At 40.7% G+C, this 113,698-nt stretch overlaps 4 protein-coding genes across 4 annotated transcripts; all 4 read right to left on the bottom strand.

Moving 5' to 3' along the window:
* Window positions 1-7,948: 7,948 nt before the first annotated feature.
* LOC133456255 (E3 ubiquitin-protein ligase TRIM21-like) lies at window positions 7,949-11,649 on the bottom strand. The gene is made up of 2 exons (XM_061734709.1): window positions 11,344-11,649; window positions 7,949-11,046 (listed from the first exon to the last, which is right to left on the bottom strand). Exon 2 carries the CDS (start codon window positions 11,035-11,037, stop codon window positions 9,394-9,396), a length of 1,644 nt encoding a protein of 547 aa, XP_061590693.1. The 5' UTR covers window positions 11,038-11,046; window positions 11,344-11,649; the 3' UTR covers window positions 7,949-9,393.
* A 2,451-nt stretch (window positions 11,650-14,100) lies between these two features.
* Window positions 14,101-26,636, bottom strand: LOC133456706 (proteolipid protein 2-like). The gene is made up of 5 exons (XM_061735249.1): window positions 26,285-26,636; window positions 19,685-19,840; window positions 17,301-17,399; window positions 15,333-15,429; window positions 14,101-15,221 (listed from the first exon to the last, which is right to left on the bottom strand). The coding sequence occupies exons 1-5, from the start codon at window positions 26,378-26,380 to the stop codon at window positions 15,208-15,210; spliced, it is 462 nt and encodes a 153-aa protein (XP_061591233.1). The 5' UTR covers window positions 26,381-26,636; the 3' UTR covers window positions 14,101-15,207.
* Window positions 26,637-33,316: 6,680 nt separating this feature from the next.
* sypb (synaptophysin b) lies at window positions 33,317-54,295 on the bottom strand. The gene is made up of 7 exons (XM_061734708.1): window positions 54,183-54,295; window positions 52,835-52,900; window positions 46,644-46,768; window positions 43,960-44,158; window positions 43,067-43,258; window positions 42,659-42,974; window positions 33,317-33,474 (listed from the first exon to the last, which is right to left on the bottom strand). Exons 1-6 carry the CDS (start codon window positions 54,198-54,200, stop codon window positions 42,690-42,692), a joined length of 885 nt encoding a protein of 294 aa, XP_061590692.1. The 5' UTR covers window positions 54,201-54,295; the 3' UTR covers window positions 33,317-33,474; window positions 42,659-42,689.
* A 7,101-nt stretch (window positions 54,296-61,396) lies between these two features.
* On the bottom strand, window positions 61,397-112,828 carry cacna1fa (calcium channel, voltage-dependent, L type, alpha 1F subunit a). Its single transcript, XM_061735248.1, has 47 exons — window positions 112,430-112,828; window positions 110,997-111,184; window positions 110,037-110,144; window positions 107,461-107,600; window positions 106,497-106,642; window positions 105,012-105,164; window positions 104,704-104,900; window positions 103,626-103,729; window positions 103,382-103,524; window positions 103,221-103,286; window positions 102,026-102,089; window positions 101,884-101,910; window positions 98,981-99,141; window positions 97,471-97,696; window positions 97,174-97,381; window positions 94,874-94,994; window positions 94,708-94,780; window positions 94,437-94,500; window positions 94,299-94,356; window positions 93,469-93,565; window positions 93,239-93,368; window positions 93,099-93,158; window positions 92,027-92,133; window positions 91,783-91,870; window positions 86,567-86,674; window positions 86,341-86,393; window positions 86,102-86,248; window positions 85,784-85,985; window positions 84,661-84,819; window positions 84,463-84,573; window positions 84,291-84,374; window positions 82,091-82,114; window positions 81,859-81,987; window positions 81,691-81,756; window positions 81,488-81,579; window positions 78,100-78,259; window positions 74,318-74,445; window positions 73,510-73,606; window positions 73,316-73,418; window positions 73,102-73,203; window positions 72,778-72,902; window positions 70,762-71,105; window positions 70,437-70,676; window positions 69,538-69,899; window positions 63,973-64,085; window positions 63,554-63,886; window positions 61,397-62,170 (listed from the first exon to the last, which is right to left on the bottom strand). Exons 1-47 carry the CDS (start codon window positions 112,443-112,445, stop codon window positions 61,964-61,966), a joined length of 6,234 nt encoding a protein of 2,077 aa, XP_061591232.1. The 5' UTR covers window positions 112,446-112,828; the 3' UTR covers window positions 61,397-61,963.
* Window positions 112,829-113,698: the final 870 nt, after the last annotated feature.

Genomic DNA, 113,698 nt, shown 5'->3' with positions numbered 1-113,698 from the left:
AATGACATAAGGGATGGAAAGGGGGGATGGCAGTTTTACAGGGGGGATGATTTGGACCGTTTTTATTTCAGGGGGGATGCCACCCCCCCTCATCCCCCCTCAACTCCAGTACTGGATAAAACAACATGTCAATTAACTTGACAACCTTTATCAATAGTAACAACTGTACTGTAAGTATAGATACTGTAGTTTGGCTGTATGAGTCAAATAAAATAAAAAAATCAACCTGAAATAAATAATTGAATATTAAATAAAAAGCTTCAGCCTGAAATAAATAATTAAATATTAAATAAAAAGCTTCAACCTGAAACAAATAATTAAATATTAAATAAAAAACTTCAAATTGAAATAAACAAATCTGAGTCACAAATAGCCATCAATTACTCATCAAAATCTTCCCATTCTCTAATCTCATTATCTACGATACACTGCTACGAAACAATGGTGGAAGCTCCGGCCGGAGGAGTTAGTTGTGGCCGTGGTTTCACGCATCAGAGGCCAAACTATGTAAATCGCATTTTCGTTACGTAACGAAAGGGAGCAGAATCTTATTGGCTCGTAGATCCACATCACACTGGACGGCTCATCCGGGCGGCTGTACAGACACTGCAGAATTTGGTTGCTTTCCTCCTTCTCTGAGTTGGCAGGCTGAGGGGAGACCACTTTATATTCATCGATATCACGTGACGTCACACAGTACTCGCAGCGCCATTTTGAGGACCGACTTGCAACATGCCGTCTATCTGTTGTGCCGTGGGATGCGACAATAATAAGTCTAAAAAAATGGGATTGACCTTTTACCAGTGCTTTAAGTGGGCCGTGGGATATTGTGATATTTAAATGTTCTTCTATTTTCTTCCTGTCACTCGTGTTGAAAGCCGGTTGAAAGCGCTGTAGGAAACAGTCATGATGAGGAACGGCTGATCCAGTTAGTTGAAATGAGAAGTTATCTCTATGATTCCTCCTCATTTCACCACAAAAACCACAATAAAGTGGCAGAAATAAATAATATCCTATTATTACATAGGTCCCGGAACATCGGACGGGAGGGAGAGAAAAGGTCCTGTAAGTGGGGAAAAAAAACAACATTTAATAACTGCCTGTGGTGACGCAATCAAACAGCAAACAGCGTGAATGAGCGGCGTGTGGTGTTAAATGCAGCAAACATGTCAGCATGTCAGATCATTACTGAGATGTGGGGAAAAAGCAGAGGACACGAGAAATGATCCAGGCTGAGTTGGATTTGGGAAACGGCTTGGAGCTTTGCCGGTGTATGGAGAAGGATTGTGGACCAGGTAGATATGTATGTCCGCAAACGACAAATCTGGCAGGTTTTTGGCAGACTGGAGTGGAGTCAGTAATTGATTAGCTATTATATACGGATCGAAACCTAAAGTGTCAGTTTTCTGTAGATACCGTTGCTGTTCTTCGGGAGTTAAGTGAGTTATTAGGTGAGACGTCATATTGGCTGCGCGACGTGAAGGTCCTCGGTCGGTCCTCAAGATGGCGCTGACAACAAAAAATGTCACGTGACTGAAACCCATGAATATGTTAAAGCAAGAAAAAACCTGTTTTTCATAACAGGTCCCCTTTAAGCATGCGGGACGGTAGCAGGGCTGGGGATCAATTCAAATGTCAAGAATCGATTCGATTCTGATTCTTAAGATTCAGAATCGATTATCAAGATTTGATTCGATCCGATTCAATTCCGATATTGATTTGAGTTAGTGTTAATAAAACTGTTTTTTCAGCTGTTGCATGAATTACAGTATATGACTGTAGTTATGCAACATATTAATACTAGTATTATATTGAGATTCAACAGCAAGTATTGCAGCTAATGATGCTGTAAGGACCAATCAGCTCCCAGAATGCTGATAGAACTGCTTTCAGAAACATCATGTGGGTCAGAATTATCAAACAGATCCAGGGAGGAAACAGAGACGGATGAAATCGCTTTTAGTTTTTCCCACATTCCGTTTTTATTTTTTCCATTTTCGGTCTTTTTCGGTTTTTAATTTTTGAGAATTTGGTTTTTATCATTTTATGCAAATGTAACGCCAAGACAGTATATACTGTAAAGTAATGAAATATAGACAATTTATGCAATTATAACTGAAAACTTTAACGTTTTCATAGCTTTAAACATATTTAAAGGCAAAAACATGGCACCAGTTATTCACGTGTCCAACAAAAAAAATTCCAAAAGTTGTAATGTAATGATGAAAAAAAAAATCTTTAGACATACGAAGCGATTTAGAATTGGAAAATCGATTTTTTTCAACACAGGCCTAGACAGTAGCCCTGCAGGATTGGACTTGGAATCCCCTGGCTCATCCTGCAAAGGAGAAACCAAACACACCCCAGAAATCCACAGAAAATACATCCATCATTACACTTTGAATTATCATACTAAACTTGTGTTCAGAATTTTAAACTTTAATTTTTGTTCATTTAAAACTATTTCTCAACCCGTAAAAAGTTTGACACTATTATACAACTTTGCTTGTTTCTAAAAATAAACAGTCCTCTTAAGAATGTGTGAATTAGGACAGCAATAGTTTGATTAAAAATACAAAACCTTACCTCCAGAGTTTAAATAAACAACGTCCACATAAATGAACACAAGTGATCCTGTAGACAGACTGACCTGTAGACTCCACGTAATCTGCTTTATTCATTGTTCTATTGCTCTTTTTTTAAATTTAATCTTAATCTTTAATCTAAAAGATCTAAATCCATTTTATAAGTATTTCTCCACATTTCAGCACAATATGACATGTAAGGCAACAGTTTTTATTCAATCAATTCTTTGTTTTTAGAAAGTATAGCAGGACAGGCAGGAGAGATCATATTTCTCCAGTTTTAGCTTCTGATCATTTTTGGCCCTAAACATGAAAGGGAAAAGATCAGCGCTCACCTTGGCTCCATGTCATTGACAGCTACAAATCAAGCCAGAAATCTTCTGTAATTATTGACTTCAACAGCCATCTAAAGTTTATCACTAAATCTGCCTATTACCACCTAAAAAACATTGCTAGAATTAAGAGGTTTCTGTCTAAACAAGACATGGAAAAACGTATTCATGCATTCATTTTCAGTAGGTTGGATTATTGCAATGGCAACTTTACAGGCCTTAACAAGAAATCTATCAGGCAGCTGCAGCTGATCCAGAACGATCCGCCAGAGTCCTTACAAACACCAGGAAACTGGACCATATTACACCAGGAAACTGGACCATATTACACCAGGAAACTGGACCATATTACACCAGGAAACTGGACCATATTAAGCTACTTTCACATAGTGCGCGCAAGGCAGCTGCCGGCGGCTTTCCCATTCATTGTGTATGTGCTGCCTCCGCGCTAGGGCGCAGGGTCTGCCGCCGAGGTCGGCGGCGTGCGCCCTGTTGCGCGAGTTTGCACGGCGGCATAGGGCGCAAGTGGACGCACGCCGCCGGGTTGCCGCCAGGTTGCCGCCGGGTTGCCGCCGGGTTGCCGCACAAAGCGGCTTTCACCTAGAACGCGGTTTGCGCCGCGCATACCAACGGGTTGGGCGCAAACTCGGCGCAGAGACGGCGCAGAGCAGGGAGCAGAGCAGGGCGCGCCTGCGCGCATCTGTACATATTTGTTACAAGTTGCTTGGCGACCGTATGTCCAAATTCTGGGAGATTTCTCTCCACTTTTGTCCCTTTTTATTGATGTCCCGATAGGCCTGCAGTCTCATCCCACAGCTCCTCACACAGACTCACAGCCAAGATCATTCTTTCTTCCATCTTGATCGTCTCTGATCTACAAGCTGCAAGTTTTTTTTCTCCCTCCAAGGGTGGCCAACAATGGTCCTCGAGAGCCACACTCCTGCATGTTTTAGATGCTACCCTGCTTCAGCACACCATGATACAAGTACCTGTGTCATCAACAGAATTGTGCAGACCTTGATGACAAGCTAATTAGGACCATTAATTAGAATCAGGTGTGCTGAAGCAGGGTAACATCTAAAACATGCAGGAGTGTGGCTCTCGAGGACCAGGGTTGGCCACCCTGCTCCAGCACCTTCTCTCCTATTGGACACCGCCGAGATGCTGTCACAGGGCGCACGGTGAAATTAAAAAATGTTCAATTCGCAGCAGCAGCTTGGGCCGTCTTGCGCCGTCTTGCGCCGTCTTGCGCTCTTGCTGCTGCGGCAACCCGGCGGCAACCCGGCGGCGTGCGCCCTGTTGCGTGCCGCCGACCTCGGTGCAAAGCCCTGCGCCCTTGCGCAGCGGCAGCACATACACAATGAATGGGAAAACCGCGCCAGACCAGAAAAACCTTTTTTCGGTCGCCAAGCAACTTGCAACGAATATGCGCGCTGCTCTGCGCCGAGTTTGTGCCCACTCGCCGTCGACTCTGCGCCACCTGCGCCGACTATGCACCACCCCGGCGGTGTTGCTGCGTTCTATGTGAAAGTAGCTTTACACCGGTCATGAAATTATGGGGGTATTATTGTTCCAATATTATTTGTGTGTGCGTATCTCAATCTGTGTGTGCGTAAAAAGATTCGTGTGTCTGTATTCAGATTTGTGTGTGCGTAAAAAAGATTTGTGTGTCCGTATTCACATTTGTGTGTGTGTAAAAAGATTTGTGTGTCTGTATTCAGATTTGTGTGTGTGTAAAAAGATTTGTGTGTCTGTATTCAGATTAATGTGTGCGCAAAAATCAGCCGGGAGCTCTCGATTGGCTGTCTTTGTACACGTGGATTTTAACACACTTCTGCCGCGGCAAATCTGTAAAACGATCCGTGTGCAGGTGGATTTGGTTGTGTGTCTGGTGTGTGGGAGTGGGGGAGATGAAGACGATTTGTGCGTATCTTTTCCTTTGCCCTGAGCTCGGACTCAGAGGCTCACGCCAGGCTACAGTAGCAATACAGCCTTCACACCACTAGTCGGCGCGTATAAGACATCGTTTGGACTTTTAAACTGCATGCAAACACCTGAACCCCATCTACTTCTAACCTATGTCGGACATTTAGTAATCGGGTTGCATATGGAGTAAGATAACTTCCAAAAAGATGTGTCCATGTTATAACTATTCGTATTCGTAATGATAAACATTTGTATGTAAATAAAAAAAGGTGTACCCCAAATTCTGCTGTCACACACATGAGTCTGATAAATTATTAGGGTTAGGATTGTTTTTATGTGATTAAGAAATTAGGTAAGAAATGTACCTTTTACGTCTCATTTATTCATTCACACACGCACTAATATACTTGGGAAACAGTTAGGCACCAAATATAATATATTTAATTTTCTCAGATGGCAGAAATAAGAACTTTATTGATCCCCCATATTGGACCAAATTACCAGAAGTGTATAATCCAGGTGCCATAAAGTAAAAATCCTGTCCAGCAGTTGTTCCAACCGGTCACTAAACCAGCTCCCTCTGCAGGGAGATGGCAGCGTTTTTACTTTATGGATTATACACCACAGCTTGTGGCCCATCTTGTGAAAAGATTAAAACATATATTTATTTTCATGAAATTCTGTTGCCCCCAGTACTGATATTCATTTCCATTTTGTTGCAAACATGCATTTAGAGGTGAATAATCCAGGTGCCATAAAGTAAAAACGCTGCCATCTCCCTACAGAGGGAGCTGGTTTAGTGATTGGTTGGAACAACTGCTGGACAGGATTTTTACTTTATGACACCTGGATTATCCACCTCTGCAAAATCCATGCTGGATCTGTTAGTTCCTATGAAGCTCCCAGACCCCTGAGCTTCATCCGGCCCCTGGTTTGTTGTGGTTCCAGAACCAGAACCAAGCAAGGTGAGGCAGCGTTCAGTTATTCTGCTCCTCACCGGTGGAACAAACTTCCTGTAGACCTGAGGTCTGCTCCAACTGTCAACTCCTTCAAATCAGGATAAAAACATTACTGTTTACTGAAGCATACTCTTGAATTAAATACTTACCTGCTGTACTCTACTGCCCTTACTTTTTAACAACTTGTGCTTTTTATTATTTTACCTATTTTCCTATTTGACTGTGTTTCCATGCAGTCAATAACCCTTTTAAAACCTGAATATTGGCAATAACCCAAATTTGCACAGCCATGTAAACACCAATATTTACTTATTTACTTTGAATAACCCGAATTTGCTCATATTCCGGTTTTTAAAAACCCCAATATGAGCCCTGGGTTACTGCTTTTAAAACCTGAATATTCAGTCATGTAAACGCCAAACGGGATTTCCCCATCAAATGGAACAGGAATTTGTTTTCTGCACATGCTCTGTTCACAAGGAATCCTGGTGTTTTGAGTCCAGGAAGTTCTTATAAACACGGAGAAACACAAGACCAGGAGGAGACTAATCACTTCATAAATGTAATGAAGGATATGAACATTTCTGCATTTGTAGACGGTAGAAAGTACCGGGATAGAAAATTTACAAGAAGGTGAGAGAAAAGTTGTGCGAAGCAGCATTTGTTTTGAATTTGGATACAGGAAGGAGAAGCGGAAATGACGCTAATTGCATCATGATGTTCTCCGTGCGTCGCTGGTTTGATCCAGATATCCTGAATGATTAATTACCATGTAAACGGAATATTCTGAATGTTTCAGTAACCGGAATATTAGCAATAACCCGAATTTTGACTGCATGTAAACGTGGTCGTTGTTTTTGTAAACCTGTGTTCCTTCTTCCCAGCAGCTGTTCCTGACCTGTGGTGGCTGCCGTCTCCTTTCTAATCCTCTCCACTCCCAGGGGGTTGAGGCCGACGGCTGTCCTCCCCGAGTCTGCTCCTGTTCTGAGGGAGTTTCTCCTTCCCACGGTCGCCTGGTGCTTGCTCAGGACGGGGGACTGTACCCAGGAAAGGTTTCTATGTAATCTGTTGCTTTCCTTAGCACAACAATAATTATTGCTTTTTTTTATTGGCTTTGTATTAACTGGTCTAATTTCGAATGAGTTGATTTATATTGTTAAATTGACATTTGTCATGTTTTGGTGTTATATAAATAAAGCTGAGTTGAACTGTGAATTACTGTGATTTTTATCGGTGGAAGGTGCAATATACCGGTACCTCCAACTCCGAGAACTAATCTACTCACACAGTTATCTATCGTTCAGTAATGTCCTGGAACTCTTTACCTCCTCACATATCTCGCTCACAAAACAAATTAACTTTAAAAAAAACGACTTAAGGCTCAGCTAATGCTGCAGACCATATGACTGGGAATTTATTAATGATATTGAAATTAGTAGAATTATTATAATGATAGCAGTGACTGAAAATGGTATTATTAGTGCTATTATAGTGTATTAGTATAATTGTGGTGTTAATTATTATATTATATTATGCATATATAACTGTATGTGTGTGTACATGTATATGTATTATTGTGTAAGTGTAGTTAAGTGTAGTTATGCTAGGAATGTATGACTGTATGTATTTATATCTTACACGTTATCATTTATGTAAGATTTTATGTACTTTATGAACCACAGGAAGATTAGTGGTCGCCAAGGCAGCAGCTAATGGGGATCCATCCAATAAACAATATAAATCAACTTTACTGCATCGGTGTTGAAAACTGCAGTTTTCCTGATTTTAAAGCAGCAGCATGAGGAGAGGCAGGGGGTGAAGAGCACCACCGCCGTGTTATTGAATGAGTTCCTGTTGTTATCTGTGTCAGTGTGCCAGTGTGCAAGAATAGCACCTAGAGACAACTTGTGTTGTAATAGACGCTATATAAATAAAATTGAATTGAAATGATCAATTGAATGAATGAAAATAAATGTGTCTGTGAAAAACTATCGCCACCTCTGTGTAAATGTGTTAACCACCTGGGTGAGTATCTGGTCTGAGCTCAGTGCATTAAGTTAAGAAGAATAAAGATGTGACAGATGGTCCATGTTCTGTAGATTTAATACATCATTTGCATCCAAACGGATCAAAACATACATCAGGAGTCTCGATGCAGAAGTGATGGAGTTTCGGGATGCAAAGTACTTTGAACACCACAACAAAGATGAAACTAAACACCAAATCTTCTCATAACAGGTCACTGCAGCTCGGTGTGACAGCAGAGCAGAAAAGTCTCCGAGTACAAATACGAGTGCAGCAGCTGTACCAGGTTAAAACTAGTAAAATGAGTAAATAAAAGTTAACATTTCAACATGCAGAATGTCAATGTCAACAATCAGACAAAAAATCGCATTTATCAAATTTTGATTAAACAAGGTAATAGGGAACTTGAACATTTGTTTCCATCAATCAGAGTGAATCTTTAATCATTTCACATGAACATTTAAGGGGTAAATCCACAAAGAACAGATTGTGCCCGCAAATAGCGCTGTGAATTGCGCCGCATTTGCGCCCGCAATTTGCCCCGCCTTAAGGTCCTATTCACAAAAGATTTTGCTCTAATGATATACCGGCGCAAACACGCCCATAAAGTTTTGGAGCTGAGTGCAATTTGCACTTGTCTGAGTAAGTGAGACGAGCTGTTTCCAGTGTTCTCCATATTTCAGCACACAGATTGGTCCATAATGAAAACTGCAGAAATAAAAAATAAAGCGAGTGAAAATAAAACGCCGTGAGGTGCAAGGGCGCAATTTCCACTGGGAACAGGGGGGGACATGCCCCCCCCCCCACTTTTCAAACTCTTGCGCACCGTACAGTGCGCGTCGCCGCATCTTTCAGGCCCTTTTTGTGCGCAAGCAAGCTTTATAGATGAGGTCCCAGATCAGGATCTGACGGTAATTCATGTTCTGTGTTTTGCTACACACACCTACAGGTCAGCTGTTAAACACACACATTCTAGATTTATATGTTTATATGGTGGAATTGTTTGTAATAAAGCAGCCCCTTACTGTATGGATGAATCCTGAGCTCCATCCTGTTATTTTTATTTTTAAATCCGAGATAAGTCCACAACCCCACTTGATCTGATTGTCTACAGTCATGTTTGACTGTAGATTTCACCCTTAATATAATTCAGTATCACACAGGCTTGAATGATATTGAAGAGAGAGAGAGAAACAGAGACAGAGCAGGAGTGAGGAGTGAGTTTGCGCGCAGTTAATACACGCTTCGAAAAGATGGTATTTGCTCCACTATTTTTGCGTGTGGCAAATAGCGCTGGCCTTTGTGAATTAGACGGTTTTTGCAATGAGGCTTATTTGCATAGAAAGGGGGCAATTTTGTGCCAAATGTATGAATATTACCTAATTTACATGCATGCAAATGGCACAGGCGCACAATGACACTATTTGCTTGGCAGCGCAGTTTGTGGTGCAATTCGCCCTTTGCGGGTGCTTTGTGAATTAGACGCTCTCTTTTTGTGTCATTTGCACCGGTTTAGCGGCCGCAAAAGCCGCGCAATCCTTTTGTGGATTTGGCCCTTAGAGTTGATCAGACAGTTTGATTGACAGGACAGATGATCAGAGGAGCAGAGTTTTTACCTCCATCGTTGACACAAGGACAGAAGAACGGGTGGAGTTTCTCCCTGAAAGAGCAGCCAGTAAAGGAGTAGAGAAGTGCTGCAGCATCTACATCATGAAAGGAGACCAGACCCTCCTCATAATCCACAAACACCCCCAACTTCTCAGGAGGAGAACTGAGATGGAGACGGACTGGAGGACCTGCAAGAGCTTCGTACTCATTTACATTTCTCAGCCAAACAGTCCAGTAACCATTCTGAGGTCTCAGTGTGATTTTCCCCTTCCTGTTGATCGACTCTCTGGCCACTCCTACATCCCAGTCAGTCTTTCCTTTAACCTGAACCTCAAAGTAAAATCTGCCTGAAGAGAAACTCTGTTTTCCTAAGACATTTGAATACATAGAGAATCTCTCTGGATTATCTGGAAGATTCTTCTTCACATCACCATGATAGACTTGTTTTCCATCATCAGACATGATGAGCCAGGGATTTGCTGTAACAGGATCAAGAGTCACATCAGCTTCAAACTGCTGGATCCTCCTCAGCTCAGCTTCAAACAGCTTTTTCATCTTCTCTCTGAGGTTCTTCTCCAGCTGGTCCACAGCTCTCACCACAGTCCCCTCATATGGAGGTGGATGGACTCTGACCTCTGTCCAGTTCTTGGTGGGTGGAGCATCTTCCAGGGATGAGAATCTTTGGAGGAGGTGGAGGTGATCTTCAGAGCGTGAGAGCTGCTCCACCTCAGAGCTCCTCTTCTTCAGCTCACAGATTTCCTGTTCCAGATCTTTGATGAAGTCTTCAGCCTGTTTCTCTGCAGTTTTCTGTTTGTCTTCCATCTCCTTCATGAACTCCTTCAGACGTCTCTCAACAGACTCCTTCAGATCAGTGAAGACCTGAACACCTTCTGCTTTCTCTCTGTCTGCAGCATCGTTACTGATCTTCAGAGACTCTTTGATCTCCTGAATCTTCAGTCGTCTCTTCTGGATCATCTGCTGAATCTCAGCCTCTGTCTTCTGCAGCTCTGCCTTCTTTCCTTCATATTCTTCTCTCAGAGGAACAAACTCATGAGTCTTGTGGTCTAAAACAGAGCAGAGCGTGCAGACACATGTCTGGTCGGTCTTACAGAACAGCTCCAGAGGTTTATCGTGCTTCGTACAAATCCTGTCCTCCAGGTTCTCCACAGGCTCCACTAGCTGATGTCTTTTCAGACCTAACATTGTGAGATGAGGCTCCAGGTGAGTCTCACAGTAGGAGGCCAGACACACCAAGCAGGACTTCAGGGCCTTCAGTCTGGTTCCAGTGCAGACGTCACAGGGAACTTCTCCTGGTTCTGCAGCTTGTTGCTCTGAGCTGCTGCTGCTGGATTTCTGTTGAGCTTCACGTCTGAACTCAGAAACCATCTCTCTGATGAAGGTGTTGACTTTCAGCTGAGGTCTGGTGTTGAACATCTCCTGACATAAGGGACACTTGTAGAGAACATTATCATCCCAGTGATGAGTGATGCAGGTTTTACAGAAGTTGTGTCCACATGGTGTGCTGACTGGATCAGTGAACACATCCAGACAGATGGAGCACAGGAACTGATCTGCAGATCTCAGGTTGCTGCCAGCAGACATGTTGGATCTCTGGAAACAAAAGTGAAAGTGTGAAACATCAAAGCTGCGATAATGAAATGAAAAAGAGAAAAACAACAAGAGAGAAGGAAACAGATGTAAAATAGAATGTCATGAATCTTCAGAGACAACACTTGCCTGACAGTAAAAGGAGGAACGTTTCATCAACACAAGTTTAGATTATTAATGTCACGACTTCAGAATAATAACTATAAAATAACTATTTCATGTGAATCATTTTCCTCTAAACGTTGAAGTTTTATTCGTCCCGCTGACAGAAACGCAGTAAATGTTTTCTTCTGTACTCACCGGTGTCTCCAGACTCTGCTGAGTTGTTGAGAACAAACTTTGAGTCTGAATTTACTCAGAAACCCAGAATCAGACAGGTTTAGTCTCTGCTGCAGCTCTTCTGTCGCTCTGACAAACCTTCTGATACCCCTTTTACACCAAGCTGGTTCCAGAGCTGGTGCTAGTGCTGGTGCTAGAGCCGGTTCGCGGTTGGTTCTAAGTAAGAACCGGTTGCTTTTACACAGAGCTGGTGCTGGCCAGAGAGCCACGTCATCACGTTACTTCAGACGTCTGTCTACGTCACCATTTCCGGGTACAAGTAGCGCCAAATTCAGTCACCACAACAAAGATGGAGGACTACGCTGTGCTGCAAGTGTTGCTGCTGGCTTCTCAAGCCTTTTTTGAACAGCAAAGGTTTTGTGATCCAGCAAGTTCAGCAACCACTCAACCACCTGACGTTGAAGTTGTCGTGTATTTCCAGTTCTGCTGCTGTTCCTGCAATTCTGATCTTTCCACCTGATTACTGTCACATGATTTTCATGATGCCTCTTTTACCTAATTTTATTTGTTGTTTCCATCTTCAACCACCTGAAAACTCTTTACTAACTCACATCAGTTCACTTGCCCCAGGTTAGGGTTAACCCTTAGAACTTGGCTGCCTTTTAGTGTTGCTTTTCTTTTTAATTCTTTTCATTGAATTTTCCTTGGATGCATTACAACAGTGGATGTCAGGGCACAGGAGATTCACTTCAACACTTAAAATGTAACTAAATAAAATAAATAAATTACACTTAATCTGTTGCTTTCCTTAGCACAACAATAATTATTGCTTTTTTTTATTGGCTTTGTATTAACTGGTCTCATTTCGAATGAGTTGATTTATATTGTTAAATTGACATTTGTCATGTTTTGGTGTTATATAAATAAAGCTGAGTTGAACTAAATATTGTGAATAACTGTGATTTTTATCGCTGGAAGTGTAATATACCTCCAACTCCGAGAACTAATCTACTCACACAGTTATTTATCGTTCAGTAATGTCCTGGAACTCTTTACCTCCTCACATATCTCGCTCACAAAACAAATTCACTTTTAAAAAAACGACTTAAGGCTCACCTAATGCTGCAGACCATGTGACTGGGAATTTATTATTGATATTGAAATTAGTAGAATTATTATAATGATAGCAGTGACTGAAAATTGTATTATTAGTGCTATTATAGTGTATTAGTATAATTATAGTGTTAATATATTATAGTATGCATATATAACTGTGTGTGTGTGTGTGTGTGTGTGTGTGTGTGTACATGTACATGTATTATTGTGTAAGTGTAGTTATGCTAGGAATGTATGACTGTATGTATTTATATCTTACACGTTATCATTTATGTAAGATTTTATGTACTTTATGAACCACAGGAAGATTAGTGGTCGCCAAGGCAGCAGCTAATGGGGATCCATCCAATAAACAATATAAATCAACTTTACTGCATCTGTGTTGAAAACTGCAGTTTTCCTGATTTTAAAAGCAGCAGCATGATGAGAGGCCGGGGGTGAAGAGCACTACCACCGTGTTATTGAATGAGTTCCTGTTGTTATCCGTGTCAGTGTGCCAGTGTGCAAGAATACACCCTTTGCACTTTTGTATTTCAGAAAATAAATTGCAGACCGTTTCCATCTAGTGGCAACAAGACAGAAGACAGATTGTGGTTTAAAGCCACTCCGGTCCTGGAGGGCTGCTGTCCTGCTTTAACCCGCCTGGCTCAAGTTAACGTTCATCACCAACACGTCCTCGAGGTCTGCACCACTCCGTCAACGACACAGACACTTGTATCCGGCTGTGATTAAACAGGAAAACATCAGACATGCAGGACAGTGGCTCATCCCTGCTGGGGACCAAATCAACACCCCGAGTTCAAACCCGTTTTGAATAGGGCTGGGGAAGGATTCAAATGTCAAGAATCGATTCGATTCCAATTCTTAAGATTCAGAATCGATTATCAAGATTCGATTTGATCCGATTCGATTCAGATATTGATTTATGTTAGTGTTATCAAAACTGTTTTTTGAGCTGTTGCATGAATTATATGACTGTAGTTATGCAACATATTACTACTAGTATTATATTGAGATTAAACAGCAAGTATTGGCAGCTAATGATGCTGTAAGGACCAATCAGCTCCCAGAATGCTGATAGAACTGCTTTTAGAAACATCATGTGGGTCAGAATTATCAAACAGATCCAGGGAAGAAACAGAGACGTATGAAATTGGTTTTATTTTTTCCCACATTCCGTTTTTATTTGTTCCATTTTCGGTCTATTTTGGTTTTTAATTTTTGAGAATTTGGTTTTTAGCATTTTTTGCAAATGTAACCCCAAGACAGTATATAAAGTAATGAAATATAGACAATTTATGCAATTATAACCTAACACTTTAATGTTTTCATACCTTTAAACATATTTAAAGGCAAAAACATGGCACCAGTTATTCTCGTCTCCAACAAAACATTCCTATTTTGGGGATAAACAAAAAAATAACCAAAAGTTGTAATATAATGATGAATACATAAATAAATAAAAGAAAATAAACCCCCCCCCCCCCCCAAAAAAAAAAAAATAAAATAAAATAAAATCGATCTTTAGACATATGAATCAATTTTTAGGAATTAATATGAGAATCGATTTAGAATTGGGAAATCGATTTTTTCAACACAGGCCTAGTTTTGAAACATCAGGATTATACAACATAAAAGACGACAAAGCAACAAATACAGATGTTATTTGTAGTAACAAATCGTTTTATTTCTCAAAGCAAGGCTGATTTGCAATTTGAAATGACAAGCTGGAGACATTTGTAAAGCACATTAGAAAAAAAACAAACACAAATGAAACATTTGACTGAAAATAACCTCCAGAGGAAGCACGTGTAGTACATATTTAGATGTTCAAAACAGTAATAAAATGTCACCTACTCTTCTCAATAAACATGTTTAATTATCTTCCTCTTTAAATAAAAATATACCTGGACCACACTACAGGTCGCATACAATGTCAACAGAAAAATATTCTGCACCTATAAAATGCGGCACACATGGAGGCAAAAAATACAAATATAACCTGAGCCAGAAATAAAAGGAGTAAGTAAAAGTGAAGGATGACCCTCATTAATTTAACATTGACACTGAAGTTAATGGCTGATTAAGCACCTTTCAGATCAACTATAACCTCTTATACAAATAAAGATGCTAAATTACTGATAAATAACAGCAGACCATTTCAAATGTTTAGGCTTCATCAAATGAGTAAGGAACAACCAGAAGATTTAAAATGGACTTGAAGGCACTGTTTCACACGTGAAATCTTAGAATTGAGTAATGAAATAAAAATGTTTAACCAGCTGAGAAAGCTTAATAAAAATATAGAAAAAAGAAACTCCATACAAGTATAATTATTATATTAAATAATGACAAAATGACCCACCAATGCGTCAGTTACTTCTGATGTCCAATTAACAGTTACTATTTATTACAGCAGTCTACTAACAGTAAACACATGTATTTAAAATGAAGGTCTTGATGGCATCAACCACATTCTCACATCGTCTGTTATTGACAGTTTTCCCTTTTTATTAGTGGTCTAGGCTGGTCTAAAAACTTGCAAGAGGAATACGGCGTGCAGCAGACATGCTGGCACACGTGTTGAGTACCAGTCACTTTGGTTACGTCATGAACAACCTGAAAATACTTAACTTATTTGTTCACGTGGTGTAATTACATTAAAGTGTGACCTGCTCGTTTTACAGTGATCATCCTCAGTGACTCGCTCTCCTTCTTTAGCTCTGCTGCTGCTGTTTCCAGCGGCGCGTGGGGGGGTGGGGGGGTTGCTCAGACTCGGTCATCTGTGAAACAAACAGCCACACACTAAAGGAACGATCCACATACAATAAAAGGCCGAAACGTGTCAAAGAGAGGATTTTCAGTCCATCAAGAAGAGTAGACGTGGGTCTCACCAGTAGAAGCTGCTGAGTGCTGCCTGGTGGATTTGATTTGTAGGTAGATGGTGTAGGTGTCGTAAGCAAAGAGGAAACCGGCGAGCAAACCAAACACCTGGGAAAAATATCACAGTAGAAACTTAAAAAACATTCACCGGTCCCATAAAACACCCAATAACTACATCAATGCAAAACAGACTTCATGAAAATCTGTGATAAATGCTTTCTTCCTAAACATTTTTGTTGTTACCAATTAAGTGCTATGGTGCAATGACTAAGAGCGGATCTGTTTCCGTTTTCTGGGTGCAGAAGTGACAAGGTTGGTTTCAAAAGTGTTTCAACAGACAGGCAACTCTACTACAACGCAACTAGACCATGGCAGCCACAGGAGAGGACGGGGGGCGGAGGGCAGCCTTTTTTTTATACTTTATTTTTCTATGTGCCACACCATAGTGACGTTAGTATAACAGTAACAAAAAAACAACTAAAATACATATAGACATAAGACAGACACCAACCTCAAAATTTACACGAAAATGAAAAAAATATTAAAAGGACATATCTAAAAACAAAAAGAGGCATAACATGCCTTTAAATACCTTCTAACCCCCTGTTACCTCCCTCCCCTATACAACCCTTAAACTTCACTATCGTTTATGTATTCACTAAAATTCATATTTTCACAAATCCTCATTTCCATTCTTATTTCATAAACACAATACAACTAGAGGGAGAGAGACGCACCATGAGAGCAAGTAAACAAGCAAAAACATGACAATACCTCCAAAGATAATAACTAACTGTTGACTCCTCCATATATCTATCCGTCAAATAATCCATTGACCACCTCAGAATTAAAGGAGCTTAAGGCTCCTTTTAAGAAATGAGACTCTCTAGCGCCACCCTTCACCACGACGGCTGTTGGGGGTACTGCAGCCAACAGTGAAGCCGGCACGGGAGAACGGGGAGATCGTGCATGCAGCGTCATGTGACATCACATCCACAGGACAGCGCGGGAAATTCGGGCCCAGAATTGCAGCAAATTTTGCAGCACACAGCCTGTTCAAGGCAACGGAGAGATACACTAGAGGGCTCATTGTTTTTGGTTTGGAACGCTTCATCTGACATTATTACTAGAAAACTTAACACGTATACAAATTTCTTTTCATAAATCCTGCCTCAATCCTGCCTCATGCTCCTTTAAGACTACTAAGCTTTTAGGTGCAGTTAGATCTCTTCATGTCTTATGCTATCTTAGCATTTCACCCCCATTTTTTATATAGCTCTCCCATTTAGCCCACAGAAAATTTCGAAATACAACAGATTTCTTTACAAATACGTTTTCAAAATAGGAAGGGACCAGAAGAAGTGAGGGCAGTCTTACCTGAGGTAAACAGACATTTCACTGACAGAAGAACTTCTGCAGTCTAGTGACTCAAGTGATTGAGCATATGTTGGGCCTTTTTTTATGCTTTTATTCAGGTTTACAAATACAGCAGTTGTCCTGTGAAGTCTGGATAATGTTCCACATTGGGTGACATGAGCAGACACACAAGAATAGGACGTGAGCTTTGAATTTCAGATGTTTTTTTCCAGCATTTGTTTGCTTTAACAGGCAGTGGCTGATGCAGTGTTATCTTTTTTTTTATACACTTTTAAACTATACTCCTGAAAATTCTAGCTCACTGTGCTGGAAGTCTTAGTTTATTTTTGCTTTGCCTTGTTTTTGTGAACATTTGAAAACTACAGCTCGTCTGGAGTCGGTTATTTAAAGGAAGTGCAAAAACAACCACCTGTCAATTTTGCACCCATCCCTGCTGCCAGGACTGATATACATGTCCCTCTTCAGATTGTACATGCACTGTGCTGCATCTCTCCCTGCTAGAGTAGTTCATTGTTGTCAAAATATGTACAACAAGACTTAAATGAGAAAGCACAGCTTAATAGAGTTGAGACATCAGGTTGAGTCATCGTGTGTTGACTAACCCCTCCTGCGATTCGAGCTCCGTCCCCATATCCTCCGATGACACACACAAGAGAAGTGATAATGTAAATGGCAGCACCAATGACAGCTCGGAGAAAATCCTGTGCAGAGAAAGGGGAAGCAGAAGATGAATTCTGCAACTGGACACATACATCCGGACACGTGTGTGTGTGTGTGTGTGTGTGTGTGTGTGTGTGTGTGTGTGTGTGTGTGTGTGTGTGTGTGTGTGTGTGTGTGTGTGTGTGTGTGACTACGTTTACATGCGGTCAATAACCCTTTTCTAACTGGAATATTAGCAGTAACCCGGTTGCGCACGGCCATGTAAACACTAATAACCCCTTTGAATAACCAGAATTTGCTCATATTCCGGTTTCTAAAAACCCGAATATGGGTATTCCAGGTTCTTCCGTGTCGGCCCCTGGTCTCGCGGGTGGCGGGGTTGCCTCCCCCCCTCCCCCACTATAGATATACTTCAGGTGGAGCTTTGTTTGGTTTATCACACACGCACACACAGGCACGCACGCACACACACACACACACACACACGCATGATCATATACATACACGCATACACACGCATAGACATACACACTGGCTTGTTCACCTGCATGCTTGCTCTGTAGTTTTTTGGGTTAGGTAGCGGTAGCGGTAGCTTAGCTCAGACTGCGATCAGATCTCAAGATTTGGGTCGATTGCTGTTCATGTTTTGGTTGGCTCCGTGCCGGTTTCGTGTTTTGTTTGTGGTTTTTTGTTGCAGATTTCCAGTGCTTGACGTGTGTCTCCGTGTGTTCCTGCTTCCTGGATTGGCAGTGGAGGTCGTTTTTTAAGGGGTTGCCTCAGAAAAAAATGAAGCTAACAGAGATGCTATAATGCTTTGGGGGAAACCCCAATTATGGCACAGAAAAAATATCGATATATATCGAGTATCGCCATTCAGCTAGAAAATATCGAGATATGACTTTTGGTCCATATCGCCCAGCCCTAAAAAGGAACAGGAATTTGTTGTTCTTTTCGCAAGGAATCTTGCTCTTTTGAGTCCAGGAAGTTCTTATAAACATGGCGGTACGAGTGGGCGTGGGTGAACTCCATCACTACGACCCGTTCCCACCAGTCCTGACTGCACCTTCATCCAGAGTGTCCGGGCTGCTCTGGTGGAAACAGGTAGCAGGATATGGAGGCACAGCTCCGGCTCTGTTTACCATTTCTTCACGTTCTCGCCTTCCATTAATGAAGAAGACGACGAGGAACAGTGTTAAGTCCTGGTGGGTCAGTACCAGCACCAAGGCGCAAAAGAAGGCGACTTCTACTGGTCTGTTCATTATCCACCGTGCAGCTGTTATTGTTGTTGTTTTGGATTTGGATACAGGAAGAAGAAGCAGAAATGATGGGAATTGCGTCATGACGTTCTCCATGCGTTGCTGGTTTGATCCAGATATCCCAAATGATTAATCACCATGTATACAGGGATAACCATGTTTGCTCACGCATGGAAACAGATTATTCCCAATGTTTCAGTAACCAGAATATTGACCTTAACCCCAATTTTGACTGCATGGAAACTAGGGATGTAACAATATATCGTGCCGTACCTTATTAAATTAAACCTTTTTGGGGTCATGAGTAGGATAAACACGGGGACAACTTGTGCTGAGTTCCAGTGTACTTTAATGTCCCTCAACAGTGTAGGATTTTAGAACATCAACACAGCACCTAGTGCCGTACTGTGGCATATCACTCCGCCCAATCTAAAACAGACTAATCACTACAGATAAACTGACTAGTGTCATTATAGTCCCTGATTTACATCAGAATATAAAGAATATATTTATAAAATAATCAACCCTGAATTACCAAAATAACCTTAACAAAAATAAACTCCTCTTACACTTATAAGGTGAGCATGAATCAATCTTTTTATGATGTAAAATTGTATGTATTTATTTACTTTTATTTATTTATTTAATTTTAGTTGTTAAATTTCTGGAAAAGAAAAAAGTCAGATCATACATGAGAGAAACTATTCAGTTTGTGGGTAAATATTTGTACTTGTATGAAACTGAAGATCATAATGTAAACCTGACATTTACTTTTAGTTCAGTTTGTGGAAAATGGTTGGCCTGGCTTTCTCTTTAAAACTTAAACAGTTATAAAACATTACAAACTGGAACAATAGGGCAAACGCACAGCATTGTTTTGTATTTTGTGTCTTTCAAATAAAAGACAATTTTTTTCCAGTCATATGTTCCTCATTCAAGGTTGTTAAAAAAATGCTGCTATAATATCGTATCGTTATTGTGACCTCAATATCGTGTATCGTATCGTGAGATTAGTGTATCGTTACACCCCTAACGTGAACGTAGTCTGTGTGTGCATGTGTGTAACTCACAGTCCAGAGCCAGTTGACCAGTTGGATCTGCTTGTCCAGCTCCATCATGAAGATTACAAAGATGACTATGGAAAAGATCATCTCGCAGATGGCAATGGCAGAGTAGCCTCCATACTGAGATGCAGCGTAGCAGATGAGGATGATGAAACTGATGATCTAAACAACGAGGAGAAAAATGTTACGTTTTCTGAAAATCTTCACCGTGCTGTTAACGGTTAACGGTTGTTGCCTCAATTCCTCCCCTGTAAAAATATAATTATTTAAATGGTATGCAGATCAGCGGCAGCTGGCCTACCACAGTACCAGAACAGCATCACATTTAGCAGAAGCAGACAATAATGTGTGTCCATTGAAGTGATGAAGCCGGCCAGACTGCAAATCATCCCAACAAAGCCCTCGTTGTTATGTTTACTCAGTCAACTGATGGCCACACAATCCAAGTTAACATTTTCCCAAAGTAAAGATGTGCTTTGCACAAAAATCCCCTGCAAGTGAGATGATTTACACGCACACTCAGTCAGTCTTTCACATGCTGCTTTCATTGACAGCAAGCACTGGTTCCATCATATGGAAGAGTTAGGGTTATATGGGTTATTGAGCATTCCTCTCATTCCAGTGAAATACTCCCAGTGTTGAGAAATCAGAAACATAGGCAGCCTACGTCTCAATGAGTCTTTTTTTTTATTAAATAACCACTGTTGTTGTTGTCAAACTGTGTGGGCTGGTGGTTTTACACGTGGGCAAACAGCATGACAACTGTGCGTGGGTAGAAACTTCAGATGGTTCCAAGTCCTAATAAAGTGGGGGTTTTTTGCATTGAAAGGAATTTGAGGTCCTAACTAAAGATAACCTTTTAATTTACACAGAAATTTCATATGATATTCTTAAACTATGCTGCATTCTACAGTTTGCTGTAACAACTGAAAACAACATACAACCCACACATAAAACAACATAGAGAGAAGCAATTCACTTTTATACCAAATGGTAAAACCACATTTAATAATTTCTCACAATTGAGAAGCTCTAACTGTTAAATGTGCCACATTGGGTTGAGATTTTATTAATAGCACATTTCATAATTGTCTTAGTTTTATAAAAAAATGTTGTCAAATCAAATCATTTTAAATACTAGAAAAAAAAATCTGATATATATATAAAATATTTATACTCGGGTATACATCACCTATTTATTTAACTGCTGGAGGAACAGTGAGTAGGATTAGAAATGAAATCTAAAAATATAATAATTTCCTTAGGTTTTATGGAACGAAATGCAGAGGTGGTAGTAACGAGTTACATTTACTCCGTTACATTTACCTGAGTAAGTTTTTGGAAATATTGTACTTTTAGGAGTAGTTTTGAATCTCTATACTTTTTACTTTTACTTGAGTAGATTTGTGAAGAAGAAACTGTTCCTCTTACTCCGCTACATTAGGCTACGTTGAGCTGTTACTTTTCTTTTATCCCTTTTATTCACGTACGCGTCAATCTCATGACATCACTGAGTGATTCTTTGGGAAAAATGTTTGTTTTTGCATGTTTTGTCACATTTACACAGACTCAAACACACACAGAGTTTCTATGAGTTCATGTTTGTTCTAGTTCTGCCTGGTTAAAAAAGAAAAGTACAAAGGCTGGAAATTTTGTGCTACTTGTGCTTAATTTATTTTTTATTCTGTTATTATTTTATTATTTATTTAAGTTCTTGAATTTACTTTAAGATTATTTTAATTTAAGCTATTTTTTATTTTTTATTAATTTTAATTAATTTTATTATTTTATTGATTTAATTTGCCTGAAGATGATCATTTTGTACTTTTGTCTGTTTGAATGGTTGTGTTAAAAAAATAAATCTGACGTTACTCAACAGTTACTCAGTACTTGAGTAGTTTTTTCACTTTTACTCAAGTAATTATTTGGATGAATACTTTTTAGTTCTACTTGAGTCATATTATTCTGAAGTAACAGTACTTTTACTTGAGTACAATTTTTGGCTACTCTACCCACCTCTGATGAAATGTTTTAATAAATACGACAGAGCTACAGTACAACAATTTAATGACGCCCATCGACCCCATCTCGCCTTCCCTCTCTTCTGCAGGGAGTGCAGCCTGGAAATCTAGATGTACCACAAGCACATTTAAATTTGTTTTGCAGGTACGTCTAGGTGCCGTCCGTTGGAGCTCCGTCAGAAGTCCTGGGGAGCCGTTCAAACCAGCCTGTCCCTGTAGGGAGTCTCTTGGTGGGCTTAACACTGTGATGACAGGGGGGTTACGTTGTAATCTGGATGTAAACACTGTAGCAGCTCAGGATTAACGGTTGCCTGAATCGGCTTTGGCACGGACAGTTAAAGACGTGGACCTTTTCTTTAGAAATTGAACAAAAGACAGCATTTAAATCATTCCTCTGAAAAGTAGATGCATTTGCCGTTTTGCTGACAGGCTGTGACAAAAATGTAATTTAGTCTTCTACACAACAAACTCCCGCTGACTCTTCCCTGGCTTTGCATACCGCTAACCGCAGGTTCAGCATGATGTGAAACTGGGTGGAACTGAACAGGAGGAGGCAGGAAAATACTGCGATGGTCTACTCTGATCTGGGTCTGCTACAGTCTCGTACAGACCTCTACGGTCCCCTACAGTCCCCTACACTCCCATACGGTCCCATACAGACCTCTACGGTCTCCTACTGTCCCATATAGTCCCCTACAGTCCTCTACAGTCCCATATAGGGTTGGGGCGGCAGTAGCTCAGGTGGTAGAGCGGGTCGTCCAATGATCGGAAGGTTGGCGTGTGTATTGGCGCGATATGGCAGCCATGCTTCCGTCAGTCTGCCCCAGGGCAGCTGTGGCAACAAAAACATAGCTACCACCACCAGTGAGGATGTGTATGAATGAATAATGGTCTCTGTAAAGCGGGTGCCTTGAAGGGCGCTATATAAAACCAAGCCATTAATATTATATATTATTTTTATTATTATTATTATTATACAGTCCTCTATAGTCCTCTACAGTGCCCTACAACGCCCTACAGACCTCTACGGTCTTCTACAGTCCTATATAAATGGCGTCCGTATTAATGGTGCCATTGGTGTAAACCGGAGTCAAGTTCTCTCGTCTGATTTATGTCTGACCTGGCAATAAAGCTTTTTCTGATTCTGATTCTGATATGGTCCCCTACAGTCCCCTACAGTCTCCTACAGTCTCCTACAGTCTCCTACAGTCTCCTACAGTCTCCTACAGTCTCCTACAGTCCCCTACAGTCTCCTACAGTCCCCTACAGTCCCCTACAGTCTCATACAGTCCCATACAGTCCCTACAGTCTCCTACAGTCTCCTACAGTCTCCTACAGTCTCCTACAGTCTCCTACAGTCCCCCACAGCCCCCTACAGTCCCCTATTCATCTGAACAACTCATGTGAATGACAGATGTAGCAAGCTCGTTGCCACTGGGGCCGACCGACAGGACAGAGGACACAGGGTTTAGTGCAGGAACTCTTTATTTCCCCAGACACACGTGCAGTCACCCTCAGCCGAGACCCCTGGCTGGTGTGCAGCCATTTCTTATGAAGGCAGGCAGGGTGGAGAGGTTGATTGGGCACACCTGTGCCCAATCAACTGAGTGGCTGCTCCTCCACCCTGCCACAACAGACTTTCAGTCCCCTACAGATCTCTATGGTCTTCTACGGTCCTTTACGGTCTCCTACAGTCCTCTATAGTCCTCTACAGCTCCTACAGTCTCCTACAGTCCCCTACGGACCTCTACGGTCCCAAACAGTCCCATACAGTCCCCTACTCATGTGAACAACTCACCTGAATGACAGACTTTCAAAATTTGGCGGCCTCAAAGAAAGTGGCAAAGCTTTATCTTAAATATTTTGAGGTAGTTGTGCTTCGCCCACACAAAAACATTTTTTCCAGTCCTGTCTCCTGAAGAGAAGAATACTTTCACTCACTCTGCATCCTCCATACAGCATTGACTAAGATAATAAGATAATAAGAGAAGTTTTCAGATTCACCGAAATCCATAACCTTCAATCATGACTTTTTAAATAGCCTTTATAATACAACTAACTGTTTACTGCAACAATATAATTTCCGTTGAGATTATTAATAAAGCATTATTGAATTACATTTCACCAGACTGAATTAAGAGCTTACTCGTGACATGTCAAATGACTTATTCTTGTGACAGTAAATAATCAATCTCTAATACGGACTTGTGCCTAAGCATCTTGTACATAGCAATGTTTTATTCTCAGACACAGACAACTCAGGAGACAGTGTCAGATCACAGCAGTCTACATGATACACACAAGGCTTGACGGATTTGACAGCAGCCCTGCATCTGTCACTACAGCCTCTCCTGCCCTCACATGCAACCCACGGCCCGCCAGCCAGCAGGTCAGAGGCATCAGTAGTTTGTGTGTTCTGGAGACTGGCACAGACTGCCTCTGTGGAGCAGTGAAGAGGCCTCGGCCAAGGTCCGGCACAAAAGAAGCTCTATTCAGAGCGGAGCCGGCTGCTCTGAGACCAGTGGCTTCTGAAGAGGCCGTCACACAGAGAAACACCCACTGCACAAGAGACCCTCACAACGCCACAAGCTCAGAGATGTTGACACCTTTATGTTTCAACACACAAAGTGATCCATTTGCGCGGCAGGGAGCTTCACAAGATCCCAGCCAGGATCTATTCACATCAGTGTAATGAGCCGCTGCTCTTTTTTAAATTGACTGGAGGGAAATTGTTGCTAACGGCCGACTAATTATAGTCAGCAGCAACATGAGAGCCAAGAGCTTGGCCGTGGTTCAGAGGCACACCAAATAGCAACGGTTGCTAGGGAAATCCATTACTTTTTTTTAGGCTTTTTTTTTCTCCACTCACTAACGTGAAAATCGTATGCGTTGAGTGACGAGGAAACTTATCATTAGGTAAAAAACAGCCCGGTGCATGACTCACCGCTCCAACTTATCTCTACTGGCTCAACCCCGTCACATGTCTGACAGGCACAACACGAGTGAGTAGTTGTACATCGTTCTGCAATTTTAGTATGCTACAAAAGATCATAGATGGCAGGAAGGAGCCAAAAGAGCTCAGCAGTTTGGGCTGCTGGGGTGAAATGCCCCATTTCTGCAAACTGCAAATCATGTCACTAAGCAGAAGCTACATTTGTTTTTTCTTTTTGTATCAAGTATAAGACGGAGGTATCTGGGAGTGGCAACCCAGGTATGTGTGTTAGGCGGATCATGCATACTCCGTTCCCAGGACTACACTTCTCAGCGGTCTGGAATCTCTATTTCCTTGGAAAAAAGGGGGGGGGGTGGCAACTTTACAGTGGGTGGATAACTGACCACTAGCATCTGAGAGCTGGCAGAGAAGGTGAAGGGTGTTTTCCCCACTTTAACAGACTGGGACATGAAACTAACAACATACTTTGACATGTATTGTTATGGATACATAAACGTGTGTGTATACGGGATGAAGGGATTTTAATAGTAGCAGTCAAAACTCACTTATGACACTTTAAAAGTGTTATTGGCCGAGGCCACGTTAATGTGGCATGTTCATAGATTTAATATGCTGTTAGATGGTTCACTTTATAACAAAACTGTATATTTTAAAACATAATGGTATGTTATGTTTACTGAACTATGAAAAGCCCCTGGAGTCATTCTCAACTACAGCAGGAAGTGGCACAGTCATGCAAAGTACGGAAAGACCTAAGTCAGCGTAATCTGCACACGAGTCCAATACCCAAGTAACTGTAGTGAGTTACAGAAAATGGACAACTTATGCAAAACCTGCAAAAAAGGGAGTCATGTGGAAAGAAAACACACTGCTGGGAAATTCAAACAAAAACATTCAAAGAAAATCTGGCGGTCAAGTCTATATCTAGTACAATCGCGTCCTGTCTTCCCAGACAGGAAGCGATTGTACTTTGTCCAGAGGACACTACTTATTAAGGCGTGCTGGTGTAACGTCTGAACTTCCACCTGCATGGGTGCACACCTTTATACCACCTGTAAATAACCTCCAGGCCATTTTTATTTTATTTTTTTTTACTTTAATGTGAGATATGCAAACACACGACATGCAGGGAAATCCCCTTTATGGGTCTTGATATAGAGAGGAATGTGATATTCATTGGATTATCTCTTCACCATATTTAGACAAGTGCGTCTCCGCACACACAGAGTGTGTCAAGTACAAATAAAGAAGCCTGACCAGAAACACCGGGCCCAGTTCACTCACTAGCATTTGTCGTGAACCATCAACTTTTGGCACTTTGGTGTCAAATGCGAAAACAGTGAAGCACAAGTGACAGGTGGGACCCCCTGACCCCTGACCCCTGGCCCCTGACCCTGGTCCCCAAACCTCACATATCTGTCATTCCGGGGCCAGAAAGTGAAAGTGAGCACATGTACACCAGAAATAAAAGTTACCTGTCCCGTGACTTGAAAATCCGTAGAAACATTAACTCACCTAAGAGTGAGTGAAATATTGCTGATCTGAGAGCGCAGGTCGCTCCACATGTGGGAGCTTTAACCTCCTAAGCTGCTTATTTTACAGCAGAGTTTAAAGTTGAGGGAGTAAACTTACTATTTCCGCTGAAAGGATCAGACCTTTCTGGGTCTTCGCGTAACTTTTGGTCTTCTCCAGGCAGCTGGCTGCAGGGTTGGACCCGGAGTCTGCCATGCTGATCTCGGGGAGGGAAACGAACTGCAGCTGGTTCTGGAGGGTTTTAGTCACACAGTCGACGGAGCGAGTTTCCGCAGAGAAACTGGAGCTGTGGAGCTTCCAAAGTCCAGCGGGTAGTGGAGAAGGAAAAGTCCTCTCGTGGTGATCGGCCGCTGCTGCTCAGGCTGCAGAAATGAATCAACTTCTCCGTAACATCTGGGGGGGGAATGGGCAGAGTTTCTGCGAGGACTGGTGAGGGCGGAGCCGCCGTCACCAGAGCACCGCCGCCCCGGGGCTGCTGGGGCGGAGCCGCCGGCAGCGGGCGGTGGCTTCACCCGGAGCAGCGCGGGGGCCGCTGGGGCGGAGTCGCCGTCGGCAGGCGGTGGCTTCACCCGGGGCACTACCATGGATATATTATATTAACACTACTGACTCACCGGGAAGTCCTGTATTAACCATCTGAAGTTGTTAACAGGGGCGCCTCCAAAACTGTTTCCTAGGGGGGGGCAGATGGGGCCACTTCAATTCTTGGGGTGGAACCAAAACTAAAAGGCATCATTACAGGATTTTATTATAGCCTACTGTTGTAGTATACAGGCTCAGAAATACTTTTTTTTGTAACTTTCTAACTTGTCTGCATATATATTAATGGTTAATACCATGTTGGTAAAAACCTAAGGCATATATATATATATATATATATATATATATATATATATATATATATATATATATATATATATATATATATATATATATATATATATATATATATATATATATATATATATATATATATTGGGATGAAACGCATAACTGACAATAGAATCTATGTGACCGGCAAGTGTTTTTTTGTGGGGTGGCCAACAAATTTGTATGGGGTGTCGTGGGCACCCCTGCCCCCCCTGCTGGCGCCACTGATTGTTAACCCCCGTTTCACTCCCATAGCAGACCTATAAGACATACGATAACTTAGAAACTTACAAGACAAATGTTTGTTTTGTTTGTTGTTTAGTTTTTTTCTTCTTCATAAACTCAGATGTGCGGCAACAACAGGCAAGAAGCCTATAGAGCCAGCTTTCTCTTCATTGTATGAAGCTCTTTTCATTCATTTATTAATTTTATTTATTTATGTATTTATTTTTGTGAATAAAGCAAGTGAGGGGATATGAAAGGGTGGGGGGGAGGAGCATCTGCTGCAACTCTATTAGACAAGAAAACACATAACGGGCACAAAAACATTGGAATCAGAAAAAGAGAGAAAAATACGTATAAAGATTAATAAAAAAGACGAATTTGACATTTTATTTTCAAAAGGGCTACTATATATGAGGAGAAAGTTGTGTTTGTTTTGTGTGTGTGCACCATGACTACAAAATGAGTCAGTCAGTGTGGGTTTTTTCAACTGCACTTCATACATGTACAAGCAAGCACCAGCAACACTTAGGAGGACATGAAAAAAGTTACAGTTCCTAACCTTTGTAACCTCTGCATTTTTGTAATGATACGCGTAGCCGGCAGCTTGTCCTAACCCAGTGCAGGCTAAACTCTGTGGTTAACTAAGATTTTTGCCACTGAAATGAGATTTAAAATCTGGGATATCATGCACAACTTCCAGAGTACTAGTATTTTTCAGTTTTTTGCAAACTTACAAACTTTACCAACCCCTGCTTCTGTGGTGCCTACTGAGGAGACTCTGTGCATAGATACTCGTACATCTGTGCAAAATAACCTTCTCCTTGTTGCAACCGTTAGTGACTGTGAGTTAATCAACGCCAGCAGGATGCAATATATTTGAGTATCTGAAGTGACTACCAGCTCAAAACCTTTGAGATAACACAATATTATCTTAAATCTTTGTTTAAATCAAACTGAAAAAAACATGAGGCCAGAAACTGCTGGATAGTAGACGGGGTTGAAATATTCAAAGATCATTAGAATAGATCATTAGAATATAATAGAATATAATAGAATATAATAGAATAGAATAGAATAGAATAGAATAGAATACTTTATTGTCAATGTACCTGGGTACAGTGAGATTGAAAACAGCATCACCTCTCTAGTGCATTGGAGTGTTGTGCTTGTTCCCTGGCAACGTCTCTGCTGACAACATCATGTGCAGCACGCTTTGGCAGGTACTGCAAATGAACTTTCCCAGTAGACAGCACAGATAGAAACTCAGCCAACGGTTCAACACCAGCAACACCTCTTCTGGTATGACTGAAGTCTTTTGTCCACATTTATCATCCAGCATTCACACAGAGAGATGATGGAGTTGAGAACACTTTCCTGCAGCTATGTCTCTAAAAATACTCCCACCGTGTCCTATCAGCATTTTAAAGGAGCATGAGGCAAGAATAAGAAATGAGACTCGTTATCGCCACGACGACCGTCGGGGTTCCTGCAGCCAACAGCGAAGCCAGCACGGGAGAACGCGCATGCAGTGTCATTTGACGTCACATCCGCAGGACAGCGCGGGAAATTCGGGCCCGGAATTGCAGCGCATTTTGCAGCACACAGCCTGTTCAAGGCAACGGAGAGATACACTAGAGCAGGGGTCGGCAACCCGCGGCTCCAGGGCCGCATGCGGCTCTTTAGCGCCGCCCTAGTGGCTCCTGGAGCAAAAATGTTTGACCTTTTCTCAACATTTCAACTTTTTTTTCAACATTTTGACTTTTTTTTCAACATTTTGACTTTTATTCTCAAGATTGTACTTCAACATTAATCTTGACATTTTGACTTTTTTCTCGACATTTCGACTTTTTTCTCGAAGTGCATAATGAAAAATAAAATCTCCCCCCAGTTCTAACTAATATAGAAACATGCAGCATGTGTTGTCTTCATTCTAAGGCTGATACAAGACCTTTCATTTTTTGCGGCTCCAGACATATTTTTTTTTTGTGTTTTTGGTCCAATATGGCTCTAAAACATTTTGGGTTGCCGACCCCTGCGCTAGAGGGCTCATTCTTTTTGGTTTGAAACGCTTCATCTGACATTATTACTAGAAAACTTAAAACGTATATGCATTTTTTTCATAAATCCTGCCTCATGCTCCTTTTAAGCTCATCCATCAAACTTCCTCGTGATCTCCTACTCCTCATGTTGATTGAGGGAAAACTATGGTCAAAACTCTTCCTTTTTCTGTCTTGGTTGTTTTGAATAGTTACTCTTGGACACTACTGTATAAATTATCTCGTATAACCCGCCCAGGACCCATTGCAATTGGCTTGGTACATTTCATACCAGTGGAAATAGCTATGGATGGGAGGGGGCACCTTACCGATTTCATGAGATTTTTGTGAAGAGCTGGCCAAACTACACTGATATGTCCTGCACAAGAAAATCTAAAGCTTCTTTTAGTATGTGGTCAGGTTAAAACCCAGTAGTACTGCATTCAGTTCTGTAATACAGTATTCACATGAGAAATGTTTGTTTTGTTTTGGTGAAGGATCACTATGTTTTAACCTTCAGTTTGCAGGGTCTTTGCATGCTTTAAAAAACTCTAAATTCTGTTCACATTTTTGAGCGTCTGTTGTCAGTTTTTTGTGTCCGGCGGTTTTCCCAGCTGCTGTGTCCACAGTGCATTTTTGCAATGACAAAGTTCTCTGATGATTCCAATCATGAATGGATCACATGCACAGACGATACAAATAATGAAGGAATTTTTTCGATTCAACAAAAAGAGGTATTGATGAAGAAAGCCGATGCCCTGCTCCAACACTATGCGTCCCTGTTCACATGAGACTGATATAAGATGAGCCACAATCGGGCCACATGTGGCATACCATCAAATATCAGAGCTGGCCCACACTCGGTTGACACAACACTTGCTACACTAACAGTCGTACAGTGGTGCCCGCCTGATGCTTGATGATCTGACCCAGGCCCGTCGGCCATGTGGGTTAGGGCAGTGGCGTCAATTCAGTGGAAGCTAAGGTATGGCAAGGTTACGAGTCACAGAACTTAACTAGAGTATCAATCAACACGTCCAGAAAATACTCATCACAAAATCTGCTATGGAGCTTATCTGTGTGGTCAAGAACATTGGAACTTTTTCAAATGCAGTCTCGCTCACTGCAAAAACTCTAAATCTTACCAGGAATATTTGTCTTATTTCTAGTTAAAATGTCTCATTTTTAGTCAAAAAATCTCATTACACTTAAAACAAGAGTCATTACCAGAAAAATAACTTGTTATTTGACCATTTCAACCTGTTTCAAGTAAATTTTCACTTGAAATAAGTAGAAAAATCTGCCAGTGGGACAAGATTTATCTTCTTATTACAAGCAAAAAAAACTTGTTCCACTGGCAGATTTTTCTACTTATTTTAAGTGAAAATCTACTTGAAACACGTGAAAATGGTTGTTTTTGAGTCTTGTCTTAAATGTAATGAGATTTAAAAAAAAAAATGAGACTAAAAATTAGACATTTTAACTAGAAATAAGACAAATATTCTTGTTAAGATTTTGAGTTTTTGCAGTGTATAATAACTAGTGAAATCGATCATGTTGTTCTTATTTGCATTTGTAGTTATTCTATAAATGTATTTAAAAAAACAAACATTTACATTTAACCCTTGAAGCAAAGGTGTGGCGGCTGCCGTACCTTGCCATACCCCTGGGTTAGGGTCATTATGCCCCAGTAAAACCACAGACTAGTAAAACCCACAATCTGTACTAGAAATCTTCTTCGGGAGTGTAAATCTGCAGCATGCTGTGTAAAACGAATAACTGCTGTAGAGATAAATATCGGCCAGCTACAGAAATACCTCCAAATGACTGGCACTTTACGAGTCCCGCTGAACGTGAAAATGTCAGCACATCTCACCGTGTACAAGGTGCTTTCATTTCCTGTTTTAATGAAACTGTCAGTGCCTTCTGTGCTGAAATAAACCAAATAAAACCAGATGAATAAATGGTGAACAACTCTTATGCAGAGAAAACACACATTTTAACCTTCAACAGAATAATTTTTAGTTTATTTCATTTTGTTTCACAAGGATTTCCATCTAATAGGAATACAGAAGAATTCTGGAGAGTCTTGGATACGTTTTTTTTCTTTTACTCAGACTTATCATTATCATAAATACTATTATGAATACATCATACACAATAAACACAACACTATCCAAAGGCTTAGAGAATATCACAAGACATCATTCACCACTAACAACAGAGTATATTTGATCTCAGCATATTTATAAGAGCTACAGTGAAAGAGAAAGAAAGATAGAGAGATGGCAGAGGTGAGGGAACGAGAGGAAGAGAGAAAACCAGTAGCTTCTACGATGCCTGAATCAAAGAAGCTTGCGTTTAAAAAAATATATGTAAAATGGAGAATGATGTATTTGTGAGTAACAACTCATTCTGATGAAAACCGTTGAGGCAAACTACCAATTGATACACGTCTCTTATCATTTGGCAAACATGCTCTTGAGCATCCAGAGGACTGGCAGCCGTACGGGTGTGTTTAAACCTGGGGAGAAGTAGCTGTTGCAGCACTTTCCTTCAGCTTGGAGTAGCACATCGCAGAGCTGCTGTTCAGTTTGTGCCCAACACAAACCAATCTGCCTGCTATGAAGTACACTTGCTGTATAGTCCAGCACGTCCCTGCATGTGAGCCTCAGCTGCTCACGTACGGTTATGAGTGTATAAGTAGTAGGATGCATGCAGGAAACTGGCTCGTCATCAGATCGAGGAGAGATAAATAAGGACTGAAGATGCAGGAGGATTATATACTGAGACATGTTCAAAAACTGCCTCTTTATAAAATGTTGCATGCCACTTATTCACCTCAACTTCATGTTAATGATGTTACATATGCCACTGATTACGTTGTGACTATTACACCAGTTAAAAAAAACAATATAACTCTGTTGTACAACTCTCTGGACCACATAAAAGGTGATCAAAAAACAGGATAAGGTTCTTTGACAAAAACGTTTGATGCCATTACACAAAACCAAATAAACCAACAAACCCAAATATACACCCACACACATAGAAACGGTTGCAAAAACTTTAGTTCACTGACTGAGTCACTATTTCCCGACTGCCAGCAATAAAGCAGTTTCTGAACTGCTTGCAAATATGAGATGCTACGATGCTTAATTATTTCCTTGTTGAGTTGAGATGCCAGGACTTCTGTGTTACACAGATGCACCTGCTCTTGAAAGGGATATTTGATGTAAAATATATTTATATATATATATATATATATAGAAACATAAAGATGAAACACGCTACTTACAACTCACTGTCACCACTACTATTACTATACAGTATATTACTCTGTCTGTACTCACTTTTTTACACAGATATATATCCTCTCTTTTTTCATTTGCATTTTCAGGAGCTTTCACCCTGATTATTAAATCTTGTCAGTAATGCTGATCAGATAAAAAAAAAGAAAGAAAAAGGAAATTTAACATAAAACAGGTTTAGATTCTGACATGAAAAAATGAAGACGAGATTTTAGTGTGAATTAAAGGAACCGAGGGGTAAATATTCAAGTGAGCTCCTAAACAGAACCAAAGTAAATGCAATTGAATAACTCTGTGCTCAACATTTGTTGTATAACAACTAATAATGAGTGCACAATTATTCAAGTGTACATATAATCATATATATATATTTATATATATATCAGCATGTTGATATTTACACAGCACAGACAAATACATTCTCCCGAGTTAAATATTACTACAATTTTTTTTTTCTCTGCCATCAATGCAAGTCTTTTCCATAACAAGATTTCTCTTAAATGTTCATCAACAAATGTTTTGGTATTTGTATTCAAGTTTTTCTTGTATTACCAAACAGAGAGTCCTCTCTTGTCTTCTACAGTTAAATACATCACGAGAATAAACATCATGTTACAGCAAAGACCCCCGGCCCGCCCCCCCCACGCCACCCCGCCCCCCCGCCCCCCCACCCCACCCCGACATCCTGCCGGCCCTGGCGGCCGTCCCTTCCCCAGCTGCACGAGCACATGCCCTCCACGCCTCCCCTCCCGCCGCCTGTCCACCAACAGATACACAAACAGACAAACAGAGGAGTGTGGAAATGGAGGTGGTGGTCAAGAGCCGCTCTTCAAAATCACCACGTCACCTGCAGGAAAAAAAGACAGAAGCAGAAGAAGGAAGGAACATGTTAATAAACACCTTCTTAATCAATCATCCCTATACACCTTGTACTGCTCCTTCATACCTCCATATATGAGCTACTGTGTGGAAGTGTGGGGGAACACATATAAAACAAAAACGGATACAATATTCAAACTTCAAAAAAGAGTAATAAGAATTTTTAGAACTGAGAACACTCAAATTTAAGGATCTGGTCGACTTCAAAACTTTACAAATCATGCACAAAGAGAATCCGCATCAGTTGCCACAAGACATTCAGAAGTTGTTTCAAATAAAAGAAAATAAACACAATCTCAGGGGAATATGTCATTTCAAAAAACAGCATGTACGAACAAACATCAAAACCCATTGTGTCTCAGTGATGGGAGTTAATCTGTGGAACAACTGCAAATATGAAATTAAATCATGCAAATCACCAAGTAAGTTTAAACAAATCGTTAAAATCAATACTCTTAATGGATACAAAACAGAAATGGACACATGAACTGACAGCCAAAAAGTGCCTTGCTCAGCTGAACCACCTTTTCCTTCTTTTTTATGCTTTTCTTTTGGAGTTCTGTTAAATGAAGAAATTGTAAAAGCAGAACGTTAGAAGGGATAGGACTAGAAACGTTTTTTGAAACTTCTTCCTACACCCTTTCAAACAGGAAATATTTATCTACATACAGATTTGTCTCTTTAATTTGCTTTGTTTTGCTTATGTTTTTTTTTGTTTTTTCAGTATATACATTTTATGTATTCTGATTATTTTTTTGTTTTTGTTTTAACCTGTTTGAATAAATGATAAAATGAAAATGAAATGAAATTATTGTTCACACCCTCTTTCGTGTAGTCATAGCCACTGTAATTAAAAAAGCAAAAACTAAGCTCCAACTGTTTAAACTATAAAACTATATACCAACGCTTACCTACTTGGGTACATTTTATCAGTATTATGCAGTTTTCTACATGTATAGAAGTTGATAAATGTTAAATAGTCACGAGGAAATAATAAACAGTGAACGTTCAAGTTCAGTTTAAAAAAGTTCCCACTCTTAAACCTGTGTTTCCCAGACCCGGTCCCAGTCCGGGTCCTGGAGACACCCTGCTTTCTCCAATCTGTCTGGATGGTGTGTGAATAAATGACAGATAAATAAAAGAAAAAAATGTATTTAAATGTCTTATAAAAGTGTTATTAAACTACCCTGGTGCTTTTATTTTCAGTGGTTCAAAACTTTAGGTTTGCTTCCTGCTAATGTGTTCATATTTGCACAAAAATAATAAAAAAAACCCACTGAAGTGTCACATATAATGACCTTTTACAGTCAGTACCACCACGACACCTCTGATACTTTGATTTGTTTGAATCTACCTCTTATTCTGAAGATGCTTCAGCATCATTTGATTTTTTTTCACTTCAGCTTGTCAGGGGTTTTCCTTGTAAGGCCTTTCGTGTTAGTGGGTAGTCACAGGAAGTCGTTCACTCATTCCTTCTCTACTGTGGAGTGAGACGTTTTGCTTCCTGGGTGGAGCAAACTATGCTGTTGGTTGTTTCCCTTCCTGGCTTCCTTTTGTAGACACTTTGTTGCCTGCTATGCTCTGTCTGTTACTGTTACTACTTACTTGTTCAGTTTCTCCCCAAATGACCCGGTCATTGTTTTTCTATTGATACTTCTACAACAACACATTTAGGATCTTTGTGAATTCATATCACTAACGCTATTGTGTAAAGTAATCAGTTTTTTGTGTGTTTTCTGAAGACCAAGCTGGGACACTGAGGTGTGGACTTTTACTCTAACAACCTGCTATGACATTTCTTTAATACAAATATAGAGTCATTGTTGCAGCCATCTGCTTTTCGGAGACATGCATGAAATAAAGAAAACATGTTCTTCTGATTCTGAAATCTCAGACGAGTGTCTTTATTCTTTATTTAAGTCTAATCAGGAATAGCTCAGCCATGGTTTCAGTTTTGCATATATTAAGAGCATGAATGGCTGCCAATAGAACCAGCTCACTGCTGCTTACTGATGAGGCTGACAGAAGTAACAAGGTGAATTCTGGGGTGTTAAGGGATACTCTCTCTGCTTATATTTACCCAAATACAATAAAACTGATAGGACAGCTCTTCATGGTGCAGATAGACGGTGACCCTAAACATACTGCAAATGTTAGTTGAGACTTTCTGAAGGCAAAGAAATGAAATTTTCTTAAATGCTCAAGTCAGATGCCGGATCTCAACCCGACAGAGCAGCTTTTCAGCTACTGAAGACGACATTGAAGGCTGAAAGGCCGACAAACAAGCAGAAGCTGAAGGTGGCTGCAGAGAAGGTCCAGCTAAGCATCTGCTTTACTTATTGTCTTTACCTGTCGAACCTCTTCAACAAATGTCACACGGTTTATCTTAATCAACTGAATTGGAAGGACCAAAAGAAATATTGTTGAATGCCATTAAAAGGAAAAGCTTAACTACACACTGAGCACAGAGAGAAGGTTAAAGGAAAAACTTCAGCGTGTTACTTTCGAAGGCCATTTATCTGTGTCCATGTATTTTGGTGTAATACACCCTTTTTTGGGGCTTCCAGCTGTGGAAATGTAAAGACTAGCACTCATGAGGCCAGGTGTGCTTATCAAGGAGGCATACTGTGTTCTGACCCGGGTGGAGGATCCAGCAGCAAATACCTGCACACCTGAGGCTGGAAGGATGATGTGATGGGTATAGATGCAAAGCTAATGTAACATAAGGATATTGTATTTGCTCCAGTAGGCCCTGTGACCCTGCAAAGGATAAAGCAGGTATAGAAAATGGATGGATGGATGGATGGATGGATGGATGGATGGATGGATGGATGGATGGATGGATGGATGGATGGATGGATGGATGGATGGATGGATGGATGGATGGATGGATGGATGGATGGATGGATGGATGGATGGATGGATGGATGGATATTGTAGGTTCAGAAACGGTTCATGCCTGGTGCATGTCGGCCACCACTGACCTGTCTTCAACTGTTTCGAAATAATAATATTTGTATCATCATGAATACATTGAGTAATTTTATATACCGTATTTTCTGGACTATAAACCGCTCTATTTTTAATAAAATAAAAAAAAAGATATACAAGCCGCAGATATTTCTGTTGTTAGATTAGATATTTACTACATGTACAGAAGGATTTTGAACTGTAAATGATGTACATGTTTGTACCTAAATAGATCCTTTCCTATCAGTGTCTTTTAACACGGCAGCAACTTTGCTGATTAAAACGGGACAGAACCAAGAGAAAATAACCAGTATTTATTTATCTATTTATCTGTTAGAAATCTGCTTCTACCTACTTCTATCTGCTAAAGAAGAAGTAGCGTATTCTTCTTTGCATTTATTTTGTCTTAGTTTTGATTCTAATTCCGGTTAGAGCGCCCCGAGCGGTGGAAGAAAAATCCACAGAATAGCTGCACCTTTGTATAAGCTGCATGGTTGAAAACCTATGTAAAAAGTAGCGGCTTATAGTCCAGAAAATACGGTATATTTATATACAGTTTTTTTATACTGTATATGATTGTGGCTGGAAGAGATCCACTTAGTCAGAGAGCTACTTGAATTTTCACCTCTATTTCAATACGATGCAGCCATGGCCTTTTCCTTTCACTTTTGTTACACAGTTACACACGGTTGCACGGATGAGCAGCTGCTGCTCTCATTATTTCTGACAAAGGAACCCATACTTGAAAACTACAGCTTGATTTTCAGAAAAAATACAAATTTGGCTTCGAAATGTTGTTCACTTTTCATTCATGTCAGCGGTCAGAGTTGGGCCATTTTTGAGTATTTAAAATACACATTCCAAGTACAAAATATATTTTGTCATTTCTATTTGTATTCCAGCAGGAAATGCATTGCATATTTGATCAAAAATGTTCTGTGCCTTTAATTTTGTAGTTTACAATGATTCAAATTCTTTCAGGAACACGTATGAGATGACATACCAGAGAAAAATGACAAATAGCGCTTCTAAACCATAGTTCAACACTTTCCCAGGCAAAATACATTTGTTCCAGCGCAGTTGAGTAACTTACAAAACCAGTTTTTCATCAACTCAGCATATGTTATGCTGAGTCAGCTTCGCTGTGTCAGTTCAGTTCTTGTGCTTTACAGAGGACCAGACCTCATTTCTAACTCTAACGCCAGCTGGGTGTGAAGATTTAGGCTGACAGTTGGTTTGATCAAGTGTAAATAGTATCAAGTGTAAAGAAGCGAGGTGTTTCCTTTCCACTGATGAGTGATAAGATGGTGTACTAATGTACTAATATACTAAACAGACAGATGAAATGTGCTCCCCTCCTGTAAGAAGGTGTAGGTTACCTTTAACAAAATGGCTTCTCAACCTACAACGGCCAGCTTTTGTTTGCATGCTTTCAAGCTCTTTGATTGAGTCGCTCCAGCTCTCTTAAAGACAAGTTTCCAGTTCGTTGCAGGGAGACACGCGGGACCAGTTTAGAACCACCCATCAGCACGCGGAGGGCATGGAAACGCAGCACAGAAAGACCGGGGTCGGGATTTATCTGAACAGCCAGGACAGTTTCTAGTGGTGAGGCAACGATGCGGACCACCGAGCCACCATGCCGCCCAGGTCCAGACCTTATCCACCTGATCAGCTGGGGATAGAAACTCTCCAGGAAAATCTTTTGAGCATTTTCAAAATACAGTATTTTAATTTGGTCAGTGAGTATGGAGTCCAGGTCTATTAAGGGCTGTCCGGTCTCTGTATGATCGGAGCAGGAGTTTGGTTCGCATTGCCAGCAGTAAGTCAGACTTGTCCCCGGTGCATGTTGGACTTCAGCAGTGCTAACCTTTGTCACTGTCTCTGTTCATAATTTTTATGGACAGGATTTCTAGGCGTAGCCAGGGGCCAGAGGGGATCCAGTTTGGGAACCACAGGGTTTCATCTCTGCTTTTTGCGGATGACGTTGTCCTGTTGGCTTCATCGGACCGGGACCTTCAGCATGTGCTGGGGCGGTTTGAGGCCGAGTGCGACGCGGCAGGGATGAGAATCAGCACCTCCAAGACCGAGGCCATGGTTCTCCGGGTGGGTGGAGAAGTCCTGCCTCAGGTGGAGGAGTTCAAGTATCTCAGGGTCTTGTTCACGAGTGAGGGAAAGATGGAGCGTGAGATTGACAGACGGATCGGTGCAGCGTCTGCAGTTATGCGGTCGATGTACCGGACCGTCGTGGTGAAGAAGGAGCTGAGTCAAAGGCGAAGATCTCGATTTACCGGTCAATCTCCCACCCTCACCTATGGTCATGAACTCTGGGTAGTGACTGAAAGGATAAGATCGCGGATACAAGCGGCCGAGATGAGTTTCCTCCTCACGGTGGCTGGACGCTCCCTTAGAGATAGGGTGAGGAGTTCGGTTACCCGGGAGGAGCTCGGAGTCGAGCCGCTGCTCCTTCACATTGAGAGGAGTCAGCTGAGGTGGCTTGGGCATCTGTACCGGATCCTCCTGGACGCCTCCCTAGGGAGGTGTTCCAGGCATGTCCCTCCTCCCTAGGGAGGTGTTCCAGGCATGTCCCTCCTCCCTAGGGAGGTGTTCCAGGCATGTCCCTCCTCCCTAGGGAGGTGTTCCAGGCATGTCCCTCCTCCCTAGGGAGGTGTTCCAGGCATGTCCCTCCTCCCTAGGGAGGTGTTCCAGGCATGTCCCTCCTCCCTACGGAGGTGTTCCAGGCATGTCCCTCCTCCCTACGGAGGTGTTCCAGGCATGTCCCTCTTCTCTAGGGAGGTGTTCCATGGATGGATGATGGATGGATGGATGGATGGATGGATGGATGGATGGATGGATGGATGGATGGATGATGGATGGATGGATGGATGGATGGATGGATGGATGGATGGATGGATGGATGGATGGATGGATGGATGGATGATGGATGGATGGATGGATGGATGGATGGATGATGGATGGATGGATGGATGGATGGATGATGGATGGAATTTGATACATGTAGAGATTGTTGTATTTTGTAATTGGTAGAAAGCTATTTTATGTTAATTGATTTTGAAATGTATAGTGTATTCACCCATCTCTGTCCACCCTGCTCAATGACACAGTGGACAGAGATAATTCAGTTGGAAGTGATACGGTACAACATCCAAGAAGAACACAATTAGCAATTATCACAATCAGCTAATAGTAGACACGGAAAATAAGAAAATGCTGTACTGGTCTTCTGTGGTTTTCCAGGCTTTTGTTCCTTCGTTCTCCATGGATGCACTAAACTTTTGATTTGGCAATACCTACGTTTTTTTGATGTCTCACTTATAAACTTGTATTATTTGTTTGTTTGTTTCAGCCGCTGGCCTCCTTCACTTTTTTTTTAAACCTCTTGAATTAATTTTTTATTAAAGCTTTAAGACTTATAGAATAGCACAAAAGAAGTAGTAGTAGTACATTTTACATGCAGCAAAATATAATACTGAGAAACACCTTCTGGACTTCCCAGTATCTGGCAAATACTCAAATTGTGTCTCTTGATTCCTCTTCAGTCACATTTGGATTTCCTCATTATTGCTTTTTGAGATAGAAGGAACAATCACAGCTGCTCTTTTTCATCTGTTTACAGTTTCGTTTATACAACGTCCTCAAAAAACAACATTATAATTTGAGTTGGTGAGAAATTATCTTTTTTTTTATCAGACTTGCAAATAGTAATCATCATATCACTTTTTAATTATTTATTTATAATTTTGCACTAGAAATGTCCAAAACATTAAAAAATATTTTAGGTCTTGAACGGTCTTTTTTGTTGTTGCTGAAACACAAAAACGAATTGAAAAAAATAAAAGAATCAGAGATTGGGAGGTTTTATATAATTTAAATTAAATTCAAAAAGCAAATAACAGGCATGGAAACATGCCAAGCCAGCATTTGTATGTGGCCTATTTGAGATATAAATAAGGCCCGTAGGGGATTTGTGTTGGCCCAATGCGAAAGGCCCAGAACGGTGAAGTGAGCTTACATGGGCCCGAAAAGTCTCAAGTGGTCCTAATATTGGACCTAAGTGTGTAATTCACATGGGTCCAATATTTAAGTCATTATGATTTAACCTCTTTATCTGCAACTAACTTTTGCAGCTGAATGAGGATAAAACAGAGATTATTTTAGTTGGTCTAGGTGCTCTGAGGCAACATATTCTCCCTTTGTTAACTCCTCTGTCAGTAAAACCTTGTGAGCTTGTCAAAAACTGGGTTGTTATGTTAGATGCTGATCTTAACTTCCAGAAACACATAGCTAATGTCTCCAGGACTGCCTTCTATCATCTCAAAAATATATCTAAAGTAAGATGCTTTCTGTCACAATCCGACTCTGAAAAGCTGCTTCATGCCTTTATCTCCAGTAGATTAGATTATTGCAATGCACTTTTTGCAGGACAGACAAAGCAAGTGTTACATAAACTCCAGCTTATTCAAAATGCTGCAGCCAGAATTCTAACAAAAACCAAGAGGTATGAACACATCACTTTCAAAGTACTTCTTATTGTTTTTAAATCTATGAATGGCTTAGCTCCCTCCTACATGGCTGACATGCTGACTGAATACATACCGGACAGATCCCTTAGATCATCAAGTAAGAGTTTTCTAATCATACCTAGAGTTTACACTAGATCTGCTCATGGTGCTTTCAGTCTCATCTACTCTCTCTGGAATTCCTCTCTGCAGGAATTAAGGTCTGCTCCAACAGCCCTCTTTCAAAAGCAGACTAAAAACTTACCTTTTTGCACAGGCGTTTGACTAAACTCTACATGATTGGCTGAGTGATAGCATTTTTGTTTTAATGGAATTATTGTTGTTTTTTATTTTTCTCTTGATATCACCTGCGTCCGAAATTGCATACTTCCACCCTAATGAGTATGCAAAATGACGAGTATGTGAGATTTTTTAGTGCGTCCGAAACATTAGTACGTACTCAATAGTATGTACTATCCATACTCATTCTGGAGACATTTATTAGTATGGATTGATGGACACTAGCTAAGCAGAAACAGAGACGTTCTATAAACCGAGACAGCTCACTAAGGTTCGAGTTCCTGTATCTGTGTCACGTGACTGCCACGCCCCTTTAGGAGACCGGAAGCAGGTCCTGAGTCTATTGAGTCCTATGGGAAAAATGAATGTGAGCACAGATTATTACCAATTCCTTCGCCCCATAGTAACCTAAGTAAATATGGGACCCATTTTTCAAAAGCCACAAACCTTCTGAACATTCTGACACCAAAATGGAAATTTTCAGACCGACAGATTAGGAGAAAATTAACTTTGTTTGAGACCTGTCTCTGTCTGAGCAACACACTCTCGCGAGATTTGGCTCTCATCGTTTTCCCATCGGATAAAAAGAAGTTTAAAACTAAAATAAAACTTGCTTCTTTGCTTAATAATACTGTTATTTTTATTATTTAAGTATTTTTGGAAGAAAGTTGTACTGTATCTAGTGTTGTATGTTCCAAAACGATGTGGGGAGAGGGGCGGCCACGCCCACTTAGGAGACCGGCAGTGTATACCATTCCAGTAACGGCAATGCGCTATCTTCTGTATAGAGGATCTTTGGCAGAAACTTCCCACAATGCAATGCAGCGGTGTTTGGTTGCTAAGTGATACGTATATGTCATAAGTATAATATTAAGTATAATAATATTATTATAAAATAAAATAATATTATAATATTCGTACATAATAATATTATATAATGTCATCTTGTTTGGGCCAGAATAAACGGGAAACCGCGGAGCGGTGCTGCTACTGCTGCTGTTACCATGGTAACAGCTGCTACTGCTGCTGTGACACGTCACTTCCTCCCAACGGCAGGAAGTGACGTGTGGCTCTGAGTAGTACGTCCAAATTAATGCATACTACTGATATTTACTCAAAAGTGTGCTGAATTTAAGTATAGTTTTTAGTATATACTGTTTAGTCTGGCATTTCGGACACACCGATCCTTTTATCTGTTTCTGTTATTGTAACCATGTAATTTTGTTTGTTTATGTATTTGAGCACATTGAGTCCATGCTCGTCGTGTGAAATGTGCTATATAAATACATTTGCCTTGCTTTGTTAAAAAAAGACATAAGAACAAAAGTGAGGTGTGTTTTTTTCCGTTTCTGTGTTTGGACTCACCATCCTGCGGCTGTGGTCTGGCTGGACAGGCTCACATCTGATTGGAGAAGGAGGTGGGCTGCTGCTGCTGCTCATAGCCTTGGTTGTAACCTCCGTCCTCGTAGCCCTGCTGGCCGTAGTCGGGCTGGTACCCGCCTTGGGATCCGGCGTAGGGGTCCGGCTGCTGTCCGTACTCCCCCTGGCCGAAGGATTCGGGAGCGGGCTGCTTCTCCTGCGATGGGACGTACGTTCCGGCGAATGCACCCATCCATCCGGTCTCTTTGAAGACGAACCACAGGTTTCCCAACCACAGGATCACGTTGATGAAGCCGAAAGCCTGTGCAACAGGAAGGAGATCAATGTTTGGGGTCAACGATGTACGTTTCATCTCGTGATATGGTTTAGCTCGCCGGAGCATTTGGGACCCACCACGGAGGTGTTGAGGCCGGACACCTTGGGATCATAGACCTCCCTGCAGGTATTTTCTCTCTCTTTGCAGGCTGGGATGGTTTCGAGGACCCTCTCGGGATCCGTGCCTGACTTCACATCAGACAGGCCTTTAGCCCAAGCACATGAAGACACCAGCCACATGAAGGCAAACACTGCCGTCACCACAAAGTCCTGGGGAGCAGAAACAGAGCAGATTCTGGCTTTTACTGCCTGTCGTTAATTGTCTAAGATGGAGCAAATATGGTAGGGCTGGGCGATATGGACCAAAAGTCATATCTCGATATTTTCTAGCTGAATGGCGATACTTGATATATATCGATATTTTTTCTGTGCCATAATTGGGGTTTCCCCCAAAGCATTATAGCATAGCATCTCTGTTAGCTTCATTTTTTCTGAGACAAACCCTTAAAAAAACAGTCAGTTTTAATACAAAGCCTCGTGCCAAATGTCACACAGGTTCCTTTATTAACAGAGGTCTGCACAATATCAAAATGTATAAAACAAATGAAATAAAAATAAACTGCCTGCATATATAGAATAAAAATGCTTCTTGAATAAAATAAAACAAATATCCCTTTCCTGCATAACAATTAAATTAAAATACACTGTGCAATTAATACAATGTAGACAGTAACAGGCAGACTTTTCCACTGAGGTTGACAGTTGTGCAAATAAAACATTTGTGCTCAAATAAAACATTCAAGTCAATTTGTCACAAAATAAGCTATATCAAAATCATAAAAAAAAAAAAAAAAAAAATGTCTTCGATATAAATGATATTGTCTCGTACCATATCGCGTTTGAAAATATATCGATATATATTAAAATCTCGATATATCACCCAGCCCTAAAATATGGACAGACAAACTCACAATCTGAGGTCCCTTGTTGTTTTCACGGTACTTCTCCAGGATAAAACAGTACACAGCGAGGGCTGCCATCGAGTAGAGGAAAGAAAAGACACCGATGGTGACGAAGAACTCGGCTGAGGAGGAGTAGTCCCCGATCAGGAAATAACGGTCCTGTTCTGCTCCAGCGCATTTGGGGGCATCGAAGTAAACCTGATGGAGCCTGAGGATGGAGCAACAGAGACACGTGAATACAGTACACACACGGAGGAGGGAAGTAGCTGGAAGCAATGATCACAAACTGTAGTTGTTAATGGGAAACACGACGCAATTAGGCCTGTGTTGAAAAAATGGATTTCCAAATTCTAAATCGATTCTCATATTAATTCTTAAAAATTGATTCATATGTCCAAAGATCGATTTTTTTTCTTTTTTTTTTCTTTTATTTATTTATGTATTTTTTTTTTTTCATTATTACATTACAACTTTTGGTTATTTTTTTGTTTATCCCCAAAAAAGGAATGTTTTGTTGGACACGAGAATAACTGCTGCCATGTTTTTGCCTTTAAATATGTTTAAAGGTATGAAAACATTAAAGTGTTAGGTTATAATTGCATACATTGTCTATATTTCATTACTTTATATACTGTCTCGGGGTTACATTTGCAAAAAATGCTAAAAACCAAATGCTCAAAAATTAAAAACCAAAATAGACCGAAAATGGAACAAATAAAAAACGCAATGTGGGAAAAAATAAAACAGATTTCATCCGTCTCTGTTTCCTCCCTGGATCTGTTTGATAATTCTGACCCACATGATGTTTCTGAAAGCAGTTCTATCAGCATTCTGGGAGCTGATTGGTCCTTACAGGATCATTAGCTGCAATACTTGCTGTTTAATCTCAATATAATACTAGTAGTAATATTTTGCATAACTACAGTCATATAATTCATGCAACAGCTCAAAAAACTGTTTTAATAACACTAACCCAAATCAATATCAGAACCGAATCGAATCGAATCGGATCAAATCTCTATAATCGATTCTGAATCTTAAGAATCGGAATCGGATCGATTCTTGACATTTGAATCGATCCCCAGCCCTAGCAGTAATGGCTGTCGTGAGTAAGCAGCTGACTGCGTGAGAGAGAGAGAAAGTATAATGGCATTTTATACTTTTTATAGCTTTTTTATACTATTACATTTTTATTGAGACCAGTTAAGTACTTTTACTCAAATACTGCACTTCAGTGGAAATCTGGGGCACTTTTCCAATGATAAAACTCTATCATTAACCTTTCAGCTCATTACATTTATCTGAAAGCTTTACAACTGTTTTACCTTTCAGATGAAGAGTGTAATATTAAAAATGCACAATAAACTCAACTGAACACTATTGTGTAATACAAGGATAGAGATTAAACTGTAGCGATCCATTCATATGTGCATTATATGTTAGAAATTATCTTGACGAACATTAAGGTAATTTATTTAACGTAAATATACTGTAATTTCTCTATTCTCCCTTTTAAAACCAGACATTTGCTCCTTCTTCTTTGAGTTATTTAGATCAATTTTACGTCTGTTTATCGGACAAAATAAACATAGTAATTGTGCCACTCTGAGATTTGACCCAGTATTTTAATATGCATATTTCTGCTCTACAAACATAAATGAAATGCTCTAGTTGCACTTTCATAATGTTACTTATATAATTTTGGACGTTTAATAGTAACAGAGTATGTTTTTATATTGTGGTTTTAGTAGCTTTACTCAAGTATATCCAGTACTGGAGTTGAGGGGGATGAGGGGGGATGGCATCCCCCCCCTGAAATAAAAACGGTCCAAATCATCCCTCCCTGTAAAACTGACATCCCTCCTTTCCATCCCTTATGTCATTTCATCAATGCATGTGGTTTTACTGCTATTTCAACATTTAGAGTCATCACCAGAAAAATAACACCAGAAAAATAACTTTTTTGACAATTTTTACCCGTTTCAAGTACATTTTCAGTTGAAATAAGTAGGAAAATCTTGTTCCACTGGCAGATTTTTCTACTTATTTCAAGTGAAAATCCACTCGAAACAGGTGAAAATTGTTGTTTTTTCCAGTGATGAGTCTTGTTTTAAGTGTAATGAGATTTTTTTTACTAAAATGAGACATTTTAACTAGAAATAAGACAAATATTCTTAAGATTTTGAGTTTTTGCAGTGATCCATTTTACTTATCCTGTGAAGGACAGAGTCATATTGATAAGTTCAGAAAAGTGTTTTTTATTGTTGTGTTTTGATGTATTTGATGTAAGCCCAGTGGATATTTAAAGCTTACAGAAGGCTGCATTTAATTGCTGCTATGTCATTCCTGCAGTATTTCTGCAGGTGTTTTGGTCACTGCTATTATTTGTAATATATTATATTATTTGTAATCAGCACAAATGATCTGTCCCCATATGATAAAATCCACCATCCCCCCTGATTTTTTTTTACAACTCAAGTACTGAGTATATCCATCTGACTATGACTTCAATAGTAAACCTAATATTTAGATCACTGGATAATGTAGACTAATCCAGTGGTTGTTAAATAACTGCATGAATCTCTGAATTAATACGTTTATAGACTGACTCCATGAGGTGGGGAAAAATGCATTTTATTGTCTTGTCCACGATGCTGATCACACAAGTAACATAATCCACACATAATACATACCTGAAAGGATATTCAAATTCTACTTCAATGTCTAGGTCACTTTCTGATCGCTCTTTACACTCCACGCTCATCTTGAACATGCCAGAGTAGCTGCCACATGTGGAGAAGGCAAAGATGGCAAAGATCTGGAGAAGAAACAAAAGGAGAATACTGAATCTCACACCTTACGCAACGTCAAACTGATATGTATGTGTCACACGTTCCTTTGTGGGGGGGCTGGAAGCAAAATATTACGCTGTGTTTTTTCCTGATGTGACGCTGTAAACAGAAACCTCAGGCAGGGTTGCGGGTTCACTATCTGCAGTCTGGAGCAGGCGGTTCATGAGCCACCAATCACAGTGAGCTGCTAATAAATTCACCGTGAGTGTGAATCAATGCAGCGCTATCAACAGGCTGCACACCAAGTGCTGCACCTGTTGCCATGGTTACCTGCGGGTCTAAGTTTTCTGCGGTTGCTTTTGTATTTTCCGGTGCAGCAGAGCTCGTGCATTCATTCATTCATTCATTCATAGGTTGCCTGCTGATTACTTCAGGGCCACACGGAGCAGCCAGGACCACAGCCCCGTAAACAACACACACACACACACACCCTTCCATGGAGACGGACTCACACTCTTCCTCACACTGCAGATTAGACGAGGCAGACTATTTTTACCACGCCCTCCCAAACGCTGCAGGCAAGATCCGATTGAATGGACAATCCAGCTATTAATCTGGCTGACGTGTCCTGCCATCTGTCACCCAATACCCACCTACAGGCTTCAGCAAAGAAAGGCACACGCATGCATACTGTCACACCTCCACATGTGATCACACACACACACACACACACACATGCAGACATGTGACACGTCACTTCCTCCTCAACTCAAGCCCTGTAGTACTGCAGGGATCAATGCACACTAAACTGTTTACGGTAATCTTTTAGCTAATGTGTGTAGTAGGCTTGTTTGTTGGATTTAAACTGATAGGTAGCTGAAAGTTGTCGCTCGACTCATCCCGCTGTGTTCTGGGAAGGTTTTACTTTCCCCTCAAGCTCTAACAACACCCCAGAAACACTCGTGCAAAAGGTTGATTAACAGGTTTTACTAATCACTGCAGATTACGGTGCGTGCCGTGTAGGCGGTAGTCAAATGTAAGACAACATAGTTATTATAAATGTCACATAAGGAGTTAAAAAAAAGTCAATAAAGTTTAATAAATTACAGTACAAAAATGCCACAACAGTCCCCGATTTAATCAATATCTCTGGCATGAGGAGCACTTTTAGAGTGACCACAATCCTTTGCAGAGAGCAACATGGTTTTCATGACTTCTGGAAACAAATGTGATCCACCTCCAGTGCAGCTCTCACCAGGAACGTTTTAGTGCTCCTTGTGGTCCGGTTTGATTATCGTATGATCCATCTGAGACCGTCTGGAGCAACACGCAATGTTCAGAGCCTCAAGTGTGTTCGCTTTTGCAGTTTTCAGGTTGTAAAGTGGGGCTATTATTTCGTGTGTACTTCAAGTGGCTGTCATTAATCAGATAGCTGATATCTGCAACATCCAATCAGGTGTCAATACAACACACTGCTCCTTGAAATGTCAATAATTATGTGAGTAGTTTACCAGATGGAAATGTCTTTCATTTATCGTCACCCGTGCCCAGTTTATAGACAATGAGCGGAAGATACACACCTTCTCTGCTGTTAAATCTAAACCAGGGGTCGGCAACCCGCAGCTCTAGAGCCGCATGCGGCTCTTTAGCGCCGCCCTAGTGGCTCCTGGAGCTTTTTCAAAAATGTCGGACCTTTTTTTTTCTTTTTTTCTTTTATTCTTTTTTTTTAATTCTTTTTTAAAAATGTTTTCCTTTTTTTCTCTTTTATTCTTCCTTTTTCCTTTCCTTTTTAATCTCAACATTTCGACTTTTTTCTCGAAATTTTGACTTTTTTCTCGACATTTCGACTTTTTTCTCAACATTTCGACTTTTTTCTCGAAATTTTTACTTTTTTCTCGACATTTCGACTTTTTTCTCAACATTTCGACTTTTTTCTCAAAATTTTAAATTTTTTCTCGACATTTCAACTTTTTTCTCGAAGTGCACAATGAAAAGAAAAATCTTCCCCCAGTTATAACTAATATAGAAACATGCAGCATGTGTTGCCTTCATTCTAAGGTTTATACAAGACTTTTCATTTTTTGCGGCTCCAGACATATTTGTTTTTTGTGTTTTTGGTCCAATATGGCTCTAAAACATTTTGGGTTGCCGACCCCTGGTCTAAACACTTCAACATTAACGGCTTCTGCAGAGACATTACGGCCTAAAACTCTGCAGGTTTATGTGTCCGCTGAACAGAAACATTTTATAACGCTGCAACATTATCTGTTTCTAAATCACATCAATTGTGACGGAAGGCATTATAATTCATCATTAGGGGCAAGTTAATCTCCCTCAAAACTCATGAGACATTCCCTTCAGGACCTTCAGACCAGCAGACCCTGCCGTCCCTGGAGTCGCATCTCAGGCTCGGTTTATAAATCAGGCCGACGTAAAACTATGTCTAAATAGGAGACACCACACCACAATTGAAATCTCTGCTTTTATGGTGATGGATGAGCAGAAGGAGGGGTGTTGGTAACGACTGAGGGAAGAAACGATGGCGCAGTGCTGGGTGCCACGGTAACGCTGCTGGCAGTGCCAGCGCCGTGGAAGGGATGGTTCCCTGGTATGCTGGATGCTTGTCAACTCTTCTGTGCTGAGAAGACTCGCAGTCTTTCACGCTCAGACACAAACGATCCAGCTACAGCTGCTGTTTTCACACCATCTAAATTCCTCTTTGTGTGTCTCTCAGTAAAAATGAATCCACACAAAGTTTCCATGAGGCTGTCCTGGGGAATTTTACAATATAGTGTAGTGCATTGGAAAGGAATCCCTTATGAATTTTAATTTATGTAAATGTACATCCCAAAATACAAAAATAATCAAACAAGCTTTGGCCCCGGAGTAATAACCACACAGAGCGTTTGAACAGCAGACCCAATAAGCTACGACTGAATCAACAGCCGTTATCACACGTTAGAGGCTGAATACGGCTGCTTCTTCGCATTCTCACAAATAGCCCTTTTATGATTGCTGAGAATGAGTCAGAGCAGAAATTTGAATGCAGATTAAATCCAACACAGCTGTGCCGTCGTGCAGCAGGAGCGGCAGGACCGTCTGCCTCCTCCACACGTATTAGGGAACTCGATGTATAACAGCGTCCATCAAAGCTAAGCCTTGTCAGCACTATTCCCTGGAGCCAGAGAGAGGGTGAGGTTAGTTTGGACGAGCCCACGTGAGTCACCCATACCATGCAACGTTTAGTTTGAATGTCACACTTGTGAGCCTAGATCAGGGGTCTGCAACCTTTATTATCAAAAGAGCCATTTTGCCCCCACTTCTACAAAAAATATTATCGGGAGCCCGGAAGAAATAACAGAGATTTAAAAAGTTTTCATCTTATTTTAGCTGTTAAAACCCCTACATATAACAGAAGTGCAGTGTGCATTTGTAGGTGTACTTTGAAACAAATTAAACTGTGAACTGTAGGCCTATTTCAGTCTATATTTGTGTAAAAGTAAAATAAAAACTACCCCAATTTAATATAAATAAAAAAAATGTGGCTGCAGCATAGCAGCTTTAAAAAGAAATATAGAAATTAAAAATAGTCCTTTTAAAATTAGATGGCATCGACTCAAATTCCAAGATAACTGCCCAACAAAATAAACCATCTATCTATCTATGACTAAAAATGACTTCAGAAATATCATTTATTTATGTTCAGGGTTTTTTTTCCAAAGGTTGCAGACCCCTGGCCTAGATGCTTCTCAGAAAGGTCTTGCATCCTCACCCCACTTCCTAGCTACTCAGTTCTCCAGTTCAGGTACACAACTATGAACAACACTGGCCATCTCCATATTTATGTTTCACAAAAGCATAGAAATGTTTCCACTTCAACTTTGTCATTGCTGCCCGTTTTCATGGATCCTACTCAAGAATCCCTCCCATCCCCCTACCCCCGTTCCCACCCAAACCCCCCCCCACCCCCCCCCAAAAAAAAAACCCAGAAATGCATGCCCATATTAATCCAGAGAGAGCAGCAGCTCCGGCAGCTCCTCCTCCAGCCGGACGCTGAGGCACGCACACTCTGACAGATGATTCATGTGCCCCAACCTCCTGAGCCAGGATGCTGATTGGTGGTTGGCTTGCAGTGACAAGGTGTTGGCACACTCACTCAGCCCCAGGGAAGGACTACAAAGTCATGCAGTGTACTCGTGGCTATAACTGTTCTCCGGCATATCTACAGAGCCTATTACAGTGCGGAACTCACTCTGGCACCGACGCTCTGGTTTGGGTTGCGGTCTCATACTAGGGAGCCAATGTGTAGCTAAGGATTATGGGATCCATCCGCAGGAGGGGCTTCCCCCGATTCATTCCATCTGTTCAAACCATCTCAAATAAATCTTTATAATAGGGTCATGTAAATATTTTTTGACCCAATACTGCTCAATATCATTCTGTTTTCAACAAAACGCTATCAAAATCCCAAGGTGACCTCGTAAGGAAGATTGTTTTAATCTAACAGATGCAGGAAATAGATTGAGTTGTCTTATGCGACACATGAAAACATAAAGAACAAGACAAAATAAGGACATAAGGTCCTCACTTACGCCCACCTCTCCCCTAGCTGTGGGCGAGAGAGAAAAAAACTGCCATAAATCAGCGCTACTGTCCACCCTGCAGCATCTTTTTTGTGAATATAACCCTGCAGACGGAAAACAAGTGTCAACTAAGTTACATAAATGATTTTGCCCATTACATTGTCAGTTTGACATGTTTAACCACGGATTAGACACCAATTATTGAAAAACAATGTGTACATGACATAAATGACAAAACATGAAGTCAACATTGATTTAGGTTTTTGTTGCTCGATTGATTTCTCATCAGAATGTTTCTCAGTAAAGAAAATAACGAGTTTTTGATGTGTCATTTAAGTGTTTAAATATATATATATATATATATATATATATATATATATATATATATATATATATATATATATATATATATATATATATATATATATATATATATATATATATATATATGTATGTATGTATGTATGTATATACAGGACTGTCTCAGAAAATTAGAATATTGTGATAAAGTCCTTTATTTTCTGTAATGCAAAAATGTCATACATTCTGGATTCATTACAAATCAAGTGAAATATTGCAAGCCTTTTATTATTTCAATACTGCTGATTATGGCTTATTGCTGATTACGGCTTATGGCTTACATCTTAAGAAAACTAAAATATCCTATCTCAAAAAATTAAAATATTCTGGAAATCTTAATCTTAAACTGTAAGCCATAATCAGCAATATTAAAATAATAAAAGGCTTGTAATATTTCAGTTGATTTGTAATGAATCCAGAATGTATGACATTTTTGTTTTTTAATTGCATTACAGAAAATAAAGAACTTTATCACAATATTCTAATTTTCTGAGACAGTCCTGTATGTATGTATGTATTCTCAATGGAAGTGAGTAAAAAAATAAATAAAAAAGCATTTTCATTGATATGTTAATAATTAGGCTAAATGCAATAATTCAACTAATCCCTTTATTAAATGCTTATTCTGTTGTTATTCTTTTGTCTTAATATTGTGGCTCCAGCATCCAGTAGAAAAAAGTCTGCAGATTAGAAAACGTGCAAACGTGCAGACGTTGTTTCATATGAGCAGGACTTAACAAGCTGTTGTTGTTACTACAAGAGTGACGTAACACACCCAAGTGTCTCCTGCTCAGTGCTCTCAGTAGTATCATCGTAACATCTGGAAAGGGGACTCCTCAGTCTCAGTCATCATCTCAACACACTTCCACAGACCACACAGGAGGAAGAGTTTGTATTTCAAAGCTATGAAAAATGTCTGACAGCACATTCTCGCGAGGGGAGGTTCAACCGTGAACTGGTTTTCTAACAGTGTACACTCAGTCAGATCTATTATTATCCACCATGCAGCTTTATGACCTCTATGCAACAAGGAGATCACAAATCTCTTTACAGTAAGGGCCAAACAAGCCCCAAGAAAGACTGTCCTCTCTCTGAGGATAGTCATGCATGCACTGCACAATGATACTGTGAGTTAAAAAAAACACTTACCCATTGTAGAGCTTTGATAAATCCCAACGGTTGTTTGATTATGGTGAACTGCCCTTGGGCCACCAGCTGTCAACACAACAAATCAGATATTAGATCTGGGTTTTTTTTTTCCACGTTTCTGCTTATTTTTTGCCGACACTGTTGTAAACTCAGCGTGCAGGCAGGATGCTGATTAACCACCAGCATCAGTCTCAGAGCAGAAGCCCCATCGGCCACTGCTGGCACCTGCAAGGGTTTGTTACAGAGCAGCAATCTGCCAGTGCACGAAGTGAGTGAGTCAAGTGCCTCAGCTCTTTTTCTGGGCTCATGAAAATACTGTATGAGTGGAGCAGAGCAATTTTGATATTGCCTTCAAAGGCTGTAGTGGAAGTGCGTGAGTGTGTGCGTGTGAGAAAGCTGCCAGCATTACAATTAGTCAAAGCTGATTAAGTGACTGTCTCCCTGCTCTATTGCTGCACACTCCACGGATGGCGGCCATTGGTTTTTGGATTTTTATTTTAATATATGAGAAGGGCCTGTAGGATGTTTAATAATAAAGGGGATGATGCACTGGTCAGCAGGTGAATGCGACACCGCAAATAAGGCGGCGCGTCCCTGCATGCATCAATAAATGGCCGCAAAGGACTGGTGCGCTTCTCGACGCGCGGCTGCGCGTCGAGAAGCGCACCAGTCCTTTGCGGCCCCAAATCATCTACGGTATATTAATCAGGGCATGCATGCCCTGGGTGAAATTCCTGACATCTTGGTACCAGCTCTTCTGCCCGGAAAGCCCTGGATGGCTTTTGTCACAAAGCGGCTGTGCAGCTTTTCCAGGGATGCGCGGCTCTAGGTTGCAGGAGAGCGTCCTCCTGTGTTGCGGGCCTATACTGCGGCTGTCCGGCCGCCACATCCCCCTTCTGTTATCTCAGTAAATTGAGTCGAGAAGCAATCTGCATCAATTAAAGCGAGGACTCTGGAGATAACGGGTCGCATCGTCTCCTTCCTGTGCTTAAATGTCATTGCTGCAGCAGTCTGTGGACATCCTACACACCGGAGCCTGCCAGTGGCCCGCTCCGTCCCACCGACCGCAGCATCATTACACAGGAAAAAATGTACAATTACATCGGAATTTGCCGCCCCATTACAAATATGTGTTTATTTTATCTCTGTAAATAAACCACTATTTCTTTTTTTTAAATAGCCTACTCGAGAGCGATGCAATTGAAATCCCGAGATTGAAGGATAACTGGCAGAATATGAAATTAGCATGACTAAACGCTGAAAAAATTCAAAACAAATCATGATAATTGAATCATCGGCTACGGAAATTGACAATTATGAATCAGATGATTTCTTCCTGCAGTCTTACCTGGTTTACAACATCCATCTTGGCCGCTTCCTCGCTGATAAGAGGATCAGAGGTGTGGAGGGAGGGAGGCGTCTGGGTGGGAACAGCCCGCGGGAGGGTGCCGCTCTGAGGGAACAGCCGGGCTGCGTCACGAGCGGGGCGAGGACGTACGTACGCGTGAAGCGTGCTGACGTCACAGCAGAGGCTCGAGTAGAAGGGAATCTAGCGGCCTGACCAATCAGAGCGCAGCTCTGCTGTGAGCGGAGAGACTGCCCCGGGTCCCGCGAGAGAGACCGGAGCGCATGGAAACTGTTCACGCCTCAGTGCCATACATCCATGCTCAGTGCACACAAGGAGAGGCGGGGAGGGAAACAGAAAGGTCGGCGAAGGCCGCACATCTGAACCACTGTGTGTATTTTAAACGCTGCTCGGTCACTTAACTTCAGCTGGACATTGTGACGGAAATATGACTTTCCTTCTCGTAAATCCTGCAGGCCAAATCTGCTCTTTGTGGAAAGTTCACAGAATGAGTGCAGAAAACACTTGTAAAAGTGATTCTGACTTTCCTTCATATATATATATATATATATATATATATATATATATATATATATATATATATATATATATATATATATATATATACATATATACAGGACTGTCTCAGAAAATTTGAATATTGTGATAAAGTGCTTTATTTTCTGTAATGCAAAAATGTCATCCATCCTGGATTCATTACAAATCAACTGTAATATTGCAAGCCTTTTATTATTTTATTATTGCTGATCATGGCTTACAGCTTAAGAAAATTCAAATATCCTATCTAAAAAAATTAGAATATTCTGGGAATTTTAATCTTAAACTGTAAACCATAATCAGCAATATTAAAATAATAAAAGGCTTGCAATATTTCAGTTGATTTGTAATGAATCCAGAATGTATGACATTTTTGTTTTTTTAATTGCATTACAGAAAATAAAGAACTTTATCACAATATTCTAATTTTCTGAGACAGTCCTGTATGTATGTATTCTCAATGGAAGTGAGTTAAAAAAAACACTTGCAGAAAACACTTGTAAAAGTGATTCTGACTTTCCTTCATATATATATATATATATATATATATATATATATATATATATATATATATATATATATATATATATATATATATATATATATATATATATATATATATATATTTCTGTCACAATGTCCAGCTGAAGTTAAGTGACTGAGCGGCGTTTAAAATACACAGTGGTATTTTAAACCACCATATATATATATATATATATATATATATATATATATATATATATATATATATATATATATATATATATATATAAAAAATAAAAATATATATATATATACACAGAGAGAGAGAGAGAGAGAGAGAGAGAGAGAGAGAGAGAGAGGGAGATGTGTATAAAGAGAGAGAGAGAGAGTAAATAGAATAAAATTAAATATTCTGTATTGCTATAATTCTCTGTGCCTGCTTTATTACCCAGAAAGTCTTGTGTACTGAATTAAATGTAGGCCTGCCACTTGCACAACAACCTTCTCGATATAAAACTTTTTTCTTCTGCATCTGAAAGCAAGCATCAACACCAAATAATAGCACTTTCCATCAATAAAAGCTCAAAAAAGAAATGTTCATCAATATAGAACATCAGACAAAATATACTTTCTTATATATTTCCTAACATCACTCAACCTGTACCAGACGGCTGGTAAATGTTTTTATTCTTTAAAAAAATATTTCATCAGGATATAAAATTTCCAGGATACATATTAGCAGAATGTTTTATTATCACTTTGTCTGGTCCGGTCTTCTCTCATCTCATAGTCTTCAAATCAAATCAAATCAAATTAAATCAAACTTTATTTGTATAGCGCTTTTCATGCTGAAAAATGCAACACAAAGGGCTTTACATAAAACAATACACAAACATAAAACGTATTAATATTAAGGTAAATGTACACAGAATGCAATCTTTTTTGAAAATGTATTTTCAAATAGAGAATTAAGTATAGTTTGAAAATTATTTTAGCAATCATTTTTTTACTTCCGTATAAAATGTAATGCTGTTTTCCCTTTACATTTTATTTTTCCCGCTGTTTTCTCTAATCCTTTTCGAAATTGGATTTCCTAAATCTATTACCTTTTTCCATTTAGCCTGCATTTTTCCCTTTTCTGTACAACTTTGGGCCTTGAGCAAAGCAAAGCAAGTAAAAACAATATAAATCAGGTCTTTGAATGCACAGTGCTCTATATGGTCAGATGATTTGTTTGGTTTAATCTGCTTTTCTTTACTCAAGACCCAGAGTAACTCATTTGCAATGCACTTTAGTAATACATACTTTAATTTCCCAATTAATAACTGATGATGAAAATGCCTTTTTACCATTTACATCACGCTCCTGGTCCTACATTTTACCTGCGCAAAGGGTTCCACAGGGTTTCAAAAAGTTCCTTATTCAGCGATGGCCTAACATTTTCTATACACAAATACTGACAAACTGAAGTGAGATGAAAATAATGTTAATAGCAAGTCTCAAATACATAAATGCATAGGTTATTTTGCAATGTTATACTTCTGTGTATACAGTATAAACAAAAATGAACCAATTGCATTTGACCCCAAACATAGCCTGCAAACCTATTGCTAGCATGGCAGCCTCCAGTTTGTGAGGAACTGTGGAGGCATTTTTAGGCAAAACTAGGAACATCCTGACTTGAAGTGTTGCCAAAAAAACTAGTCCATGCATTTCCTAAAGCTGAATTCCATGAAAAGTCTCCAGTTGGTCCACCATATAAAAGAAACACTTCTAATGGGAAATGACAGTGAGACCATATTTTATCTTTTTGTTAAAGTCCTTCTCTGTAATCCTTCCCTTAATGGCCAAACGCCATCATATAGTAACTCATTATCCCCATAAAGCATTTCCCTCTCAGCCACTTTTCAATTTAGTTTTATTCAATTCAGCTGTATTTATATAGTGCCAAATCACAGCAAATGTAATCTCAAGGCACTTCCCGAATACAGTTCAGCTCATTGCAAATTAGTTTAATTAGTACAAAGCCAATAAAATAACAATAATAACAGTTATTGCTGCACGATTGCGTAAAAGTCTTTCTTCGATACCATCCCCCATCCTGAGCAACCACCAGCAGACCTCTAGGCCTAGACTAGCCTATAGCAGCCTGACTAAGGGCTGTTTCACGGGACCTGAACCATCCCTATATACCGGTAAGCTTTTAGCAAAAAGGGAAATGTTAAACTTAATCTTAAAAAAATAATAATTAATTCTAGCACCAGCATGGCAGCACCTGTGTCCCACTGGACTCTGAGCAGTCTGACCAGCACTGATCCAGCTGGACCCTCCTGTGGGATTTACTGCTAGTGTTGTTCTCTCAGATGGATAAAAGCTTCAGCTAAATGACAGTATTATTATTATTATTAGGGCCCGAGCACTGACAAGGCCCTATTGTATCTGTAGGAATAGTTTTTTTGTTTTTGTTTTTATCCTCATTCTCGTTTTTCTTCCGATGAAATGAGGGCCTTTTGCCCCCCTAAACGTGCCCCAAAAGTCACCAAATTTTAAACGCAAGCCAGGCCTGACGAAAAATTGGATATTTAATGGTTTGCATTAATAGTCGTGGCCTAATGGCTCAACAGCGCCCCCTAGAAAACTTTGTGCCTCAAGCCCCACAATACGGTTTGATATACCTGCACGAAAATCGGTACAAACCTGTATCATGTCGCAACATAAAGAAAAGTCTCTTGGTGCCATGGCCGAAACCAAACAGGAAGTCGGCCATTTTGAATGAATCGTGTAATTTTGGCGCAATTTTTGCCATTTCTTCGGCCGTTTCTTCGCCCGAACCGTAACGTGCACCCAGGTGTGTTATACATCAAAATGTGCGACTAGAGATCCTGCGGCGATGGGCATTACTTTTCTCAGTCAAAAGCGTTGGAGACGGAAAAAAAAGCGCGCCCCCCCCCTTTCTAATTGGTCCATATTTGATAGTTCCTACTTTCTGACATAGCTTTTGAATGGTTTGATATAGAGAGTCGTGGGTGGTGTCATCGGACATGGTTTTGAGTACTTGACCTTCATTGGCATGAATTAGCCCCGCCCCTTCTTCTGATTGGTCGATATTTGATAGTCCCTATTCTCTGCCATAACTTTTGAACGGGTTGTGATAAAGACATGTGGGTGGTGTAATCGGACTTGGCAGTGGCGGCTTGTCAATAGGGGGCGCTAGGGCGCCGGCCCCATTAAAATTACAGGGAAAAAAATTAAAAATATATAGGCACAGTACACATAAATTACGTAATAAAAAGTAATAATCACATCTGTGCACTCTTTTCAAGCTTTTTTTTCAAGCCTTCCCATCCCATACTGGGTTTATTCAGAGTTGTTTTTTGGGCAGACTGAAATACATAGGTTTCAATGGCGAGGGGCGCCGGCCAAATGAGTGTGTATTGTCTGTATCTGTCACTCACTACAAACGGAGTCACAGCCATAGACATGTATCCTCCTCCTTCCATGGAGCTGCTGCGATACGTCAACGTCGCCGCCATATTGGATGTTCAAGACTGCGCTGTAAACTAATACAAGAAAATTGACTTATTTTCATAAAGCACCTTTCTACAAAGAAATTTACATTTTACGTCTCATTTATTCATTCACACACGCACTAATATACTTGGGAAACAGTTAGGCACCAAATATAATATATTTAATTTTCTCAGATGGCAAAAATAAGAACTTTATTGATCCCACATAGGAGTAATTCATGTTATATCAGCTATAGAGAACAAGGTAGTGCCGAAAAACAATATATATCCCCCCTCACAAAAATAAGAAAAATAGAGAAACATATTTTCTCATCAACAAAACAAATTTAAAATTTTCCAAATAACAAAGTAACTGAATTAGCCCCGTCCCTTCTTCTGATTGGTCAATATCTGATAGTCCCTATTTTCTGCAATAACCTTTGAATGGTTTGATATAGAGAGTAGTGGGTGGTTCATCCACTAAATGTCCAGGCCCAAAGAATCTTCATCAAGTCATACAAGCTTCCACTGCAGCCTGAACGTGCACAAGGGTGGAGGACCGTTCATCGCTGCTTGCAGCTTTAATTATAATTATTATTATCATCATCATCATCATCATCATCATCATCATCATCATCATCATCATCATCAGTAGTAGTAGTAGTAGTAGTAGTAGTAGTAGTAGCATTAGTATTTTTTTTTTAAGTATTTTTTGGGACAACCCAATAATAAAAAATTGCAGTAGTTCAATCTCAAAGTAGCAAAGTAATGGATCAGTTTTTCTGAATCTTTTGTCAATATCATTAGCGGCATTATGAAGGTGAGAAGTTTCTAGAAACCTGTTTAATATACAAATCGAAGGACAGATTTTGGTCAAAAACACCCACGTTCCTAACTGTAGTAGAGGCCAAGATAATACCATCTAGAGTAACTACATAGCTAGAAAATATGTCCCTAAAGCACTCAGGTCCAAAATGCCTTCAAATACCTCACATGTTTATATAGTTATTTCCTATTTTATTTCATCATGTAAATATTCCTGTAAAAATTAAAGTTTAGCTATATGATATTTAAATTTTATTTTTTATTCTTCTATTTTATTACTTGTATTTTGCACCGTGGGTCAGAGGGCTGTAATTCATTTGTGCTGTATGTCTATATACTGTAGCATATCTGACAATAAAGCTTGAAACATTGAAACATTTAAATAATATTACCCCATGGAAGGAAATAAAAGGTGAAAAGAATCGAACCCTGCGGAACTCCGTGGCTAAGTCTGGTACGTGAGGAAGACTCTTGATTGTACTGTGATTCTAAACCCACTTTTTACTGTAATTCTACACGCACTTTCTGTGTCTAATAAATAAACCCTGCTGGGTGCAGGCTGGTTGTAGTTCACAGCTAGTGTGCAAGAAATAAGTTAAGGCCCAATCTCAATACTCCCCCTACTTTTCTTCACTCGCCCTTCTTTTCTTCACTCGCCCTTCTTTTCTTCACTCGCCCTTCTTTTCTTCCCTACCCCCTAAAAAAGAAGGGGGAGATTTTAGGGCACTTGAAATCTAGGGCACTTGGCCCAGGTGCCTGTCCCATTTCTCCTACTCCCTCTCGTTTTCATCCCTACCCTGATCAGGAAGCTGAGAGCCAAAAGCTGTTTTAATTTCAGCTGTAGCGCTGTTAATATGCCACTTTATTAAGTTTTAATATTTTTTCAGGCGTAAAAGTAACCTTTAAGATCACCAACCGGGGCTCAGTTTAACCAAATAACGCCTGTTAAGAAATTTGACTCGACGTTTTCGGAGATGAGAAGAGCCGCCTGTCCCGGGGAGCAGCAGCAGCTCTAGGTTGTATTTCAGGTCTAAAATACAAGTTGATGGTTTGGATGGATGGATGGATGGATGGATGGATGTTAGCTCAGAGAGCTCGACTGGATGGAAACAGTCGAAGCACAGATCCAGTTCTACTTCTGAAACTGCTGAAATTGATATCACTTCATCACTTTCACCTGCGGTTTTTAAACATGCAAAGCGTAACAATACTGAGCTGCGCTCCTGTAATTTGGTTAAAGCTGACGCCTCTCATTGTTGTGCTATCAGCCTGTATGCTGCAGGGCCTCTCTGCTTCGTTTTCTCTGCCCATGCTCCAACATCACCGCATCAATGGAGTATATACACGTCTCTGATTCCCTGAGCCTTTCTTCACACTCTTGTTTTCATAGCTACACAGTCAGAGGGCTGATTACTGCTCTTACTTACCCAGTTTGACATTCTATTGTCTTAGATAATGTATAACTTTAAACGTACAACTTTTCACAATAAAAGCCACTTCCTAATATTTAAAGATTTTGCAGAAACGTTAGATTTCCATCTGCGTAACATCTTGGTATTGATAAATATAATCACAGCAAGACAGTGGAAGAGAACAACAGACATGTAAAGCCTCTTGTTTTACATGCTTCTTTTCTTTGAAGGGGGAAGTGAAACCCAGATGTTCCCCATCTGTCAGTCCAATAATTGCTGATTACATAACTGACTGATTATATTTCACTGTGGTTTTTAGCATCCGCTTTTTGAACCAAACACCTATGAGGTGGAGCCTTGTGAAAAAAACTGCACATAGCTCAAGATGAAAAAATTACATTTGAGAAAACAATGTTTTTTTTATTTGTGCACTTTGCAGCGATCCAACCAAACAGTCATAAAAATCAATAAACACATTTTTTACATTTGTTTTCTACAAGTTTACTTGTTGCATCTTAGAGGATATTCAATGAACTTAAATATTTCTCTAAAATAGTTCATGCTGTTGGAAACTTGCAGACAGGCTCTTAACATGTTTTTAAAGAGAATGCATTATTGATCTATGTTTAATAGCTCAACATGATCTTATTTCACTGTTTAATTGTTTCACCCTAAACGAAACCAAGCACACAGGAGTAGAAAGTGATGACATTCATGTACAGTACAAAATGAGTCAGTGACGAAAAAAGTGACATGTGGTGCCACAGTCCGATGTCGTATTCAGCAGAATTCTCTGTTGAACTCTCCAGAGAGTAGTATGTGCTCTTAAGATGAATGTGTGTGTGTCTTTTGGCATTCACAAACAAAAATGTATCATACCAAATACACTTTCCTCACATATGATACAAAATAAAATCGACACACACCACATATAAGATTTGATTCTCTTTGGCTCGTAAAATCCTTGATTCTCATCCTTGTTCGAGGTTCGTTGATCTCAGTAAGAAATCACACAGTTCATCTCGTCGGCCAGTTCATCCTCGAAGCGGGAGAGGGACTGGCTGGCTCCCCGGACTATCAGGTCAGCGGCGGCGTTCTCCATCTCATCCACGGTCATGTGGCAGGCTTCAGCGATCTCCCGCTTGGCAAAGTTCACAAACTTGGGGTCCCTGGCGAAGACACCGAGACCCTCGGAGATCAAGATCTGTCGAGAGATCAGGAAAAAAACAAAACAATCAAGGGTGTCGGACTGAATCCTGTTGTTTGCAGATGTGCAAAGACAGCAATACGAGTCTCTTTTCATTTCATCCAAGGCATTTCATTGGCTGAAGAAGTTAGTTTGTCAAACTGAAAATAGAATAACAACTTAATTCTGTGTTAACAATATGTGACAAAAGAATCTAAGGCGCAAAGAAAGTGGTACCATTTACTCTAAAGCAGTGATTCCCAACCTGTGGGCCGCGGCCCCCTGGTGGGCCGCGAAGGTATTGCAAGTGGGCCGCCATATCATTTCCAAAAAAGTATGATTTTTGGGGGGGGGGATATATTTATACAAAAATATACAGAATAATGTTTTAAATGTTAAAACTCAGTTATGTTTAAAATGATATTAAAAATGTTTAAATATTATTTTCATTATTTTGTTTTGTTTTCCTTCAAGAATTAGACATGTGACAAGCAAATGAGCGATAGGAACTTTTGTTGTTATCGGTCGGACCACTTTGCAGCGGGACTGCATTGCACTTGACTTATTTACGTTTAATGCTGATACCTGAAACTGGAGTATAAAGATGAATAGCTGGCTAGCAACAGGGAGAATTAAAAAGTTCGGAGATGGGCCGCGAACATTTTTGAGATATAAAAGTGGTCCCTGAGTTGGAAAAGGTTGGGAACCGCTGCTCTAAAGGACATTTCCCAAACTTCCAGGTTATAGAAGGTTGTCTTCAACCACAACTGAGGTTTTACAACTTTTCTTTAAAAGGGATACCAAGTCTTCATGGGTTAATGTCTGAGTAGTATTCACATTATATCATAGAAGGGCACCCCAGTGTATTAGCGGATCAGTTAATGAGGTGCCTGCAAGCACATTAAAACATTCACTCCTGGTTGTCACACCTCTTGTGCTCTTATTCCTCTTGAGAAGTTGACCCATGACCTTCATCACAAATCGGACAAGTTTTGGAGGATCTGGGAACCATTGCACTCCTTCTTACAGAAGCCTTAACTCAGCTTCTGTACTTGAAGGATGAGGATGCCTGTTCTTTCTTTCACTTATCCCATGTATGTGCTCTTCGTTTACCTGTCTCTTAATTTGACCTATTTTACTTATTAATTTTATGCATACGTACTGCGCAGCGCTTTCTGTCTGGGGTGGGGTTTTTTTTTTATTTTTTTATTTTTATGTTTTGTTGTGTGTCATTTTGTTCTGTTCTAATGTTTGTACACATAACATTGAAAAATCAATAAAAAGAGTATTTAAAAAAAAAAAAAAACATTCACTCCTGGGTGTCACACCGGCCGCTAAGAACAATCATACCCAGTCTGATTCAAATGTAAATGCCAGTAAACATAAAAACAAATGACTCACCGACTCGACCAGGCTGTCTGCGCTGCCTTTGTCTACGAAGCTTTTGTTGATGGAGCTGGGCATCCTGACGCTGGTGAAGGTCCTGGACTGGCCGGGGTACCAGCCGGGCCGCCGGCCCGCCGGGAGGCTGGCGGAGCCGTCGCTCCACAGCGGCTGGCTGGTGCCGGTCGCCTCGTCCACCAGGATCATGGGGGTGTAGACGAGCTTGCCCCTGCGCCCCGGGGGGGCAATTACTCCTGGGAGAGGAGTGGTGCCAGCTGCTGCCGTGTTCATCCAGGAGGCGGAAGACATGGAGGACACGCTGCTGGGCCTGGAGTCCAGGCTGTGCTGGATCTGAGCACACGGAGCAGAAGATGATGAGGAGGAGGAGTGGAGCGAGATGAGAGACGCTCCAGTTCTGGGTCCATGTGCAGTCTTACCTGCAGGCGGGATCTGGTCGGTGACGTGTTCCCTTCGTAGTTCCCAGGGATGGGCAGGTTGTCCACGCTGCTCTGCGGCCTCAGACACTGGAAGTTAAAGGTAGGCTTGCGACCTAGAACAGTCAGGGAAGCAGATGTTGCTGAACCGGGCTGGGTGCTTGACTAGAACCTTTTTTGGAAAGATTTAACATTAGCATGGCAAAGACACAGCCTGAGGGCTAAAATGAGTCCTGCGTCGTAAACAACCTCTCCACTGGGTGTGTTTATGTGGCCTGACTGGAGGTGTGATCAAGTGTGTAAACCTGACTCAGGGAGGGAAGTCCCTGCTGATTTCTGATGATATTCTGCTTCGTTGGTGCAAAATCAGCAGGAAAAAAACACCACAACCAACACTTGGTCTAGGTCAAGGTCGGCAACCCGCGGCTCCAGAGCCGCATGTGGCTCTTTAGCGCCGCCCTAGTGGCTCCTGGAGCTTTTTCAAAAATGTTTGACCTTTTTTTCCTTTTTTTCTTCTTTTTTCCTTTTTTCTTTTTTTTTTCTTTTTTTCTTCTTTTTTTTCTCTTTTTTCTCCTTTTTTTTCTTCTTCCTTTTTTCTTTCCTTTTTAATTTCGATTTTGACTTTTTTCTAAAAATTTTGACTTTTTTCTCAACATTTCGACTTTTTTCTCAACATTTCAACTTTTTTCACGAAATTTTGACTGTTTTCTCGATTTTTCTCAACATTTTGACTTTTTTCTCAACATTTCAAGTATCTCTCGAAGTGCATAATGAAAAAAACAATCTTCCCCCAGTTATAACTAATATAGCTACATGCAGCATGTGTTGCCTTCTTTCTAAGGCATTCTAAGACTTTTCATTTTTTGCGGCTCCAGACATATTAGTTTTTTGTGTTTTTGGTCCAATATGGCTCTTTCAACATTTTGGGTTGCCGACCCCTGGTCTAGGTTGTTTGTTTGGTTTTCCCTCCATTAGTATTCTAGTATTTAGCGTTTTGGTCAGTCCAATCTAAAGTATATTTGTAATCACTGAAACTATTATATTCACTATTTCACAACTGGCTCTATATGTTTTTAGAGGAGCAATCACTAATTACATGGTTTACCCTGCTGAGAGTGTAAATTATGAGGCACAAATATCTCAAACTTCTGTGTCAACGTTCCCCCACTGCACCTTACCCTGTAATCAATGTTTAATTAATGTTATGACACAAACACAGATCATTGGATCTCTTTTTTCACGGTTGTTTTAGAAATGAAATGTGAAACTTTAGTATTTGACCGTTAAATCGTCGGAAATCGGTGCGGCACAGCCACTGCCCATCCGCTTTCTATGTTCCTTTTGACCTTTTCAAAATCAAAAAATGACCAAAGGGTTGTTTCAACAATAAATTATTCAATGATTTGAAGACTGACTATTTAAGAAGGGGACAGAAGGTTGTGCTCCAACTACCGAGGGATCAGGCTTCTCTGCCTCCCTGGTGAGGTCTGTTCAGGGGTCCTGGAGAGGAGCAGTGTGGTGTTCGTCCTGGCTGTGGAACCAGGACCAGGTCTACACCCTTAGCAGGGTCCTGGAGGGGGCATCGGAGTTTGCAATTGAGGATGACCCTTAGGGACCCTTAAGCTTGAGTTATGGTTCTGCGTCAAAATGACGCCGTGTCTACGGCGTGTGGTTTGCGTCGACGCAGACCACACGCCATCACTGACGCCGTCACTGACGCCGTCACTGACGCCGTCACTGACGCCGTCACTGACGTCGTCACTGACGCCGTCACTGACGCCGTCACTGACGCCGTCACTGACGTCGTCACTGACGCCGTCACTGACGCCGTCACTGACGTCACCTCCCGAAAATTGTAACTACACGTCGAGGCGACGCAGACCAAACGCAGACGAGAGGGCTGTGATTGGTTCGCTTGGAAGCAACGCATTTCCGGTTTCCGGTTTGAAGCAGTCGTGAACTTTCAGCGCTCTTTTCTTCGTGTATGTGTGATTTTTTTTGTTTTGGTTTTTTGCACAATAAATAAATATCTCCGCTGTTTCTCATCATCAGTTGCTGCACCGGCAGGACTAAGAGCTCTCCTGACGGCTCTGGTTGAACAGCCCGACAAACCATCTCTGATCGCGCTGTTTATTCTTTACCAAGATCACAAGAAAATCAGAACAGTGATCTGCTCTCCATCCTGTTTATTTATCTTTTATCTCCTGTTGCTGTTTATTTATCTTTACTCCACCAACTCGAAATATTAATCACTTTTCTAAGCGAATGGCGCTAACGCAGTTCAAACAGCAGGTGTATCCGCCCCTTTAATCTGATTGGTTTAGAGTAAGTCGTGTTTTATCCACTGCTCTGCGTCCCCCCCGTGGGGTGCGCTCTTATGATTGGCTGGAACAAATGAAGACATCTGATTGGTTGCAGATCCTTCCGTGTTAAAAAAAACCTATTTGTGGATCTAGTCACGTCATAGGAGTCTCAAAAGTCATACGCAAATCCAGCGCAGCTCACAGACAAAAAAACGTTTGTAAATCAGGTTATATTTGTGTGTGCATCAAAAATACATTTGTATATCTTGTCCTACGCACGTGTGAATTGTTCTGTGCACGTGTGAAACGGTGTGTGTATTTGCAAATCGGTCTGTGCATTTGTAAAACTTGTCCTGTGCATTTGTGAATTATGAGACTGTTCTAGCTCCATAGGAAAAAGTAGGATAAACCATTCAGGAAAAGATCGCGAATTAGCGGTCACGGGGGGTACTGCACCGTGGAGAAATGGAGTGACAGAGAAGTCCGAAGGTTCTCGACGGCGTCACGGTGACAGCGTGTGCTCTGCGTTGATTTGACGCAGAAACATAATTCAGGCTTTAGACTCCTGTGGGGGTTTCTCCAGGAGTATTGTGGTGCTGGAATCCCTTGTATGGCTGTCCGGTCCCTCTACATCCGCTGTCAGAGCTTGGTCCACATTGTCAGCTGCAAGTTGGACTTGGGGATCCGATCCTGTCCCAAGTGGAGGAGTTCAAGTATCCTGGGGTCTTGTTCACGAGTGAGGGAAGAATGGAGCAGGTGGAGCTGCGTTGCCTCCTCAGTGATGCGGATTCTGCATCGGTCTTCTGGATGAAGAAGTCAGTCTAACTACCCCCTATAGTCACGAGCTGTGGGTAGTGACTGAAAGAATGAGATTGGGGATACAAGCGGCAGAAATGACCTCTGCAGGGTTTCCGGGCTCTCCCTTAGAGACGGGGCCAGAAGCTCGGTCATCCAAGAGGAGCTCGGAGTCGAGCTGCTGCTACTGCATCAAGAGGAGCCAGATGAGGGCGACGGGACGTTTGCTGCTTGGTGGGAATTGACCACAAATTTGTCTGTTTGGAGTCGCCATTGATGAACCAAAGACTTAAGGCAGATGGAAAATCACTGGAGTCTGCCTGTCCTAAATACAATTGCTGATTCTACAATCTGACCTTGACAGAGCGGCTTGGCAGGCCGCTCCAGTAACAACCTCCCTGGAGGAATGAATAACAACACGCTCTGCCCCCACTAGCCCTCCCCTTCCCAGGACATCTGTGGACCTGTTTCAGAACTGTACCGAGCCATCTGATAACATCAAGGACATTGGCTGAGGAGCAGCTCTGGGGCAAAGTTCACAGACTTACCGCTCACACACATACACTTGCTGATAGCCACACCTCCCTCATCTCAACACCTTCCCCGGCCCCCCTCTTATCAGCCCCCCTAACAGTCACCAGGTTGGAAGACCGTGGCCCTCACTTAAATGCACCGTGGCGGGACCCCCCCGCCCCCCAGTCACCCACCCCCCACACGCACATGCAAGTCTTCGTCAAGATGTTATGTTGCTTTTCTGTGCTGAGGTGTTTTTTGCACCTTGACACTGCGTATTTATACACAGTGTGAAGATGCCTTTTTTCCCTCCTCTATCCCAGTTTCACCCTCATTTGGAAAAATTGGCGCCTTATAACATCTATGTCGCCAACGGTGTTAACTGAACTGGGAGGATGGATGGATGGATGGATGGATGGATGGATGGATGGATGATGGATGGATGGATGGATGGATGGATAAATGGATGGGTGGATGGATGGATGGATGGATGGATGATGGATGGATGGATGGATAAATGGATGGGTGGATGGATGGATGATGGATGGATGGATGGATAAATGGATGGATGGATGGATAAATGGATGGATGGATGGATGGATGGGTGGATGGATGGATGAATGATGGATGGATGGATGGATGGATAAATGGATGGGTGGATGGATGGATGGATGGATGGATGATGGATGGATGGATGGATAAATGGATGGATGGATGGATGGGTGGATGGATGGATGATGGATGGATGGATGGATAAATGGATGGGTGGATGAATGATGGATGGATGGATGGATGGATAAATGGATGGGTGGATGGATGGATGGATGGATAAATGGATGGATGGATGGATGGGTGGATGGATGGATGATGGATGGATGCATGGATGGATGGATAAATGGATGGATGGATGGATGGATGGATAAATGGATGGGTGGATGGATGGATGGATGATGGATGGATGCATGGATGGATGGATAAATGGATGGATGGATGGATGGATGGATAAATGGATGGGTGGATGGATGGATGGATGATGGATGGATGCATGGATGGATGGATAAATGGATGGATGGATGGATGGATGGATAAATGGATGGATGGATGGATGGATGGGTGGATGGATGGATGATGGATGGATGGATGGATAAATGGATGGATGGATGATGGATGGATGCATGGATGGATGGATAAATGGATGGATGGATGGATGGGTGGGTAGATGGATGGATGGATGATGGATGATGGATGGATGGATGGATGGATGGGTGGATGGATGGATGGATGGATGGATGGGTGGATGGGTGGGTAGATGGATGGATGGATGGATGGATGGATGGATGATGGATGGATGGATGGATGGATGGATGGGTGGATGGGTGGGTAGATGGATGGATGGATGTATGGATGGATGGATGGATGATGGATGTATGGATGGATGGATGGATGGATGGATGGATGGGTGGATGGATGGATGGATGGGTGGATGGGTGGGTAGATGGATGGATGGATGGATGGATGGGTGGATGGATGGATGGATGATGGATGGATGGATGGATGGGTGGATGGGTGGGTAGATGGATGGATGGATGGATGGATGGGTGGGTAGATGGATGGATGGATGTATGGATGGATGGATTGATGGATGTATGGATGGATGGATGGATGGATGGATGGATGATGGATGGATGGATGGGTGGATGGGTGGGTAGATGGATGGATGGATGGATGGGTGGATGGATGATGGATGGATGGATGGATGGATGGATGGATGGATGGATGGATGGATGGATGGATGGGTGGATGGATGGATGGATGGATGGATGGATGGATGGATGGATGGGTGGATGGATGATGGATGGATGATGGATGTATGGATGATGGATGTATGGATGGATGGATGGATGGATGGATGGATAGATTCTGATTTGGTAAACTGTCTAACAGTCCAGCCTCTCACCTTTTGGTATGTTAGGAAGCAGCCGCCTCCTGACGAACTGGGAGCCTCCGTTCTCGGTTCCGTTGTAGCCGCTCAAGCTTCCGTTCCCGTTGCCACTCATGGTGCTGTCGTGGCCGTTGGTGATGCTGCCGTTCTCATGGTAGTCTGCGTATCCATTCCCATTATAACCATTGGCCGTGTAGGGGGTGGGACTCAGGGCAACACTCCCTCCGTTCATGTTGTTGTCGGCGTAACCGTTGCCAACGAAGCCGGGATCCGGCGTGTCGTAGCGCATCTCCCCCATGCTGCTGGTCAGATCCAGACTCTGGCCGTTGTAGACCGGCTCAGTTGGGACAGGAGTCGGAACATCTGGATAAATATACCTGCAAGATTGAAGAGGACAGAAAACTAATAGTGTTTCTTTCTGGTCTTACCGTTAATCTACAGTCCCATAGATTCAGCTCTTAATACACCTGTTTCTTAAAATGTTAAAGGGGACCTATTATGAAAAACACGTTTTTTCTTGCTTTAACATATATAAAGTGGTCGTGACGTCACGACAGGAGCGATGCGTGAAACCACGCCCACAACTAACTCCGCCGGCTGGAGCTTCCGCCATTTTTTCGTAGCGGTGTATCGTGTCATTCAGGCAGCCAATCAGCACAGAGCCTCATTATCATAGCCCCGCCCACTCAGAATCCTGCATAGATAATGAGGTTAGAGAATGGGAAGATAAAGACATTAAAGACTGAATTTTTCTAATTTATTTAGCAAAAACAATCAAAAGCTTGTTTTTAAGACATTCAAGGCCTTCAAATAGGTATTAGATGCAATAATAGGTCCCCTTTAAATTATTTGTTCAAATTCCAGATTTGAATTGAATTTGAAACTGAATTTCCCTTCTAAATGTTTCATCTTACCCATCTACTGATGCTACACTTGCAGCATCACCCTCGATGCTGTAAAAGTGCTCAGCTGCTCCATTAGCAGTTGGAACAGCTGCAACAGCTGGAACAGCTAATCCGTTAGCAGCTGGAACAGCTTCAACAGCTGGAACAGCTTCAACAGCTGGAACAACTTCAATAGCTGGAACAGCTGCAACTTCTCCCACTGATATCTCTGGTGGAGGAGGAAGAGGCGATTCACAGATGGAGTCCACCCTGTTGGCGAGAACAGAAGAGACCAGGAAAGTGAGGGAACTACTCATCAGGGCCTGTAAACTGACAGCAGCATATAATCCCGTACCTGTGGGGCAGGAGCTCCGACCTGGAGGGCTGGTCCGTGACGATGTCGGCCCCTGCCAGCTCTGACCCGGGTCTCTGGTGCTCCAGCAGGCCTTTCACCTGCTGGGTGATCACGTCCAAGTCCGTCCTGGGCTCCGGTTCGATAAACACGGCCGTCTGCTCCACCAGCATCTCTATAGGTGGCATCGGCGTGCTGGCAGGCGTGGGGTTCACCGACGTTCCAGGCTCACTGTCGAATATCTCATCAGCCGCCGCCTCTCCTTCTGCAAGCTCCTCCTCTTCCATGTCGCAGGACATGGCCAGACGCATCTCTGGAGCCAGATCCTGCAGCGTCCGCAGCCCCAGCTGAAAATACATACGTGAAAATGGGAAAAAAAATAACAGGCCGTTTCATGTGTGAGGCTTCGGTTGTTAAAGATATGTTTATAATCCACCCTAAAACTATTTCAAGAGGTTTCCATGCTGCGCTGTCCGTGGCTGTGGAGTACGACAGCATCATTAGGACACGGTCACCACCACAGAAAAGGAGCCCATTGTTTAATCTTTGCTCAGCTTTATTGTCTCACTATAATGAAAATACTTATTTTGCCGACGACTTTAACACTTACTTGTTACTTGAAAAAAGTCAAAATGTGGAGAAAAAAAGTCAAAATGTGGAGAAAAAAGTCGAAATGTGGAGAAAAAAGTCAAAATGTGGAGAAAAAAGTCGAAATGTGGAGAAAAAAGTCAAAATGTTGAGAAAAAAGTCAAAATGTGGAGAAAAAAAGTCAAATGTGGAGAAAAAAGTCAAAATGTGAAGAAAAAAGTCAAAATGTGGAGTGAAAAAGTCAAAACAGGCGCACAATACCATTGTGTCGCTGCCGGTGTATCCGAAGTCAAAAACAGTTTTCTAAGCTGACCTAATAAACTTGATTCTGATTCTGATTCTTACTTCTGTCACCTACACTCCTGTAAATACCAATATGCACAATGTAAAGCAGGGGGATCTCAAACCCTGTCACAATTAAATATTCATCCATATTTATTAATGAACAAATACGATTTTTCTGGAGTCATGTTGATGTGTTCTCAGCTCATGCATACAAACTTCCCGGCACACAGGCCCCCTGCCAAACAGCACAAATACCTCCTGGAGACTAATAAAGGACATTTTTATGAAGATGGCTTGCATTATTTTGACACACGTCCCATTTTAAGTGTCGCGCACTGACATGCAAATATTAAAATGATGCAAATATTTATTTGTCTTTTACCTTTCCATTAATAAAATGGTTGATCTTGTGTTTTCAGTGATAGATACTTAATCAGACACGGTTTTTGTTGACCCAAACCTCAATCTGTGTTCTTGTTCAAACTTCAAAGTTTAAACAAATCTTTAAAATCAATACTCTTAATGGATACAAATGGGAAATTGACACATGGACTGACAGCCAATGACCAAAGTGCCTTGCTCAGCTGAACTACTTTTTCTTTTCTTTCTCTTTTCTTTTGGAGTTCTGTGCAATGAAGAAATTGTAAAAGCAGAACAGTAGAAGGGGTAGGATTGGAAAAGTTTTTTGAAACTTCATCCTACACCCTTTCAAACAGGAAATATTTATCTACATATAGATTTGTCTCTTTAATTTGCTTTTTTTTGCTTATGTTATTTTTTGGTATATACATTTGATGTATTCTGATTATTTTTTGTTTTTGTTTTAACCTGTTTGAATAAATAAAAAAAAAAAAGATCTAAGTGAATGCATCTCTTAAAAAAGCAGCACCTTTGTGATGCAATCCTCCTCTCATTCTCCTTCTCATATAATGCTTTTGTTTTAAAGCAATGACTGATTGGAGGTTAGTTCGGGTATTTTCATAACTGAGAAAAACATTGTGATTCCTTGTCCACCTGAGAAGCTTTAGATTCTGTTAAAAGTCAGCTGCTTTGGACAACAAATACAGCTCAGCATGTCACATTCTGTCAATATGATCATACGGCTGGAGTAAGTAGCTTACCCTTTTTTTGAAATAAACATTTTACCTGCAGAGCAGCTGCCTTGTCCTTCCTCTTAGATTTCCTCTCCCTCTCTTTCCTCTTGCGGTACTTTTTGAAGTAGTCTTGAATCAGGAAACTGGCATAAACCTTTCCACAAGTCACCTCATCCCCTGAGGAGCAATAAAACAAGTTTGATGATTGACGAACAAACTATTTAGACGACTGCTGAATTCATTCCTATATTACACATGCTCCTTGAGATTTATGAATATTTTTATTCTTTATTTTAAGGCACATAAATGTAATCCATCACTTAGTATATTGAGTTTTTTTCCAGATGGTCAACAATCTTGCAATCTTGTGTTATACCTCTAGGGGGCGGAATGATTTCATCAATCAGTTTAGGCTTCGTGCGCTTCCAGAGCTTCTTTATTATCACCTTCAGCTCCTCGTTCTGCTGATCGATGGCACCTGAGCGGGCCATAAACAACAGTTCATCAGAGGAAAAACAGCACCCTACCATCACTTGTTAGGACAGTCCAGCTGTGTGAGCTTCTGTGTGTGGACGTGTGAAAGGTCTGACCTTCAGTCTTGATCTTGAGCGAGGTCCGGACCAGGGCGAACAGAGTGGCGCTGAAGGTGACCGTGCCGTCGGCGTGCAGGGGGACGTTCATAGCAACCAGCCTCTACATGAACGACAGGAGGGAGAGGATAGCAGACGGCTGCGTTCCTGCTGTGCTGCAGTAAAGCTGCAGCTCTAAAGCCGGGCTTACTTACTTTGCAAGCGACGCGATGAGGGCACAGTTTTCCAAAGCCCAGAGGAGGCTGTATCCTGCGCAACATGGTGACCACGTCGATGTGCTTTATGCGGCCACTGCGAGAGTCAGACAAACACATCACTGATGAAACAGACAAATGCATTCTGGGAAAGGTGAGGCAGCATGAGGCCAGGAAGCATCAGGATTAGGCCTGTGTTGAAAAGATCCATTTTCCAATTCTAAATCGATTCTCATATTAATTCCCAAAAATCAATTCATATGTCTAAAGATCGATTTTTTTTCATCATTACATTACAACTGTTTTGTTGGACACGACAATAACTGGTGCCATGTTTTTGCCTTTAAATATGTTTAAAGGTATGAAAACATTAAAGTTTTCAGTTATAATTGCATAAATTGTCTATATTTCTTTGCTTTATATACTGTCTTGGAGTAACATTTGCATAAAATGCTAAAAACCAAATTCTCATAAATGGGGAAAAATCTAACCGATTTCATAGTTCCTCTGTTTCCTCCCTGGATCTGTTTGATAATTCTGACCCACATGATGTTTCTAAAAGCAGTTCTATCAGCATTCTGGGAGCTGATTGGTCCTTACAGCATCATTAGCTGCAATACTTGCTGTTGAATCTCAATATAATACTAGTATTAATATGTTGCAGAACTACACCGTCATATAATTCATGCAAGAGCTCAAAAAATAACCCTAACCCAAATAGATCGGAATCAAATTGACATTTGAATGGATCCCCAGCCCTAATCAGGAAACAGTAGCAGGAAGAGAGGAATAGAAAACCAAGCCATACGTGGCCTCTGGATCGTAGTCGGACCAAACTCTCTTGAACTCATCCAGGTGGTGAGTACCGAGCACGGTCCAGTCCCTTGTGAGGTATTCAAAGTTGTCCATGATGACAGCGATGAACAAGTTGATAATCTGAAAGAGAAAACCAAAGAAATGTTGGGTCTAATGGTAATCAAGTTACTTTAAATACCTGCAAAATCATTCAAATGTGAATTTGTATCCAGAAATCATTTATTAAAAAAACCAACAAGACAAAACTGGATGCGTTAGGTGAGAATGGTCTACCAAACAGAATATTTATGAGTACATCAATGCCTCCGTATCCAGGAATAAAGAAAAGGCCCTGGAGATCACAGGCGTGTGGTTCTGAGACCAGAGACCACACACAGAGTTTACGCGTCTCTCCTACAGCAACTAAACAGCTCAGATTGAGAAAAAGGTTGAACCAATGACAAGATTAAAGACTCGCTTCAAATACACGAACAACATCAGATGGAAATGTACACAACTGTGTGTGTTTCATATGTAAATCATATGCTGCTACTTGAAGGTAGGGTACATATATTTCTTTGCTATACAGTAATGGTGACAATAATCTTCTCCAAGTAATCCTGTCAAATAGCTTATACAGTGATGTATTTCCAGAGGTGTCTTCAGTATTCACATTCATTACTCAGGTAGAAGTATAGATACTAGAGTTTAAAAATACTCCTGTAGAAGTTGAAGTATCAACTCAAGTTTTTTACTCAAGTAAAAGTATAAAAGTACTGGTTTCAAAACTACTTAAAGTAAAAAAGTTAAAGTAATGTAAGGGGGAAAAAGCCATTAAGGACAAAAGCCATTGAAAATGAATGCATCTTAGTATAATGCAGATATATTAAAGAACCATATATGTGTACTATTGAGCATTAACATGTGTTTCAGAGAGCAGGAGATATGATGACTAGTTGCCTATAAGTATTGTAATAGTGCAAAAAGTCAAACTTCAGAGGCATGTTATCATTTATCCTAACCTTTATTGGAATGTACATCCAAATTTGTAAAGTTGGTACTTTTATGTGTGTAATGTTTAACTGTGCAAAATAAATAAATCTAAATAAATCTAAATGTACATCCAAGTTTAGTTGCAGGAATCTGAGGGAACGGATGTAAGAACAAAACTGGACAAGAACATCTGAAACAACCACAACCAAATTCACTCTATCCGGATGGAGCAATTTAACTGGATAGTTTTTATTAAAGGCCCAAATGAAATAGAGTAACGAGGCTGTTTTTAAAATGTAAGGAGTAAAAAGTACAGATAATTGCGTGAAAATGTAAGGAGTAAAAGTAAAAAGTTGTCTGAAAAATAATTACTCCGGTGAAGTATAGATAACCAAAATTTCTACTTAAGTAAGGTAACAAAGTATTTGTACTTTGTTACTTGACACCTCTGTGTATTTCTCTTCAGTTCTTAAAATATCTCTGAGGTCATGAACTTTTGCCTAAAAAATCCCCCGAAAAACAAAAAAAACACTGCCTGGCCAAAACTATCACAGATATCACATATATTTACTTCCTGCACAGTACTGCAGAGATGATCGTGTTTCAGATCACTACAAGTTATTGAACCCAGAATGATGCGGTGATGGCTTGTCAAACACCTCAGAGACACATCCATGGTCGAGCATTAGAGTCCATCCGATAAAAAAAACAAAAAAAATAAGAATGCTGGAAAAACCAAACTTCACTAAAGATAATAAACACAATAAACACACAACTACGATATTACACAACGACGAGAACTGAAGGTGTCAGGACAAGACAGCTGTGTAACCTTAAAAAAAGCAATTATGGGTGAGAATAGTTGGAAAAACAAGGGCAAGGAGTTTTCTAAGGAGCATGAAGATTGGTCTCCGGGTCGATGAAAAAGGGTCATGATCTGAAGACAGACACCAATACTATCATATCATTATCCTTATTATTATTATTATTATTATTATCTCATTCTCCACCCTCTCCACCCAACTGAGAATCATGTTATTTTTCTTCTGTATGGAGGTTTTATGTTGATAGCCTGTCTCTGCCAGATTGTATAGAGTTCTTTGTAGTTTTTTCTTTCTTTTTTCCTTTTCTTATCTCTTAATATGTTTACTTAAAATGACAAAAAACTGGATGGCGGATAAGAATATTACTGCTTTTACTTTGTGATATGTACTGCCATAGCTAAATAAAGAATAAAAAAAAAAGAAAAAGGGTCATGATTTTTGCTGAGTCCATCTTTACCCTCTTCTCGACTGATGGGAGCATGAATATGAACAGTAAATGACATGATGCTCCCATCACACCTCGCGCCGATCACAGACGCTTCTGTGGGCAAATTTATGACCTGGTATCATTTCCTTTGGTTATGTCAAAAAGAAGATGAAAAAAAAAGATGATAGCTCAGATTGTGAAAGACTGTTGCATCATTTTCACTCTTGAACACCTCAGGGTGCAGACCTTAACCCAGGGATATTCAACTGGCGGCCCGCGGGCCACTCTGTTGGAGATGTTTTTTACTACTTCAGATTTTTTGCCAGTGTTGCACAGTGATAATGTTTGTCACATTATTTGTTATTAACCTCCGTTGTAACGAGGACTTGTTTACATCATTAGGCTTCTAGGATTGGCTTGAAATGTTTTTCATTTGAATCTCTAAATGAGGACTTTGCATTTCAGATGAACTTCTAATTCTCCTATAATTTCATGCGATTGTTTTGTTTTGCTGATATAATGCACAGATGTGTCATAAATAAAGGAGCTTATGGTTAATATTTTGGTTACTTATTTATAACATCAAACCGGCTAGTATGGACTGAAATGCTTGTGCTCAATGCTTAATATAATATTCAAATAAGGAAATCTTGGTGGAAAGTGGTGCTTTGTCATTATGGCGTGTTTTATTAAAAGTAGGTCAATATCAACTCCATTAAGTTTGCACCATGCAGGTTTTCAAAATAAACATGCATTTAAAATAATATTTCTTTATTTGAATATTATATTTAACATTCACAATGACTAAATTTGGATACAATTAATACATAATTATGTAAACAGACAGATATATTCTCCTGCTCATTCCTGAGCACAAATGTATTATATATACATAAATCTTCGTCTTTGAGTGCAAAATACATTTTGAAAACCCCCAAATTTTCAGTGCGGCCCTCTTCATACATTCTTTTTGCAGATGTGGCCCCCGGCCTAATCTAGTTGAAGACTCCTGCCTTAACCCCTTGAGAATGTGCGATTTAACGGAGAACATTTCCCACGCGACTGGTCCGATGCTCCTGATCAATACAAGATCTTGGCAAAAACAAACCAGTGCAGCTTTGGAAGGAAATAAATGTGTTGACACTGCAAAGGGCTGATCAGAATGACTTCGCACCTAAAACAACTAACAACACAGGTGCGTGAGATTTTTTTGCTGGCCATGCAGCAACTTTAAATCCTGTGATGTGGGTGTCCTGTATGGATTACTGAAATCCATGCAGGGAGCTCCCTCCATCCTCGCAGCCAGAAATTGGAGTAGGCAAGATAAACGTGTAATACTACAGGTTCACTGCCGTTGTAATCCTATCCTCTTTACTGTCATCAGGCTTTGATCATAGATGACCTGACAGTCTGTAAAAGACAAGTTTGAATTAATTATGCCTAAATTTGGACACTGTAATCTAAACAGGACCGGTGTTTGACCACAAACCATCCGGGAGTGAAGTGATTAAAAAGAACAAATCGGCCTTAATCCTAAGTGGCTTCGCTCACCAGGTAAGCACACAGCATGAAGAAGCTGATGAAGTAGATGTAGCCCAGGCCGCTGCCGCATGTGAACTCCTCTCCGGGCTCCACGTCGGACTCTGGATCGCAGCGTCTGCCGGGCAGCGCGGCCAGCATGATCTCCTGCCACTGCTCCCCGGTGGCACACCTGCACGAGACAGAGCGTCAGCTTCCTGCACTCAGCCGGGGACGGGAAGCTTTCTGAGCCGGATGTCATCTGACCTTCTAAACGGGAGCAACTGAACGTCGACTGTGGAATAATGAATTATAATACAGAAATGGTGGCTGTTACTAGCAAGTAGGGGTGTAACGATACACTAATCTGACGATACGGTACGATACACGATATTGAGGTCACGATAACGATACGATATTATAGCAGTATTTTTTTAACAACCTTGAATGAGGAACATAAGACTGGAAAAATATTGTCTTTTATTTGAAAGACACAAAATAAAAAACAATACTGTTCGTTTGCCCTATTGTTACAGTTTGTAATTCTTTATAACTGTTTAAGTTTTAAAGAGAAAGCCAGGCCAACCATTTTCCACAAACTGAACTAAAAGTAAATGTCAGGTTTGCATTATGCATCTTCAGTTTCATACAAGTACAAATATTTACCCACAAACTGAATAGTTTCTCTCATGTATGATTTGACTTTTTTCTTTTCCAGAAATGTAACAACTAAAATTAAATAAATAAATAAAAGTAAATAAATACATACAATTTTACATCATAAAAAAGATTGATTCATGCTCACCTTATAAGTGTAAGAGGAGATTTATTTTTGTTAAGAAGGTTATTTTGGTAATTCAGGGTTGATTATTTTATAAATATATTCTTTATATTCTGATGTAAATCAGGGACTATAATGACACTAGTCAGTTTATCTGTAGTGATTAGTCTGTTTTAGATTGGGTGGAGTGATACGCCACAGTACAGCACTAGGTGCTGTGTTGATGTTCTAAAATCCTACACTGTTGAGGGACATTAAAGTACACTGGAACTCAGCAGGACTTGTCCCCGTGTTTATCCTACTCACCACCCCAAAAAGGTTTAATTTAATAAGGTAAGGCTTAACTCTACACCAGCCTTACATAAGTAAAAGTTCAGAGCTCAAAACGGGACCGCAAAACGGTACTAGTTTCTTCTGAGCGGAGTCAGATTTCCCTCCGCGGGTCGAGGCGTGGTTGGATGCGCGTTACAAGTCAACACAATAGATTAATATTAATAACCCAATATCGCGATACACTTTGTCACCTCCACGACACGTATCGTGACGTTTTTGTATCGCGGAATTTCGTGGCACGATATATTGTTACACCCCTACTAGCAAGTAGGGCTGTCAGCAATTAATTATGAGTGGCAAAATGCGCAAGTATTTTAAAACCGGCCCATTGAGGGAGCCGTAGTTCACTTGGCAGTAACAGGTCACTTCCCTCCTGCTGCTGGTCAAACTAACAAAGCAGTGACAGACCTGGACGACTCAGGGGAGACTCAGCAAATCTTTGTTAGGACCTTTGAACGACAAGTTTATGTATAAAAAGAAAGAAGACGGGACTATCGACAAGAACACAGTGATTTGTACAATTTTCCTATCACCGGAGCTGCTCCAGCCTGAATTATCATTTAAACGCTAAACATGTCCGGAGAAGTTCCACTGTAAACGTTACAGCTTGAATCTCTGTATTGAGTCAGCTCTAGTTTTAATTTTGAATTGATAGCCCGCTTAAAGGAGCATGAGGCAGGATTGAGGCAGGATTTATGAAAAAAATTCGTAAACGTTTTAAGTTTTCTAGTAATAATGTCAGATGAAGCGTTCCAAACCAAAAAGAATGAGCCCTCTAGTGTATCTCTCCGTTGCCTTGAACAGGCTGTGTGCTGCAAAATGTGCTGCAATTCCGGACCGGAATTTCCCGCGCTGTCCTGCGGATGTGACGTCACATGACGCTGCATGCACGTTCTCCCCGTTCTCCCGTGCCGGCTTCACTGTTGGCTGCAGTACCCCCGATGGCCGTCGTGGTGAAGGGTGGCGCTAGAGAGTCTCATTTCTTAAAAGGAGCCTCATGCTCCTTTAAGTGCCTATTTAAGACTCAGCCTTATTTTATTTCTGAATTTTATTCATTTAACTGTATTTGCATTGCATTTTTGAATAATGCACCTGGCCTAATTGGTTTGCTGATGTGCTTGAGCTTTTTCTTTTGAATTTCATTTATGAAACACTTCACCAATAAAAATGTGGATTTCATATCTTCTCTTCTTAGTGTATTCAATTGATTAGTCGTGCACTGCAATTTTGCAATGTCCTAGAATTAGAATTCTTTATTTGGGGACCTTTAGCAGATATGAGATTAAAACGCGGTTAATTATAAATCCTGTAATTAATTAGATTAATATTTTTAATCGCCTGACAGCACTACTAGCAACATACACTAACGTAAAAGCTAACGTTAAATGGTCAAATCATAAAGTTCGGTGTCCTCATCACTTTAATTTCTACAACAAATCCTGCCTTGAAGTCGGACCAAGCATCAAGACTTTTGTAAGCCTTCAAGCTTTGCTTCGTGTATTTCCCCGGCGTAGAAATTAAGTACATAGTGGTCAAATATTAATGTCCATGGACCACTGGTTCTTGGTAACTGTACCAAATATTAATGTCCATGGACCACTGGTTCTTTGTAACTGTACGGGTCACTGTCAAGTCCAACTGAAGCTAATTTAAAGGAGCTTGAGGCTCCTTTTAAGAAATGAGACTCTCTAGCGCCACCCTTCGCCACGACGGCCGTTGGGGGTACTGCAGCCAACAGTGAAGCCGGCACGGGAGAACGGGGAGAACGTGCATGCAGCGTCATGTGACGTCACATCCGCAGGACAGCGCGGGAAATTCGGGACCGAATTGCAGCACATTTTGCAGCACACAGCCTGTTCAAGGTAAAGGAGAGATACACTAGAGGGCTCATTCTTTTGGGTTTGGAACGCTTCATCTGACATTATTACTAGAAAACTTAAAATGTATACAGATTTTTTTCATAAATCCTGCCACAATCCGGCCTCAAGCTCCTTTAAGCTCATAATCAGCTGTTATCCCGTCTTCTCCACTAGTTGCAGCTGTTGTTGCCACTCAGTGTGAGTAAGGGGGCTGGTCCAGTGGGAAAGTGATGTTAATACAAACCCTCTATATGCTATGTATGTATATCTTTAATATACTATATGTACATATGCATATACCGGTATGTATATGTTTAACAGGAAAAATGTAAATTGTAATTCAGCAACTAGAATTGTCTTATGTTCTTTTTCAATAAAAACATTAAAAAAAAATGGTGGTCGTGTTCATTGCAGTAAAGGCTTTTATTCCCCTTTAAAAATACATTACCTAAAAAGGGCCAACACTGCCATGAAGAAAGTCTGGAAGTTGCAGTTCCTGTTGATGTGTGTGTCCTCATCAATGGCCACCTTCCCAAACATCTGAAAGATAAATGGATAGTAAGTTGGGATAGACCGTCCTCCAGTTCTTATTAATTATAGCATCTTTATTTCAAACATAAATGACTTCAAACAAAACCATTCATCTCTTACCTGCATGCCGATCACGGCGTAGATGAAGAAGATCATAGCGATGAGGAGGCCGACGTAAGGTAAGGCCTGAGCAGGGGAAAGTCGAGAGCACAGCGGCAGAAAAGCAGTTTATTAGGAGATCGCCATGACAACGGCGGGGGACACTTGGGACCAGGTGGACCTGCTGACCTGCAGGGACTTGACAAACGTCCAGAGAAGAGTTCGAATGCCCTCTCCTTTGCTGAGCAGCTTGACCAGCCGCAGCACTCGGAACAGACGGAAGAACGTGATGGACACCTTTGCGTGTTCTCCTTTCCCCTGGAAAGAAAATCTATTTCAGTTGTGATTTAGCTGTGAAATAAACCCCCTGAGCGGCAGCGGTGAGGACCGGGGATGAAGGCGTGTGAGGGTTCAGTCTCACCTCTCCGTGGCCGCCGCCTCCTCCCTGGATCAGTGTCCAGCAGGTAACAGGGATGCAGTGGAGGAGGAGAGAAGTTAAAAAACCATCAAACACCAACCATGACAAGAGACCCTGCAGGAGACTAGACAAACTTGTGCAACTAGCCCCCCCCCGGTCCATTTCTTTTTTTAGTTTACCGTATTTTCTGGACTATAAGCTGCTACTTTTTTCATAGGTTTTGAACCGTGCAGCTTATACAAAGGTGCAGCTATTCTGTGGATTTTTCTTCCACCGCCCGGGCGCTCTAACCGGAATTAGAATCAAAACTAAGACAAAATAAATGCAAAGAAGAATACGCTACTTCTTCTTTAGCAGATAGAAGTAGAAGCAGATTTCAAACAGATAAATAGATAAATAAATACCGGTTATTTTCTCTTGGTTCTGTCCCGTTTTAATCAGCAAAGTTGCTGCCGTGTTAAAAGACACTGTTAGGAAAGGATCTGTTTAGGTACAAACATGTACATCATTTACAGTTCAAAATCCTTCTGTACATGTAGTAAATATCTAATCTAACAACATAAATATCTGCGGCTTGGATATCTTTTATTTTTAAATAGAGCGGATGCGGCTTGTATGCAGGTGCGGCTTATAGTCCAGAAAATATGGTATTTATTTATTTATTTATTAGTGTACTGTGCTGGTTTAAAGTTTCCACATTTTGACAGACAGAAAACACGAGCCCTTTTCTCATTGGTCCACATGGAATGCTTCAGCCATACAAGTCTACCGGTTTGGGCTCCTTTCATCCCGGTGCCGCAGTAAAAGATGCTCTGCCCCTAATTAGACCTGCGCTGCTTTTGAAGTTTGATTGAGGAATTTTGCTGGATCTCTAAAATACTGACAAAATGCTAGTTTGCAAATCTCTTTCTTTGTTTAATGACCCAGAGGGGCAGAATATTGGGAATAAACGACCTCTGAAAATCCTTCTTCCCTTTCACGTCCCAGTGGTTCACACAGAGATCATCCCTTTTCTTTATTATTCTACTATTTATGTAATAATTATATTCATATTCTATGGGATATGTATTTTATCTATGAATATTGTGCATTTAGGTCATGTTTTTTTCATTGCTTTAATGAAAAGCAAAGAAGTTATCAACAGAAAAGTCTATTTTATGTTTATGAGCCATTGAGAAATTAGAAAAACAACAAGTGTGACAATACAGAGGTTAATGGAAATGAACTAAAACTTTTCAAGGAAGTCAGATAATGAAAATGATATCCTGCTGCTCATATAGACTATATGACTTTAGAAGACATGTATAAACTTTCACTGGAATTATTTGAATAATTGTAAAACTGGACTGGACACTTTAGAGGTGTCTGCAATTTTACTGAACAAAAAGTTAAAAAAGGTATGAAAAGGAGATGTGTCTCCATTACTGGAGTTAAATTCTGGAATGATGCCAACATACATTTAAAAACATGTCATTCTCTTTTGGTTTTTAAGAAAATGTTTTGTAAAGCTATTTTTGAAGCTTATAAGTGCGATTGACTATCTGTTAATGTTTCTTTGCTTTTCTGTTGTTTCTTTGCCTTTTGTTGTTTCTTTGCTTTTCTGGAGGTCGGTAGCCACAAAAAGAAAGTTGGTAATAAAGGATAGGCTTTTATAAGCAGTTTGCTTCAGCCTAAGCCTTTTCAGTCATTGTTCAACACATGATTATTGGTTTTGTGTGAAATGTTAATGCTGTGCACAATGTTTTTTTGGTGCTGTGTTGTTTTCCTGTTGTCATGATTGAATAAACTTCATTCATTCATTCATTCATTCATTCATTCATTCATTCATTCATTCATTCATTCATTCATTCATTCATTCATTCATTCATTCATTCAGACTACAAAAAACACAGATTGCTTGTCTTCATTAACATTTACGGTGATGGCGGTTTTTCTTCTGGGACCTGAATGCAGCTGCTGGCTGTATTTCTAGGTAATCTCATGTGGAAGACAGAAATACTGGAGAAACCTTTAGACAAAATGTAGATAAACTCTTCTGATACAACATGCTGCAGCCACAAAAGGCTTTTATTACCTTTTTTTATGCAAAAACAAAAAAGGCAGACTTGAACTTGATTCAAAATTTTGAAAGCTGTGAAAAGTGAAACAATGAGGCAAAACACTGCAACACATCATTCTGGAAATAAAAGTGACACAAACTTACACTAAACTCTGCGATTGCGATGTCCAACACGCTCCCCACGACGATCAGCGCATCAAAGGAATTCCAGGGGTCGATGAAGTAGTGCTGCGGAAATGAGACGAGAGAAAGCAGTGTGAACAAGACGCCGTGGGGTTGTGGAGTGGAATATTAAAAATGTGGATTTAAGCCTCACATGGGCCCGAAGAGCCATCAGCTTGATGATCATCTCCACAGTGAAGACCACGGTGAAGATCATGTTGAGGATGTCCATGATGGAGGTGAAGAGTTTGGACTGCTCGTAATGCTGAGAGAGACAACATTAGGAAACGTCACCACGCTGAAGCCAACAGGACAGCTCTGTATCTCCGGGGAGGTTTCACATGAGCCGTACCTGCACAGCCAGAGTGAGCGTGTTTCCCAGGATCAGCACAAACATCACATACTCAAACTGGCTGGAGTTGATGATTCTCCAGAACTTGAGCTGGGACGGGTTTTTTGGGATGTAAATCTTGATGGGTTGAGCTTTCAGCGCATAATACACACACTGACGCTGGGGAGGGTATAAGAGAGAAAACAATTACCAAAGTGCTCTGCTTATTTAGAACCAAAACTACAGGACTGTCTCAGAAAATATGAATATTTAGATTTTCTGTAATACAATTACAAAAACAATGCGATGAACGGGCCCTCACACTCATGGTCACCGCATAAACATATCAGAAATGACACCACTTACGACTTTCTATGTCAAACCATTCAAAAGTTATAGTAAAAAATAGGGACAACCAATCAGAAGAAGGGGCGGGACTAATTCAGGCCAACGAAGGTCAAGGACTCAATACCGAGTCCGATGACACCACCCACATGTCTTTATCACAACCCGTTCAAAAGTTATGGCAGAGAAAAGTTTTCTAGGGGGCGCTGTTGAGCCGTTAGGCCACGCCCATTAATGCAAACCATGAAATATCAAATTTATCGCCAGGCCTGGCTTTGGTGCAAAATTTGGTGACTTTTGGTGAAACTATCAAATATGGACCAATCAGATGAAGGGGGGGCGCGCTTTTTAGCGTCCAGCGTCGCCACGGTAACACTTTTGAAAGAGAAAAGTAATGCGCGTAGTCGCAAGATGGAGTCGCACATTTTGATGTATAACACACCTGGGTGCACGTTACGGTTCGGGCCGTATTAACTGCCGAAGGAATGGCAAAAATTGCGCCAAAATTAGGCGATTAATTCAAAATGTTCAAAATGGCCGACTTCCTGACAGCTTAAGAAAACTCAAATATCCTATCTCAAAAAATGTGAATATTCTAGGAATCTTAATCTTAAACTGTAAGCCATAATCAGCAATATTAAAATAATAAAAGGCTTGCAATATTTCAGTTGATTTGTAATGAATCCAGAATGTATGACATTTTAGTTTTTTTTAATTGCATTACAGAAAATAAAGAACTTTATCACAATATTCTAATTTTCTGAGACAGTCCTGTATATTGATAAATGACAGAACTAACCTGATTTTTATTCAGCTCACAGTTTTTGAACTCGGCCTCTCCTTGCTCTCGAAATGTGATGATGACAAAACCCACAAATATATTCATCATGAAGAAGGCAATGATGATGATGTAGATGATGAAGAAGATGGAGATCTCTACGCGGTAGTTGTAAATGGGCCCACGGTTTATGGCGTTGGCGTCCACTGCTCGGTACAGGAGCCTTTTTAACGGGGAAAAGACGAGAAGAAAATAAATAAAAACATTTCCGGGCAAAAACGGACTTAAAAAAAAGAGAAAAGGTTGGGTTTCAGTGAACAATAAACAGTTCCCACTCACTGTGGCCAGCCTTCGAACGTGGACACGGTGAATAACGCTAGCATGCCCATCAGCACGTTGTCAAAGTTGAAATCGCTGTTTTCCCAAACCCGCTCTCTCACCATGGGGTGGTTCATATCCCCGTCTTTGTAGACCACAAACGTCCCCCTAGAGTTGAACGTATGCACAGCCTTTATTGAATAAACATGATGCTACTAAAAAGTCCAGAGCTTCATATTGCATCAGGAGAGAAAACTGACTTGCACTCATACGGAGTGTGTTTGGCTTCGTCTGTGCAGCTGTAGAACCGGCCCTGCAACACCCCACACACGAGGACTGTCATTAAACACCCTACTGCACACTTTAACAATACGGAAGGACATATTTAATGCAGCATGATTACAAATCTTTTTGCTGTAAATGTTTTCACCACATTTCATCGCATAAACGTTCAGGAAACACGTCGCTGAAAGCGTGAAGTTGCACCTTGAAAAGCTGCACTCCAATGCAAGCAAACATGAACTGCAGGAGCGTGGTGACAATCAGGATGTTGCCGATGGTGCGGATAGCCACGAACACACACTGAACCACATTCTGTGAAGACACAGCACACAAAACAAGAGTTTATAAAGCAACACACTACGTACACTGTAGGGCTGGGCGATATGGACCAAAAGTCATATCTCGATATTTTCTAGCTGAATGGCGATACTCGATATATATCGATATTTTTTCTGTGACATAATTGGGGTTTCCCCCAAAGCATTATAGCATAGCATCTCTGTTTGCTTCATTTTTAATACAAATGCCAATGTACCTGTGTGCCAAATGTCACACAGGTTCCTTTATTAACAGAGGTCTGCACAATATCAAAATGTATAAAACAAATGAAATAAAAATAAACTGCCTGCATATATAGAATAAAAATGCTTCTTGAATAAAATAAAACAAATATCCCTTTCCTGCATAACAATTAAATTCAAATACACTGTGCAATTAATACAATGTAGACATTAACAGGCAGACTTTTCCACTGAGGTTGACAGTTGTGCAAATAACAAAACATTTGTGCAAATCTCAAATAAAACATTCAAGTCAATTTTTTCACAAAATAAGCTATATCAAAATCATAAAAAAAAAAAAAAAAAATTCTCGATATAAACGATATTGTCTCGTACCATATCGCGTTTGAAAATATATATCGATATATATTAAAATCTCGATATCGCCCAGCCCTAGTACACTGCATCAACAACAAATATCTACCGGTGAATCTCCATGAAAGACAATAATAATGTGGACTGAAATTTCTTCTGAAAAACACACAAACAGTCCAAAAAAATGATCAAAGTTGTGTTTTCCCACCTTGGGCCTTGACTATGACACATTCACTTTCAATAAGGACATTCAACAATGAGACAGTTATTTCCATTCGGGTTTGATTTTCGTATTGATCTTGTATTGATCTTGTATTGATCTTGTTAGGTTGCCATTTAAAGTTTTCTCCAGAACTTTCCACAGATCTTCTGTGGGTTTAAAGTCTGGACTCGTGTTCTGGTCATTTCAGGTTAAAACAAAAATGATGCTGCATGCTTCCCCAAATGCTTTTTCACAATTTGAGGGCACATTCATTCTGGCAGAGAAATAAGTCCAGTTGCCACAAATGTAAGCCTTTAAAACCTTGAAGACTGAGAACATACACTACCATGTGCGTCTGAGAATAAAATAAACAGTTTGATTGGTCGTTTCACAGAAAAATCCCCTATTTTGTCTCAGTCCACCTAAAATTGGGTCAGGACCGAGTCTGCAGCAGTATTTCTGCAACCTGTTTCTTTACACTATAAATGTTGGAGTTCCCACTTGCTTTAAAGGATGAAGCAAAGCGTTGACTGACAATACTTTGCAGAATTGATCTGTAGTTGATGTGCTGCCCAAAAGCATCAAATACCAGTTTTCAGTCGTGCTCTTTGCATCCACCTCTTGTTTTAGCTTCTTTTTATATTTCATTATTTGAACATGTTGTACATGATGAGGAAATCCAGTATTTCTCCTCCATTATTAAAAAAAAAACAAAGTTTGTTTGTTTTTGGGAGACAAATTTTCTTCAGCTGCAGAATTGAATAGTCTTTCCCAGTGTGATTAAGTGTTCTATAAATTTACCTCTGAAAGAGGTTTTTAAACCACCAAAACCACTTTAAATCCCCGTCAACAGTCTTTCTAGTTGCGTCCTTCTCAACTTTTTTTTTTAAACATGTTGCAAAACAATTGATCATAGAATATTTGTACTAATAGTTCACAGTGGCCTGGCTTTTTAAAAATGGGTTGCAAAGACAATTAAAGCTGCAAGCAGCGATGAACGGGCCCTCGCACCCTTGTGCATGTTCAGGCTGCAGTGGAAGCTTGTATGACTTGCATGTAGATTCTTCAGGCCTGGACATTTAGCGGATGACACCACCCACGAGTCTGTATATCAAACCATTCAAAAGTTATGGCAGAAAGTAGGAACTATCAGATATCGACCAATCAGATGAAGGGGGGGGGGGCGCGCTTTTTGGCGTCTATCGTCGCCACAGTAACGCTTTTGACTGAGAAAAGTAATGTGCGTCATCTCAGGATGGAGACGCACATTTTGATGTATAAAACACCTGGGTGCACGTTACGGTTCGGGTGAAGAAACGGCCGAAGAAATGGCATAAATTGCGCCAAAATTACATGATTAATTCAAAATGGCCAACTTCCTGTTCGGTTTTGGCCATGGTGCCAAGAGACTTTTCTTTAAGTTGTGACATGATACAGGTGTGTAGAGATTTTCGTGCATGTACGTCAAACCATATTGTGGGGCTTGAGGCACGAAGTTTTCTAGGGGGCGCTGTTGAGCCATTAGGCCAAGCCCATTAATGCAAACCATTAAATATCAAATTTTTCACCAGGCCTGGCTTGCGTGCAAAATTTGGTGACTTTTGGGGCACGTTTAGGGGGAAAAAAACGCCCTTATTTCGTCGGAAAAATAAAAATAAAAATAAAAAAAACGAGAAAAAAAAATCCTACAGATACAATATTGCCTTCGCACTGTAACTGCTCGGGCCCTAATAACCCCTGAAGGGTGTGACACTGACACATAAAGTATTCATACTACGACAACATGAAGTGAGGCGAGCGCTCAGAGAGGTGAACTCCAGGAAGGGGGATGGGATCGTACTCAGGACATGTTATCATGACCTCTCTGCTGTCGTCACATCTGTCTGATACTGGACGCCAGTAAAACTAAAGAACTCATCACAGACTTTGGAGAAGAGTAAAGAGAAGAGTCTTTCACATTTCTCTTCATGTATCTGCCAGTCTCTTTGGTCTGGTAACACTGTATCTCAGCTATCAGCCAGGAGGCCCAGCAGCAACGATTCAGCGCTGCTGGTTTCCTCTGACAGAGACACCATCCAGATTAATCAGTATATCAGCTCTGGATGTCCTGCAGAAGACAAAAGTTCATCCAGAAATTCACCAAAATGGCTGCAAAAGTAACTGGGTGTTAAGAGCAGTATCCTCTCCAGAGCCAAGATCATCATGGAAGACCACGTTCACCCAGTTCTGTATGAACTACCGTCTAGTAGATGCTACGATTCATCAACATCCACAGTTTCTACGCCCTCTGACTACGCTTATGTTTCCGTGTGTGTTATTCATTACATGCTCCACAACGGTGTAGAAGTCCTGATGTTATTGTTCTACCAAATAAGTACAATGACAATAGAGGGAATGCGCATGACGTCACGGATGCGATTTCACAGCGGGTTACGCCCACTGAGTGGCAGAAAGACCGAGTGGCAGAAAGACTGAAAGCATAGGCGGCCTTACCTATGTTTCAACCGTTTCAGTTGAAACGGGCCCCGGCCACCAGGGGGCCCCCAACTGACTGACAAAAAAATAAATGCGCAAGGAAGACACAATAATAAATCAATACCCGCCATTAAACTAACCAGCTAACATCCAAGAAAAATGAAACGAACATACCAGAGTGGTGCTGAAAAGCGAAAATTAGCAGATATAAAAAAAGAAAGCTGTGAGTCGTGTTACCGGCCAGCCCGGTCCCCTTTAAGGCGGTGTCTGTGTTCGGGTGTGTGTGTGTAAAGCCTGAATTATGGTCCCGCGTTAAATCGACGCAGAGCCTACAGCGTAGGGTACGCGGCGATGCGCGCCGTACGGTGTGCGTCGCCGCGTGCCCTACGCGTTGGTGTAACGCGGAACCATAAATCAGCTTTGAGACGTAGTGGGTGCAGCGGAGGAGAGAGAGGGAGATGCAGGTGTGCGCGTGTGGAAGACCGGTACACGTGTTCAGTTACTTTTCAGTGTGTCCTCCGTTAGCTTTCAGTTGTCGGCCCTCACGTGTTTTGTTTGCTCTTTACAAGTTTGTAATAAATGTGCGACGTTGCACAGATAGTATTTTTCCTCCGTCCTTTTTTCCTTCACTTTCCCCGGACTCCTAGACAACCGCCGGGTTACCAGCAACGAGCCAGAAACCGTATTTAAATACCAGCTCTCCCAACTAGGGTTCGGAGATAGGACTGGAAATTAAGAAAGGTAACAGTAGTCTTCCGAAAGTGACCTCTTTCTTTGGTCCAGCATCTGCACCGACTACAGCAGCGGCTGCCGCCCACTCTAATAACACCAAACGCATCCATGCGCATGGATGCGTTTACTGCGTTCTTTCAGCTTATAATGCGTCACGGACGCAGGACACATAGCTGGCAAATATAGTAATAAATAGGGCCCCATATTAAATATTGAAACGGGCCCCCTGATGCCAAAGGCCGCCACTGACTGAAAGACTGAGTGTCGGAAAGACTGAGTTTCAGAAAGACTGAGCGGCAGAAAGACTGAGTGTCAGCGTAAACTTTCAGTTTGAGCAACTGGAAAACATCTAAAATGGGAAAGAGCTGTTGTGCGATCAACTGTACTCATAGATTTAGCAAGAAATCAGAGTTATCGTTTTACAGACTGTCGAAAAATACGCTTAAGAGAGACAAATGGATCACTGCAATTCTCAGAAACAACTGGATTCCAGACACCGAAACGTGGATTTGTGGTTCCCATTTTGTATCAGGTAATGTTGGATAGCTAACGTTAAACGGTCAAATCATAAAGTTCGGTGTCCTCATCACTTTAATTTCTACAACAAATCCTGCCTTGAAGTCGGACCAAGCGTCAAGACTTTTGTAAGCGTTCAAGCTTTGCTTCGTGTATTTCCCGGCGTAGAAATTAAGTACATATAAATATCAGGAAACTGGATTTGTGGTCAGATATTAATGTCCATGGACCACTGGTTCTTGGTAACTGTACCAAATATTAATGTCCATGGACCACTGGTTCTTGGGGTAACTGTACCAAATATTAATGTCCATGGACCACTGGTTCTTGGTAACTGTACCAAATATTAATGTCCATGGACCACTGGTTCTTGGTAACTGTACCAAATATTAATGTCCATGGACCACTGGTTCTTGGGGTAACTGTACGGGTTACTGTCAAGTCCAACTGCCTTTAATTTTAGCCCCATAATCAGGTGTTATCTCGTCTTCTCCACACTTTCCCTACTAGTTGCAGCAATTTTTGTCATTCAGTGTGAGTAAGGGGGCTGGTCCAGTGTCTATAAAGGTTTTCTGATTATGATTCTGCAGGTAGAAACGAGACAGAAAAGAGCTGCTTACCTTCAGTCCTTTGGCTCTGTTAATGGCTCGGAGAGGCCTGAGCACTCGGAGAACTCGGAGGATTTTCACCACAGAGATCGCGCTTGAGCTGAAAGCAACAGCGGGAGGATTGAGAACACACTTAACAAATCATACAAAAACAAAAGAAAAACAAAAAGCCAGATGATACCTGGAAAGAGTGCCATTTACAAATCTGTACTGCTTTTTCCAACAGTGAATGCCAGAAACACGGGTGTTAACTTACTGCAGAAAGAAAGACGCGAGTGACACACCGACGACCAGCAGATCAAGAAGGTTGAAGGCGTTCCGACAGAAGGAGCCAGTGTGCAGGAAAGCTCCATAAACCGTCATCTAGACACATGAAGGAGTAGAGAGGAACGTTAGAAAGGGTGTACATCAGGGGTGTCAAACTCATTTTGCTTGGCGGGCCGGATTTGACCAATTTTTTTCTCGCGGGCCTCACGCTCAAAATAACAAAAACGGTGCGACATTTTTTTTTTCTAATTCTTTTTTTTTTAACTATTGTTATCTAATCCAATATCAGTTTAGTTAATTTTAAAGGAAATATGCACTTTGTTTACACTCTAATTATGTAAAATATATTTCTTCAGGATCTTTTCTTGAAATTTCTCGTTTTTTTTCAAATTATGTAAGATACTTTTAATAACATTTTACAAAGATAAACAGAAACAAGTATGTTTTTTTATATTTTGCTTTTTTATAGGAAATGTAATTAAAAGCAACATCTTTCTTATTACATCCGAGAGTGTTTCTTTGTGATTTAGAGATTTTTCCAGTACAATTAAGTGTATTTATTTTTAGAAATTGGCGCGGATATTTACACCAGTGTGCCGAAAAAGTCAGCACTTCTCTTTTAACAGTTTTACTTTGTCACTATCCTCGTATTCAACACTGAAATTCTCCGAATGAATATCTTCTATCATGTTTTTTAGCAGTGATATTTTTCCTGCAAAAATATATAATAGTAGTCAGTTAATAAAAATAAACGACCTTCTACAAAGAAATAAAATCGGCAAATCATTCTAGAAAACTAAAAAAAATTTGAAAACTGCTATCTTTGTGGAATAACGATGGATTTGTAGAAGAAATATATTATCAGATATGCTGCGATTCATGGCAATTATTTATGCCTTCCTTTTTAGTAAATTAACATTTCGTTTTTTTGAGTTGGAAACTTCTCGCGGGCCGCATGAAAATCTCTCTCGGGCCGCATGCAGCCCGCGGGCCGCACATTTGACACCCCTGGGGTACATCATTCAGCTTCATGGCGTCGCTCGCAGCTCCTGCAGCTTTACCTTTAGTACGATTTCCACCGTGAAAACTGAGGTGAACACATAATCAGCATATCCCAGCACCTGAGGACGACAGAGGCATCAGCTCACAGAACCGATAATCACGAGGATCCATCAGTGAGATCTACCAGTGGGAGCCTTACAATGTTCCTGAATGAGTGGGATTTGATTGGATCCTCAGCAGCCAGAGAAATGCTGCTGAGGATGATGAAGACGAGGATGATGTTGGTGAAGTAAGGGTGGTGGATGAGGTTGTGGCAGGCCACTCGTAAACTGATGAATGAAGAAGATGAGAGGGAAGTCACATGCAATGCATCTCTAGTACAGCTCTCATCCTTTGAGTCAATGTGGAACACGTTTCATCACAAAATACCAGTTTTTCTTTCCCAGAATGAAGAAGGAGCTTCCGTCAGGTATTGGCACAATTTTCTCTTTAGGCCCCGAGAACTCCGGCTTCAGTGGAGCAACTCCTGAAATAAAAAGCAAACAAAACGCACGTTTCTTAAAGTCTCTCCTGGTGTTTTTTTCTTGCAGAAATCCCGTCCGTCACAGGCCAGCTGACAGTCCTGCTGGGGCCCGGGACAAAATAATCTAAGATGGGCCCCCCTGCGCCTGGATCTCTCCTTCTCCCTCTTCCTCTCCTCTCCCTGTGCTCTTCAGGTTTTTATACAAGCTAATGGACGTTAACATTAGAGCTAGCCAGTTAGGTTAAGTTACAAGGTTGGTAAACGTTGGCTGTGCTGTTTCTTACCTTGCTCTACGCTGACTTTATTAATTCCAGCTTCACCGTCACCCCCTTTTTAAAGTATGTGTGTAGAGAATCTGTGAGGCCTCTATTTTCTTCTTCTCTTTTCTCTTCTTTTCTGAGCACCGGACTTGTGCTGACCGGACATTTTGACCATTCTAATGGTTGAATTAAATGATAACATCAAATGTTGATCAGCGGCCAAACCATTTTTGTGTTGGGGGTTCTTGACCACAAGGACAATTAGGAAGAAAACAAATAACAAGCTTTTATGTAACTCAAATACTACATATTTTTTCCACAAATAGGCATATTTTGAAACATTTTGAAAAATGATTCCATAATTTAATGAGAATATATATATATATATATTTTTTTTTTCCCAGTTCTGCCCCCCCAACCCTGGGCCCGGGACAACAGACCCGTTTGTCCCCCCTTATCGGCGGACGCACACTCACCCTCCAGACCCTCGATGGCTCTCAGCTCCTCGTTTTCCTGCCAGTCATCCTCCTCATTCTACATTTGAGACACAATATCAGCTGTTTTGATTTACGTTTTTATTTAAATACATAAAAGGTCAAACAATAATGCCCTACCCCTGCATCTTCCTCTTCCTTCTCTTCATCCTCATCCCACTCCTCTTCTTCTTCTTTCTTCTCCCTGAACAAATATCAGTAAATCACGACCTTGAAGTCTCTGTTATGCCGTCATCGGTGTAAATCCAATAAAGTATACAATCCGTCAAAAGCTCTGACACGCTTTGGGATACAAACGAACGGGAAAGTGCGTCCAGAGTTCCGACTGGTAGTGCATGATAAAATATAAGCGCCATTAAGGTGTCGGATACTGCTGCCAACGGCGACTTACTCCACAGCTTTCTTCCCCCCTCCTCCTGCCAAGTTGTCCACAGCAATAGCCAAGAAGACATTGAGCAGGATATCTGATCATAACATTTAGGAGTCAAGTTTGTTCCTTTAGAGGGAAAACATTTGAATGTTCACACTGCGATGAGCTCAGCAGCTGGAAAGGATACAGTTACCGCAGACGAAGAGGATGACGAAGTAAATGCACACCACCATGTTGGGGAAGATGGGGCCGCCGTAGGCCATGATGCCGTCGTACATGACGGCGTTCCAGTCCTCTCCGGTGAGGATCTGCAGCAAAACAACATCCAGCAGGAGCAATGACGTGCAAGTTAAACAAGGACTTTCAATGACAGCGTTGCTAACAAGGAAAAGCAGTGATGTTAGCACGATTATTTTGGGGATTAAGCATGGACAAAACAAAGTTTAAAAGCATTGCAGAGTAGGGATGGGCAGTATGGACTAAAAAATGTATCACGATAATTTCTGGCATTTATCCCGATAACGATAAAAATGACGATAAAAAAATACAAATTCAACTCCACCTTTGTAACTATAAATCTATCTCGCTCTCAGATCTGCCATGTTTGTTACACAAAAACCTCATCAACGGGAATTTATCCTTCTTTCTTTCTTTCTTTCTTTCTTTCTTTCTTCTTTCTTTCTTTCTTTCTTTCTTTCTTTCTTTCTTTCTTTCTTTCTTTCTTTCTTTCTTTCTTTCTTTCTTTCTTTCTTTCTTTCTTTCTTTCTTTCTTTCTTTCTTCTTCCTTCCTTTTTCCCTTCCTTCCTTCTTTCCTCCTGCTCTCTCCTTCCTTCTTCCCTTCCTTTCTTCTTCCCTTCCTTCCTTCCTTCCTTCCTTCCTTCCTTCCTTCCTTCCTTCCTTCCTTCCTTCCTTCCTTCCTTCCTTCCTTCCTTCCTTCCTTCCTTCCTTCCTTCCTTCCTTCCTTCCTTCCTTCCTTCCTTCTTCCCTTCCTACCTTCCTTCCTTCTTTCCTCCTGCTCTCTCCTTCCTTCTTCCCTTCCTCTTTTCTCCCTTCCTTCCTTCTTTCCTTGTTTTCTCCCCTCCTTCCTTCCTTCCTTCCTTCCTTCCTTCCTTCCTTCCTTCCTTCCTTCCTTCCTTCCTTCCTTCCTTCCTTCTTTCCTTCCTTCCTTCCTTCCTTCCTTCCTTCCTTCCTTCCTTCTTTCCTCCTGCTCTCTCCTTCCTTCTTCCCTTCCTCTTTTCTCCCTTCCTTCCTTCTTTCCTTGTTTTCTCCCCTCCTTCCTTCCTTCCTTCCTTCCTTCCTTCCTTCCTTCCTTCCTTCCTTCCTTCCTTCCTTCCTTCCTTCCTTCCTTCCTTCCTTCCTTCCTTCCTTCCTTCCTTCCTTCCTTCCTTCCTTCCTTCCTTCCTTCCTTCCTTCCTTCACGTACGTTGTACGTGGATTTAACACAGAACCATAAATCAGCTTTACACAAAAACATCATCAACGGGAATTTATCGTTTTTACCGCGAGATGACACATTTTTTTGACGGTATATCGTGAACGGTAAAATATCGCCCATCCCTATTGCAGAGCAAAGCAGGTTTTGGATCACAGGGCCCTCCACATTTTTACTGTTCACTAGTTCTTCCATATTTCACTTACTGTGCAGAAATTTGGGGCAATAACTAAAAAACCAGGTTACACTCATTACTTATACTTCAAAGGAGAGCAATACATTCATAAGGCTGGATATCCAGATCACACTAACTCACTATTCTTACAGTCTAAAGTACTAAAACGCATGGATCTAGTGGCATTTCAATCTGCACAAGTAATGTTTAAAGCAAAAAATCATTCGCTACCGGATAACATTCAGAAATTATTCATTGGGAGGGAAGCAGGTTATAATTTAAGGGGAAACTTAAACTTCAAATCTTTATTCGTGCGTACAACAAAAAGATTTTGTCTATCAGTTTGTGGAATTAAACTGTGGAATGGTTTGAATTTGGAGTTAGAAGAATGTACAAACATAAAACAATTTAAGAAGAAATATAAAGAAATTGTTTATTTGAGGTATAAAAGTGAAGACAGTGTTTAAAGATCACCAGCTGTGTGTTCTGCTATTGTGTAATTTTGTCTTTGTATGTTTATATACTTAGATATACGTATTATATTTATATCATAGTTATATTATATTTATGATAGAGTTTACATCTTGTATTAAACAGGTTATTTTTGTAAAAATGATATATATTTATACAAATTAGTGTATAGTATAAAAAATAAAACCAGACATATAATTTATGTTTAGTTGTGGAAAGGGGGTGGGATTAAATAAGTTTATACTTCCTCCCACTCCTTTTAGAGCATTTAACTTGAAATATGTGTTTTGATGTTGGTTTTTTTCTTTATGTGGTGGAATGACCACCTGGATTTTTTTTCTTGCCTTTTTTCTTGTTTTTTTTTTTTACACGTTTGAAATAAATGAAAACCAAAAAAAAGGATGCTCACCTGGAAACACGTGAGCAAAGCCTGAGGAAACGAGTCAAAGGTGCTTCTCTTCATCTGGGTCTCGTCAAAGTTGAACTTCCCTCCAAACAACTGCATCCCCAGCAGAGCGAAGATGATGAGGAAGAGGAACAGCAGGAGCAGGAGGGAGCAGATGGCTTTCATGGAGTTCAGCAGCGAGGTGACGAGATCGGAGAGGGCGGCCCAGTGCCTGGGAATGAAACGGCAGCACGACGACACTTTAGAAGATGAAAACAGATCTGAATGAGCGGCTCCCTCCACCGCCCCGCTGCTAATCACCGAGTCATCTTGAAGATCCTGAGCAGCCGGATGCAGCGCAGCACGGAGATGCCGATGGGCGGGATGACTTCCATCTCCACCAGCAGCGTCTCCAGAATACCGCCGCACACCACGAAGCAATCGAAGCGATTGAACAGCGCCATGAAGTAGATCTGGAGGCCGAAGGCGTACATCTTCATCAGCATCTCCAGCGTGAACAGCAGCAGCAGGATCTTGTTGGCTCGCTCTGAGGGGGCAGAGAGGCTTCGTTAGTGACTCCCTCCACAGAGGTCAAGGGTCAGGGTCACGGTCAAGGTCAGGGGTCAGGGCCGTTGCTTTTGAAGTTTGATTGAGGAATTTTGGTGGATCTCTAAAATACGAGTGCTAGTTTGCAAATCTCTTTCTTTGTTTAATGACTCAGATGTGCAGAATATTGGGAATAAACGACCTTTGAAAATCCTTCTTCCCTTTCACGGCCCAGTGGTTCACACAGAGATCATCCCTTTTCTTTATTATTCTACTATTTATGGAATAATTATATTCATATTCTATGGGATGTGTATTTTATCTATGTATATGGTGCGTTTATGTCATGTTTTTGTCATTGCTACAATGATAACCAAAGAAGTTATCAACAGAAAAGTCTATTTTATGTTTATGAGCCATTGAGAAATTAGAAAAACAAGTGTGACAATACAGAGTTTAATGGAAATGAACTAAAACTTTTCAAGGAAGTCAGATAATGACAATTATATCTTGCTGTTCATATAGACTATATGACTTTAGAAGACATGTATAAACTTTCACTGGAATTATTTGAATAATTGTAAAACTGGACTGAGACTTTAGAGGTGTCTTGCAATTTTACTGTACAAAAAGCTAAAAAAAAGGTATAAAAAGGAGATGTGTCTCCATTACTGGAGTTAAATTCTGGAATGATGCCAACATACATTTAAAAACATGTCATTCTCTTTTGGTTTTTAAGAAAATGGTTTGTAAAGCTATTTTTGAAGCTTATAAGTGCGATTGACTGTCTGTAAATGTTTCTTTGCTTTTCTGTTGTTTCTTTGCTTTTCTGGAGGTCGGTAGCCAAAAAAAGAAAGTTGGTAATAAAGGATAGGCTTTTATAAGCAGTTTGCTTCTGCCTATTCCTTTTCAGTCATTGTTCAACACATGATTATTGGTTTTGTGTAAAATGTTAATGCTGTGCACAATGTTTTTTTGGTGCTGTGTTGTTTTTCTGTTGTCATGATTGAATAAACTTCATTCATTCATTCATTCAGACTACAAAAAACACAGATTGCTTGTCTTCATTAACATTTACGGTGATGGTGGTTTTTCTTCTGGGACCTGAATGCAGCTGCTGGCTGTATTTCTAGGTAATCTCATGTGGAAAACAGAAATACTGGAGAAACCTTTGGCTCGCTCTGAGGGGGCAGAGAGGCTTCATGAGTCAGGGGTCAGAGGTCAGAGGTCAGGGTCAGGGTCAGAGTCAGGGGTCAGGGCCGTGGTGTAGCGGGTTGGTTGTTACCTTGCAGCTCTGTGAGCCACTTGGGCTGGCCGTAGTGCTCCGAGGCGCTGGCCACGGTGTTGAGGAACACCAGCAGCAGCACCAGCCAGTAGAAGTTGGTGGTCTTCACTGCAACGCGGCAGTTCTTTCTCATCGTGTGGTTGAGCTGGCACAACTGGTCACTAAAACAAGAACAGATAAGACGTTTGTCCAAAGAAGAAGCAGATGGAGAGATCATGTACGATAAAGTCCGAGGATATTGTCAGTATCTGAGACGTTTATGTCACGTACAACGTGCACAAATGGAGGGTCATGGAGTCATCCACTGCTGCTTCCACCTGTCTGTGTGGATGTTGCTATATAACCCCCCCCCCCACGACCACCTCAGTGTCTGCTGTCTACATCTGTTTATATTCAGATTCAGATTCAGATTCAGATTACGTTTATTTGCCATTTGTGTAACACACATAGGAAATTGTCACGTTGGTAACAGTGTGCCTACTCAGCATTCTTTTCACATGTAAATAAATAAAACACAGACACAAACACTGTAGTGAGGAATAAGCAAAAATAAAGTGCAGGCATATACATAAATTATAGTCCAGTTATGATTACTATTATTATTAGGGCCTGAGCACTTGCAGTGCGAAGGCCCTATTGTATTTGCAGGAATTCTTCTTCTTCTTCTTCTTCTTCTTCTTATTGTTCTGACAAAAGGAAGGCCTTTTTGCCCCCCTAAACGTGCCCAAAAAGTCACCAAATTTTGCACGCAAGCCAGGCCTGGCGAAAAATGTGATATTTAATGGTTTGCATTAATGGGCGTGGCAAAATGGCTCAACAGCGCCCCCTTGAAAACTTTTTGCCTCAAGCCCCACGATACGGTTTGACGTACGTGCACGAAAATCTGTACACACCTGTATCATGGCCCAACTTAAAGAAAAGTCTCTTGCTGTCATGCCCGAAACCGAACAGGATGTCGGCCATTTTGAATTAATCGTGTCATTTTGGCGAAATTTATGCCATTCCTTCGAGAATCAATTCAGCCCGAACCGTATCGTGAACCCAGATGTGTTATACATCAAAATGTGCGTCTCCATCCTGCGACTACACGCATTACTTTTCTCTTTCAAAAGTGTTACCTTGGCGACGCTAGACGCCAACAAGCGCACCCCCCCTTCATCTGATTGGTCCATATTTGATAGTTCCCCAAAAGGCACCAAATCGAGTCATTGATGAGCCTGGCGGCTGAGGGGAAGAAGCTGAGTCTGTGGCGGGCTTTCACAGCCTTAGGTAGCCTCAGCCTCCTACCAGAGGGGAGGACGGTGAAGAGGCCATGGCCAGGGTGAGAGGGGTTGGCCATGATCTTCCTAGCCCTCCTCAAGGCCCTGGAGTCGTACAGAGACTTCAGGGAGGGCAAGGGGCAGCCAATCACTCTCTCTGCAGAGCGTATCACTCGCTGCAGCTTGTGGAGGTCCCTTGCTGCTGTAGCGGGGAACCAGGTGATGATGGAGTGGGTGAGAATGGATTCGATGATATATATATTCATCCCTGTATTGCACCAGTAAGCCATGGTATCTGTGTCTCTCCTTTCTCTGTTCTTCATTTTCTCTGTCTGTTTTCTCTTTCCCCTCTTCTGTCCAGCTGGTCTTCAGCAGGAGGATCCCCCCTTATGATCCAGGTCCTGGTCCAGGTTTCTTCCTCCTAAAGGGGAGATTTTCTTGCCACTGTTTGGTTTAAGGTTTTTCTCCCACTAGGGGAGTTTTTACCTGCCATTGTTTATGTAATAATTGCTCGGCGTTCATGTTCTGGTCTCTGGAAAGATCCTGGAGACAACTTCTGTTGTAATAGATGCTATAGAAATAAAATTGAATTGAATTGAATCACTTTGATAATATGCAAAATACTACCTGCAACTAGCAGGGTTATAATAGTTTTGAATTTTTCATTTTAGTTTAGTTTATTTTGTTTTGACTTTTTCTCCTTCAATTCAGTTAGTTTTAATTCGTTTTTAGTGTGGGTCTGCTAGTTTTTATTAGTTTTTATATTTTCAAAAATGCTTAGTTTTAGTTTAGTTTTTATTAGTTTTAGTTTTGACGTCACGGACCGTGAGGCGTTCAGGTGCCGTAGCTGCCAGATAAACGGCCAGAGCAGAATAAATTGATCATACCAAGAGGCTTATATTGACAGGGAGGAAAACGGAGGAAATTATATCTATAATTTCAGTTTAGTTTTAGTCTAAACACGCAATATAGTTTCAGTTAGTTATCGTTTTTGTCTTTTAATTTTCGTTTTTATTTAGTTCAGTTAAAGAAATAGTTTTTTCAATTTTAGTTTTCGTTATTTCGTTCGTTTTCGTGAACGATAATAACTCTGGCAACTAGACACCGGATGCCCACGGACAAGATCAGTTATTTAAGGACACGCACCGTTTCTGTCTTTTTATTGTTGTAACATTACCAAGCATTCACTGAAGGGCCATCTTTTACAACAACTTGTGCAACAAGATTGTCAGGATCTATTTAACTGAGGTTTAGCAGATATTACTGACTACATTTAGATTTTAGGGTATAAAATAGTAAACTGGAAAAGAGCCACGTGATTTTTGTGCCACTTCCAAAATCTTTTCTTTATAACACCTCCGTAGAAATCCACTTTCCATTAATGTGTTTCTGGAAAATCAAGAAGCTTTGTGTCTTTTGATAAAAAAAGAAAACCTTGATCAGTGATGATAGAAAAGTGCTCTATAAATGCAGCCCACTTACCATTTAATGTATTAAACTAATGAAAGATTACAAGCTGTGTTACCAACATGCTAATATGGATGATTCAATGACACGATTCAGTATATTTTCATGCCCCCAACTAACAAGTCACTTCCAAAAACGTAGAGGACTTCACTGTTTGAACATTTGTCACAATCTTACCAGAAGCTATTGGCCATCATCTTTGCCCTAAAACAAAAAAAAAAGAAAGACAAAACAAGACAAAGATTAGATTGTCATACCAGCAGCTCCTCTTGCATGACAATAAAACCACAATGATGTTTTCACTTCTCGGTTGCCTTACATGAGGGAAGCACAGAAGCCGTTGTCATCGTCAAGATACGCAATGTCATCATCAGAGTCCGACTCTGTGGAAACACACACACAACACCGGCGGTGAGACAGCAGCACATTAAGGCCCCGTCCCAATTCTCCCCCTCGCCCTCGTTTTCTTCACTACCGACTAAATTTTGCGCGTTCCCGTGAAGGTAGTGGTTTCCCAGTTCCTCTTTCCACCTAGGGGGAGTGGGCATAACGAGGGCTAGGGGTTGAAAATAGCCCTTACGGATCAAGGGATTTGACATGCTGACTTCGCGAGCGAGGGGGTATGAAAATTTCCCAGAAGGCTTTTCGTCGTCATTTGCGGAATCCAAAAAAAAACATGGCAGACATTTTCTTATTTTTTTGTGAATAAAATCAATATTTTGAGTTAGCTTACGTAAGCTACGCCGTAGGCTACGTAAGCGACGACGTAGGCTCTGCGTCGATTTGACTCGCCGACCGAGGGCAAACATCATTTGCAGACTCGTCTCAGATTGTGACCGAGGGAGCAAGCATTTTTTTGTGGGAAATAGAGAGAAATAATCCTGTGACTCGTCAGATTTGTTTTGGATGTTTCTGATATAATAGTTTTCAGAAACCACAAAGCTGTTATCTGGGTAATTTACACACTTTCAGATAAAGCTGAAGTGAAGATAGCGGAGCTGTTTTATGGTTCCGCGTTAAATCGACGCAGAACCTACGGCTTAGGTTACGCGGCGACGCGCGCCGTACGCCGTACCCTACGCCGTAGGCTCTGCGTCGATTTAACGCGGAACCATAAATCAGCTCCGGAGCCGGCAGACAGGCAGAAATCCCGAAATCTTTGGAGCAAATTTCTTAACAGGCGTTATTTGGATAAACTGAGCCCAGGTTGGGGATCTTAACGGTTACTTTTACGCCTGAAAAAATATTAAAACTTAATAAAGTGCCATATTAACAGCGCTACAGCTGATATTAGAACAGCTTTTGGCTCTCAGCTTCCTGATCAGGGTAGGGATGAAAACGAGGGGTAGGGGAGAATTGGGACAGGCACCTGTGAAGATTTCAAGTGCCCTAAAATCTGTCCCTTCTTTTTTAGGGGGTAGGGAAGAAAAGAAGGGTGAGTGAAGAAAAGAAGGGGGAGTATTGAGATTGGGCCTAACTAAACATCACAGGAGTGGCCGTGGCAGCTGCCGTACCTCCATCCTCGCTGTGTTTGTACCAGCCAAACTTCTTCATCATCTTTTTCTTTGCAATCGCAGCACCTTCAGAGACACAGAGGCAGATCATTCAGTCATTGACGGCTACATGTTTGGAGCCGAGCCTGTATATGTCAGCGTGGATGTGACACTAAACTAACGTTTGTTTCCTTCCTCATCCACGTCCTCCGCTTCTATGAGCCAGTCCATGTAGCCGATCATGTCCTCCTCCATCTGCTTGCTCTCCTGCGCCTTCTGCAGCTCTCCGCGAGCCACGGCTTTCTCTCTTTCCTTAGAGAACTCGCTGTGCAGCGGAAAAACATGCACAAACTTAGCAAACGTGGGTTTCTTAAAAGAGCGTGAAACGAGGGAGAAACTGAAACCTGAAGAGCAGAGAGTACCCACCCGCTCAACACACCCAATACAAGGTTGATGATGAAAAATGAGCCAAAGATGACCAAGGAAACAAAGTAAATCCACGGGATCTCAAAGCCAATGGCATCGTTCATCTGAGCAGAAAGACGAGGAGAGAAAGTAGAGTTAGCTTTTTTCTATCTTCAGACAAAACAAAGACAGTGTGGAAACTGGAGGCAGAGCTGGGTAGAGTAGCTAAAAATTGTACTCAAGTAAAAGTACTGTTACTTCAGAATAATTTGACTCAAGTAGAAGTAAAAAGTAGTCATCCAAATAATTACTTGAGTAAAAGTAAAAAAGTACTTGGTGAAAAAACTACTCAAGTACTGAGTAACTGTTGAGTAACGTCTGATTTATTTTTTTAACACAACCATTGAAACAGACAAAAGTACTAAATAATCATCTTCAGGCAAATTAAATCAATAAAATAATAAAATAAATTAAAATTAATAAACAAATAGCTTAAATTAAAATAATCTTAAAGTAAATTCAAGTACTTTAATAAAATAGATAAAATAAAAATGAAAAATAAATTAAGCACAAGTAGCACAAAATTTCCAGCCTTTGTACTTTTCTTTTTTAACCAGCAGAACTAGAACAAACATGAACTCATAGAAACTCTGTGTGTGTTTGAGTCTGTGTAAATGTGACAAAACATGCAAAAACAAAACATTCCCAACAATCCCCTAGTGATGTCATGAGATTGACGCGTACGTGGATAAAAGGGATAAAAGAAAAGTAACAGCTCAATGTAGACTAATGTAGCGGAGTAAGAGTAACAGTTTCTTCTTCACAAATCTACTCAAGTAAAAGTAAAAAGTATAGTGATTCAAAACTACTCCTAAAAGTACAACATTTCCCAAAACTTACTCAAGTAAATGTAACGGAGTAAATGTAACTCGTTACTACCCAACTCTGACTGGAGGATCCAGAAACGTGTGTGTGTGTGTGTGTGTGTGTGTGTGTGTGTGTGTGTGTGTGTGTGTGTGTGTGTGTGTGTGTGTGTGTGTGTGTGTGTGTGTGTGTGTGTGTGTGTGTGTGTGTGTGTGTGTGTGTGTGTGTGTGTTACCCAGTAGAGCACATCGGTCCAGCCCTCCATGGTGATGCACTGGAACACCGTCAGCATGGCAAAGAAGATGTTGTCAAAGTTGGTGATGCCTCCGTTGGGGCCCTCCCACTTGCCCCTGCACTCAGTCCCGTTGCTGACGCAGAAGCGGCCGTTCCCGGCGAACGCACAGGGCGACGGGTCGTCCTCCACCATGAGCCCTGCACAGGGAAACAGCAGGAGGAAACAGCAGGGGGACCGCGGGCGTCAGGTCAACGCGTCCATGAACCGTCAGAGACGAGCAAAACCAGAGGAGGGAATGAAAGCCAGACCTGAGCCCGAGTCGTAGCAGGTCTTGTGCATCCTGCCGATGAACAGCTCCAAGCCAATGATGGCGTAGATTATGATGACAAACATGACGAGCATACCGATGTGGAGCAGGGGAACCATGGCCTTCATGATGGAGTTCAACACGATCTGCAGACCTGGTGGAGCAAACACTCGTCACGTTTCAGTGGTTCAAGGGCAAGGCAGGTTTATTTGTATAGCACAAGTGCTTTACATGAACATTAAAAGCGGCAAGACACAATTATACAGTAAATAACAAATAAAATGAAACAAAATCATAAGAAAAGAGGTCAAATAATAGAAAGCACAAGTTACTAAAAAGTAAGGGCAGTAGAGTACAGCAGGTACATCTCATTCTTACAATGGCAATAATTACGTTTCTATACGGGTCAAATACAGTATTACAAAAGTAATCTGTGCTGATTCGTGCGGTGAATAAAACCAATTTGACAATTCTACGTCATAATACCTGCATTCAGGGCTTATCCATAACTTTGCGCGGTTTTCAAAAATCATATGTATTTAATTTAAGAGTACGCTTAAATAACAAATAAAATGAAATAAAATGATAAGAAAAGAGGTAAAATAATAAAAAGCACAAGTTGTTAAAAGTAAGGGCAGTAGAGTACAGCAGGTAAGTATTTAATTTAGGAGTAGCTTCAGTAAACAGTAATGTTTTTATCCTGATTTAAAGGATCTACAGTTGCAGCAGACCTCAGGTCTACAGGAAGTTTGTTCCACCGGTGAGGAGCAGAATAACTGAACGCTGCCTCACCTTGCTTGGTTCTGGTTCTGGAACCACAACAAACCAGATCCAGATGAACCTCAGGGTCTGGGAGCTTCATAGGAACTAACAGATCCAGATGAACCTCAGGGGTCTGGGAGCTTCATAGGAACTAACAGATCCAGCATGTACACGACTGTCTCAGAAAATTTGAATATTGTGATAAACTCCTTTATTTTCTGTAATGCAAAAATGTCATACATTCTGGATTCATTACAAATCAACTGAAATATTGCAAGCCTTTTATTATTTTAATATTGCTGATCATGGCTTACAGCTTAAGAAAACTTAAATATCCTATCTCAAAAAATTAGAATATTCTGGGAATCTTAATCTTAAACTGTAAACCATAATCAGCAATATTAAAATAATAAAAGGCTTGCAATATTTCAGTTGATTTGTAATGAATCCAGAATGTATGACATTTTTGTTTTTTAAATTGCATTACAGAAAATAAACTTTATCACAATATTCAAATTTTCTGAGACAGTCCTGGATTTTGGTCCAAGCCTATTCAGGTCTTTGTAGACCAGCAGGAAGATTTTAAACTCTGGAAGCCAGTGTAGTGATTTCATGACCGGTGTAATGTGGTACAGTTTCCTGGTGTTTGTAAGGGGGATGCGAACTGGATCAAAAACAGACTCAAAGCAAAGAGTAAGAAACACACAAAGATATAAAAACCCACTTGGTACTCCAGATACGAGTCGGAGCGGCCGCAGCACCCTGAAGGCCCGGAGAGCCTTCACGTCCAGGCCTCCGGGCTTCCCTGCAGCGTGATGGGCCTCCCCGGGCTTGTGGTCCGTCATGCCTTCCGCGATCACGCTGAACAACCTGCGCACAGAAGAAGAGAAGCTGCTCTTAGCAACCTCCTAGTAACGGAAGATCATCGTAGACAAGACACCTAGCACTTAAGTACTTACTGTGTGGAATTGTGGGGATCCACCTTTAAAACCACCTTAAATTCAATAATAAAACTTCAAAAACGAGCCATACGTATCACCAATAAGGCTGATTACTTTGCTCACACAGATCCACTTTTTCTAAATTCTCATTTTATTAAATTTTATGATTTGTTTTATTTTAAAATCATGCAAATTATGTTCAGAGCAAAATCAAAAATGCTCCCTGACCCAATACAGAGGTTCTTTTCAATTCAGGAGACTCATTATAATCTTAGAGGTGTCTGCAATTTCACAGTACAAAAAGCTAAAAAAGGTATGAAAAGGAGATGTGTCTCCATTACTGGAGTTAAATTCTGGAATGATGCCCACATAAATTTAAAAAGATGTCATTCTTTTTTTGTATTTAAGAAAATGGTTTGTAAAGCTATTTTTGAAGCTTATAAGTGCAATTGACCATCTGTAAATGTTTCTTTGCTTTTCTATTGTTTCTTTGCCTTTTGTTGTTTCTTTGCTTTTCTATTCTCTTTTTGGTTTTCTGGAGGTCGGTAGCCAAAAAAAGAAAGTTGGTACAATAGGATAGGCAATTTAAGGATTTTGCTTCAGCCTATCCCTTTTCAGTTATTGTTCAACACATTTTTTGGTTTTGTATGAAATGTTAATGCTGTGCACAATGTTTTTTTTGGTGTTGTTTTGGGTTGTCATGACTGAATAAACTTCATTCATTCATTCATTCATTCATTCAAGTACCCAACGATGACGATAACGAAATCGAGCAAGTTCCATCCGCTGCGTATGTAGGCGCTGGGGTGCATCACCAGACCGTAGGCCAGGATTTTAGTGAAGGTCTCGATGGTGAAGATGACGAGGAAGACATACTCAACTTGTTCCTGAACACAAAAGAAAAGTTATTTTAGTAAAGGTTAGGGTTTTATTTTGTTTGTTTTTTTGCCCAGTCAGTAAGTGCAACTCAAGAAAATAAATAGAAGGAAGCTCAAGAAAATGTCAAGTTGTTGTTAGGGTTTGATGTTGACATTTAGAAACTCTTTTTGCCATTTATCTCACGTAGCAACTGACTTTTTCCTGAGGCTGCTGACAAAGGTAATCTGTGTAATGATTAGGAGCTGATGGCCGTGGCTTTCTAACCTCTTGACCCACTGCCTAACGCGTGTAAGTCTGTGGGCAGATCCCTTTCCTGTAACCTTGAGACCTTAAAGCTGCTAATCACCGTCACCCGGACTTCACCACGGGCTGATTATATAAACCAGAAGTGATGTGGTTTCATACGAGATAGCTGGATCTCACTATTTCAGTAGCATTCAACAGAACCCGATCCAACATTGATGATAGGAGATATTAGGTTCCTGCAGCGGGTCTAATACCGTCAGCTTAACTCCTCTGAAATCCAATAAAGGGATCTAGCAACATCTATCCTGCTGCAAGCTTGTGGACAAGTGTGTGTGTGTTTGTCCACTACGCCTGTAACCAGTCAGCTGAACTCAAACTCACATTTACAATGACTTTTGCAATATTCCACCTTTGTAAGGATTATATCGTTCTATGTGAAAAGATTAACAATGTGACTTCTAAACATATACACACATACACATATATATATAATATATAAATGTGTGTTTGTATATGTATGTAATAAAACACGGGGTAGAGAAACAAAAAGAGATTTGGAGAAAGGCGAGGGAGACGAGACAGATGGCTGGAGTTTTAGTAAGATCCCTGCCAGGTTCACCTTGTCAAGGTCACGGCACAACTTTTCTTCTCCAACAACAATATCAACCATCACAGCACCTACTTCTCACTTTATTGTTCCTGGTTTCATCTGAATATCTACTGATCGTCCTATTCAAATAATCACATATACATTTTTTTTCATTTCACAATTTGTTTTTTTTCCCTCTTGTACATACTCTTTTTATATTGCTCTTTTTTTATTATTTAACTATTTATTGCTTATTTCTATTTTTAATTTTTTGTATAAAAGCGTGTGTTTGTTTTGGCTGCTGCACGACTGAATTTCTCCTCTGGGAGATCAATAAAATATTCTATTCTATTCTAAACCATCAAAAGGACAAGTTTGTTCAATCTTCATAAATAGTTAAGTCTGTTAACATCCTCGAGTGACTCGCAGGACCTAAAAATGGCAATTGTCTCAGTAAAACAATAGAAGCTATGATATGCCTAATGCGTGCCAAGCTTTCATTTATTTCCTTTATTTATTTAGCACAAATCTTTTTAAAAACATGCCGTGGAGGGAACGAGGCCCGAAGGGCTTATACAGAGTTATACAGAGTTCCACTCCCATCAACAACTGTGATGAAGTAACAAAGATAATATGCAACAAATTAAAAAACGATAAATATAAACGTAAAAGAGAACATGGATACAAGGTCTGGATTACTTTAAAGATAAAGACATTGTAGGTTAAGACAGAATAAGATGTTTGTTTAATAACTTTCTGAAGGAGGTAAAAGATAATGTTGACTTCAGCGACACATTTAAATCAATGCATGCCAAGCTTTGAGAAGTGGGAGCATAGAAATGAGTAAAAGAGGCTCAGACATCCTGAGTTTCATGTGTCACAAGTGTTCATCTTCTTATATTCTCAAAGACAGAGCGTGTAGGCAGACATCAGACATCAGAAAAGAAAGATGTGTGATCAAAGCACTCACACATTTACTATCTGCACTCACACTCTCACAGTTAACCTGCTATAGTCCTTTACAAAAACCTCTTCTCTCTGTCCAATGACTGTAGGACCTCCTTACCCATCCGTCTAATATAACAGCATATATATGTAGCACTGCATAAATCAATCTAACAAATGGAGGTATAGGTACGTAGACACTGACTGTGTCCTTACTTGTGGATGAAAGTCTATTTCATTTCAGTTTGTTTCTCTTCAATTTAAGCGACAGACTGGAAATTCATTTGTTGGTTTGCAACTGTGATTTTTGCTGCTTTTGTTACCCCCATTTGTTTTTATGTTTCTGTATCTCAAGTGCTACTTAATTTACCCGCCAATAATGTAATTTTCACTCAATCCCTGTGGTGACACAAAAGCACTCTAGTGTTTAATTCCTCTTTGTTAACTCATAACGTTTCACCATTATTGAGGCGTTTGGTGGTATTTAAACATGTAACCTTCCAGGTAAACACTGGTGAAATAAAAGCGTTCAGTAAAAGCCTGTAAGGGTTCAGCTCTTTTATGTGCACGTTCTTAACTTATGTTTGAACCATGTTATCTTCCATAATATCAAGTTAAATGACAAATGATATGATGAAAATGTAATTCTCCACAGGAAACTCACAAGTTGGTGATTGGTGGGGTTGGAATCGTCATCTGGGAACGGTTTTGTGACGCCCATGGCCACACAGTTGGCAAAAATGGCAAGTAGAATAAAAATATCAAAGGGCTTGGAGAGAGCAGTTAAGGCTTAATCATATCTCCATCGTAACATTTTTCCTATTGACATAATCACACATTTGCAGGCTTAATAGAGTCATGATGTAATATGTCCCAACCAGAGGTGTCAAGTAACAAAGTACAAATACTTCGTTACCTTACTTAAGTAGAAATTTTGGTTATCTATACTTCACTGCAGTCATTATTTTTCAGACGACTTTTACTTTTACTCCTTACACTTTCATGCAATTATCTGTACTTTTTACTCCTTACATTTTAAAAACAGCCTCGTTACTCTATTTCATTTCGGCCTTTAAATAAAAACTATCCAGTTAAATTGCTCCATCCGGATAGAGTGAATTTGGTTGTGGTTGTTTCAGATGTTCTTGTCCAGTTTTGTTCTTACATCCGTTCCCTCAGATTCCTGCAACTAAACTTGGATGTACATTCCAATAAAGGTTAGGATAAATGATAACATGAACATGAAGTTTGACTTTTTGCACCATTACAATACTTATAGGCAACTAGTCATCATATCTTCTGCTCTCTGAAACACATGTTAATGCTCAATAGTACACATATATGGTTCTTTAATATATTTGCATTATACTAAGATACATTCATTTTCAATGGCTTTTGTCCTTAATGGCTTTTTTCCCCCTTACATTACTTTTACTTTTATACTTTAAGTAGTTTTGAAACGAGTCCTTTTATACTTTTACTTGAGTAAAAAACTTGAGTTGATACTTCAACTTCTACAGGAGTATTTTTAAACTCTAGTATCTATACTTCTACCTGAGTAATGAATGTGAATACTTTTGACACCTCTGGTCCCAACACACAACCACAACAAGAAAGGATATTTCCACTCCACCAAGGCCAGCGCGGCCATGCGGATGGGGTTGCTGAGAGTGAGGCAGCAGAGGGCTCGGGGGGCCCTGAGAGCAGACTTGTTGGCCTGCATTGCTTTCTTGGCCCCCCCTCCCCTTTTTCTGGCCGAGCCAGTCGACCCCATGGTGTCCGTCTTCCCTGCATCGCCCGCAGGGGGGGCATCTGTGAGGGAACGACACAAAGAAAGGAAAGATTCAACATAAAGGGAAAATGTTTCCAAAAGAATTCAACGTTAAATTAAAAAAAAACTAAATAAAAGAAAGACTTTTTAGTTCAAAATTACTTCTTATGTTAATACAAAGCAAATACAAATGATTCCTTATGTTAATACACAGAAAATACAAATATTTGTATAATTTGTATAATCTTTATGTATTTTTTTTGTATAATTGTCTTGTAAAATTGTAAATAGGTTATGTTTATTTTTATTCAGAACTGTCCCTTTTTCTTTTCTTTCTCTACGTCAAACTGCTGCACCTTAAATGTTTATTCTGTTTATTCTGTATCATAGAAATACCACAGTTGTTTTATTGTTTATTTTATTACCAAAGAGCGAAATTACCGGAGTCAAATTCCTGGTTGGACAATGTTCGAACCTGACCAGTAAAGCTGATTCTGATTCTGATTCCGATTCTGAAAAGATGGAAACCTTTTTCGTTTTTCATGCTGGTTGCCTTTACTGTGAAATTCTTAGCCACTTTGTAGCCAGCTCTGGTTAGTTTTAGTCCTGCCTTGCCTCACATCAGGTTATTGTTACGTTGTTTGTATGTGTTCATGTTGTATTATCCAACAGAACCGGGAGAGGATTTGCTCGTATCAGACAGGTATTCAGTCCCGGAGGCCTCATATTATAAGACCAGATGTGACCTACTTCTTTAATTGAAGCAGTAAATGGCACTTAGCCCAGCCCTGTTGCCAAGTAGGCTCATGGACACCTGCTGACAAGGCCCTGCACAGTTTTATTGTATCAGCAGGAACCTGAACCGACCATGCAGGACTTTCCAGAAAACAATAGCATATATAGCATATAATATTGATTGATTTAAACCTTTATTGTCCCCTCTGGAGAAAAATCAGTTGTCAAACAGTTCATGACATTTAAAAAGAGGGAGACAAACCAAAAAACAGAAAAAAAGTGCAACATGTGCAGATAACAACATGTGCATGTGTTAAAGTGCAACATGTGTAAATAAAAGTCAAAAAGTCATTGAATATAAGAATCTGAGCGGTTTAGTAGGATGGTAGCTGTTCATTTTCAAATGATTGCATAGATTTACTTTAAGAGAAGCAACTATTAGCTATTTTAAGGTAGCCATCATTACAATAAATTAGAAATGTTTCAGATAAATGGTTTCTACTCTTGCACATATTCTTTCTATGCACCTACTAGCAGATCAGAGACATTACCTTTCTTCACGTCCATTTCTGTAGTTTCTCACCACGAAGTCACCTGAGAAAACGCACCATCAACTCTTCTGGAGATCTGTGATGCCTCACGGATCACAGATATAAATTCAACACCCTAAGAGAGAACTTCTGGAAATAAAAAAACCCCCGCAAAACTCGACCATCTACAGTCCGTCATTTCTGGTCCAGACGCGGCTCGCCGGAGCCGCTGCGAGGCTGCGGGCCATCCTGCTCATCCTGCTCCCCACCTGCTCACAACCCCACAAATCCACTTAAATCCACCTTCTAGCAACGTCTTCAGTTGCAGGGACCGGGACGAGATCTGAAATGTCCCTTAACTATGCTGGCACATCTCGGTGAGAGTTATGAAAACTAACGCGGCCACAGCACCGCGGTGGTCAGCCGTCGGGATTAAAGTTGCTGAGCCGGTTAAAGGGATGACAGAGGAAATCTTTCCATGAGGAGGTAGAGGTGGACAAACCACGTGGCTCTGTGGGGTTTTTGCTGCAATTTTTTTTTTAAAGTTTTAGACAAGATGAGTATTTGAGGATTCGAGACGAAAAAGTTGGATGAACGTTATTTCGGCGATGATTTCAGCACCTTGGACAGCGGCGGTGCAGTACCACCCGAGCGGCGGCAGAGGGCGCACGTCCTCCGCAGCGGGACTGAACACTGCAGGCTTTAGCCAGCTGAACGAGTATGGAGGTAGATTTGTTTCTTAATTATTCAATCAGAAATTAAAATTAAATTATTCAATTAAAAAAAAATTCCCTTAAATAAAAAAAAAACGTTTTCAATCAAAGAAAAAAAGTGTTTGAATGCAAAAAAATATTTAAGACTCAAAAGAAATTGCATTTGAACACTTTTTTTTTGGATCGAAAATATTTTTTTCACTTCGATTTGTGATTTTCTTTTTTATTGAAGTTTTGAAGTCTTTTTTATTTGATTAAATCATTTTGACACAAACATCCCGCAGTGGGCGGATGCTTCCCCATTGGTCAGAATTTTTTTTTAATTGAAAATATATTTTTTGATTGAAGCAATCTTTTTCTTGATTGAATAATTAAAAAGCAAATCTACCTCCATAAACCAGGGGTGGACTTTACAAATCCAAGACCCTTTTTCAGTTACTTTTTGGTTTTTGGCGGGTGGGATGTGAACCAACAAGTTTCCTCTGAATGAAGACGTACGGAAGCGTAGTGCTGCCACCCCAGAAAAAGAAAAAAATATCTGTATCACGTTATAACGTGAAAAGTTTATTGTTAGAAC

This window comes from Cololabis saira, chromosome 12 (genome assembly GCF_033807715.1).
Source record: "Cololabis saira isolate AMF1-May2022 chromosome 12, fColSai1.1, whole genome shotgun sequence".
Taxonomy (NCBI): domain Eukaryota; kingdom Metazoa; phylum Chordata; class Actinopteri; order Beloniformes; family Belonidae; genus Cololabis; species Cololabis saira.
The sequence above is the reverse complement of the archived record's forward strand: the minus strand, read 5'-3'. Positions and strand labels throughout refer to the sequence as shown.

Excerpts from the sequence above, each read along its gene's own strand:
- cacna1fa (XM_061735248.1), bottom strand. Across the intron at positions 103,730-104,703 it reads GGACCGATGTGCTCTACTGG|ATGAACGATGCCATTGGCTT; the intron begins GTAACACACACA and ends CTTTCTGCTCAG. Across the intron at positions 81,988-82,090 it reads GAGGCGGCGGCCACGGAGAG|GGGAAAGGAGAACACGCAAA; the intron begins GTGAGACTGAAC and ends TTTTCTTTCCAG.
- sypb (XM_061734708.1), bottom strand. Across the intron at positions 46,769-52,834 it reads TTATCAAAGCTCTACAATGG|ATCTTTGCCATCTTTGCCTT; the intron begins GTAAGTGTTTTT and ends TTTCTTCTCCAG. Across the intron at positions 44,159-46,643 it reads GAATTTGAATATCCTTTCAG|GCTCCATCAGGTTTACTTCG; the intron begins GTATGTATTATG and ends CTCCATCCTCAG.
- LOC133456255 (XM_061734709.1), bottom strand. The coding sequence starts at position 11,037 with ATGTCTGCTGGCAGCAACCTGAGATCTGCAGATCAGTTCCTGTGCTCC.
- LOC133456706 (XM_061735249.1), bottom strand. The coding sequence starts at position 26,380 with ATGGCAGACTCCGGGTCCAACCCTGCAGCCAGCTGCCTGGAGAAGACC. Across the intron at positions 19,841-26,284 it reads TGATCCTTTCAGCGGAAATA|ATCATCAGTTTCATCATCCT; the intron begins GTAAGTTTACTC and ends CTCGTTGTTTAG. Across the intron at positions 15,430-17,300 it reads GAGCTCGAATCGCAGGAGGG|GTGTTTGGTTTGCTCGCCGG; the intron begins GTTAGTCAACAC and ends TATTTTTCCCAG.